Raw genomic sequence first — 143641 nt, forward strand, 5'->3', positions numbered from 1 at the left:
AAAAATATTCTTTAATGGATTTTCTATTGCGCTATCTACACTTATCCGTTGCAGTCCCGTCAGTCGCTCTACCGGCATCCGTCAGTTAATTTCAGATTTCTTTCCACCGATACTTTTGGATTGTTCGGACGCCTGACGGACCGGTTTAAGGTTAGGAAATAGTGTTATTGTTGTTTAAATGGTTGTGTTTATATTTTGAGTACTGTTTGTAACAATCAACAAGATGGACAATGAAAACTTGATAGAATATAGGTTTATAATTTAAAACTTGCGACTGTAAATTACTGTAAATTTTAGAGACGGAAGACTGACTGAAACCAACTGACGGACTATTGACTGAGAATTTGCGGATGTAACTGAGACTGAACTGTTACAGGACTGTAACGGAACTGTGACTGAACTGATATGTGTGATTCGACCATTAACCCATTGGTCCGGCGGGCTCCGCCAGTAGGCCTCCGACGAGAAATACACCACGACTCCAACAGTGCCAGTTGCGATGGAGCATGTGATCACACACTGTTCACAAGCAGTAGTTAGGGAGACAAATGAAAGCTCGGACAGTTGATTTTACCAAAAATTATTATTATTTAAACAAACCTCGGACAACTGATATTTAAATATAATTTAGTAAACTCGGACAAATGAAAGCTCGGACAGTTGATTTATCTAAATATTAATAGTTATTTATCAAACCTCGGACAACTGATTTTAATAATATGTTATAATTTTTTACAAACTCGGACAAATGAACCTCACCCGTAAGCTAACAACATTATTAATATCATAAAATGTTTACAGTTTGTTGTTAGGGATTTTCAACCAACTGTTTAATGGCAAAGCTGCATAAACTGTTTTTTTAGCTGTGTAAACTGTTAACAGTGGGATCCAGCTAATTAAGAATATACTATAAAATATGGAAGTGCGTGACTATTTCCTGTTTGTTCACCTTGTCTGTTTTGTGTATTATATTATAGAAGAGATATAAGCACGGCATAACAAATCATTACGCTAGTAAAAGCAGTTAAAATCATGTGAACCTTATATAGTTATAACTTAAATTTGTCCGTTATCATCGTTTAAGTAATGTGATTTGATACATTTTGGAAACGCTATTACAACTACTAGTTAGTGATTTGGTTTGAAATATTAAGTTTATAATTTTAACTACTTACTATCAAAAATTTTTAGCAACTATGCAGCTGCAGATCCTTTATGCAGCAATAAATTACGAAAGGCCAATTAATGGTTATCCTTTTTCAATGCAGTTTATGTTTTCTGATGATCGCTTAAAGCCTTAGTATAAAATAATATCTTATCATATTCGACTCTTAACAGTGAAGACTAAGATTTTAACTTGAACTTAATGAACAAAAGCTTAGTGGAGCACATATGGACCATAATCGAAAATGTGTACGATTTACATTTTATAATAGTCATAAAATATAGACAAGAAATGTATGAATTTTCAGGTGAAAAAGTGACTGATTCCCAAGTGTAAATCTAGAAACTTGAAATTTGCACCGTACCTGGTTACATTAGAACTTGTTAAACGAAAATATAGTATATATATTGTCATACATGTTTACTAAATAGGTACTTTATGTTACAGTGCATTCTTCTTTAGTTCTTTCACAACAGGGTGCCACCAAACAGACGAATTGAAAAACTATTTTTTGTGTGTTTGCCATTATCCACACATGAGCTGTACAAATTAATTGTGAAAAACAAAGCACTTTTCCTTTCTTTCTTTCTTGCCACAAGAGCAAATAATGGCCCTGTCAAGGAAAACTTCTATAAACACGGCCATTCTTTTAAACAGTACAAGTACACATTTCTTTAGTTGCCTTGGAAATCGTGCAAGAATATTATTTATTTGCATTTAGTTACATATTTTAAGTTCCTTAGTTTCTAATTATTTGTATTATTTGTAATTACTTTTACTTTCCTAAATTTTATTATTACATTCATCAAGTAGTGCTTTTGGATGGATCATAAATACTTTTAACGTAACATAATATAATAGTATTAAAGATAGCCTATTCCTACTAAATTAATAACAAAGAATAAATAACTCAATATAATAATTAGTAGTTGCAGTGACCAGGATCCGAACCCACGACATCGCTGCCTTGGGCCCAAGCCCGTGATGCTACTGACTGAGCCTGACAACAGTTTTAATTAATGGGAAATTAAGATTTCCCTATAAATCAGTTCACCGAAGTGTGAAGTAAAACCCGTACTTATTTCTACAAAAATAAAAATATTGGATATGTCCAAGCCTGCACAAGATAAACACTCATGTCACGCCGCCATGTAATAATGTTGATTTTGGTTATCGATGCATCAAAAGATAAATTTCCTTCCACTACATAAACATGTATATACATAGCATTTTGAGCAAAGTTTGTTATTGTTTTACAATATTAATAGGGCTTAGGGTAGTTTATCTGTGGTAACTACTAGAATGTAATATTCTATAACATTTTACTACATAATGTAGAGAAATAATTCAAACTCGAGTAAATAAGAGTGTCCTCAATGTGTTAAAATAATGTATTTTAAGTGTGTATAAGATAAGTATAATATTCTTTGACATGAAGCAATAAATAATACTTGACTCTTAGAAGATGATTTTTAAAGCAGGAAGTCCGAACTCCTATTAGAAGATTTGTTTCTTAAAAATCGATAACAATATGAATTAAATCTTCATTTAGATATTCTTTAGATAATGGTAAATGCGTTACCATTTGTATTACAAACAATAACACACTAGGTATTTATCTTGAAGGCTTCATGTGATTTAACATCCCCACATCCTCTTTCAATCGTATCAAAATTTGCCAATGCGTTACAAATATAACGACCTGTTGTTTGTATAGAGTTACAAATAACTCAGTGTGAGGTAAAACACCAATGTTCAAATCGGAAAAAAGATTTTATACAGGATGGTTGCCTTATGTATTTATTATTTGGACCTTTTCAAACAAAACATTATGCTAAAAGGAACTACTCCAACAGCACTTTTGCAAAAATGTTTTCTACTTTGTCCCTTATTTTGTAAGTGGGTTGAAGCTCAGGATTGGGGAATTGCACTGTTCTAAGGGATCTTTTCCAGTACAAATTTAGTTTATATTAAATTTAGATAGCTCTGACGATTTTTAGATTTGCATTTATATATTTGCAAGACAAAAAGTATTTACATACTTGGATAGGAAATGCGATATAACATTTTAAACTACCCTAAATAGTATGTTTTAAGTTTCACAGTTGAAATATTTCCATGAATATTCAATAATGTATATGTGAGTATTTGTAACCGTTCCAAATAATTAGCATTGTTATTTATAGGTCTGCCTCTAGGGAGGGCATTAAATGCCCACACATACACATACATACATACACACACACATACATGATACATTCATGTTCTCTGGTTCAGGTGACATGTTTACAAAATATAATAATTACCATATTATGTCATTTACGGTAGCTGTTAAAACGTGACTTTTGGTAACTTTTAATGATGAATAATTATGTCTAGTAGATAGCTAATGCCAATCATCTACTTTATGCCACATAAGTAAAGACACTTACAAGCTATATCCTGATTAATCGGTTTGTCCTGAAATACAGAGAAAGTAAATATCAATGCATTTACATCCTTGGAACAATCTCTTTTCTGAAAAATAACATTTCAATTTTTTTAAACTTCCAGAACATTCCCATATTCTTTGCGAAACAGTCTTAATCTACAAATACCAAAGCATTCAACCACATTTTTTTTACCGTCATAATAAACGTCTTTATTATAACGGTGTACTGTTTTACAATTCATTGCCAACCCATCTAAAAATTGAGTCAAACCCAGTTATTTTTTAGAGTGTTACTACCGTGTCCGTTAATTTTATTTTTGATGGGTGGTAATGGGCATATGGTATGCTTGGGTCATGAATTGATTAAATGTGAATATTGTTTTGTTTAATAGTTATTTTATAGTTTATAAGAAAATCTGTATTTTTCCATGTATATTGCCAACGCATATTCCAACTTAGCCAATGCATTAATGTAAATCTGGCCAAATAAATTACTAAGACTTGTGATTTAATGCGTCTAATACTCTTTAAACGTATATCGGTACTTTCCTGTTAAAGAGAACATTCTTCATTATCGATTATTTCTTTTCGATGTACCGATATTTTTGTTTTCCTTCTTACGATCCATATTCCTTCTGTTTTAATATCAAACGCATTTTAATTGCAAATTAAGAACTAACCTTCTTTTGGCAAAAATAATAGCCTATTGGATTGAGAAATGAAACTATTCTAAATTAAACTAACATAACTAACTAAACTTGCTGTAGGGTAAGTAACCGTTTCAAAATTCTGTTTAATAACATAAAAGGCATATGGGGAATAGGCTATCAAACGGAATTTTGAAATGTTACAGCAATTTTAGTTGGTTAGGTTAGTTTAGAACAGTTTAATTTCAATATTATTTTTTAATTTTTTGTTGATACTGAACAATATTTAATTATTTTTACTGTAGTTGTCAGGTCAGCTGATATTTTTCAATTTGTAAGTATTAATATATCGGATATAAAATAAAATATCGATATACCGAAAAGAAATATCATCGATAATAATGAATGTTCCCTTTAACAGGAAAGTACCCATATATACACTTATATTGTCAATACACAAGACTGTAAATACATTTAAATGACGTGTAAGGGGTGCCAGTACAACGGAATTTGTTTTAAGTCATCACTCAAAGTTACTGATTCTCGACAAATATGACATTTCTTTCTTCTTATTAGACAGTCCTTTCCTTTTAAACGTATGCAATAAACATTTCAAATAATACATTTAATGAAAGCCACCCGATGTAAAATGCAATTACAGTTAATTACTAAACGTAACTAGCTCATCTAACTGACACCCCTGGCTGACTCATTTTACTTAATTAACTGGCTTTATTACAATTAAATTTACATTTAACTCGTCTAAAATTGATACATCTCGACTCATTTTGTTTCTCGTGAGATAAAATCATATGTTCAAACACCAACTCTGCGTTTTAAAACTTCAACAGTGCAATTAATTGCTCATAGATTATATCTATGCATTGGTTTTACGTATAGATCCTTGTTTTGTATACTAAAGACAGAGTTATCGTTGATTTCTCAAGAGTGTTTAAATCAGAAAAAGAACTATGGTTTACTAAGCTAGGAAAATTTAAACGTTGCCTAGGCTTATGAAAACTTCTAAAATAGGCCAAAATAAAAATACTGAACCTCATAATATCTCCACAATTTTTGGGCTTTTCCAGCATATTGAATATACGAATAATACGATATATTGAATAATACGATGGTATTGGATTGCCTACAGAGATTCATAAACCTGCATTAACTGAAATTAGTGCTTCATTTAGAGGAATTTTATCTTAACATTTTTTTTCTGCAACAAAATATCCATATTGTGTATCGCAGTGATTATAATTTACAGCATACACACTAGAAAGGCGTTTTTATGGTATTTTTTGTATTATTCTTTAGAAATAGTTGATACTCGGCAAACCAAAGAATCATTTGGTACTTTCCTGTTAAAGGGAAAATTCATTATTATCGATGATTTTCTCTCGATATATCGATATTTTTATTTTCCGATCCATTACAAATTGACAACAACTAACTGATCTATTTTAGGATAAAATATTCTAAGCTAACCTAACATAACCAACCAAACTTGCTGGACCATTAAAAAATTCCGTTTGGGTTTGTTAATAGAAAATACAAGTTAAACACGGAATTTTTAAATGTTATAGCAAGTTTGGTTAGTTATGTTAGGTTATTTTTTTAGAACAGTTTCATTTCATTATTGTTTGTTGACACTGAACAATATTTATCGCGTAGTTGTCAGCTGATATGTTTCAATTTGTTACTATCGATATATCGAGAAAAAATCATCGATAATAATGAATGTTCCCTTTAACAGGAAAGTACCAATCATTTTTCTTTAGGCGGTCGGTAACACATCCTTCACACATGGAGTCGCCTTAGTTGAAGGTGTAGGGCATTCCTGTAGTTCGATATGATCTTGCAAATAAAAACTTAGTAAGTAAAGACATAGACCTAGCTCTCGAGTAAGTTTCTTTTGTATGGAGTTATTGGTCATTGAAAATTATACATAATGTTTGACAAAAATGAAATCCCGACGTACTACTATTCATATACAGTGTTAGCAAAACGGGAGTGCCGATGGAGACCAGGTCAAGTCCCTTCAAACGCATGCACCCCCACAGGTCTCCATCGGCACTCCCGTTTTGCTAGAGGTATAGTAAGAGGTGTATTACGGATTGGTTATATGAAATTAAATAGACAGCTTATTCGCTTTTCTAAATTGCCTGTTACATGTTTTTAATTATTACATTGTTATGCTGGTGGTAGTTGTAAAACCATAAACAATTTAAATTAATGTCCAAAATTGATCAGTTCTTATTTTATTTATTGATATAATAATAACACAGACTTTTATTGTAACATTTGTGATGGATAAACAAATAATTTTCATTACATTAATCTTACAAAAGTGTGCAATAGTTTAAAAGAAAACACTATGTGATACATCAAGCAAAATAACAAATATTAACGAACAAATTGTGTTGTTTAATTATGTGCACAACGGGAGATACTGCAGTAACGCAATACACGTAATAAGTGCATAGTTTCAGAGTCACATTCCCCGTAGGCCAGTATTTATGTCGGTGATATTTACATCAGAATGAGTGTTTCAAATGTACTATCTATCACGTGGGTTTTCTGTATAAAGTACATATTTTACCAAAATATTGCCTTTAACTGGGCGATAAGCGTATCTGAAAAAAACATCATAATTAATATAATTAGTAGATTATAATGCTTCGTTTTGATCTTACACGCACGTAAAGTAATTGCCAACATTATCGGAAATGAAATAGCCCTATACAAAACAAAACTGTTGAAATATGCATAATATCTTACTATACAAAATTTTAATTTTGCTCTTAACGTTTTGAATGGAAATTCGTACATATATATCACATGTATGTGTATTACCAGTTAATATTGTTAAACGACTTATATCAGTCATACTCGCTGATTTAATTATTACTTAGAACGTACAAATGTCGTATTTCTGTGAAACGCTTGATAGGAAAACAATGTTTTATTACAATAAAAACCACTTAGTTAGTAATAGTTAATTAATTGTAATGAACACATTATGTTATTTAATCATGTAAACAATGAGAGATGATGTAGTGAAGTAAGTTTACGTAATGATTACATGATTTCAAAGTCATATTCCCGTTAAGCCGGACGTAAAGTATTTACTTCAGTGATATTTATTAGCAAGTAAAAAAACCGATTGCAGAAATATCTTAATTGTTAAAATAATCATTTATTTCTAATAGGTACTGTATTGACTAATCTTATTAGAATGCGAAATAACTACTAGCGTAGTCATAAATATACTGGGTGGTTGAAAAGCAACTGCCCCCCCCCTTAACTTTTCAACCATTTGAGAACTGTTTGTTAACGACCTTCGAATGAAGTGATTGACCTTGGGGTCTGATGATGTTTCAGAAGAACCCAAACTGATTGCCAAACAGCAACAACGGTTTATATGCAGGGATACATGCAGGTATTGTAAACCATTATAAGTATAATACAGTAATCCGGAGGCTAAACAACTCTTTGAAAGTTAACAACATCTACACAATTATAACTCATTCCATAACAGTGATTAATTATTAAATTATATTTCTCAACTCCAGGCTACCAAAGTTTTTACTTGAACTAAAATTTGATTCATTTACCTATAATTATAACTCAAACTTTTAAAATATTATAATCTATTCAATTATAGAGGTAATGTGTGTTATATTTGTTGCATTATATAAGCAAATTTTAAATAATTGAAGCAAATCATCTCCGAATATGGTTTTAAAGATTTACACAAAACTGCGAGATGTAACAGAATTTTATTGCGATGTTTGAAGAAAAGTTACGAAAAGGAAATGGAATATAGGATTGATGAACACAATCCAACGGCTCTGCTTGAAAGAACTTTGAGGAAGTACTTCAAACCCTCGTAACGGCGTCGACTGTAAGGTCTTGGTGGGTGTTGGGGGTTGATGAGGGAGTAGAGGAGACAACCCTTACGCATGCTCCCACTTCAGCGCGCGCTAGTCTCAGTAGAGTTTAGCTCGCGAACGATACATTCAATGTACGTGGCCGAATTGGCAGGGTTAAGTGATTGTATCCGTGCAAAATTTGTTTTTCTTTAAAGTTTACTAAAACTTACTCCGTTTTTTTGGTAAAGTTTACCTTCTAAACATTTAAACACTTTTTGCTTTTTAATACGATATCTTGAAGTGAATAATTATTTAAAACTAAATTAAAATGAGTGGCATCTTTACCGCAACTATGTTATTTGTCTTGACCTTCAAGAAGTCAGAATCTATTACTTATGGTAAGTATATTGCGTTTGAAATGTCATTAATTGAAGTTACTTTACCAATATTAGATGAAGTAAAAAGGCAGTTATATTTTTCTTAAGCAAGGCATTAAATACTTCTCTAATCCAGGTAATCGTATTTTTAACTTAAACAAACTTAAAAAAGGTCCTTGTATGGTATTTTTAGATTTATATTCTAATAATTGATTATTTATTTACAATGCTATGGCCCAGTTATTTAAATCATGTTAAATATCTCAGGGATGTGATTGTAGAATTTTTAAATAGTGTATTATTTAATCTTTAATTTGCCAAATTTTACCAGGTAATAAGTAAATTATCACAAACAGCACACGTAAAATTAAATTATTAAGTGACTGATAATTCATACTATTTGAAACTGGCCATTAATTCTAATTATAATTGAACTAATAATTTGAAGTAGAAAATGTTTTGGGCTAGTGCCCATCCAGCCCCTATAAAGGATTAGAGAGAAGTCACGTTTACCGTTCTCACAAACACGTTTTCTCACTTCGTAACATAATGGGTACCGTACTTTATTGTATCACAATAATAGTAACTATATATGCTATGCTATTATATTTACAAACAAATCTAAGTAGCTCATGATATAAAGAACTTTTACTCTAAATTATTGTTAAAATTTTATCGACTTAATATCAGGTTACAAAAAATACAACTGACACATTTCTCATCTTAGCAAAACAATATTACTATCCGAACCATACATTTTTATTTAAACGCAGGAGATCATCATAATAACACTTATTTATAGATTGAGTGGACATATTTAAACACTCCCTTATATTTTTTAATACACCCTTGCAATTTAAATAATCCAAAAGCATTTCAATATTGTAACTCCGAATGGATTTTTTGACATTTCAATAAATACGTCCCAAATTATCTCTTTCTTATATTTCTCGTTCTAAATTCGAGCTTGTTTTATAAAATCTGCAATAGGGATTTTAAGGCAAAAACATGTTAGTAAAACATACTATTGGAACTAGCATGTTAAATAAGCGTTTATTTAAATTTGAAAATCATACTAAGCTTTTAGTTTTTGTAGAGGGTCCTCACACATGGCCAGGAAATACGGAGGCTACTTCGGTCGCCTGTCCCCGCAAGTCAAGAGACAAGCTTTTATTTTCTGGATATGTAAACCAACAGCTTGCGGTTGGTTTCGAAAGGTCACGGCATAGATCACATATACCAGTATATAGACATTGTTGATTAGTGGGTCCTAACCACTGCAACAATTACGCTCTTTTAATTTAATTTCATCTGAGGAATTTAAGATGAAAGTGACGAATTCTAAAGTGTAAGCTATAACAGTCATAGGGTTTTCTCGGTATGATAGTCTTCATCTCAATCAGGTGTTGGCAACCGCCTTTAAATGATAGTACACCAATATAAGGGGAGACTGGGGTAATGGCAGCCATCTAAGGGAGAATATAAAAATAAAGATTTCAGTTCAACAACTCTTTTCTCATAGCTACATGTTTCAAATAATTTTTTGCACCATGTAAAACCTTGGAATGTTAGCAATCTGAACTTTAGGAGTTAAGCGCAACAAAATAAGTCAATAAGTCATTTATTGACTTAAACTACAAAGAATTAACGAATTGTATTCGACTACCATTCCCCCCTCTTGGGTTAATGAGAGTGAGTATTTGTTAAAATTGGTTTGAACCTAAATTAATAGTAAACATGGAAATTAATGAATGCAAAGAGGTTTTTTTGCTTTAACAATACCAAAAGTGTTCTGAATGATGCACCCTGGCAGGAGAGAAAATAATGCTTCCGATGGTCACAGTAGTATGAGAGTATTTTGGTAGTCCAAGCAAATTTAGTTTTCTTTTATCTTGCAAAAAGACATGCTGAGACTGCCGACGTATGTCTGAAACGTTAAATGAAGAAAATAGTTTTGGGTGATGGTTGTAGTGTAATTCAGTGACCCCATTACCCCAAATCTGTTGACTCACGGAATTTGAGCTGGTGGCTGGGGTAATGAAACCCAAATGCATGGTTTTCTATAACATTAACTTGAATCCTTAATCTAGCGTAACCTAAAGCGTACAACTACAGAATTTTATGAGAGATCATACTTTTGTTCAGCTTAATCTCAACCATTCAAAGTATACTTCATGTAAATAACTGAATTTTGAAGCTGATAGAATGTTATAAGATATAGCCTAAAAATCACTCATTTATCAGTAACACGGAAGTCTGTAATGGGATGTTGAAAAGAAACCAGGTAGTACCTACTCAAAAAGCCACCAGACAGAAGCACTTCACAAAACCAATCCACATCAACTACATTCTTAAAATACCCCCGTCACAGCAAACCTGCAGACTAAGCAAATTTCCATTTACCTGGCTGGATTTCTACTAAAATAATTCCAAAACATTGTCAGATTTATTTTCTATCCAAATATCATTAATTTTAGTGAGTATTTAGGTTTGCTGCTACAAGGAAGATATTGAGGTGTGTTTTTTTATTGCAATGTTATATGAAACATACAACATTTCCAAATATGGTTTAAATATATCCATAAACAAGTAAACTACAACAGTGTATTTATTCTCCATAAAAATTACATGAGAATTTTAATTTGCAATTTTACTTTCTCCCCTACACCATAGTATGGAGAAAGTATTGGTTTTCGTCAAAATTTTCGAGTTTGCGTTTTGAGTGGATATATATGTTTTGGGTACGTAATGGCGATTTCCCCATAAAAACCCATAAAATAAAAACATTTCCTAAAAATAGGCCCGAACGATTTTGATAAAAATTTAGTATGTTGTAGCCCTTTAATTTCTGAACGAAATTACGTAACTTACATTTCTGTAAAAATTACGGTTCAAAGGTAATCGTAAATTATGTAATTTTCCCATAAAAGACCACATAAAATAACAAAAAATCTGATTTCAGGAAAAAAACCGGTTTTGATTAAAATTAGTGTGTTATGGTCATTATAATTCTAAACAAAATTTTATGTAATCCCCCATTGATGTATCAATTACGGTTTAGAAGTTATTGCAACTGTTGTGATTTTTTCCTATAAAATATCATAGTTACTCCCACCGCTTACCCATAATAAAGGTTGTTGACAAGCTAATGGAAGAAAGTAGATGTCAGATTGCTGATACCGTTTATTTTAACTGATCTCCGTATGGTTGCTGGGAATACAACAACGCTTCAATACATAAAACTATTTTTTTTCAAGCTTTACTAAATGGTTTGGAGAGAAATAAAGAAATTATGTCTTTTTAGGATAAAAATGGGAGAAATCAAATTTTTCCACGTAAAACCCCCCATAAACCCCGTTCCCATAGTCCGATTATGCTGGTTCGCAAACTCGTTCGAATAAACGTAGGTTTGCACGTTTGTACTGATTTTCATCAAAATCGGATCATTATTGCTCGAGTTATCGTGCTAACGGACACACACACATATATACACATATATTACGTGCATATATATATATATAGATGAATTTGAACGGATGGTTTTTTATGGCCTCTGGGGACCTCAACACGAAAAAGTAAATCGGTCCCACGTCTAGGTCTTACCATGAGACATACAGTAATATCTTTTTTCCTATATAGGAAATTCGCTAAAATGAAGTGACCTTCATTACTCCTTAACTGCCATTACCCCATTCTCCGTAAATAAGATTAATATAGTTGTACGTGCCACACGTTATCGTTGAACCGTATACTTAATTTTTCCAAGACAAGCGATTTGGCGTTTTAGCTTGTTTTCATTCAAAGAACATTTATTAATTTTTCCGGTTCTAATAAATAAATTGAATATCGTACTAGAATATTGTTATATTTAGAATGCAAAACATTGTATTGTATCAAAAAAGAAGAGAATGTAATCTTTGTCATTTTAGTGCATCTACCGTACATATTATCATTGATTTCTTAATGAATATACTTATAAATTATAACGTGATGGTAGAGTTTAGGGTAATAGTTTTTTTAACGTTCACCTTTACTTTGTATTTACAAACAAATCGTTGCATATTAGTACGCTATTATAATCATAGTATTCCGTAGTTTAATGTTATTTTTTCATTATAGATTTCACCCCAAACAAAATATCCACATTACAAGAAGGAGAAATACTTATTTTTCCTTTAGTAATTTTAGTGACCAAATCTAAAATATCACAGCAAAAACAAACAATCTTCAGTTGAATAGAGGAGTTGGTGGAAAACGAGTTAAATTTGGAAACATGAAACCCAGAGTGGCGAAGTACGTGACATTTACGTGTATCTAAAACACTTATTCTCAACCTTTCCTAATTCAAACTACTCTTATTTTCCTTATCCTTATGCTTCCTTATTATCCTTACCCCATTATTATTCTTATTTACTAGTCTGATCTTAAACTCATAACCTATCCTTATTTATAGTAGCCTATGTAGTAAAGGGTATTTTGGCTTACGAAATTTTTGAATAGATATAGGCCTGCTAATACTTTCTTGATATATCGATTCCATAATTTACGATGTTTATAAATATATTGTTCTCTGTAGTCAACAACAACATTGACATCACTTTTCTTTGCAAATATTGGCATTTTAAAATATGTTTACCACTTAATCTGTCCATGCCATAGTAAGAAACATATAAGAACAACACTTGTTTAGTATGTTATACCTTACTGCCACACAGGAGATACTTTAAAGTTGTGATTGAAATATTTCTGCAAAATTTTTCGATTAGGATGAAACCAGTTAACTTATCATATTAATGAGATTTAATAAATCAGTATATCAGATATTTATTGAGAATGAAGATAGTTTATTAACAAAAACGTTATCAGAGATGCAATTGGTAAAAAATATCAAATCACATGTAAAAAATTAAATTAATACAAATGAAACATGAATGATATGAATGAAATGTGTCTTAGCACTTTGTAACATTTGTATTGTTTTAGGAGTAAATTAATATTCTACGTTTAAAGGATAATTATTTTCATGTCTACGGTTCCATCCGCTAATACAATTTACAACTTTTAACTATAACGATTATTTCTTTGAAACCATGATGTAAAATAATGGTATACAACTACCTGAGAATTGATTAATTAACTATAGTTCGGCCGCTTAGAAAACGACCTGCGCGCTAATGCTAAACCAATGCTGGAGGAGGTCGCTTTCTAAGCGGCCGAACTATATCTGAATATTAAAGTTTCCTCATCCCAGTATATAAGAGTAAATGCAAATTTATACTGCAGCATTTGGATTCACTATGCAATTTAGTTTAGGCTGTTTGTACACTCAAAAATGTATTATTTAGAGATATAGCCTCTGGATCGTTATTGAACATAATTAAATCTAAGGCTTACCTTACGATCCAATGTATTTTATAGCGGAGACCTAGGTTTCTACGTCGAAACGTTATCGTCAGTCCTTTGTCTCATAGGTTAGCTAAAACTTTTAGTTTGCCATTCATACTTGTGATATTGTCGATTTGGTATAATTTGTACAAACATTGAACACCAAATACAATGTTGGTTACCAAATTGACTATATCTCAAGTATGAGATGGAAAACTAAAAGTTTAGCTAGCATATGAGACAAAGGACTGACGATAACGTTTCGACGTAGAAACCTAGGTCTCCGCTATAAAATAAATTGGATCGTAAGATAAGCCTTAGATTCAGCTATATTATTATTACACTACAAATTATGTACGTTGATTAATATCGGTCAAAAAGAAGCATTGCAACAAATTAAACATGGAAAGTTATTCCATAGGAAATAAGAATTTCAGTTGTGGTTTTAGTTTTACACCCTATGATACAAGGTAATGTTTTCATCATCTTAGCTGTTTGTGGTTCACATCAAGTATTTCAAACTCTTATAAGAAAAAACAAACTTGGAAAATTTAAAAAGGTAGATTCAACAGAGCATTTTATTTGTCACCATTACTTACTTTGTTTTACCATTTGAAATAGGGTAATTAGGATACCGGATTTGATATAAATTTTATGAGTAAATCTTTAACGTTGTTTCTTACATACTTGTTTCTGAATTTTTCTTACTTTTTTCTTACTTTAACCGTGTTTCTTAATTCTTTCTTACATGTAGAACTGAGTAGCCTAAGCTACATAGCTATTTTAACAAAATGAATGCACGTAGTATTTAACCATACTATATTTAAGGTAGAAATGATGTGAAAATAGTAGGGTAATTTAGAATAAAGGAATCAATTAAATAGGAAAGGGACGTTTTACAATTATAGTGGGAAATTACCATACTGTTGTGAGTAATTGCAGAATCAATACCGTTCCATTTTGAGTGGAAAAGGCATTTGTAAAACTTCAGTTCTGCAGTTATCAAAGGTTAATTGAAATGCAATAAATAGTCTTTGACTGTAGATATAGGGCGTATAAATGGTGAAGTGTTCCATTAGTGTAAACACATAGTGGAGCTAGGATATGTACACTTTACTCACTTTGATCTATAACTTGCTTTAGAGCTATTTTAAAGCAAAGGAATATCAATAGACATGGTTTAGCCCCTGAGCTGAATTGATGACTATAATATAATTGTACAATTACCTCGTCACAGCTCCATAGTTTAGTATATATTACGGCCGTTTCGGCATCAAAATGCCATCCTTAGATACACACATCCACCGGATTTGGCGTCGTCAAAATTTATACACACACGTAACACGATAACGAACATTTAAAACATAAAAAACGAAAGACAGGCCTGTCGCGCACATGATGAGCACGTGTACGGAAGCTGACATAGCTACATAGCCTAATAAATAGTACGGAATTAGTCAGCTTCCGTACACGTGCTCATCATGTGCGCGACAGGCCTGTCTTTCGTTTTTTATGTTTTAAATGTTCGTTATCGTGTTACGTGTGTGTATAAATTTTGACGACGCCAAATCCGGTGGATGTGTGTATCTAAGGATGGCATTTTGATGCCGAAACGGCCGTAATATATACTAAACTATGGAGCTGTGACGAGGTAATTGTACAATTATATTATAGTCAAAGGAATATCTTAAATACAAAACGATTAAATATTTTTTCTAGCAATCTCTTCTATGAAAGCATCCCAACATGTAACATCCAATCGAGAGTCAAAGAAACTTATTTTTATCTCAGGCAGCATCATCTACTGGCAATAGTGCAATAATTATTGATATACCAGGAAATTAAAGGTAGTAAATTAAAAACATATATGCGCCCTGAAATAAATATATTTTCTAGAAGCTAAATTTTTGGAACTTAGTTAAACTTTAAACTTCAACAAACAAAATAAAAAACAATTAGTACAAACACAATTGATCCATTCGACAGATTGAAGGTAAGATATTTATTATTATCATTGTTGGTCAGTTATGCTTCCATATCTGCCAGCTAAATTGAAATGTAGGTAATTTTATTTAATTATAAACTAGCGTAGGTTTCTGGACATGATCGAAATCAGTATTAAGACGTAAAGAAATAACAATATATAACGAAAACTAATTTAGTTAGATTAAATTAGTTGGGCCAGTTGTCTTTTACTACAACTACACATAACATAGAAGAATATTTCATTTTATTGCTTAGCTGTTCCTTAGATTATTGGTTTGTATTGAGTATACAAAACAATACGGTAAGAGGCGTTAAAACAAACACCCTTTACTCCTCACATCCGACTGTAAGTTTTCCGATTCGCTAATTATAGACTGCCTTATAAATCATGGAAAACTTTTGAAGGTAACGAAATTGAAGTTGAAAGTTCAACTTGTGCAATTTAAAGTTCTCACTTAGGTTTACATGTTATTCCCGAGCAGGAAAACCAAGGTGATCATATATGACCTGGAGTTATCATACGTATTATTTATTACAAATAGTACACCATACAGACGATTATGTGCCTTACCGTATTTAAAAAAATAATTTTTCAATACCTAAATGATTTAGTTATGTCTTCCCGTAATGGTAGAGTATGATTAAACAGTTTAGTAGTTGTTGATTACTGGAGTCTGGACTTAAACTTGAGTTTCTTAATGAGTTAGTATGATCATTTATATAAGAAGCTTGCTCTGACTAAAAACAGATAAATCTAAAAAGAAATCGTAATTTTAATACAATTTTATGAAATAAAAAATAGGATTTTCCCATTTTTTCCCCCTAAAAACACAAAATTTCACAACTTCTTTCCAAAACATATTGTAGAGCTTAAAAACATATATTTAGTATATTGAACCGTTACTATGCGCCTAATGGTTCCGGAGAAAATTCAAAAAAATTTTAAATTTAAAATTTCCATGTTATTCTTATGGAGAATAAGTAAACTGTTGTAGTTTGCTTGTTTTTGAACATATTTTGATCATATTTAGAAAATGCATATATTTCTTACTAAACTATTAATATTTTTTAAAAAATACTGTTACCTTCCCTGTTGAAGCAAACCTACGTACTCTTTAAACTAATTATATTTATATAGGGAATAAATGGAAATTCGCTGTTACTTCAAGATAACAATTTAAATCAAATCAAATCGTTAATTCAGTCAGAACTAACAATAATACAAGTTGTATTGGCTAGGTCTTAAATTAAAATAAAATATGGCTTACAGGATACTTAATAACTATTTACAGATTCTTATTCTTATTTTTGGGGCTGTTTTTAGTTAAAAATCCCTGGACGCTGTAACGGATAAACTTTATTGACAGAGATTTTGTAGTTGTTTTAATTTCATTTTAACAGGTTTGGTTCTAATTAAAGAGAAAGTTGAAGTGAGTTAAAACTGTTATGCCGTTGAAAAGTAAGTGTTTCTTGAAAAAAGCTGTTGAATGCTTACGACAAATAAAATAAACCGAAAACAGATGATTAGCAAAGTACGCCCGTATTTGTGATCAAACGATCAGTTCGTTCTTTTAAACTTTGTTGTATATAAGCACGGTATTTACAATTTTCATACATTTGTATTATTATATTTAACTCCAGCTTGGCTCTATTCAATAATAGGTAATATGCACACATTTCTTGGCTAAACTAGTATGGTTTGTTCCAGTATTATTATATCGTATTTTAATCACGCGAAATATTTGCAGCAGAAAACATAGCATTCACCAACAACTATTTACAGTAGAAAAGGTTTAACTAAAAAATCAACATGGTATTTCTGCTAAAAGCTAAATGACGAAGATGGTATTCAATTACAATTTAAAAAGCACTACATGCTTAACAGGTCAATGTACCTTGATTAGATTGAAGCCAAGAGGACCTTACAATCGGGCAAGTCATGAATACTCAATGGGTCTCTGTGGTACTATTACAATGATGGTGCTATTCGGACAGCAATGCTTAAGTTAATAACTTTTTGATCTGTTTAGCAGAGTGGTTATTGTTATCCTGCTTTTCCCCATGATTCAGCTGATATCCTGACAATTAAAATAACGGAGAGTAAATAAAATATACGTCTAATAACACTTAAAACATATATTTACGCTTATATGCCTACTGTTAACTCGCAAGACTGTAAATATACATAAAAGATGGTAAGTGGTGATCGATTTCGATTCATCAGACCCAATAGGTGAATGACGAATGTAATTAAAGTAAACCAGGTCACAGAATAATAAGCATGTGATTTAATGCATTTAATCTATGGTTTTAACCCGTTTAAGTTGTTCGTATGATTTTAATAATGAAATATCGCAAAATTAAAAGCCATATAAGTTCTTATCAATAGGAGTTTTTTTAAATTATTATTGAAGTAAACAGTTGGTTCGAATGTTGCCTGTTTGACAACATTGATATGCAGACAATATAAATACAAAAATAATTGCCATGAACCGTTTATAGTTTTTACTTTTTATGCAATAAATGGCTAAGACAAAATCATTGTTAATATTGATTATGATATTATGTGAATTAAATAGTTTTAAATATAAACCTTTCGTTTTGAGTTTTAGATAAAGGTTGTAAGGTTTTCCCAAGTTCTAGGCCGAACCTTGTCCCAGCAATCCCAATGGGAGTGGTTCTTAAAAACATTTTGAAGAAAGATTCCTCGCTGGGCAACGTTCTAAATTGATATATCTTGAGGTTTGCTAAAATTGAACCGATACCGGCAGCTAGCTGTATTAACAAAAAAAACTAGACTATAAATAAATTAATATGCAATGGAGATTTCTGATAACGAATTAAATGTTTCATAGTCTTTAGTTGTGGAACATGTTTTGTTTATCAAATCAAATATTTATTGCCAGAACATTTTACAATGTATAGCAGTGTCAAATAGCTATAGTAAATATATATCTATAAAACAGTCCACAGATAAGCATAGACGTACTTAAGTTGTACATGGTTAATAACATTGAGGAAAAAACTCATTTATGTCATATGGACTTATTCTAATCAAAAGATGCTTAAAGTTTCTCATAAAACGGTTAAATTCTAAATATTTATAATACGAAGGTAGAGAATTATACAGTTTTTCCCCATTTCGACAAAACAATTCAAAGTAATTTTTAAATTACACTGGGCAATTATAAGTGAGTTAGAGTTTCTAGTAAAATAGTTATGAACATTTTTGTTTGTAGATATGGTATTTAAATTAATTTTTATAAACAACAGACACTCTAAAATATACACTGCAGGTATAGTGAGTATAAGAAATGTTCTAATCAATGGCTTACTGTGGGTCCTCACGTCAACATTTGCTATGACTACTTTTTAACACTGGTGTCATTACCCCATACAATAATTCCATATGATACATAGCTATGAAGGTAGGCGTAATAAACAGTGATGAGAATATCTGTTGACACAATAGATCTCAGCCTAATCAACATAAAAGTACTCTTAGATAATTTACTGCATAACATTCCAATGTGCTTATCCCATTTTACATTACTTTGAAGAAGAATAATTCCTAAGAACTTTACAGAGTCAATATTCTCATGGGCATTATGGCCTTAAACAAAATTCCAAATTTTGAGTTTTCTGTTCATTGAGACAATGTGAATCTGCAGCTGAATTTCCTTAACAGTATCATTAACCTTGATTAGAACATGTTTTTCAAATAAGGCATCATGTCATTTTATTTTGAGTGCTAAATCATCAGCAAACAAAAAAGAACTAACATGGTCGTTATTAACAGCAACAGATAGGTCATTCACATATACAATAAAAAAGACTGGACCCATAATTGTGCCCTGTGGGACACCAGTTCTTACATCTAAATAATGAGAAGTTTAGGAGGGAATGACTTTAAAGGAATTGTAGGAGCTATAACGAGTAGCAAGAATTTCACATACATAGTCATGTTTCTTGTAGTCATTAAGAAAATCAGTTATTACCTTACTATCAACGGAGGTATCAAGACCAGATAGGAAAAGTCACACAAGAAATCCCATAAAAATCCATGAAAAAACGGGAAATGGATAAAAAAAACAATTCTGATTGAAATTCATCTGTTATGGTCCTTATAATTCTAAAAAAAAAATAGTGCATATCAACAATATGTGTTGTATAAGTATATAACTATTTACTTTTATTCCTGTAAAATTACGGTTCAAAGAGAATGCAATTTATGTTATTTTTACCTATTAAATATCATAGTTAGTTATTCTCATCGCTTACCCATTATAAAGGAGATGACAAGCTAAAAGGAGTATTTGTCTGATTGCCGATACCATTTATTTCTTTGAGTTTTGTATTCCCGTTATTGATTATAGTAATCAAGTTGACGTAGTTTACTTCGATCTCGTAAAAGCAGGCATCGGTAAAGTTACACAAATGTTTTTGATATCAATATTAACCTCCTTTGGCTTTTGTGATGGACTATTTAAACTGTTCTGTTCATATCTTAGGGGTCGTAAACAATTAATTTATATATTTTGAGGGACAACTATCTAAAAGATAATAATTACAATTAGGCTCAGGGTTGCCTCAAGGTGTGCTATCAAGACTTGTATTACTTTTTAAGGTACTTTCCTGTTAAAGGGAACATTCATTATTATCGATGATTTTTTTCGATATATCGATATTAACAAATTGAAACATATCAGCTGACAACTACTTTAAATATTGTTCAGTATATGAAACTGTTCTAAAAAAATAACCTAACATAACTAACCAAACTTGCTGTAACATTTAAAAATTCCGTGTTTAACTTGCCTTTTCTATTATGAAACCCAAACGGAATTTTTAAATGGTACAGCAAGTTTGGTTGGTTATGTTAGGTTAGCTTAGAACAGTTTCATTTTTTAATCCATATATTAGACTATTTTAGCCTAAACAAGATCAGTTAGTTATTGTTGTCAATTTGTAATTGATCGGATCGGAAAACAAAAATATCGATATATCGAAACAAAATCATCGATAATAATGAATGTTCCCTTTAACAGGAAAGTACCCTTTTTAATTTGATTTTGAGACCTTTGCTATTCATTTTGTGTATCAATAGTTTGAAAGGTCTTATAATTAACGGCGAGTTTCTATCATGTGATGTTATGTTTATCTCAAACTATTCGCTATCCTTAACAATCAACAAGATTGTGTCATGTTACTAGATTATCTCTATCATTTGTTTCTTTGGATTCGTAGCAATTTTAAATATTGTATGGACTAATGTTTTGCTGTAACGTATTCAAAGAAAATTCCAAGCAACCGCATCATGTATATTTACAAAATTGGTGTGAATCTACTTTCTAGGATAACTTCAATATCAAATCAGTATTATATATTACTACAATAAATTATGCACGTCTAACAAATTTTGTAGCGTATTAATATTACTTTTTAATTGGGTATAAAACCTATTTTGCAGCACTGTAATAAAATAAAAATAAAATAAAATAAGAATAGAAAAATATTTTTACCAAGCTCACTTTTACATTTGAAAGAGGAGATTCTATTTTGTAGGGTATCTTCATTTTTAGTATACTATACTATATTTTCTTTTTAATAAAATTACGCCGTCCGCTGGAAACATGCAGATTCAGCGAATTTCCATTAGCTTGATTGAACTTTTGCTAAAAATGACTACATGTCAATCTGAATCCCTATTTAAAACATTAAATTTGTAGAGTAATTAGGTTTGCTACTACAAAGAAAAATATGTTTTGTTAGTCAAATGTTATATAATAGATCAGTATTAAAACAATAGCTTTGCCATTATATTTCAAGTTTATCCTTGAACAAGCAAACTACAGTATAGCAGTTTACTTATTCTGCATAAGAATTCCATCGACATGTTTAATGTATGGTTTTTTATTTCCGTTGCCATTAGGTGTATAACAATGCTTTGGTATACAAATATTTTGGTTTTAAAAAACTACATTATGGCTGCGTTAAAAATTGTATATTTTTATATTTGAAGGCCAAAAGTATGAAAAAAACAATGTTATTAAATAATAGTTGGCTCACTGGGTGCTCTCCTCTAGAAGTATGTGGTTCGTTTGTGAAATTCATGATAAATGCAATCTGAATCTGCGTGTAATAGATCATGGGAGTGTGATTTTACGAATCAAGGACAAGAATAACATCCTTTAAGTCTTTAGAGTAAATTTAGCGTATTGATTGGTTTTAAAGAATAACATAAATATGAAATCAGATGTAGGATTATCGATTTAAAGTATAATTAGAATAAGAAGACTATATTAGCTAAAGTCTATGATTATTTGGGGTTTGATAGAGATAAAAATCGTATGAGGAATGTCTGACAGATACAGTAGTTCCGTCGTAACAAAGTAGTATAGTTCTGTCGTAAGAAACATGTTATTTATTTTTTATTGACTCATATTTTTTAACGTGATTGCGTTTATTGATATGTATTTTTTGTCCTATGACGCTAGGCACGAGCCCGGAATTGTTTTTCACGTTTCTTCAGGCTAGACCTAGGGTTTACGGCATTATCACTTGGGTAACATTTATTGGTGATTTGACAGGATTTGAATCCGGGACCCCAGGAACCGGATTCCCACGCTCTAACCACTAGACCAGCTCTCTCCCCAACAACAGTTATTGTAGTAGCCAAAATAATAGTAAATTGATTGCAGTGAATATTTATGGATAGAAGACAAAATCAATTGTGTGGTATTTATTTTTCTATCAGTTAACCATAACTGTTTGGCATATCCAGGAAGAGGAGGTCCAAAACGTCATTAATGAACGATAAATATTATTAAAAATAATCGTAGAATTTCCAATAGGCAGTCCCCGATATTGTAATGCAAAACTAGAAACGAGACAGACATATACTTAATCCAAAAAAAGCTAAGAAATTAGAAAAACAAGGAATCTAAAATACATTCCAAGCTTTTTGCACAACTGCTTATGTCTAAAATAATAAGAAAATTTTAATATATACAACACCGGGGACAGTTGATAAGACAGACCCCCTATGTACTGCCGATGTAGTGAAGTCACTACGCGACGGGGAGTTTTAATCAAGCAGATCCCCTAGCCGACTGCCATACTCAAATTCGGGAAAAAAGAAAGAGAGTACACGATGTTATTTGCTTATACAACTCTTTGAAAACAAAGCACTAAATAATGGGTACTTTCAAAATTAAAAAATGCGTGTTTGTGTCTGGAATGAATGGCGGAGACTCCGACCAATCTTGATAAGTCCTAGCTTAGAGAATCGTGGAAGGATACATAATCCTATGATAAATAGGACCACAAAAAATGTATCCTCTAGCTATAAAAGGTTTGTTGGTGCATCAATGACACTTGTATATAGTACAAGACAGCCTCTTGTATATCAGTCTTGCCTGTATAGCAGTCTTGTATATCGTTCAGCAGTAATTTCCCCCTTCTTATTAAAATTAAAATAGATAGAGTTTTTTATCAAACTAAGTTGAATCCATACAGTAAAATTTTGTTTCTAAAACAAATTATGGATTCTTAACTCTTTTATTATAATTTTGAAGAACGTATTTCAATATAGCGTCTAGTATTTAATTAAAGTTAGCAGTTGAGTTGCTTATTCTATTCAAGCATTCTAGTATAGCCCACCGTTGTTGTGCAGGGGGATGATACATTCTAGAACTTTGAAGGCAAATGCTGAGGACACATGTTCCTGCTAGGTCATGTGCGGAGGGAGGGAAGTTAGGATTAAGACCTCATGCGTGGTTTTTGGTTTTTGTGCACCTAAAAAGTCTGTGTACCACTAACCACGCTGGTGGGCAGTGAGAGTATACTGTCTGTTACATTATTTTTCTCCGAAATAGTGACAATATGCAATGCAAATTCATTAAGACAGGTAAGACAATCTGCAGGTATGGGAAACCCAAGTTTATTTATGGTGTACTCTCAAGACCACTCTAGATATACGTACTCTCCACCCACAAATGCTGAATGAAACAGTGACAGAGTGGGTAAAAAATCATAAGTAAACGGCCAAACCCTATTTCCTGTGCAGTATTTTCAACGACGGGTTTCATTTAAGACATTGGAGGTCAAAAGGTAGTGCAATCCTTAGTAAATCCCCAGTCCTTAGTAGTAATCCTTAGTGGTGTTTTTAGTGTCACCAAAAAGTGTCTGTTACCAATGTAAAAAATTTCACATGTTTCATAATAACATATTATGTTTATTAAATGGTGCCACGTCAAAGTATGTATATGCTTACTTTGGTTAGTTTTTTAATCAATAATTGCCCATCACTGTATACCTGATAGTCATTTTACTACGGTAGTATGCATTTAAAGGCTTTTCTAGTCATAACAAAATATAATATCAGATTTATTTGGTTGAGTCTATTACGTTCAAAACCATCTTATCTGTTATCTATTATTTATAATAATAGTAGTTTTTTTTGCGTTAGGGGTGTGGGATTTGCTAGGTCATGCTAGGATTTAAAAAATGTATTTTTTATCTAACCTCACAACTCTGATGAATTGCGTGATGCAATGTCCGCCAGACGCCCATCTCTTCACCGCCAGAGACTACTTGACCTACAATCATCAAATCGTTACAAAATGCCTCTGGGTATTAAATTGTTACTAAGCTTAAGCTCATTTTAAAGTTGTCGTACATATGTTTAGCCTAATAATTTGTACCCTATTGTTCATTTCGGTTTGTTTTTATATAATTAAGATCACGATTGCCTTAGTATTTATGTACAGTAAACATATATGAATATAATAATCCCTAGGAATAAAATTACTTAAATCGAAATTGTTAATATTAACAGCAAACACTACTTTGAACCTAGTGAAAACCTGGATACTCTTTCTCAATTGGTGTGAGACCAAATAAAATAAAACTCTGTTTCCTCTTTAAACAAAGAGACGTCTCCACCCACATTCTTACAATAATGTCTTCTGAATGAAGTCCACCGTGTCATGTATGGCACTGGAAGGTTAGTTGATATTGAATTTGAAATTAATTACAGGGTGAGTAGTGTCCGATATTTTGGAATGCTAAAAGAAAATACTAGTTAAACGTTGATGTGATTTGTATAAAACAAAACTATTTACACATTATAAAGTGTTATCTATTTGTACTTTCAATTAAATAAAGTATAGATAAAAATAAATAATGTATTAATAAAAATAAACAAGCCTAACTTAGATCATAAAATATTGAATGATTATAAGCTATAAGAATGATTAATTTTGATGTTTTCTATAGTATGATGTTTTCTATAATGATTTCCCATCATAGTAAATGAACCTCTTAATGTTTTATGCATAATTATTTTCAAAAGGGACCCGTCTGAATCATATTGTTTCGAAAAGTGTATAAACTATTTTTATAATGTTCCTCTATATCCAATACACAATTCAATGACCTTCATTTTGGAAATTTTGCTCGAAATATTCAAATTTGGATTCGTAAATTTGTTTCTTTTCCTCATTCACTTCATTAGGTTGATTTAGTTCAATTTCATATCGAATTGTTGGATCAAGAATTGTCTATTTGTTGGTTTGTTTTTCTAACAAAAAAATGTCCACTCTTCTAGTGCTTCAGTCAGAGGAAAGACAATGTACTGCTTCATGGACTTCCCATGTACTATGTCAGTCTTTCTAATTGGGACTTGAATTGTTTAATATTCTTTTTTTTATTAAAAACGATCCCTTGGGAAAAGTTAACACCTAAATACTTATGTTGTTCAAAGGTTTACAGGGTTTATGTGTCCGCAATTAACCTTTGAACAACATAAACTCACCATCACCAACAATGAACTTCAAATAAATACTTATGTTTTCATTTTCTGAAACACTTCTGATGGAAATTCTCATCTCACCAAATATTACCCTTAACTAATAGCCCTTTTTCGATTACAATGGACTGACATTTGCTGGGGTTTATTTCCAGTCGAATCGAATTAAGTAAATGAATGGCTATAGAAGTAAGGGTTGCTACACTTTCTTTGTTTTTACCAATAATGACTAAATCATCAGCAAATCCCATGATGGTTAGTCTATCTACATCTGGCAAAAGCTCGTATCCGTACGCCTTTTGAACTTCTTTTCACTTAGTTCATTTAAAATAAAATCCGTGCACAAATTATACAACGTAGGGGATAAATGTACACCTTGTAGTAACCCCCGCTTGAAGGGAAACGGGTTGGTTTTACATCCACCAGTTTCAATAATAGTTTGGTTTTCTACCTTAATATTTGCTATCAAGGTTTTGAGTTTCCTAGGAATTTTATGTGATTCAAGTGTTTTTACTAAGTGTTCTTGTCCAACACAATCATAAGCTTTGCAATTGTCCATAAAAATCAATAAAACTTGTTTTTACTCTGTCTTAGCCCTAGTTAAAATGGAGTTTACTAGTTTATGTTAATCGTTGTTCCTGGTGTATGAGTAAAACTTCTTTGGTTTAGGTTGAAATGTACATGATATCGCAGTCTTTTGTCCAAAACTCTTTCAACGCTTCTTCGTAAGACAGAGCAAATAGATATGGGTCTCCAGTTTTTGCATCCTTAACATTAATTATTTACATACATACGTGATGTATCACTTGGAGATAAATTATATTAAATTCACCCGAGAGTACGAAAATAAAATGTGAATAAACGACCTATTACTATTACTCTTTTACTAGTACCACCATAATAAATGTCATCTTGGCCGATTCTTACAAGGACAGCAAAACAAGATAAACTTTACGTTGAAGATTTTCTTTTAATGCTATTCAATGTGAATTTCAAATTTTAAAGTCGGTGTTTTGAAGAATAAAAGCTTAAAGGTTACCTATTTTAATGAGTTGTGCCTATTTTAATGAGAACCAATTATCTCACGCTTATGCATGCATAATTGAAGAGAGCCAGTATTTTAAATGGGTTCTCTCTAATCATTTTTTAAGATCTTTTTTACTACTAGCTCCAGTGTTGAATTATTTTACAAAAACCTGGCCATTGATTGGATTCAAAGGTCCTCAAATTTAAATGAAAAAAATTGATCATAATATTTCCCGATTTTAAACATATCTGACGGCATGCCAGTAAAAAATGAATGTCCCCATATAAAAAGAAGTGTTGAAAAGGTACTGGTAGGCAAGACTCCCAGGCTTGTCAACCGAGGCCTATGATTTACGTACTAATTCGCCACACGAAAAGAAGCCAAAATGTACTGACGCAGTGACATATTAGTGACATATTGGGGTCTATTTGTTGGATAAGGAAACTTTCATTATGGTTTCACGTTCTTTTAAAATACTGGCAAGATTTAAATTCTCTGGTTCAGGATAATCTTTATTTCGATTTAGATTTGTTACATCACATAATATTATAAAAACTTGAGGTAAATATTATTAAAGGTGATATTTACGTTGAAGGGTTCACTTCTGTCCTGAATAAGGGTCTGGTCATGCAACGGAAAATATAATATATCATTGTATATTTGAAAAAATACATCATAAGTAATGCTAACTTTCTAGTATGCATGTCGTCAAAATTCACCCTGTTTAAATAGAAAGACCACCTAGATGCAACAAAAAATCGGGCTTGGACTATTTGTTACATTAGATAATTATGGCTAATGTTCCCAAACTTAGAAAATGACATAAAAAATACCACAGCAAACCTACAGACTAAGCGAATTTCCATTTGCCTGATTGTGCCTGAATGTTTCCGACATATCTCCTTTAACATTATTTCATATTAATTCCTTATTTACATAACATTAGTTAAACGAGTACTTAGGTTTGCTGCCACAAGGAAAGTAATACAGTTTTATTAGTTTTGTATGAAATAAATACACTTTCAATATTTGATAAAATAATCATAAACACTACACCAATTTACTTGTACTCCATAAAAACAACATAGTCATTTTAACTAATTTACAGTTATTTTTGGAATTTTCTCCTTAAACATTAAGAGGATAATGACGTTTCAATATACTCATTTACTTTTTTAACCACTTCTTAATGATTTGGATAGAAATAGGAGGGTCCCAAATGGTTAAACCCAATTTATACCACTTAAAACCCCCCATAAACCCCATAGTCCGGTCATGCTGGTTCACGAATTCGTTCGAATCGATGTGCAAATTTCATCAAAATCGCATCATTTTTGCTTGAGTTATACATATGAATTTGAACCGATGGTGTTTTCGGCCTCTGGGGACCTCAAAACGAAAAAGTAAATTAATCTCTTATTGCAGAAACCCCATAACCAAAATTCTTTTGCAGTTTTGTGATTTCGGCACCAAACGATGTATTTTAATTTTTACAACATTAATATACTAAAAAGTCAAAATAGAAAAAAAAAACTTTGGTTATCGAGTTTCTGCAATATTTTATTCAAATCGGTCCCGGGTCGAGGTATTCCCAAAACACCTGCGGTAAAAACCTTTTACCTATATGGGAAATCCGCTCAAAGGACTTTCAACAGTACCCTTGCAGCACAAAACAAAAAGTCATACTACTACCGTATCTATGGACAAGTTTGGTGATATAAATTGAGTTATATTTCGTTTATGTTGGTTTAGGCAGGGAGTACTGGTACGAAGACGCACGTATGACCCTGCAGAGCAGAGTATCGGGAAGTGCGGACGCTCGAACAAGAAGCGCTCGGAGTGTGGTGCTGCTGGTAGGTGACGGCATGGGGTTGTCTTCCATCACGGCTGCTAGAATATTGAAGGGCCAACGACTTGGCCAGCTAGGAGAAGACACAAATCTAGCTTGGGACAAGTTTCCAGCAACAGCCTTGGCCAAGGTAAGTTATACCTCAACATGTTTACAATAATCTGCACTTAAACACTTTGACCAAAATGATAATATCAATTATTTAATAAAAAATATATTTCAATAAAAATATTAAGTGTCAACAAATGATATTAATAAAGAAATTATTAGTGTTAAATATCCGCATAGTAGCCTACTAAAAGAACAAAGTGTTAATTAGTCGCAAATGAACAAACTACTCAAATAAATTAGTTTACTAAATAAAATAAAATTGCCAAACATTCGCCATTTATTGTAGATACAAAACTAAAATTTGCCGCTAACGTTTGCTAGGTTTACTTTGGCTTGGTTCAATCATCTGTGAGGCAGAATAAATTCATGTTATCTCATGACTCTACTGCCACCGCCAGAAGCGTTTGTTTCGTATCTCACCGTGTTTTTGTTGTTTTAGTGTAAATTAATTATTTTGATGCAGACATACGAATCTGAAAAAAACATTAGAGACTCGCCATTTCTACTACGTTAAACGAGAACATGGTATTCATAAATATATATTCTCCGTAGTCCTCAATTAACTGAACATAGAAATATAATACAGGGTGATTGGTACTCAGTGTGACAAAACTTTTTTGGTGTAAGAACAAAGTAAATGAAGTGTGATGATGCATATAAAATGTTCCAAGTCTAAAAACTAGCTTCCCAAAGAATTATTTTATGTTTTTCAAAAATAACTATGTTTTTAAACGTAATACAGTGATTTCTCAATTACTTGTATATGGATTTGAGTAGATAATGTCATTTTCGTTTTCTACATTACATTTTGAATAAGAATAATACAAAATGACAGAGGATCAGTTGTAAAAACTCCATTGTAAATAGATTCAAAGGAAAAAATTAAGATGTTTGATAAAAATTTAAAAAACAATGGTCTATTGCATTTTTTACACCCTGTATACAGGAAAGTGTCGGGATATGTTAAAAAATACGCCATTTTATAAGCTTTCCAACAATATACTACACTATTGAGGTTTAGATATTTTTTCAATTGTTTAAGTGGTTTGAATGCAAAAAAAGGAATTTTTTTTACGGTTTTACTGTTCAAGCTGAAACAAAAATACAACTTTTGCTTAATACATGCCGACTTTCTTTGTTTTAAATGTTAAAGACACCATGCTTTGTAGTCTTCAAACCACTAAAGCGTACATAAGCAGACATAAAGCTCAATGGTGTTGTATATGGTTGGAAAGCTTATAAAATGGTGCAGTTTTTAACATATTCCGACACTTTCTTGTATACAGGGTGTGAACAAATGCAATTGACCAATGTTTTTTAAATTTGTATCAAACATATTAATTTTTATCTTTGAATCTATTTACAATGGAGTTGTTACAACTGACCCCCCGTCATTTTGTATTATTCTTATTCAAAATTTAATGTAGAACACGAAAATGACATTATCTACTCAAATCCATTTACAGGTAATTGAAAAATAGCTGTATTAAGTTTAAAAAGTTTTGGGAAACTAGTTTTTAGACTTGGAAATTTTTATATGCATCATCACACTGCATTTACTTTGTACTTACACCAAAAAATTTTTGTCACACTGAGTACCAATCACCCTGTATATACTTCAACCGTAAAACCACTAAGAACAACACTTTTAAGGTATTTTATCACCTTTAAAGAAGTGAATGATCAATAACCATTGCCTTAGTAATAAAATTATTGTTCAACATATTGCTGTTATTTCCCTTTACGCAGTGGTGCGTTTAAAATACGTGGAAATTAGTGAACGATAGATGTTTTGTAAAACAGATAACAGCTTCCTCCCTGACAAGGATCAGCTTTTTTAGACCAAGTCATTCATTAAAAGACCAATGATCGAGGAAATTACTCAACAACGAGCTACCGAACAACATAAATTTATAGTTATTTTCGTATAAGTAAAAGTGATAGTCGCATTGAACTTTCCAACTAAGGATAGCCACAGCCTAAAACCTTGACTTAATTTTGGAAACTGTGGATTGCTAACATTAATCAAGTTAACTTCAACTGTAGTTCATTATCCTGTGTCAACAATGAAGTTCTACAACACGACGCATTGTTCATTCCCAGACCAGACTCATATACCAAAATCTAAGCAAACTATGAACGTTTTTTTCACTTGGTTATCCATTTTGTGAGCACGGGTCGTCCCTATTAAGACTATATTTACATGTGGTTAACCAAATACTTAATTGTAATTCGAGAATAATTATCACATGATCATGGTAGTTAATTTAATAACAGTATTTAATAACATTGGGAATTCTGCTATTCCCATACAGTGTATTTCAATCTTTTTATAGCTCAATAAATCATGGTATTTGAAGCATCGAAATAAAGTAAGTACAATTTAATCCAAAATTTAAGTGTGGTAGTTGTCACTTAATGTGGTAAGGGATTTTAGTTATTTAAATTTCAGCGATATTAAATATTTGTGACTGTCTAACTCGAACTACTTTGATCACATAGGTTTTGAATGTAAAAAGAATTATGTTATAGCCTTTACTCTAACAGACCCACTTAAAATAAAATTGTATTTTAAAGTAAAAGGGTAAAAATATCATTTTTTTTTCAAATCCAAATCCAGCATTAGCTATATACATTAAGTAATCACAATTCAAACTCTCTTTTGCTTCTCTGTCAAAACAGGACACGGGGTGGTAAAAAAGAATACAATCAAAAAGTAAACCTTCCATAGCAATGTTTTGATTCCAATAGAAGCAACAGATTTTAATATTAAATACCTTCATATATATTTATCAAGTTTTGCTTAAACGATATTATTGTTTTGTTAGTACGATTTTGCAAGTATATTCATCCAAAACACTTTTGTAATCTACTGTCTTAATAATACAAAGTGTTATTTGTTCAGTTATAACGTTTATTGATGGGTGTTAGTGTCTTGATTTCTTTTTAAATGCTGCATCCTAATTATTGTTGGACGTAAACCAGATTTAGTCTCTCTGTTAGTTTGCTGTGTATATATTAATACACCCTTTGACAGGCAGAATAATCTTTTAATATTAAGAAAATTGTGGTTAAATACCCTAAATAGAAAACCTTAAGTATTTGATTTAATAATGTAATCTTTTATTTAATTTAGCGTTAAAGACTTTAATACATTCACATAAGTGACCCATTTGCTGATGTCAATGGTTGCATTTACTGAAAGTTCTTTTTGGAGTAGTTTAATTTTATAAAAACCATAGTTATAACTTACTTCGTGTCTAAATTATACTAGGTGAACCTAGGACTCATACTAGGTATACTATATACTAGGTACATATACTAGGTAAAATGATAATCATCGTTCTAGAAATACATTAGAAGCGTAACAATAAATTATGGATTTTTAAGAGTTTTTCCTCTAACACTTTGCCCTTTATTTCAGTATATTTGACCGATCTAATAAATAATTTATTTTAAGCTCAGTTATGATATTTATTCTTTAAGTTAAATTTAATTAGTTTGTATAGTCTCATGAATTTAGTTTGAATCCTTATAAACTAACGTGTATAGCTTTCAATATCGCTATTCAACAATTTAGTATAGTTATATTTTCTTGAAAAACAAAATTTGAGAAACCCCTTTACTGAGTTACAGTTAAAACACATTTTTGTAATGGTCACTTAGTACAAGAAATTTTGCTTTGATTTATATTTATCAAATAATAAAAATAATATCCAATACCTTTCTGGTACAACGACTGGTAGTAGGTAATCGTATTAGTCTTTGCATCCGTATAGTGTACGAGTATAATGTAAACTTATAGTTTGAAATATAATGTGTACGTATATTATATAATTATTATTTAGCTACAGATTGATATGAAGGAGAATACTATTAGATCTAATAACCATGACACCAAAGTTTTGCAACCATGGTAACCGGAAGATTAACCAGAATATTGTCAAAAGAGTTGTTTGCATAAAGTGTATTACCTTATTATTAATGTTACTCAAAGTCTTGAGGCAATCTTAACAACGATGAATAATTTACTATTTCCTTGAACTTTGCCTTTTCATCCCGTTGTGAAGTACCTGTTTCAACGGACTGTAAATATTATATAAATGTAGATTCAACAACAAAATAAACTATATTCTCTATATAAGTTATTTTTGTAATTACAAACAGATTTTCGGTAAAATTTGAAAGAATTCTCTATTTAACTCAAACCATCTTGATGTTCCATAGCATATAGATTTCTTAGCATTATTCCTTATATCCTGCTGCAAAATAAAATATATATTCGTTGCCAAAACGCACAGCAAAGCATAACAATCCATTTCATTCCTTTTGTGGCAAGTGAACTTGATACATTTTTGCTGTCTTAAACAGGTATCAACTAAATATCTATAAACTCTGTCTAAGCTAAGTTAAAATGCGCTTAAGTTAAATTTTGTTACTGCTATGAACTAAGACTTTCTACTTTAATTAAATAAGGGTAATATTTAAAGATTTACAACGTTAAATATGGATACAATTATATCATTGGTAACCAATTTTTTTATATAAAGTTTATACATTAGCCTACAACTAAAAAAACCATTATCTATGATATCCTTATACTGTATTTATTCATCTAATTTATTTGTGATAAATCAAAATAAAACTTAATTATATATAAACATTTTCATTCTCTATATGACGTGTATACAAGTAAAAGGTTAATACTATTTGTTGTGACTGTTGAGTAAATTTGTTATCAGGTTAAGCGACCATGGTTTACAGATTAACGGCTTATCCCTTGGTTGCCACATATTTTTCTTAGAGATTTTGCTTCGTAAAAAATATCAAAACTAAATAAATATTTAGTTTTGATATTTTCAGAATACAAATTGATTATATCCTTAAGGGGATAGAAAAAAACTATATTTTTCTCTGTGTATTATATACTCGTCACACTCACAAAATGATGTCTACCTTATAGTACTGGAGTTATAATTTAGCTGAAAGCACAACAAATACCTCAAATAACACTTGTAATAATATATTTACACTTATACAGTTTACTAACAAGACAACACAAACTAAATACATATAAAAGATGATAAATGGTACCACTTTTATATGCATTTACCCTCTTGTGAGTAAACAGTATAAGTGTAAATATATCATTACAAGTGTAATTTGACGTATTTTTGTGCTTTTAGGTAGTTTAATGTAGTAGGATGCTGATAAAGAAGTTATTTATAATTTTGATTCAGGGAGCTACAACCACAGCGAAACTCGAAAGGTTCGTATTACTCTAGGTTCTTGGATCCAGGCACAGAAAGGACCCGTTACGTTGATTATACAAACTGCAATGATTAACGTTTATTACTTTGTAGTATTTAAAATTGAACCTTAAAATGGTAACAAAAATGGTTTTTTACGTAATCGCTTTTCTATTGCTGAAATAATATAAAATTTAGAAAAGACTGTAATGTTTTATGTCTCATGTAAAGAGTACTTTGCACTTTTTCGCACCCATAACACGTACTGCCTCTTGCTGTGGGGGCATTCCTCTGAATGTAAAAACATACTTCTCCAGCAAAAAAGCTCTTAGGTTGATGGACTCTGCTGATTACTTGGACCATAGTAGGCCTATCTTCGGTAGACTGGGTATACTGACTATATTAAAGTCAGTATATATATATATTTTTTTTTTTGCTTGACCTACATAAAGGAACCCACCTATCCCTCACAAAGTGAGCTTAACAACACACGTACAATATCAGAGGAAAAAATCTACTCGATGTGCTATTCTGTCGGCTGAGTAAGATGAAGAACTGCTTCCCAATACTAGCGATGAGACTCTTCAATACTTTGCCATCTAGTATAAAGGATCTGGAAACCCTCAAGTTCGAGAAAAAATTGAGAAATGGCTTTAAAACACACATCTACTCTTTCTCTCTCCCAATTTGTAAATGATTAATTCCAGTTAATTTTCTTTGTGACGATGAATTGCACAGTTCAAATTAGTAGTGTAGTTTGACTCAATCTATCCAGCCAACTGCTGGTCAAGGATTAAGGAAGGAAGTATGAAGAAGAATATATTTTAGGGAGTTAAACATCTATAAGGTTATAAGGTGATTTTTTTAATGGCTTTTCCTTTGAAATAAATAAATTTATTAAATTAATATAAGGTATTGAATATATTTGCCAACATGGAACTCTTTCTGTGCTTCCAATGATTTAATAGTAAACAATTGGAAATTGTGGATAGCATATTGACAAAGCCAAAATGAAGAAATGAACATTTGAGACATATTTCCACCTAGCTTCAGTATTATGCTCAAAAATGGTGATAGAAACTTTGTCGTTTATGAACATATATGTGTTAATAATATTCTTGGTATAACAACAATGTATGATTAAAAGTTAAATGTCTCATTTTAAAGTGTTGTTTAAAACATTAACTTCAAAATTTTAACTAAGATTGTATAACAATTGATAATTGGGTATTCAATACAAATTTTAAAAACAATCTCCTAATAATCAATACAAAAGGTTATTCATTTATCTAGCTCACAATGAGTTGGAAACAGTTGAAAAAAGCCAACGAAAAATTATTCATAATATGTCATTAACGCTAATAGCTTTAGTGACGTGCACTATTAACTTATAGACGTTAGGAAAAGTAATGATCTTGAAATCTACAGTACTTCAAATAAATGCATTTAAAGTCATTTTTACCCAGCAATAACTTGATATTGGCTCTAGTTAAATGAAAACATATGGTTGCCGCACCCTTTATATGCATGTTTAAATTTAATTTAAACTGATTAGGATTCCAACAAAATTGCCCCCGTGAGCTTTCCAACTATTATTGGGCTTTATTAGGGTTTAATCTATCGACGCGAATTTCACTCTCTGTTACGCCTGTTATGTTAACTAAACTTAATTGAACGCATATTGAAAATGTTGAGCTTCGAACGTTTTTTATTAAAATACCTTGCTCTATATATATCTGCACTAGTTACAACATCCATATGATACTGTATATTACAGCACACGCATGGTTTATTAGGCAAATTCATTAAACATTCTTAGTCAGCGTTAATTCACGTAGGAATATTCTTATCCAATGAGAGGTTATGTTATTAATAAAGTTAAGTAGGCCTCTTTTTGCCTTAGAACCATGTACCCATCAATCCCAACATGCAACTGTGGCATTTTAAAAGTTGTCGAACGTAAACAATATCTAGTCCGTTAATCTTTTTAGTGTGGATTTTAACAATGATACAAATAATCATGGACCCAAAAACTTTTATATGATTTAAAGAGCGTGTATTTGCATTCCTTAAATAAAAACATCTTTACTAGGAATTTATTTTCCAGCTCATACAAAAACATATGGAAAATAAAATTGCAATTTTGATGCCTAATTATTAATCATGGATCAATTCCTTTAAAATACATGTTCCATTTTATATTTTATACATTTTTTACATTCGAAAATATGTACATTACGTTATGAAGTCGTTAGAAGTATTTTAGCTTCAATTTCTAAGTTCAAATAGACTTTTAGTTACATGATACAATCTTGAAAAGAATTGTTACATATACAAATGTATTTACAATACAAATCACTGGGTTCATTTAAAAAGAATCAGACTTTTCAACATCAACATGTTAAATTGTATTTTTAAACAAATCCCTCTCAGTATATGATGAAAACCCGGCCCAAAAACAAAAAAAAAATAATTTTAATAACTAACATAAAATAATACAAACATTTTGGTCAAAAAGTTAATTAATTAGACAAGGTGCAGTATTAAAATGTTGTGCCTAGTTCGAGCTTCAGAGTATATGCTTCCTTTGGTTAGAAGTAATGGCGCAAGCAGACAAATCTTCGCTTTATGAGTAGACATATTAGTGTAAGTACATTATTCTGTTCACAAAGTTTTTCATCTCAAATATATTGTTAGTACCATAAAAATTCTAAAATTGATAACAATAGTTTTCACTCTATAAGCTAAAAGACGAACATATATTTGACTACTTACCGCAGAATATGATAAAAGTTAATAATTGGACACTAACCAATAACGATGGGTACTATTTTTTTACATTTCTGCTCCATTTTTTGCTGGGGGTATCTTTTGACTTTAACTCATGAATCACTGGGGCAATAACGATGGGGATTAAAGCACTAACTACCAAAACTGAACCACTGACGATAAGTACTGTTTTTATATGAGTGCTCCATTTCATATATTAAGGGGGGGGGGGTGCTAAATTAAATGAAGTTACAACCCCTTCCTAACAGTCTACCGTCTACATTTTATCTTTTTTGTCCTAGGACACTAGGCATAGCCTGGGATTGTTTTTCACATTACTTCAGGCTAGATCTAGGGGTTGCGGCATTATCACTTAGATAAATTCCATTGGTGACTTGGCGGGGATCGAACCCGGAACCTCAGGGACTGAAGTCCCGCGCTCTAACCACTACGCCAGCTCGCTCCCCAATTATATACATATACATTTAAACATTATATATACATTTTATCATTGTGCTCAATTGGGTGGAGAGGGGGGGTTGAGTTCATGGACATTCCACAATCTTTATACACAAACTTGGCGTTTGGATCCTTAGCTATCCACGGCCGGCCCGACCCTCCCTCACTCGCTTCCTTGGCAGCATTATACTGCACCTGATAACCTTTTACTCTTTAACACAGAATGTTGATAGCAATAATTATTTTATCTGACGAATCATCTCAATACTTTTGTCTATTGATGTTTCAGACATACAATTTGGACGGCCAAGTGGGGGAGTCTTCAGCGTGTGCCACCGCCCTTATGTGTGGAGTTAAGGCTAACCTAGAAACTGTTGGACTCGATGGCGGAGGAAAGTTTGACAACTGTTTTTCAAGTCTCACTTCCAGAGTAGAATCACTGCTAGATTGGGCTCATCGTGCAGGTAAATTGCTTGAATATAGCTTCGCTTTTATCTCTCAGCTTAGATAAAACTTCAAGTACAGAAAATCATTATGTCTGTTAGATATCTTGTTTGACTTGTACTAAAAAAAATTATACTGTTTAAATGATTGTTAAAAAAAATTAATTTATGGTTTACCCAACTAATCCATGTGAGTACCTATTCATTCATGGTATAGAATTATACGACGATGAGAAGAACATTCATGATGATATACAAATTCATTCTTAAATGTATTCAATATTATTTAACGATATCGGGATTGCCCTTCGCACCTTTTTTAGTTTCAGTAAAATATTTACAATAAGACTGAAAAACGTGACACATCATCTTACCTTTGGACCAGTAAAAAATAAGATTTAAGTATTGTTAATTTCAGGCAACGGAATGGAATTGCAGTTGTCAATTGTGTTGGATAGGTCGTGATAGGTAAATCGCGAATAATTTAAATAGTAATAATTAAATACAAAACATATACTAAAATAACTTGATGCCACTCAATCTTTTCCAGAGTCACTTTGACTTCTTACTCATCTACAATATGACCATGATATTTCATTTGCCGTTGAAAAACGTACTAACAGATAATTCTAAAGGATAAATCTGAAAGCGCAAAAATAAGTATAACTAGATAACCTGTTGCTCAAAATCGAGCAAAACTGCAACTTGTAATAAAAAAAAAAAAAAAAAAAAAAAAAAAAAACATAAACAGCAAGACCTCAATCAAAGAGTAATTCTAAAGTCTATGACTGATTATAGAAATACGAAAAATATTATGTTGTAACAAATTATAAAACTAACCTACGATATTTAAATATAGATCCGCTCTCATACTGCTTTGGTCATTTCTTATGTATTGTAGGTGGGGTTACACGTAATATAGCACTCTTAAATTATTTCTACGATAGGTTCTGTTTTAGGCGTGTTTAAATTAGGGGTCCCAACCAAAGTCTCCAGTTGGTAACATTAGAGGGCAAGCAAGTGGATCTAACGACGGATCTAAAACGGATTCGCGTTTAACATTATTAGTAAAAAAAAATAAAATAACTAAGATTTATTTGGTCTGTTTTCAGCTTTAAAATAACGGCGACATTTATACAGGTCGCATCATTGTGGCGAGGAAAGCCAATTATTTTGTCTCTTATGATGTACATAAGAATCTCCCTTAACTCCTCGGAGCTCTCGTCCCTACAAATTTCTGCCACAGTTTTAAATGATTGGGCAAATGGGTTGGCAATGTGACCCTATTTCCCACATATTTTTTCATTGAATCTTTCCTTTCAAGTGTTATGGATCTTGAAATTGTAGATCCCCTGTATGATCCTCTCATTTAAATGAGTTTCAGAGCTGACCATGGCAAAGGCGGAATTGAATTGACAAATTTTATTCTAATAATTTCTAGATCCAAGCCTCACAGCCCTGATTTCAGATTGGGAGTTTCCAATAAGTTCCTGAAAGTATGGTGAATTCCGCAGATGAGGTAAATGGTTCCCTCATTTATGGCAACAAAGAGTAACAATTGAACTGTATCGGCCAGAAAGGGTAGCCACCACAATGTAAACATTTGTCCATTTGTTCAAGGTTAGATGTATGGGTTTACGTGTGGGCACGATGGGTTGCCACTCTGTAATCTTCAAATAATACATTGGGAGATTGATGCAAGCGGCCACATTCGCGTTTCCTCTAGCCACTACTGGTGGCATATTATTTTTAATTTAGATAAATTACGAAAGTTAACAAAACAACAGAAAACACTACAACGGAATTGTTATACACATTGTAAAGTACATGATATGGTGATGTAAATGCACTGAAAATAATCACTTTCAAAAATTCATTTCATCACACCAAACTGTAACCAAAACAACACGATAATTCAGTAAAATACGATGTAAGGTAAATACATTCAACTATTTACAAACAATTCTTTGTCAAGTTTTGCTAGGAAACTCTTTATTTAAGAAACAGATTTAGTTAACAGATGTTTATATAAAAATATAAAATTCCGGGTTTGCTCTGGAATAAATATAAATATCTATGGCCAAACTTAAAAACTAATACTGTAATAAAAAGAATTAAATATTTATTCTTACTAACACTTTGTTGTCTAGTATTGATAGGATGCTCTTCATTATGAACCAGACTTAGCTAACAGATTGAAACAAAATATAAATTCCAGCTTTGCTCTGGAAGTTTTAAGTCCTGCAGTCTGTGGTTAACCTTAAAAACTATTTCAAACTACATCCATATGTTATTTGTAAACAAAAGGAAATGAGTTTGATCAAATGTCAACAGATAGCGCCGCCTTCCAAACTTTAGCCCTTAATTGTACTTAAGTGGTGCCCTTTCCAAATATTCTGAGACGTATTTGCACATCTACATGAAAATACCTTTAATTTGATACCTCAAACTTTAAAATCCATCAAGCCGTTATTGAGTTATGACTGTGAAAAGAAAACTGCTTGCGTATTAATATATAGATAAGTTTTATGTTTGGCTTGGTCCTACAGCTTTCTGGATTCCTGACTGTCGTTGGACTCGAGTTTTGGCACATGGTCCGGAAGACGGGGAAGTCAAGATTAAATTGAGATGGGTCAAAACTTATAGTTTTACATTTTCCACAACTGGTCCACGTTAGGCACGACTATGCACTAGAAGACAACCTTTGTAGTGTCTGTAGTCATAATGGCTGGTGACTTCAACGTGAGAGCGCGAGCGGTTGAAAGGGGGTTACCAGTCACAAACGCTTGGGCAAGGCAAATTCTGGTGAAGCCCTTAATAATTAATTCACGCAGCAAGTCAATACTGAACATCTCTTAAGTATTAGCCAAGCTATTCGCTCTGGTGGCAGAGTAGAAAGTGAGCTGTGATGTGAGCTGAACCAGTGGCCAGTTTCATATGGAAGAAAGATAACTTTTTTTTAATTTTAGTACCAAAAACACAGTTAGTTGGAATGTGGCCACACAGGACAGGGGAAAAATTACAAAGAAGCTCATTCATAGTATTGAGGGTGATCTGGTAGCACGATCAAACTCTACAAACAGGTTGTAAGTTGAGGGTTTTGTGAACACAACAATTTAGACGATAGAATTTGCAAGTGACTCGTCGGTGGATCGGATAAAACCTTATCGGGATTGTTATTAAATCCACTGGAGGACTGACGAGATCGTGGGGCTTAGGAGAAACGTACTGAATGTGTTGTAGAAAAACACAGAGAGCTCAAGCCCGGCAGGTCGGCTGAGCATAAAACTGTAAAAACCCAAAGTCAATCTCGCTGCTCGAAGAGACTATGTAAGGATATTGACTTTGATTCCATTCAATTGCTACAGTTTAGTAACTGTTGAACTTAGACGATTGAGGAGAAACAGTGCAGCAATGTCGGTCGGAGTAGTTAAAAAGGCTAAATCCAGACTAAAAAAATGAACCATAGTGTAAATTGTCTGCTTTGTATTAAATTCTAAATAAAAATGTTCAATGATAAATGTTATGAAATGAAATAATAATCTTTAATGTTATACAGTTTCATATATTATCAATTCCGTATAATGGAATGAACTGTCTATTCAAAAAAATGCACACTTGTCAAAATATATCCCCATCCCCCTATAGCTGAAATTGCACAAGTAAATCACTATCATGCTCATGTAAGATTGTAATACAGTATCATCCTCTATTTCCATTTCTCTAAAGAATTCCTAAAAAAGAGAGTACTTTTGTACTACATACCTTTGATTGCATTATAATTATAATAGTGTAAGGAACATTATATTAAAACTAAAACCAATAAAATTATAATTATTTACGTCGTGCTAGTGATGTTTCAGGGAAAGCGACGGGTATAGTCACCAACACACGGCTCACTCATGCCACGGCGGCTGCTCTGTACGCTCATTCTGCAAGTCGCTATTGGGAGGACGATTCTAAAGTACCTCCTGAGTCAAGAGCTGCGTGCAAGGATATCGCAAGGCAACTCGTAGAGAACTCACCAGGCAACAATATCACGGTTAGCTTTTAGGGATACATATGAAATCCGATGCCGTAACTACTATTACAAAACATCTAATGACAAAGATTTTTATTAAAATTGTTTATGTACCTTAACGAAATATAATCATTTTTCACTAGTCACAATTCACATTATTGATTACTGTATAGCATTTATGATATACTAAGGTATATCGTACTATTGGTACATGTACGCTTTTTGATCAGGAACGCATAATTAATTATCTGATACGTTCATATTAATTATGTAAACCAAACTACCGTATAAAGCTCATTATTCATTTCCGTTTGAAACAAAAGAAAACTTTTGGTGACATTGGGAGAGAAGCTTGCGTGATGGATTGTAAAAATTGATTTACGCGTTCATTTATAAGTGTCATAGCAAATAAATATTAATGCACGTAGCGTTATACTGTTTTCATTGTTAGCTCTCTAGTACACTGCAGCTTGGTTACCATACAAACTTTATCAAAATCAAACTACCAAAATAGCACATTTTCTAATAAAATTCATAAATAAATATATATATATTATTTTCATGTAGCTTAGCAATTAGTAAATTTAACTTTTTTTATTTTAAGTTTTTTTTTTATTATTCTACGATACCGGTAAGTAATAAAGATTAATCTACGATTTTGGGAGGAAAGGGAATTCCTCCTTTTTTCCCGGTGGCCCAAATATAAGTCCACATTTACCTAATCACCCTAACTAAACTAACAATTTCTTTTTCCTACAGTAACCTGACCAAATGGGCTTCGTTGCATTGATTATAGTACAGAAAGCTGCTAATTGATGCATTTCTTTACTTTGCCAGCACTTTTTACTTTGTCGCACAGTTTTTATTTTGCCACACACCAGTATTCATACCAAACAACACAAAACAGCGTGCTTTTATTATGCACGTAATCCGTGTACGCTTGGAAATAGGTTGGCAACACTTGAAGATACTATGACCACGATCAGCTGTTGCAGTATTTCCCATTTCGTTCAACGCTTGGATTTAACCTAACCTAAAACGTGTTGTTTAGTGTTGAAAGTCTAACTATTTCTATGCTTTATAATAACTGTAGAAAAATATAATGTGTAACACGAGTGGGAATTGCCTTTGCTGCACTCGAGAAACATTCCACACTTGCCTACGGCTCGTGCGTAAACATTTCTCTTATGTGCAGAAAAGTGCCATTTCACCCACTAGTTAAATAAATATTTTCCACTTATGGGTAACATTTTACATGTTTCATAAACTAAAAACTATGTACAAAAATAAAATAAAACTGAAATTAAACACAGACATTCTAATAAGTCCCATGTCTTCAAGCTGGTGTTGATAAAATCACAACCCACTAGTGGACATCTCCATTCAAACACGTCATACGAACCAAATCTTTCATTGTTTTAATAGTTTCATTTTGTGTATAGTTGTGTTAAGTTTTAGTTTCATTGTGTTATTGTATTATTGTTTAGGTTGATTAATGGATACAATCTGTTGGGGGAAGAAAAATAATAAAAAATAAATATATATAATAAGTTAGGTAACATTTAATTATTCACCCGATCGATAAGGTAAACGTAGGCTTACATTTAGGTAACTTGAAAACGGGAGTTCCCTAACCTCTCAGTGTGGTTTGTACAGAGAGAAATATTTTAGTGAGTTTATTTAATTGAACATGTGGTTGTGACGAAGAATGGTTATGAAGGTTTATCTGAAATGTTCGATTATAAATTATCTAATTTAATTGTACATTAATAAGGATGATGATAATGATTATCGGTTTTAGGTACTGTTGGGAGGAGGCCGGCGTCATTGGTTGCCCAAAGGGACAAGGGATCCTGAGCAAACGGAAGAGGAGGGACGTCGGCTTGATGGTAGAAACCTTGTTGAAGATTGGATCAGAGATTCAAAGAAAAGAGGTCTTAAAGCGGAATACGTTGAAACCAGGGAGAGGCTAGAAAACGTAGATCGAATGTCAGTGGACAGATTACTAGGTGAGAACTATTTCGTAGAACGGTTAATTGTTGACGATTATTGATGAGTAATGTTGACATAGAAATTTTTTTGTTGGTATGTTACAATGACTAGATTTACTATTTAATTTTGAGATACCCAGAAACGATTCAATTACCCTTACAACCTAAAGTCACCATTGATTATTAAATAACACCAACATAAGATTATTATTCCAGGAAACACATCAAAACCCAACAAATTTCCTGTATAACAACAGGTAATTTCCATACTTATTAAATTTCCTGGTTCTGGTTTGGTTTTACGTTATAAGGTCACTTGTAATAAAAGAAAACTAGGTAACAAAATGTTTAAACGAATGTAATATACGGTACATAAATCATTACTGTAGGTAAGGCTAAGGACCAGCCGAGCGCAACAAAAGAAATGGAAATTATGGTAAGATTATACAGAATATATCATAGGACGTGTAGTAGTCCTTTGTGAATAGCAAGCATTTATCCCAGACTTTTACTGGAATTTCTTATCATCCCAACAACCACGACTCTTATGTACAAATTCCTATTGTTAAGCATAAAAAGATGGGTACATTTGTAGTTCACCCGCTGTTAAACTTAATTAATTGGTTAGGTAACCAATCAATTTAACGTTTTTTTACCATTCCTATTTAAATGATTTTTTGTCATATTTAGAAAAGTACGAATGGAAAAACATTGTTAAATTTGTAAGTTTAAAAATTAAATTGGATCAATTATCCAAATGTCATTAATTTAACACAAACTGAATTTTTACAATGTGTTTTCAGCAAACAATGTGAGGTTAAATAGTGTAATTTAATTTAATTTAGATTTTCAAAGTAAAATCTACACGCACAGCAAACTCGATTCTTTATTTGTAGTTATCGAAATCGAAAACTGATCAACACATTAACTGTTTAAGAACACTTTGATCCCTCCATGTAATAAGAGTCCTTTATTTTTGCAAATGTCTCTTTAAAACTGGATCATTTATGCAGCATCACGAAACTACGGTTTATATAGGCCTGACTTTATAATCAATATCCTTGAATCCCGTTTACACTTCTCAATGTTTCCAATAATTGGTTCTCTAACTGACTGATGTTTGGTGTGTTTTCTATTAATAATGATTTGAAGGTGGATAAATATATGTCATACTTTTATATTAAACAATCATTAATAAAAAACAATACTTTCGAATAAAAAATAAATAATATTAATAGATTTGCGATCTTGTATATAGAGTGTAGTTAAGCTACCTGTTTAATATGAAACCCAAGGAACAGTCCTAAATAACCATTAAGAATTTTAAAGCAAGGGTATTTTGTCCAAGGTCTGTTTGCTTACTCACATATGGAGTTTGAGGCTGACAGAGACACTTCTCCTTCCGGTGATCCTTCCTTATCAGACATGGCGGAAGCTGCTGTCTCCATCCTCCAGAGAAACAACAAGGGGTTCTTCCTATTCGTTGAAAGTAAGAATTGATCTAGACAAAATTATATACGATATAGTATATCTTCAAATTAACAATGTAACGTGAATATATTGTAGTACTGTACTCGTAGTCTATACCTCGTATTTGAAACCAATTGTCATTTTTCATTTACAATTATTAAATTGCAACACGATTTCTTTATAACTTTAAAACATAGTACAACTAATGTTGGCTCGATTTAACATGGCGAGTATACAAGCTAATTGATAGCGTCATGTAGGGTTTTCGGTAGGATATACAGCACCCACTTTAACCAACGCCTCCGACATTATTAAGATTTCATATTTTCCGTCTGTGTATAAGCAACAGTGAGTACACATTTAGATAGTTGTTCACAGAAAGTCCTGCAGTGGCGTATACGATTGTCAATCAAGTAAATGTTTTCAAGGGTTTTATTAAAACATCTATCGAGCGATTGCGGCGAGTAAGCTGGGATAACTTACAAGCTGCGTGTAAAAAACTTGCTAGGCCTGGTAGCTTGTAAATGTATTCTGTGTAAAAGAGCCTTTAAATACATGAAGGGTATTCACCAAACCTGGGTATTACTACTGGAGAGTCGGTGCAACTATCTGACCAGTTCAGTCCATTCTTGCACTGTATCGGCACACCCTTTGCAATTCTACGCTTTGTAAGTTCCTCGTAAGCCTGAGAACCATGTGGACGGGCAAATGCAAATTCAAAAGAGTCCGCCAACCTCTTTTGAATAACAAAGAGTATACAAAAATAGAATAAAATCATAATGTCTACTTTAGACAACTAATTTGTCTACCCAAACAAATGTTGGTATTGTGGAAACAGTTGAAAACTGGCTTGACCATTTGTTTAGTGCAATATACTGTCACAGTTCTCACTTTAAATATTTATTATTGTTGACCTAACACTACTGATATTTGTGAATTTCATCACTAGGGGATAGAGCGGCTCTGTTAGACAATACCTTAAATTTTGGGAAAAAATTTAGTGAGTGTCCGTAGTATGAAACACACAAATTTGCCAAAAACCTTAAAAAATTAAATGAACGTCTGTTTTCAATACCTCTATTTTGGTTTTGTAATTAAAAATAGTTTTTAATATGAGTATATAACCAAATGTCTAGATGTTATAATCAAACTTTCATGTACTTGAAGCCTTTCACCCTCCTTCAATTTTATATTCTCTTTATTTTCGATATCTTAAATTTCAATCTTGAAATGTTAGAACCCACCAATTATCTAGCTAAAGAAGAAGCAATAATACATGAAGCCTCTTAAAAACATCATTTACAATAATTAAATGACAAACCCAACAAAAGCTGTTCAAAATTATAGCAATAATTGTTGTGTCTTATCCTCTTATCAATATTTTTTCAAATATATAAGAACATGTGCATACTATATAATGTTGGATATGATTATTCTACCACGTATCCGTTATAATGCCAATTAAGATTTGATTTATGATCAAACCTTTATCCTTAATCTCTAACACATACATCATTGATACATATATATATATATATATATATATATATATATATATAAAATTGAACGCATGAATAATAAATAACATATAAAACAAACAAACAAAAAGAAAACATGATTCTAAAAACATCAAGGATTACAAAAATTAACAATTAACGTGTTGCTCGTATAATATCCTTAACTCCTAACTATACCAAAATTCAACAAACACCTTAACATACTAATCAGTTCTTTTTACCAGTACCACTGTCTATTATTGTATTTACCTAGGCTTGCTTGATCATTGATCAATGATCAAGGTATCATAGTTATATATACATAATTGATTTCCCAATGGAAGCCTTACTATGTATAATTCAATTTTATAATGTTCTCATGGGTTTAATTTAATGATCGGTATAGAAAACACAACTAAATATAGTGTTAATGTGAAGCGCAAGCTATGACAAATTAAAATAGTAGCATTTCACCAACATTATGGTACTCACTCGTAACCCTTGCATGAGACACAGATCAAAATGTTTTGGGTTATGTTATAGGATGCAGCGTGTAGACCTAAATCCAAATACCCTAGTAGTTGCAGTATCGAAGTCAATGATAGTAGTAGCCACCTTTTGATAAAAAAGCTGTAATAATTTAAATGATTATAACCAAATTGTATAGCGGTAACAATTCAAATAATAGTATGTTTCAGTACTAACACCGAAAGTGGCTGTTTCTAGTGTGCGCTCATGTTTCACACCGAATTTATCATGTGAGGCGAAGCCGAGGACGGGAATAATTGGAGCAAGCTACGGAAAATTGCTTTCGGTACAAGATAATTTGAAAAAATATTCATATTCAGAATAAAAGATTTCAGTAAAAGTAAAACTATTATATTTCCTAATTAACATGTTATAAAATAAAAGCAAGTAGGTTATAACAAACCTCTATAGCAACATACTGTATAATTCAGTTTTTAAGTTCAAGTTCAAAAGTTCAAGCTTAAGGTCATGTTTATTGTACAGCGAACGCGCACTACAAGCTAACTAGCTTATTTATGTTTTTTGTACTTGTATTATAAAAAGCAGTTTATTTAAATTATATAAACACATTGTAAACAAACACTAGCGCACGTATTGGTCAAGCAAGATACTTTTTAATAAGTTGCAAGGTAAATCAGTTGATCTTTTTTCCCTTTAATCGTTTTTACCTTTCTCTAAATTAGAACTTGGGAAGCAATTACTTTTATGGTATCTGCTGTTATCGATAATAGTTACTTTCAGTTCAGATTGTGAAATAAAATAATTCAAACCATGTACAAATGTTTCTAATGTTTCCATAAAATATATCAACAAATCTATTGTCATAACCTTAAAACTTTGAAAATTCGGCGACAAAGCATGTATTTTAATCCGCAACGGTTATGGATCTTACTTATAAGTAATGTCAAAATCTTAATTAAACAAACCAAACCTTCCACATAGTTTTGCAAAGAATTATATTAAAAATGTTTGAATCAGCTGTTTGGATCTCAACGCACAAAATTGCATATTTGCAAATTTGACGGTTCTGTTTGTTTACATTGAAATGTAAATTCAAAGGCAAATGTTGTATATTTTCCCATCCTGCCATAAAAGTACATCAAAATTTATTTCTAAAAACCTCATCTCAGAACTGTATATGTCCAAAGAGGGTTTCCAGAGGGGTTCTGGGAAGTTAATAGACCAATGATTAAATTAAATTAAATTAGGTGTGAAACTTGAGCGCACACTGTAAACAGCCACTTTCGGTATTAGTACTGACACCTACTATAGGCTTAGGTATTAAAAACATCTTTGTGCAATGTTTAAGGTACACCGATTACGTATTATAGTCGTGGCAGGTAGACAAATAAATAGACACCTCCTCATTTTTATAATATTATAGATCAGTTGTAAACGTAACAGCAATGATAATAATCTATAAAAAGGACAATTCAATTTCGGCTAACCTTTACACACATTAAAGACATTTAGTGAAGATTGTCTCTTCTAGAAATACAAGAAAAACTAATAAAGATCCATTTATAAGACTGTCTCCCATGCGGAACAGTTTACACTAATCCTGGAAAGGCCATCATTCATCGTCCTTTGACGCTTCACGAGCTTTTTATGAAAATAATTCATCCTTTATCTTAAAAAATATCACCCAACTTGGCAATCTTTATATAAATCTACCCTGTAAGCGAATTGCAAATTGCTTCTTTGTCATAGCTTGACAAGGGAACTAAGTTACGTTTACATTGGGATACATGTATGAGAACATGTGTGAGATACTTGTTGAATTAAAAAATTCAGAAAAACATTTTTCCAAAAAAGCTCACACATTTTGTATGAGCTTCAACATTTCCTCATACATTTTGAGTGAACAAAAATTGTTTTGAAATTTAACTTGTGTGAGGAGATTTAGGAATATTTACCCTACAGCTGTTTAGTTTTGAACAGTTTAACCGGGGTTTTTATGGGGTGAAAACTGGGTTTTCCCATTTTGACCATAAAAACATAAAATTCCCTACTTGTGTCTAAACAATTTTAAAGATCTGAAAACCCCCCTAAATGTAACTGCAAGTTTTTTAGGTGCAGGTATAACTTTTCTTAATCAACTTTTTTTTATTAAAGGTGACACTTTCTGTAAAAGGTCCTCAAAATATGTGGTGTATGCAGCAGTGATTCTTAAATCCTAAACAGTCTTACAACGTGGCCTATAAGTGGTAAAAACTTTTCGAAAAAAGTGACTGCCTGCTGTAGAAGAAGAATGTTTTGAAAATTTCCCAGAACGAAAATCACGATCCCAGCTATAGACATCAACATTCGGAATCCTGCAAGGTTCGGTCCTTAAACCACTATTTTTAATCTAAATCATACTATTCCATTACAGAATTCCACGATAACCACAATTAATTGTTACATTAACTCCAAACCAAGTTCTCACATAAAACTAAATCCACTACCCTAGACTACTTTATCTGCCAGTCATAGGTGGGACAACTTCCCGGGCCTGAATCAGCAACACTGCGGCGAAGAGGACGAATGATTAAATTAAAATAAACATTAAAACACCTTTTTAATTTACCTCTTTGTTATGTATAGACAATTTATTTTATGAAAAGAGCTTAGATAATAGTTAATCTTTACTTACTAAACCTATTATTAGCATCAATTTAATCAAATGTTTGCTTTTTAGGAATATGTACTTGTATTTAGTATATACGATAATTATAGATTATCTTTACAATAATGTTTAATTGTTTACTACACTTTCAGTTATCTGTGATATTCAGTTGTGATCAATGATATTGTGATATTATTTTGGATTGGAATAATACATGGGGAATGTAAATTTATCATGTGTTAAAATCTCGAACGTATTATACATTTTTTATTCGTGATATATTACAGAAGCCTTGGTGAAATAACCGGAAACGATTCTTCATCAGTTATTGTGACAACATGAATGTCACCACTATGTGTGTTTTCCTCGGTTTTTGTTTCATATAGGGCTTATAAAACGTACATTTTCTTAACACTTATTTTGGGATTTTTTTTGTTCAAATACATTATGAATTAGATATAACTTTTTATTATGCCTTTTAAATTCTTATAAATGCATAACCTTAGCGAAGTAGCACTACGTTATCAAGCAAATCAGTCAATATTTTTTTTTTATCAAAATAATAATTTTTTTTTTTAACTTGGTGAAAAACTTACAATTCTCGACTACGTCAACGACGCAACAATACTTGCTTTAGTCTTGACCTTCAATCTGTTCGTTCCAATCCATCTATTTATTGGGATGATTTATATCCATAATACTACCATATGTTTCTATCATTCATCATGCAAACAGATGAAAAACGTAAAAGCTAAAACAAATGTACAGAACTTACCGAAAATGGTAAAGCTTATTTGTATTATTATTTTCCAACTGCTTGGCTTTACTTAAGCTGGAAGGTGAAATATGAAGCTTTGTGAATCTTATGAAATTAAATTAATTCAGTATTTTGGCCGTTTTAAGCTATACACATAAAGTTTTGAATTCTTCACTTTTAACTCCAAATGTTATAACGATATCTTTATAAACAATGTTTATTTTTATTTTTTTGTTTTTATGTAAGTTATTTTTTCTATGGTTCATGTTACCTGGGAAAATAAGTCATCCTATAGATTATCACTAGAATAAATTACTATCCTCATTAATCGCTAAACAAAATATGTAGCCGTTAAGCGCAGATAAGCTAAATCTGTAACGTTTATACGCTTAATAAACAAACAGCGCACTGCGTCAAACATTTATTTTAGCGATGTAAAAACAAAATGAAATTATTGCCAAAACTCAGATGGCTTTTGTTAATTCAATTTAGTTTTCCCTAATCAACGGAATAAATCTTTAAATACCATATAATTTAACTTATATATTTCAATGTTTAATTTTAAAATCATATTATACCTTAATGTTTGATCAAACGGAATATGTTTAGGAGTTTAACACGTTATTATTTTTAGATGTCATGCATTAAACATTTAACTGTTGAAAACTTGTGTTAATCCGATGTTAAGAGGGTACTTACATGGGTTTTGGACGGATATAAAAGTTTTGCTAATCTCATGGTAATGTAAGCTTTGACCGGCTCTAATTTCTTTGAGTTCGTTGTTCGTTTGAGATCAGATTTGTGGTCTTGTATTATACTGTATTTACTGTAAATTAAATATCGTCATCTCTTCTTCCTTTCAGTGAATGTTTTATTTTATCAGTGGAAGAATTATAGCCACTTATGATAATGTTTTTTAGGGTTAAGATAATAAAACTATTGCTACCATAATTCATAGAAAAATAACATCTTTAATATTCATGTTAACGCTATTTAAGGGATTATAATGGGCGTTTTCCATTACGATTAGGAAATACATCAACCACTGCAAACCTGCAGACTATGCCTTTGCCAGATTGGATTTGCACTGAAATATTTCCTTAATAATGTCAGATGATGAAGTGGTACGATTCTCGTAATCTGCCGAATGTCATGATTGAAAACTTGGCAATAAAGAGACATGTTGTTGGAAATGCACCACTCATTAATGGGGATGTAAGGCCAGTCTGCATCCTCATAATCTCGACACCTCTATAAAAATCCTAACATCGACGGCAAAGAGCAGTGTGTCCACCTTTAGTGCATCAACGAGGTCATTGCTTTGTTAGCTTTGGGGAACCCCTAATGTGTGGCAAAACTCTAGTGACCCGGAGCACGGAAAACGTACTACTATAACCCAGAATGCCAACCGCATGGTAAAAAGCATTAAGCGTTTTGAGAGAGCTTTGCCTGTCAATCCGTAGGCAGCGCCACCAGCGTTGCCATGCAAACGTTTTCTGTGCTCGGAGGCAGTTAAACACGTAGGTGGCGTCCCGTAACGTGGTCTCTCATCCAGTCAAGGAGTGGCCCAACAACTCCATAGGCTTCGAGTTTGGCAATAAGTATGCCATGGTCCACTTGATCAAATGCTTCCGCAAAATCAACGAGGGTGACATCCATTTGTCTACCATTTCTCATGGCTGATAGGATATCATTTTCAACAAGTAGGAGATTAGTAACTGTAGACTTGGAAGTAGTGAAACCATGCTGACCGTGGCTAATAGAAATGTGACCTTAGAAATGGCTTAAATCTTGTCAAAACCAGCGTCTCGAACACTTTTCCGATGGACGACAGTATACTGATTGGCCTGTAGTTCACCACTTCTGAAGTATTTCCACTCTAAGAATTGGGACTATATGGCCAACTTTTAGTACGGGTGGAAAGATTCCTTTTTGGATAAAGGAGTTTAAGAAATAGGCCAGTGGGTTTGCAACAGTAGTTCGACAGTACTTTAGAAATGAAGGAGGAATGTTATCAGGGTCTGCTTTTTTATCAATATTTAAGTTTTCAATGATTTCCATTACTTCAGATGATGTGAACGAGATTGATGATAATACTTAGTTGTTTTCAAATGTAAATGAGTGGTCAGCTGCGACAGGCTGGGAAAATACTGAGGCAAAAAATTCAGAGAACATGTTAGCCATCTCTTTATAGTTATTAGTCGTACGCCCGTTCAAGTAGACATGAGTTGGAAAAGCGGTTGCATTCCCTCGTAGACCGGACGAAACTCTAAAAGCTATGATGATTATTTAGGATGGAGTTACCCACAGGGATGAGATAGATTCTGTAGCAGGTGCGACTCAGTGCCTTGCAGCTGTTACGCAGAAAAGAGGATATACGATAGCCAGCAGACTGCAGAGTAGATTCTTAGCACCGGTGAGCCCATTACTTATCGATAACAAGATTTATAGGGTCTTTTGAAAACCACTTGGGAAATGGGGAGGTCCCAATCCGTTTAAAAGAGCTGCATGTAACGCAAATGTCACGTAACGTGTCAATAATCAACTTAAAATTTGCCTGCAAATCGGTACAATGATTGTATATGTGTTGTAGAGCTGGTTGTAGAGAGCATGAGTGAAGCAGCTTAAAGGTTACATTTCCTTAAGTTTGGAGAGGTACTATATTGTGGAATCCGTGCTTTGTGGCAATTATGAAGGGACCAAGACAAGGTAGTGATGTAAGGCCGGCCTAGCAATTACATCTTCAGCTGGGGTAACTAAAACGAGACTCTAATTACTAAAGACCAGATCCTGAGTAAAATTCCTATGATTCTTGGCGTGCCTTACTTGCTCCATGGAGTGACGTTCAGCTAGGTTGTCTAGAATTATTTTCGTGTTTGTCCCCAAACGATCAAATGCATATCCAGGGATGTGAGCCACCTACAGATTGCGCTGATCTAAATTACTAATTTTAGTGGAATACACGAACTTTTTTAACAAGAAAAACTAATGGAATGACTTATTGTGAGCTATAGCAACTGTTATGACCTATCAACCTGGTCAATAACAAGAGATAAGGTTTAATATAATTTTTGACACCAGTGCATTCTGTGACTGGATCACACCACTACGTTCTTTTTTAATAAAAAGATTGGCTACAGCTGGTCTATATAGATGGTATGTCGACTTCAGTCCAATAGTCAATGCTATTACATTATCCATAAAGTGCAGGTAAATACAATTTAATAATGTTTTTTAGCATCTTCTTTCACATTACCGAGCTATTGTCTTCAAAAGTGTACTTACTTATTGTAGCACTTCTAATTTCGTAATGTTTTGTTAGGTGGCAGAATCGATCACGCCCATCACTACAACAATGCGTATAGGGCTCTGGATGAAACACTCGTGCTCGAAAACGTTCTTCTCAAACTGCTGGCCCTCGTAGACCTCACAGAAACTCTCTTTGTAGTTACGTCAGATCATTCAAACGTCATGACGTTTGGTGGACTTTCTACCCCAAGAGGAAATCCTATTCTAGGTGAGGCATTTTTCCTTAAAAGAAACTTAAATTATTTAAACAGTAACTAAAGTGTTGAAGGCCTACCTTTTTTATCAATAATAGAATAAACTTTTCATAGGCTTAGTACACATACAGGGAGGTATCGTATTATTAAAAAAATATCCGCGCCGCAGAAAACCTGCAGACTAAGCTAATTTCCATCCCTGGCTGGAATTCAATTAAATTATTTCCTTACAAATTTCAGATTTATTTCCTATTTAAATATCATTAATTTAGATGAGTACTTAGGTTTGCTGCTACAGGGAAGACAGTAAGGTGATTTTATAGCTTAGTATGAACTAATTAATTTTTAAATTTCATCAATATATGTCCATTGACAAGTAAGCTACAAATATTAAAATAAACCCCCAGATGTAACCTTTGAATACCAATAACAATAGTTTTGGTTCTAAAATTTTTGGTTGTCTTTTAATGTATCTTTAAAATTAGGGATACTTCCCTGCTCCACCCTGTATATTCTCAGGTCCCGTGTTTTATACAGCTGTAAAACAAATCATGGTACAATAACTTTTAGAAGGATGAATTTGTTTATACAAACTCTCGACGGGTGCAAACTAACCGATATGTTATCCCACAGGCGTATTCGGGTCACCAATACCTCAACACATTCAAGCGACGATTTATTGTTATAAAATAGCAAGGCTTAACATTTGTTATTGTACCTTCCTTCTCGTTTCAAAAGATCTAAGATATAGACTAGATCAGTAAATTACACGAGGATAAGAGTACAATCCGGTTTTAAGTTATTGTGACAACTGAAAAAATATGTTTAAGTTGAACTTTTAGGTTACTTAGTTCGGCAATTTAAACAAGTCAAAGTTACGCATAGCTTAAGCATACCTTAAAACGCTTTGTTTTGAAAGTATTACGTCGTAAGACTTCAGCAATCGATATTGTTTGTTTGTCTAAGCGCTCAATATCCAGTAACCCTCCCCCTCGGATGTTATAGCCAAATATTATCACTAACGTCAATATATCCGTTACCTGTCAACATTCGCTACCTCCGTTCGCCTAAACTTTGTATCGACAAAACTCTAAGGAGTCTGTAACATCATATCAGAAACAGGCAAGCAAACACAGTACCCCGTGTACCTGTGATTTTGCACATGGTTAATTAAAATATTTCTTTGAACATTTTATCCATCGATATTTATTTAAACATGAATTTATTTGCGATTGAAAAAACATTTGAAATAATAATAGTTTGCTACAAATACACGATATTCTGAAATTGTGAAGTTATTAAAATTCACAATAGCATGTTTTATCTGTCTCCTTTCCCCCGCGCGATGACAATATAAACTTTTTCCTTCATTTAAGATAAAATGTTTTCGTACAACTCTACAAGTAAAACAAAACAAAAGCACGCGCCCTAAGGACTTGATTGTGATCCACATCGTTTTTAAAGTATTGCATACTTTAGTGTTGAATGTCCATAGTCTGCTACATTCAGAAAGTATATATTTTGTAATATATAAAACTCATTTTTGTGTTTTGATGTACTTTCTTTCGTTGGTAATGTAGTTTGTATTCAGTTCTTAGTATGTTGCTCATTCATAGTTTTTATTGGTTATGTCTCCATTTTTTTTAATTTTGTATTTCATAAATGTTAAATATAACGCGTACTAGTAAATAATTGAATTAAAATCAACTATTTGCAGTTAAGTTTAAATCCATGTAGAAATCTGTATAGAAAAAAACTCTAGAGTTTTACAAATCTTTGTTTTGTAGAGCAATCTGTTATGGATCTTCCAATAAAACTACCTATTATGCCTATAATCTTTAACATACTGAGGAATGGTTTATTTCAAATGTTACTTTATAACTTACAAACCTATATTTTATATTGTTTTATACTTGTTAGTGGAGCGGATATTATCAAATTACAATAGATATCTTTTACAATGATTTTGTAAAAAACTAGAAAATTATTTTGGCAACTCCTTGCACAATAAGTGTCCTAGTCATGCTCACATATTTCGGGTGATTGTTGAATATAATGAATTATATTTTGTATAGATTTTTCGTAAAATGAAAATTAGTCTTAGCTCAGATACGATTTGGGGTTACCGCGAACTCATTTGGGGGTTTGAGGAAGGGGGATTTCAATTTAATACCAGCATAACCTTTACCATAACTTATTATAAGTTTAAAAAATATATAGCGATTTAAAAATAAAATACATCAGTTTATTATGCAGATAGTCAATTAAGTAACAATAATTGATAAGGTCTGAGTAATATAACTTTATCATTAAGTGTCATGATAAATAGGGAAACTTAAAAAACAAAATAAAAATGAATCCAAACGTTATACTAAGCTTGACATTTGACACCTTAGGAGCAGACACGAAGGTTTCTGACGTTGACGGGTTGGCATACTCTACCCTCCTGTATGGAAACGGTCCAGGATTCTCCAGGCCTCGTGTGGTACCTACCAACCAGACCAGCGTGACAGAGGAGAGGAACGTGGTCCACGGGGCTGCTGCACCTCGCCAATGGGCGACCCACGGTGCAGAGGACGTTCCTATATACGCCCAAGGACCACTAGCCAGCGTTGTGTTCAAGGGTGTGGTCGAACAGAGCTACGTACCCCACGCCATAGCTTACGTGCTGTGTCTGGGCGAATACTCCAAGCGGTGCAAAACCCTAAACCAAACCAGCATTAGACAGCCTCAGGTAAATACAAATATTTTTTATCCGCACAAAATGTAGAGATTTTTGCACGCGTAATAAAATGGCATTTATGCTAAGAGACTTTTCAGTCAAGAGAATAGTAAAATGTTGTGCACATAAATATTTCCGATTCTATTTATAGACATTCCTCCAATAAGCACGTGAATCGGTTTTGTAGTTGAAATTTTCCTCCGTGAAAAGCTATTAGGTAGTCTTTTTCCTAAACCACCCTCGGAGAATAAGTCCCGTTTAAGCGTTAACACCTGATTACACAAGCTTTTAATTTCTTTTGTCTTACGCCCTGAACTCAAAATGTCCTGCGTAGGACAATGAAGGATTTTGAGAATAATTTTGATGTCCACGTGATGGCCATCGGCTAGCGACAAATGTCTCTATTCAACGAACTTCTCGTTTTAGTTGAAAGCTTTAATTTTAAGTGACAGAAAATATCTTAAAAAATAATGATATGTGTACTGAATTGCATATGTTAAATATACATAATAATATCCATGCCTCTGTAAATATCTGCCGCTCTTTGGACTAGGCTTGTAATGTCTGTTCTGAGGTTTGGTAAGAGTGTTCAGACCAGCAGAAAACTTTTCCAATAAAGCCTACCGGACAGTTAAAAATTTGTTTGCTCTAGCAGTCGCTTCTGGTAGGCATAAATGGTGTTTCATTACGATGTGGTTGATTTGCATACAAGTATATGGTCTACATATTTGTCGGAAATATTTTATATTCTAACACTTTCCAGTTTTCCTGTGGTAACACTATCACAAGATTTAAAAATTAGGTTAAGTTAAGGCATTTGTTTTAACCCATCACTTAAATTAATCTAAACTATATTTGTATTAAAGATTTTCTGTTACAATATTTAAATACCATAGTTAAAAAAAAACAGTAATCCTCATTCATAAGTTAAATCCTCTTCCAACTAAATATTCGATGAAATATCTTTGGTAAAGCAAAGAGATAAAACAGATTCTACGAAATATTAAATTCTGCATTTGTAAGAGCTTTGCAACTGAAGCTGCTTGATCAATTCATACCAAATAAGCCTCTAAAACGCATTGAAATATTTAAGCGTTGTAAATGCTGCATTATATCAATATTTAATTACTGTCCTGAAATCAATACAATATATAATCTATATACAGTATAATAACTTTGGCTTGGCTTGTATACTAATCCTGTTATGTTTAGGAATTTTCTCACATGAGAACGAGAACAGTTTCCAAAAACTTCGTGAAAACCTGTTTTATCAATCACGATGGGAAATTTCCGCGGTTACCTCCCGTTATCTCCGCGTCCCGCCACCTCCATGTACCGCTACCTCCGAATTTCAGAGTGACCCCTATAATCCTCGGTTACTTCCTGCGTTAAGACTTTCCGTCCAAACCTAACCTAACCTAACTTAACTTAACTTAACCTAACCTAACCTAACCTAACCTAACCTAACCTGACCTAACCTAACCTAACCCACGGGTTAAATTTGCATTAAATCTTCCATCCACGGGGCTTCGCAGCCGTGGATGCAATGAGAGCTAACAACGCAGGCAGTGACGGGATTATAAGGGTCACTCAAGAATTCGGAGGTGGCGGGACAGATTTGGGTTCGGAGATGGCGGAACGCGGAGATAGTGGGAGCACACGATTTCCGCAATATCCTTTTAATGTCATAATAAAATGTAAGGATAAATTTGAGGGATTATTGTGGAAATTTTAAATTGTGATTGATAAAACAGGTTTTGACGACGTTTCGGGAATCGTATACTCCTAATTGTAAGCAATCGTGATTGTGAACAGTCAGACTGTGATCATTTGGGTTTACGAGGGGGAAGGTGTCATCTGTGGTATGTGGGTTCACGATTCCAAACACATTTCGAGAGGTTTTCAACCCATTCGCAGAAACCCAACGTTAACAGAATGATTTGGGCAGAATCACAAATCAATACAAACCAAGGTGATATTCATACTGCCACTGGAAGAGGGTTAGTTTTTCAGCATTCTTGAAGACGCGTATCTTAATGAGACTTAGTACGTAAAGCTTCGCATATATTAATTGAGATTCTTCCAGACTTGCAAATCCGGTCACATAATACTTAAAATGGTCGTTTATTAATACTGTTGGTTATCAATAATCAAATAATCTTAAAATAAAAGCTACAAACCAATCATTTCATATAAATACTGCCTTTAACATAACTAGCTTAAATAACATGATTATACATTATAAACCAAAATATCAACCGGTCTCTCCTGTTTAGCAGCAGTGACTTGACCATTACAGATTCCAAATGTTTGTTGTCAGCCTGGAAACTTATGTTTAGGTTGTCCTCGTCACTTTTTAGGTATTTGCAGTCCTTACAAGTTTACCCTTGTTCGCTGTTTGCATCTTGTACATAACCATTAATTATGCATTAGGAGCTTCAAATAAGAGATGCTCAGCAATTGGAGGCTAACATGAAAGAGGCATTCAGGTTCTCTATGCTAGGACAAGTATTCATGCCATAGATTACAGTATAAGACGAAATATAATGTATATATACATATATATACATAATATATATAACATTCACGATCTGGACTGTTAACAAGTAGGGGACCGCGTCTCGTTGTACCTAGTTGTACCTACGTGAATTGAAAAATATTTTACGCCACACTACATTATTTTGATGAACTTCCCACGCAAGGATTTAGTCCAGAAAACAGCTGTTTGCCGCCAGCTTATTCAAATGGGGTTTCATTACGTACTACTGTACTGCAATGAGTTTTACCGGACACCAATCAGCTGTTTATACTGTATTTAGGTGGCAATGAATGGTTATAAACAAAAACATGACTAGTGATTTTTAGTTCTTTAGTTGGTGGAAATATATAAGGATTTGTACAGATTTAGTAGTATGGCGTTAACTATCGTACGTAACTCGTCCAAAATGTGTTCACCGGACCCGTATGGTAATCCCGTACTCGACTTCGTCTCGCACGGGAACGACCACACTCGTCCGGTAAACACTTATTTTCAGGACTAGTAACGTAATATATTATTTCATCGCACTACGATGTTTTAGCTGTTAAAAACGTTAATTGGAGGCTAAAAGTTACGCATTGCTAACCAGGGCCGAAATTCCAGCTTTCGTCGTCATTAGGGGACCGAGCAGGTCTTTACGGCCGTAGGGCCGAAAATCAGATGTTCGCTTATTTACTTAAGACATTAATACAGCCTATATTAAATATGCAAGCAGTATATCCATATGAATTGCAATAGACTTGTTTAATTGCCACCGCTGCCTAGCAACTATTTATTATTATTTTTGCCGATTCCTTTAAATATTTCTTCATATAACCTTAAAGTGTTAGTTGTGTGGATTAGTGTGCATTTATTTTACGGTACAGACTTCTCAATTTTCACCCCACACTGTAAATAAAACATGTGATTGGAATGTCTTCCCTTTGTTTTGATCTTCTGTTTATATTTCGTTGTTATTTCGTCACCAGCATGGCAACCCATAAGGCCCATGTTAATTTTTCAAATTTTTTAATCAAGTTTTTATGCTTATTTTTTAGCTTATTTTAATTTATAAAAGGATTTTGTAGATAGACAGGAAAACATCTTTCTAACCATATGCGTAGATTTTCTCTGCGATGTACACGAGCTGAGAGAAAAGGTTTTAAAGAAACATGATTGCCTATTAATCTATATATATAATACGCTAAGCCGATTTTTGTAAACAGAACTCCTCCCTCATTTTTGGACCGATTTTGATGATTAAAGTGTCAAAAAAATGGCCATGATCTGCAGTTTTGCAAAGTCTTTTTCATTTTTTGAAATCTTTATTAGTTTGGACAGGATCTTCCATCAAAGTTGAGTTTTCTCCCATAAGATTAACATGGGGGAATCTAAATATTTTATTGGAAACTTTGTCTCCACTAATTTGAGAGAACGGCTGGGCGTAGAAACTTGGTTGAGGTATCCAAAGAAAGGTCTTGGTCTGTAGATGAGTTATCAAAAGAAAAACGAAGTAAGTTCCCTTAGGGCTCTGCCCCAGAAGCCTTTAAAGATCCCTCTACGGATTTGTTTACATTTTGGTAATGTGGATAATACTTTTTAATGAAACAGCTGTTGATTTTTAAATTGTATTTTAAACAACACACATTTATTGGGAGTTACTGAATTGTCTAAAAGAAGTATTTGCAATGTTATTTTCTGATTTTAAAATTGATTTTCTTCCGTATCATGTCATGTTTTGCAATATAACGTTCTATTACAAAATCAGTGGAAAATCCTTTAATCACAGTAACTCTAACAATTATTTTTTATTGAGCTGTCTTATATATATTTAACGGGTTGGTGTCTGCCCTTTTCACCTTTTTTTGGCTGTAAAAAATGGCCCAATGAGTAAATACAATTTAAGCAGCTCCTGTCATGACAGAAAGGTCATATTCCTTTTAAACTAGATTACATCATCCTTTATAAGATATGTTTATTAACAATGCATGTAAACGTCAATATTTATGTAACAGCCAATTTACAGTATTTTTTTGCTTTTTGGAAATGCCACATTCCCCTGTCTTTTGAATTATTTGTTGCCAATGAAGCCGCACGGCCATATAAACGAGGAGGCCACTAATAGTTCAAGAATAAAACCCAAATTCACTTCAAGTATATTCCACTACACCTAACATACCGTAGAGAGATTATATTGTAATCGATAAGGCTGAGACAACTAACTGACATCCCCCGTGTCAAGGTATTTCAGCTTTAACAGTAACCCCACGACCAATTTCTCAAAACTGTGCTAGAGGGTTATTCATTGCACAGAAGTGCGATGTGAACTGACGCGACCTGACGAAGGAAAAATCAAACTTACACTGTAACAGATATACCTCCCTTTGAAGTTAGAACGTGTCTTCCCAACAAACAGATATTTTTTTTTTCAAATAAAATCATAGATTAATCTGCATTACACTGATGAAATCGCAGAATTGATTAACTACATAAGATCCACCAATACGATTTTAACACTATTAAATGGTTCTTCCAAAGGAAGAGATACCAGTGAGATAACATACTAATAATAACTCCGATGACGTACGGTATGGGAAATATTTTATTCGTTGAATGATCAACCATATTTGGTAACTAACGCAATTAATTTCTTTACTGTTTATACTTATTACTCTTTAAACAATGCTAAACACTCAAAATATGTATAATTTCACTCAATTTATCGCACTAGATGAATTAGCGTAAGCCTTGAAAGTAACCGTCGATTTCGACGGAATTCACCTAGTATATAGATATTTTCTCAATTTTGTATAGTGTGGTGAAAAATAGCAATCGTACCACGGGACATTTTAAATTTGCAGTTTTTTAAATTTTCTCCGTGACTAGACGTAGGTACAACTAGAAGTAGGTACAACTAGTCGTCCGCACCACCGGCAAGTTGTACCTCTACAGATTTTGGACGAGGTACAAGTAGACCCCTGTCGCCAAAATGCAGCAGGTACAACTAGACGCCGCCGGTACAAGTAGACAGCGACCAACAATTGGACTCAACCTTGGGAATCTTGACTTGATCTCATGTGATAAAATCCCTAAACATAACAGGATTAGTAAACAAGCCCAGCTAGTTTAACTTTATGTTGTTTTCCAGTTTTGGAGGAGTTTTTAATGAAATTAGTCAATACTTTGTTTTCCATTGAATTATACTCAGAGGGCATTGCATTTTTTACTTATACCATTAATCATTTCACAATGGTCAATACAGAAACATTTACTAACTAGATAAAAAATGCTGAATGGAAATATTAATTCAGCACTTGAAACATGAGCGCGAGCCTACTTAATGGTATAATTTTTAGTACCTACTCTAACTTTCTTTTTATATACGTGAGTAGCATGAATCTTTTGAATTTATGGAACCTGTTGTAGCGTTGGGCTGTGTATGGTGAAATATGGAATATGGTATGGATGGATGAGGGTTATATGGAAGTTAGGAACATGAACTTGAGTTACCACTCAAGTAGGTGTTGGATTGTGCCAAGAAATGGCTGGTCAGGTTAATTTAACCGAGGGATTAGGAAGCGCTGAATCTGTTTAATTTAAAAGGAAAAAGCTTAAAAAGCTTTACCCAAAGGCTGATCGTGCTCATTGCCGTAAACACCCTAAGCAATCTTTTGATGAACCAATTTATAACATGCACAAATTATAACTTAACCACAACCTGAAAATCTCAGAGCTGCATTGACATGAATAACTAATAAATTCCTTACTATGGAATACTAAATTCTTGACTGAGATACTTTTATGGGCTAGTGAATTACTTGTATATGCAGGAGAAAACTTATTGATCAATTTAATACAATTTCATTTATGTTACATTGTCCAAACAAGTTTGATGTTTAAGCCTCCAAACTGCATCCTATAACCCCTTAATTTTCCCCGGCAACCCCTGACTAAAGCTCACTATTTCATATTCTTGAATTTGGCAAATTTAACAGCTTAAATACTACTTTTTTAGGTAGCCTACTTATCAAACGACGATGTTGACCGTTTGAATCAGGAAAAAGAATGGGGGGATGAGGAAAGTTAGATTTCTTGTCCTGTTCGTTTCTGCCAAAACCCAGAAGTTTGTTGACGACTGGCATTGTGTAGCTAGACCAAAAGTGATTTATTTACTGGGTATATATGAAATGATGTTGCGCACGACACACTGTTTAATGGACAAGACCAAAGATACAGTAATTGAATATGTTGTACAGCAGGTCAGGTACGACCTGTAATTAAATATTGCAATTGCTACAAGGACTACCACCTTAATTGCATCTTACGTATATTAATGGACGTATTCTAACTTTGATATTCTGTAATGTTTGTTTGTCAGGCTTGCATCACCCAAGATTCGTCTGGAGGTCAACCTAGAGGGGGCAAAGCCCTCGCCAGCAGTCAAGGCATGTTACCGGACTCATCGGCTAAGACACTTTCCACCCTTTGGACATCCCTCCTTTTAGGATTCCAGTTCGTGTTCCTATTTACAGGACAGACAATAGGACATTTCAGATGATCATATTTCAGTTACATCTAAGATTTGTATATATAATGTAAAATTGTATATATAGTGAATTATATTAATTTTACTACGAGTTTGAGTAATTTTTACTACCTTAAAATATTTAATGGCTTGTAAAATGACATTGTATACTAATGGAAATTGTCGATACTATTTCACCATGATATAGCAGTTTGAGTAAAATAAAGTCAACACCCTGGATAGCGGTATATAACCTGAAAGGTATACGTTGTAGTCACATAGTAACGACTTGTTAAATATTCTCTCTATTTCTGTCGATATTTTTACGATCACAAGGGTTTTGTTAATTCTTTTTTTAATCGTGCTGAAACAATTATTATCCCAAGAAATCGATAATCCCAGTTGTAGTAAAGAAAATTTCAGATGTACTTAATTCATAAAATGTTTGTTTTCCATTCAAAGTTAAAAGTTAGTTTACAATCTGAGTGCTGCATATGTTAGAGCTGTTTACACAAAAGTAATGATTTAAGCCGGTTTTCGCTGCCAAAGAGTCCAGACATAAATATTGCCAACACTCCTGGTTAAGTCGCTGGCAGTGTCTCTTCTTGTTTTAGAACAGATGAGTTCTTATAAGGATAAAGAAATCGTCGTTATCAAGCGATGTGACCTGTGTATATTTGTCGTGCTTTACGCAATATGTTATATTTACAAGCAGAATTTGTTTAGATATATTTTTTTAATCAAGATGAGATCGATAAAAAATAGTTTATTTTTAATTAATTAATGAATTGACTCGCGAAGAGCTCCCTATTTTTTTAATTAATATCAGATGCATCGAATGCGGTTTAAGCTTTAAGCTCTATAGTTTTAGTAAATACATACGCAATGCCCTAAAGTCGCATTTGTTTCTGAATAATAAAAAAAAATACAGAAATATGAAACAAAATTAGCATAGTAAATCTTGGTTAACTACTTGTATTTACAATAGAAACAGTATAAAAAAGCAACAACTAACTTTTCTTTACACTTTGAATTTATTTATTATCACCATGATTTGGTGAACTTACAACAATGAAACGATTCAACAATAAACGTTTGCATTTGTTGTCAAGTTTTGTTTTGTATTGTGCCTTGTGCCGTAGTAACAATGGATTTTTAAATTGATCATAAAAGGAAATGCTGTTACGGGTCTATTGCCTTTAACAATCAATATGAAGTAATTAGGGGTTTCTGGTAAAAAGTACCAGACTACATTGGAACATACGACGAGGTTAATCGAAGAGGATCCGTTGTTGACCCGGATTTCTTTTTAGAACGCTTTGGGTCTCATTTTCTTTTCGTTGCCAGCAGCTTATAGTTAGTACCAGGGGACTGAGCTTTGCTCGGGTAAGATCATTAGTATATCTGAGAGCAGCCTTTCGTCAAAGTAATGTATCCAAATCTTTTGTAATTTATATTTATCTGTTAAATTGTCAATTGCAGTTGATACTTAACAAGCACAGTAACAAATATTTTACAGACTATAAGATCATTTTAAAACTATTTTTAACACAGGGAAAGGTAAAGTCGTGTTTAAAAGAGTATTATGGTGTTTAAGCTATGAAGTAAGCAAGGAATTTTTCGTTAAGAGGTCTAATAATTCAAATAACATCATGGAACTCTACTTCTAGCAGGTGATTTTCAACAAATGCTTTCCTGAATCAATGTGAATGAACACAGTAACTCCATAATTATGTACAGTTCGTATTTTTATATAATTGGCACTTTATCCTGGCATTGTAAATATCAAGAAACGCCCTAGAATTTTGACACTATGAATTTATGCAAGTTGTTTATTGCAGCAAAACCTCGCTAACACGACACCCGGTAACTCGACAGTCGACAGCTGACGGGGTATACGCAAAAAATTGCAACACAAATGCCAAATTGGTTGGTCATGGATGTCGAAGTGTATATTGCTATTATTAATGTTAAATCGTTTGGTGGTTTAGTCGTACATTTAGCCTGTATAAACATATGTTACAATAATGTTAACGATCGTGATTCATGAAATAAAATAATAATCAGTTTACCGTAATGGCTGAATGGCATTCCATAAGACCCATGTTCAATTTTTGAAAGTTTGTACGCATATCATGGCGAAAATAGATTTTCCTGGCTATACCACTGCTGTAGAACCTATTTTGACGCAGAATCTAGTTGTACAATAAGTGTAAACGTGTTTCGTGGTGCCGATTCCGAGATCGAAGTAACAAATATTCAAACTTTGTAACTCATATACTCTTATATAATATAGGGTAGTTATAGTTATTTCAATGATGGACGAAAGTATAAAAAAATACCCGCTAGCGGAGCAGTTCAAATGAAGGGTTAAGAAAAAACTCAACTAAACGAAAACGCACCATTGTTTTGTCTACGGCCATTTTGTTCTAAATCGGAATCAATTGGATCTTGGGTGTGTTTATTTTAATGTGTTTATTGGGGCTGTAAAGTTGATTAAATGTATTTAAAGAACCTCTTTGTGAGACATTCAGCATATTTTTAAACATTAAAAAAACTGATATTGAAATGTGTAACAAGTATTGCTAGTTCTTATGGATTTCTAACAACAATGTTTGTAAAACTTTACCGAGAGTTGATCCACAGTGCTTACAGTAAAATATTGATTAGTATAATTATCATTTTACTATTTTGATTAAAGAAAAATTAATAAAATAGAGACACTTTGATTCGCTAGAGTTTATGCTTGCATTAAACATTTACACATTTACAATAAATGTTCATTTCATTTAATTTATTTCAACTGCAAAATTGCCAATTTATACATGGACTATTCAAATTACATGATACTGTGCAACAAATTTCACAAGCAAAAGCAAAGAACAATAATTTAACAATCAACAAAAGGAACAATAACAGATCAGTCAACGAGAAATATCAATACATACAATAACAATGCAAAAGATTTAAACAACAACAAAAACAGAACAATAAATACAATAAATTAATTTACAATGCGATAACAAACACTAGCAAGATCTAAGCAAACAGAAAACAGTGAGTTTTTCCATTCTAGGCAGAAACAATAAGTAGTAGTAATAATAGGACAAGTATAAACATGGGAGAGAAATTGCAAGTTTTGACTAGAAATACTTAAGCTACAAGGGAACAGACATTGCACTAACAAACAATGCCTTATAATTTATATGATCAATTTAACAAAAAAAACCATTACATGCAGAAAAGAAAACAGAAAAATTAGAGAAAGACATAATCAGAACATCAACCCGAAGAGATGATACCTATTGCACATCACTAAGGGCCACCGATCACTGAACACAATCACTAACTTGCGCCTTGAGCAGATTTCTCTTAAAGATGGATGAGCTGCAGCAGAAGATATCGAGGTTTCCAGGTATTAGGTTCCCATGCCTTTGAAGTGTCACAAATGGACTGTTCCTTCCGTAATTTGAGGAGGCTTAACCCTGGTGAAGAGGTGGACCGAGTACCAGTGGGAACCCTGAAGTTGACCTTTTGGAGTAGTTCTGGGTAATCAAGTTCAGAGGTGACCAGACGCTGGAGGAATAGTACGTCACGTAGTAGTATTAATGTTGAGTAATTCTTTACAAAAGAGCTTAAAGCTGAAAATATTGGTTAACGCCATTCGAGTAGAATAAGAATGATTATTCATTACTTTACATCCAAGACTACAACATTTGCACAAGTAATGTACAGTTACACATTTTTTCAAACGTGGCCAAACAATCTTGAATTAGATGTTTGTTATCCAATTCCCATTGGCTTTTTGTTTTATAAATTGAAAAATATGCTTTATGGTGAACTTTTACGTGGCGGTTGGTTTTAAAAGACGTCTCGTAAGTAAGTACAAACAAATTAGGAATCGGTTCAATGGGTTAAAATAAAACGAGAATCAAAAATTTATCTTTTTCAATACACAAAAATAAAATGGCAGATATCTCGCTAACGTAGAATTTGTTTACAAAAATATATTTTTGTTGTTGTTCTATTTAAGTTAATTATGGAAACAATTAATCCACATTGATTATTAATATTAAACAATGTAAGCTATTAAGAAGATAATGCCAGGGCATTTCTAAAATGAAGCACCTGCATTACTTAAATTTTGCAATATGAGCTCGTTTTATTGCTGCGTTTTATAGCCATTAAATACCATAGAAAAAAATCTAACCTACGTTTATTCAAACGAGTTCACGAACCAGCATGATCGGACTAAGGGAACGGGGGTTTATAGGGTAAAAATGGTGTTTCCCCATTTTTGATCCTAAAAACATAAAGTTTGGCAATTTGTTTCCAAACTATTTTGTAGAGCTTAAAAAAAAATAATTATGTATATTAAAGCGTTACTATGCACCTAATGGTTACGGAGAAAATTCCGAAAATTGTAAATTAAAAAGTCCCATGTTATTCTTATAGAGAATAAGTAAACTGTTGTAATTTGCCTTTTTATGAACATATTTTGATCAATTTTGGAAACTGTATTTATTTTATACTAAATTATAACACTTCACACAAAAAAACACCAAAACACTTTTTACCCTCCCTTTTGTAGCAAACCTAAGTACTCGTTAAACCAATGCTATTTAAATAGCGAATAGGTGAGATGTTTTAGAGTAGCGGAAAACATCGGAAAGACATAACTTTTGAAGGCTTTAAAATAAAATAGTGTCAATTATTTTTTTTTTTAGCTTTTGAGAATTATTTACCTCACCATATTCGTAATTCAAGTATTTTGCTGGACGTTATAAAGAATTAATTTACTTCATTCCTTGGTGAGAAGGGGATGTTAGGTCCAGTAGCTCAATAAACTCGCCAATATTCGCTTGCGGTGCAATGACCCCACAGTCAGCAATATATCTTGTTTCATATCTGGCCTCGCTGTGTATTTCATTTGTAACTTAAAACCTTGTGAATAGTGAATGCCTTGGTGTAAAGAATGTAAACTGTATGTATGTTTAAGATACCAGTGTGTATAACTGCATTTAATAAACGTAATGAAATTGTTTCAAGCACACAGATTCCAGCAAGACATGTGCTTTGATATTATTCTGGTCCTAATAAATGTTGAATTAATCCAACTGTAAAATGTTATAGAGAATATGCTTACATTTACTTTGCTCTCTGATGTGTAAGACAATTAATTGTCGAGACAAATGCATATCTACGTGAAGAATATACTCCTTTTGATGATTTTAAAACACATTTTTAAATACAGTATACCGGTTAGTATATTAAATCCTTTATTTAATTTGTTCAAACCAGCCGTGTGGAATGTTAAATCAAGTTCATTTAACAATTCTGCTAGTTTAGATTTAAAGGTCAATGCGAAATATTTAAACATTGTGATTTTACCAGTTGCTGCCATGGGGACCAATCAATAACCGTCTAATAATTATAGCATATTACGTTACTAGACCGGAAAATATGGGATTACCACACGAGTACGGTATACACATTTTGTACATGTGATGTAAATCATTTTCGCCATACTTAACAATTAAAACCTATAAAAAACCTAAAAACAATAAAACCCTTACAAATCCGTTATATATTCCCACCAACTAAAGGACTTAACAATAACAATACATAACTTATAAGAGAAGTTGTTTTTTTTTGTTTATTACCAATTATTATTAACTATAATCACTAATCAACTGGTGTCCAGTCAAAATTGATTACAAAAGTTTTTTTTTTTACTAGGACGAAAGGCACAAGCCCGGAATTGTTTTTCACATTACTTCAGGCTAGACCTAGGGGTTACGGCATTATCACTTAGATAAAATCCATTGGTGATTTAGCGGGATATAGCCCGGGACCCCGGAACCGGAGTCCCGGGCTCTAACCACTAGACTAGCTCGCTCCCAAATCAGCTGGTGTCCAATCAAAATTAATTACAGAAGTAGTACAATAAGAAATCTCATTTGATAAAGCAAGCGCGCAAATAGCAGTTATCCTGACTAAATCCTTGCGTGGAAAGTCAGTTTATGTACAGTGTAGTATGACGAAAATATTTACCTACGACCTTTTTTTAAACCATCCTTTACAGTTTTTTTCTTAGAATTGTGTGACGATAATTGTCTGCACAGCAAACAATATTACAAGTGGAGTCGCAAACGTTTGCTGAGGAAAGCTCAGCTTTTAATGGCTGGGTAAAATTTCTGGGTCTCGATGAGGAACCACTGGGCCAAAAGCCGGGTCTAACCAGTATAGGACTGCCTCAGAACGGGCACTGTGAACAAGTAGAAACAAGTCACCAAACAATCTTGTAATAATCACCACCAGACCTACGCCGATTCTCCACTCTCCTAGGGGGTCGTTGCTGACTACGCAACTCAGGCTTCATCCTAACTGTGAAATATTTATAAATACCTATAGCTGTATATAAATATCTAGTGTGGAGAATCGGCGTAAGAAACTGGATTAAGAAATGGAATAGACTCGTGTTTTTACCGGTTATATAAGATGACTTCATGTGACATTTTATTTAAATCCATTCTATGGTTCTGGCTTGATTGAGTAGTAGAACACACACACACCATCTGTATTGTATGTATTAGTAAAGAGTTATGGCCAATTTATAATACTACAACTTTTAGATTCTATTACCTGTATAATTATATGCAAATGTTTTCAATATGTAAGGATATCCTTTAATTCTTTAGAAAAATCTATTAACTTGTTAGTTGAAATGGGCAAGCCGATGAGCTGTTTGATTATAAATAAAAAAAGCGTTTGCAGTGTTAAATTTAGGAATATAAAATGTAGAAAATAATAATTACATTATAATGTATATATGGTAAAACTATACACATGCTATTTACAAAACAATTTCAGTTGCTGGTGAGTTTGTTGATTTTAAGGGAGCTAACCAAGACACTGTCACAAAAAGTGAAGCGATTTGTTAAAGTCATCTCCAGATATTGGAAGAACCTTTAACTCCTTCACTTGGTTACAAAAAAACATAAATCTTTGCAATTTATTCTCTATAAGCTACCAGTTAGAACTATATTGGCCTTTTATTTGTCAAGTTATTTTCAATGGAAAGAATAGTTTGCTTTAATACGTTATTTCAGAGGTGAATATGAAGTACGAGTACATATTCCTTTGCACGATGCTATTTGGTGATTACTGGTACATTTTTGGTTGTAAAGGAAATGTTAACCTATACTTATAGTCCAGGATATTATTTATAAGTTAATAAAACTATGGGCATTGGCATAAATAACGAAAAGGTATACAATATATGATATCCTTATTCAGCTTTAGGAGCTTAAGTAATTTAAATAAATCAATACATTAATGTTCCGACTCATTCTACAGTTATAATATAATGTGATTGGAAAATGGTCAGGTAATTGAATCATAGAAAATGTATGGTTTACATAAGACCCCTTCATGGTTAGAGACAGAGCTATACCTTTGTTATAATCCACAAAAAAATTCTTGTGACCCACTTCTTATTGGTGGTGTCAACAATATTTTATTCTCCATAAGCTGGGATAAATACATCCCAGAGGTAACCCAGAGGTACGTTCCTGAGGTAATTTACTTTTCGGCTCAACCTGACTCACAGATAAATGGTTACAGCTAAGACGATATGTACTTCTTATCAGATTGGTCCGATTCTAACGAGCCAACATAACTGTTACCAGCTACCATGATTGTAAATATAAATACCTCTGGGGGACAATTACAAATTGATACAAGGTTAAGCTTTTAAATACAAAAGCAGAATACCATTTGTAAAAAATTCTGTAATCGAAACAAATGAACAATAGTAGAGGGAGAGTTGCTAACCAAATAAATACGGTTATGGGCCCCGTATATCCGTTCAAATACAGATATTGAATCAGTCGCTCTTCAGGTAAAGTGACACATAGTGCCTACAGTGAGCGTAACGTAACGGAGAAGATCAAAGTAGTAGTGGAGATAGAGTGCACTGTTCTAAGGTATCAGATTTATGACGATGGCGGGTAACAGGAGAAAGTGAATGTAGACACTTGTAACCGAATAACTCAGGGGTGATACCTAAATAGGGATCAACTAAATGGCTTCAAATGACAATTAGACATTTTACTGCAAGTAAATTTGAACTTTGACAAACTGAACAATTACTACAAGTTCTAAGAACTGAGGTTCTGTTACACACTCAACACAGAACTTACTTTTTGCGTAACGGACGATTAGGTTGCAATGTACAGAGCGTGTCGTAACGTAAGGGCTGTAAGTGAATAGTTTACTGTCTGAATATTTTTCTGTAGGTGAGTATTTCCCTGCGTAATTATTCATTCATATTTTCAGTCTATGTCGAATGGAGTTCAGTCGGCTAGACAAAGGCTACATTCTAAGTACAAAGAGAAATCAGATAGTGATTGATCAACGGGGTAAATCAGACGATGACGATTACCTACGTTTAGGATAGGCTTGGTAATAGTGCAAAGCTTATAGGCAATATTTATTTACTTTATTTATTTCTTTATTTTAAACGAGTAACTCATATTACAATATTACTTTTATAATAACAGTCAAAACACCCCCGTCGCAGAAAACCTGCATACTAAGCGAATTGCCTAATGCCTGATTTGATTTTCAATTAATCCTATTAAAATAACTAAGTTTAACGTGTACATAGGTTCACTGGTACAGGGAGGCTAATAAAGTGTGATTTTAGTACAATATTATTAGCTTGGTATAATTTACCAAGTTTGATCAAAATATATCCATAAGCAAGCAAACTACAACAGTTAATAAATATTTTCCATTACAATAACATAGGAATTTTAAGTTAAATTTTTTTTTCTCCGTAACCAATAAGCCTACTAAAAACTTAGTACCGTATGCTAATTTTTTCGAGCAAAAAAAAAATTAAGAATCTGTATGTTGGGAAATCTTGTATGTTGAGGTTCAAATATGAGGAAAACCTATTTTTATCCCATAAAACCCCGTTTCCATGGTCCGATCATTCTGGTTCGCGAACTCATTCAATTTTATCATAGCAACCATAATTTATTATCAACCCAAATTTCATCATAATTGGATAAAAACTACTCAAGTTGTTTACGGACACACACATATATAAATCTAATGTTTTATTATAAAATTTTATTATAAATTATAATAACATTAATAATATAACATTTTGACCGGATGGTGTTTTTGGCCTCTGTGGACATCAAAATGAAAAAGTGAATTGGTCCCTGCAGACCTACGGTAACAGCTTTTTCCCTATAGGGAAATTCGTTAAAATGTGTGGCAGAAGCATTAATACAATTATATTACAAAATAATATCAATCAGGCTATCTTTTTTATAACAAAAAAGATTTTTAATTTTAAAAATTATGTTGAATCTTTGAGGGAAAAAAGGTTTGGTTTTTGAATAACCAAACTAAAGTTTCGAATTAAAGAAAGTATTACTAATGATGTTACCTTGATGCTCGGGGGTTGTCGGGAAAGCACTTGACGCCGTCATTAAATATTCATGAAACGCTAACACGATACTTCCTCTTATATTTATGTAAATATTTTGAAATGGTAACCCTTGCAAGGCAAAGGTAAATTTATATACTGCAGCAAATGTAAATGTGCTATGTTATCTGTACAATCAAACAACTTTTAAACAGGAAATATGAAAGCTAAGAATTGTTGTAAAATATACGTAATGTATACGTTATTAAAGGAAAAATAAGTGTATTAATACCATCCAACATTTCCTAATACTATAAACATTACACATTCAACGAAAAACTTTCTTAGCTACGCATTCAGATAATTGTACAATAAAACTGTTCAGAACTCAGAGGACTGAATAATTATCCCCTCTGCCATCAAGTAAACATGTCAATACGCTTTTCCTAACGTGTTACTTTTTACTGGCTACTTCTAATATGAACTGTAATTTTAGATCTATGGAATATTCTCTAAAGGTTCGGGATATTTCTTATTGTATTTTTATTATTGGTATGGTTATACGTCTGATCAAACAAATTGTCCACAAAACTGTTGAAGAAACTGGAATGCAGTATACAGTAGTGGACGAAATGAACATACAGGTTGTTAATCAAAGCCTAGAAAGGCTAACAATTACAAATTTGTAATAGCATATGTGCATCTGAAATAATATCATAATACTTAAAGCATCAGAAGATTTCCCTGCTTAAAACCTCAAGGGTCGTCAGAATGCACTTTTAGAATAAGTAGACTTCAACTTACTAACATTTCCTTACAACTTATGTTCTTTGTCAGTGGATATTTTTTATACACACAGTATATTTAATTTGGGTTTACCAAAGACCTTATTTATTTTATTAAATCACCTTCTTTCTTGGCGTTTACGCCGGGTGTTTTTTTTTTAGATACCCTTAAAAGGAGTCTGAACCCCTTAAATGTTTGCTGATAAGAAGGATTGAACCCATCCCACTCAAGTTGATACACATAAATTGGTAATGATTATAATAATAACTAAACATTGTTAATGTCGTTGTAACTTGCAAAATAAATGGTATGCAAGTTCAACTATCATTCGTTATTCTATTTGGTATGTACTTGCACTGAATGAGACCAAACCCGAACAAACAGTTAAGTAACTGTCGTTGATAGAATTGGTATTCAGCAAATCAATACTAATATCACCAGTTAAATTAGTCATCGAATACCTGCTCAAAATGGTTAGGATTACTGTATAAAGCAAATATTCGAGCATCAGAATAAATAGTGCGGTATAAATCTAAAAGACAAATTCCATTACAGTATAACTAACAATTACTTTGTTTTCCGTGTATACTAATTCCGTTATGTTTAAGTAACATTTTCACCGCAATACCGGGCCCAACTCCATATCGGTCGCTTAACATTGTTTTTACAAAAAAAAAATCGGAAATTCCTTCAATAACTTAACATTATCTCAATTTGCTAAAAATTAGGTAATCATTGTCATCCTATCCAGAACAACACCAATCATAATATGAACATTTTACGTCAGTATTTGTATTAGTATTACCTTTATTCATAATGGGGTATCTTTAAATGTTTTTATATGTTCATAAAACATAGTATTCGGTAACGCGACTTGTATTTTTATTGACTTATTGACAATGTATAAAGCTCAAAAGATTAAAATTGGTAGAGATTGTAATACCTCTTAATTAAATAACCATCACGTATACGAACGAAAAGACAAATTTTCTCCCTATATCCCTTGATTATCAAGTGAAAGCTTCAAAGAGTCGTCATTTGCCAGTTGTACAAGTTTGTATTAGTAGCTGCTGGTGCCACACATCACGCTTGTAATTTCCGGCTGAGGCAGTTCGACGGGAAGAAACTTATGAGATTTCACTATTCTACAAGATTTTGAAGACTTTTGATTCTTTTTTGGCATAAGCGATTTTGGAATTTGGAAACGATTAAGGTGAATAAATTGAGTAGATGAAAACCTAACGAAAATAAGAATCAGCACCTGAAAACAAGAGCAACCGATATACATTATTGAAGGAAGATTGTAATGGAGGTCAAAGCCAGCAAAAAGCTGTTGTGCCAAATAGTAAAGTAGTTTGTTGTAGTAACTGATAGAACGAGAAAGGCTTTTTAGTGAGTTAAAAGACTGTGTTTGTTTAGTGTAGAAATGTGTTAAATGAAATGATTACATCAGCTCTGTGAATGATTTTATGCCGAAGTTTTTTCGTTATACATATATTTACCCAATTAGCAATATTTACCGTTATGAGAAGGGAACGCCACCTAGGTGCGTATTTTAACCCAAATATGGGTGAAAGATGAGTGTAGAACGGTGTGAGATGATTTGTGTAGCTTCTATCATCTGTTTTATCATTCAGAATAATTTATTGAAATACTTGATTTACACTTGAAGCAAATTATATTTCTAAAACTTACAAACGTAAACTAAGCTTGATCAGAATCACTCACAACCCTGATTTTTTAGAATCATGTTTGAATCAAGCCAGAAAATCTAGTTTGAACCAAGCTACTTAAATAGATATAAAATACCCCCGCTGCAGCATACCTGCTGACTAAGCGAATTTCTATTTGTCTGAATTGATTTTCAATTAAATCTATTTAAATAACATTAGGTTTGACGATTACCTAGGTTTGTTGCTACAAGGAAATTATTGTGGGGTTTCTAGTCAAATATTAATAGCTTAGTGCAAAATAAATTAATTTGCCAGTTTTATCAAGATATATCCATAAACAAGCAAACAACAACTTTACAATATTCTCCATAAGAATAACATTGGAATTATAAATTTAAAATGGTTTGAATTTTCTCCTTTACCAATAACCGTACAAAAACACTTTGATATACTAAATTATTTGTTTTAAGCTCTTTATAAATGTTTAGAGAGAAATCGTGAATTTTGTGTTTTGAGGGTCAAAAATGAGAAAAACCATTTTTACCCAATAAAACTCCCCATAATGGTTTTACGGGGAGTTTTATGTGATAAAAATGGTTCCCATGGTCCGATCATGTTGGTTCGCGAACTCATTCAAGTTTATCCTGCCTTACAGCCTTAAACCAAATTTCATCAAAATCGGACAAAAATTACTTAAGTTCTCGCGTTCACGTACGTAACATATAAACATATAAAAAATACATATATAAAAATTTGAACGAATGGTGTTTTTGGCCTCTGGGGACATCAAAATGAAAAAGTAAATCGGTCCCGGGCCTAGGTCTTACCGTGCCACCTACGGTAATAGCTACTTCCCTATAGGGAAACTCGCCAAAACAAAGAAACAAATAGAATAAAATAAACAATAATTAGAATTTTGAATATTCAAATTAATCGAAACGACAAGTTTTATATCTTATTGGAAAATTAAACAAAGAAAAATCTACACCCAAAAAACTGTTTTACTGTTTTACAACCAGTGTTATTCACAAATGTGTATGTGATCAAAATTAATATAATTTCGATCAACAACTAAACTAAATAATTCAATTAGTTCATACCATCCAACCAGCCAATACATAACATACACACGTTAAGTTTTTAGCTCAAAATATTCCAGATATTTCAGAAATATTATTTTTTTTCCTAAAACTAACCCTGACAGCCTACATCTATGTTCTATAATTCATCAATGACTAATGAATAATATTAAACAAATAAACATAGCCTTTTTGACAGTTTCAGCGATATAACTAGTGACCGTTTTTAATGTAGGCAAGCTATTTGTTCCCAATCAGTTTGTTACTTAAATATGTTCTCATGTCATGCGTTACAAATAAAACAAGCTAATAACCAAAGTAAACAAATGAGCTTTTAATTCTCACTGCTGCAAATAATTACAGTTAATTATTCCACAAGAACATAAATAGTATTATAATAAGTTGTATCTTAATGTGTGATTACAAGTGTTCTTTAATCGTATGCGAATACAATTTTTATACAGTAACGTAGCCAGCCTTAGAGCGCACAAGCGTAGAAAATACCTCAGCCCCTCCACCCCAAACGTCGTAAATTCTTAATAGGGACGAGTCGGTTTTAAAACTCGGTAGTCAGTTTAGCAGCTCTTTACATTTTAACGGTTAATTTTTGCTATGCCATACTTATTCCTAATAATTAGAGACGATGATGATATCTTAACCATCTTTGGGGATGTTTCAGATTTTCCCACAACCGCAGAAGATGATACAAATTACCTCACAAAAGTGGAAGTTTCAAAATTACACCGTGCTAGCTTGGTTTGAAGAACTGATATTTAACAAAATATTGCATCTGTTTAGAAAATAATTATAGTTAAATCAAGATATTCATTAAGAATTAAAATATGCAGTGTATTGTGTCCTTCCTTATACGTAACATTAACGTTATTATTTTGTTTCAGTAACGTAGGTTATCTGGTAAGAGAGAGTGTTCTTTTCTTTTTCAACAGCAGCAATTAGTTGTCTACTACCGAGAAAATTCCTGTTAATGTTGATCAAGAACCAGTTTTAGAATATATTTTCATTGATATATTTTACTTCTGGATCACAGTTACCTTTCAAAGAGTACTTAACACAATGGACCAGCTGTATGCTACAAAATTAACTTAAGTATTTCCATCTAAATTTCGTATCTTCATTATTTTTTTCAAAAGTAATATCTTAGTTTGCCCAATGGCTAAGATAATTCCTGGTCACATAGCAAATACTTTTCTCATCTTTCGGCTTGTGCTGTTACGTCTACACTGATGAATACGTCTCTGTCTAATCCTATCAAATAATATGTTAGACTGAAAAAAACTTTTATAATTTAATAAATCATTAAGGCGAGTTTTAGTTGCTTTATATATTTCATAATTTTCCGGAGTTGTCATAGTTCGTCCTTTACTACAGGTTAAATTTGTACTGACATTTGAATGAATAACTATGATTTTCATTCGTGTTATTCAATGTTCTGTCACTGTGTTAAAAACCGTGGCGTGACATTTCGTGTCGAAACATTCAAATTTTGTGAAAGGATCTGATGAGGGGATAAAAATGCCGAAACGCACTATCCTGTTGGATGATAAAGGACCACTATAGGCAGTCTGCAGGTATTGTAACCTTTTTATTTTGGTTTGCATAAAGTGGCCTAGAAAAACAACTACGACATGAAAGTAAACATAATGTTTCTGTTGATATCAAATGCATATAAATTATAAAATTAAAATTCCTCATAATTGATGTTAGTATTTATATGCAATCTAAGAGTTTATGAGAGCTAGAATGGTTTTTCATCAGTTTGGAGTACAAAGTTGGCCTTGAACAACTTGTTACAAGATGAGTATTATCTATGCAGAACACGCATTTCCGTAGCATCAAGAGGGACGCAAAATAAGCGGCTTCATCTGTCAACTTGAATATCTCTGAAACTTCCTAATATGTCTATAAAATGTAATGAAACCCCGTGTTATAAATGTCTATTAAATGTAGTCTCGTGGCAAAATAACCTCACAATTTATTCAGTTCGACTTTATTACATGAAAAAAATAATTTTAAAATATGTTAAGTTCAGCACTAGTTTTTTTATGTATTTAAAAACTAAACTATTATTAACTAAATATTTACTATTGCCGTCATAGTATGACGATTGAGTGCAAACAAACTAGTAGTTATAATAAATAAGCTAGTAGAGAAAAAGGTCATTACTTGTTTGTATCAATTTTATACATTTCATACAGTTATACATTCTACATTATATGACTTTATATAGTCATGTTATTATTATTGTTATTGTTCTTCATAATCACTTTGCATTGATGTTTCGTTATTGAAATGTTATATTATTATTACTTATTATTGTTGATTACTTATTGATATATTGTTGATGAAATATAATTTGTTGTATAGTTTCTTAGTCATCCATCATACAGTCTTAAAGATTTACCAAATGTTACAATTATTTATTAATCATAACTGAATGTTATTATTGTAAATTATTGCATTGCCATGGAAAATAAAAATAAAATAACTTTCCTTTAAAATATTTTATTAACTATTCCAGTGAAGAATAAAGTTGAATTTATAATTTTAAATAATCATTAGTTATTCATCTACAAACAAAACCATTAATAATAATTTTGTTAACTTCAATAATAGAGTAGAGTATTTGGATTTAGATTAACTTAGTCGCATTGGAAACGATTTCAATTTTATTAAGCCGAATTGTATATTGTTATGCGTAATAACAATTGCGAATACTAAACTTTATACTAACGTATATTATTACTTCAACAAGGCTTTAAAAACTATAGTATTTTATACACTATAGTATTTTAACAATTAGTTATAGTTTCACTGCCATTGAAAGGGCAAAAAATTATGATTGCACTAACTATTACCGGTTCTTATACCAATATGTGATACGCTAAACAACAATTGATTTTATAATAACCATGGTATACTTGTAATAATGACTGAGAAGTAAGTCAGAATGTTATCTTAATTTTCAAAAATGTATTATTATGATTGTTGTTTTGTCGGAGTGTGGAATTGGGAAAGTTTAAATATTCCTATTTAACATACGCCTAAAAATAAAATGATATATTAACAGAACCCTATGTATGGCAATAATTTTTACATCGTCCGTTATTCATTGCTTATGGTCACAATAATAATTTAGCATTGCTGTTTATATTATCACTGATATAGCATATTCTTACTCGAATATGAAATCTGTTTTTGAATTCCTTAGTGAAAACAGTTTTGATAAACCAACTGTTTGAACCTTATAAAAAAATATTCAGTCGAAATTCGGTACCAGTATTAAAAGACCAGGTTTAGTTCCTATTGATAACTAAAGCCCAGCCGTAATCCTTTTAAACAAATGTGTTAATTCGCTGTTGCATTGAACCCCCCCCCCCCCCCCCGGCTTACAGCACAGACATCCATTAGTTATTGTTAATCGAAATTGTTATAAAAGTAAACTAAATTAAAACCCGATATTGAAACTTTGTCTGATAAAACCGTTGTTACAACTACTAAGGTGCAACCAATACCAGGGTCTACAAGTATTTTCTTGGGTGTTAACTAATAGTTATCCAATCTCAAGCTACCCAAAAAATACGCAGCCTTTTTACAGCACAATAACTGAATCCAAAAAGTTTTTAAAAACCAAATTTTTATAAATTCGGAATTGTCTTTATGGTGGTTTAATTTGGACTAATTATAAATGTACTTCAGAATAAAAACCAATCCCTTGACAATATTTTAAATTATAACACACAGCCTAAAGAGGATAAAGTAGGCTATGACATTTATCGTATCGCTACCCTTTAAATTGGGCCTTTGAAACTGTACCATCAAGTCTAAAGCCATGTCTTAGAGCATTTAGTGGGTTTATGTGCAGTTTGTAATGACTGTTTTTAACGTTTAAATACTACATTTGAATAGTATTTACTAATAATATGTAAATTTCTCATAAGAACTCATTGGTTTCCAATAACAATTACATATCCTATAGACCTTATAAGTTTATGCGTCTGGCGGCTTGAGCAATTGACAAAGGTAATTTGGCATCATATGCCTATAAACTATAAAATATGCTATGGGGTTAACTATCCGCATAAAAAATAAAGCTCATAAAGTAATGTGGTTTAAAATGCAGATTTTTTATACCTATTTTTCGTTCTGTATTGTTCAGCTTGTGGGCTTCACTCACCTTAATTTGTTAATCCAGGACTCGTCAAATGTAACACAACGAAGACACAAACACACATACACGCACATAAAAATCGTCCTTGGATTAATTTACTCCGACGTTTCGCGGGACCAAGATAACGTCCCGCTTCCTCAGGGAATTAAAACTTTGTTTCTCTCGCGTACACGAGCCGAACGCCTAACCACGACTGCCGGATCAGCTGTTCCAGTAGAGGGGGGGAGGGCAGGGGGGTTGGTGGACGTACTGGTTATTGTAGATAAGCCTTTGACATCCTTGGCCTTGTCTCTCAGCTGTTCTAGTTCTTCTTTAATTATTGGTAAATAAACAGTACTAACATCCACCGATGGTCGTGATAGAGGCTCATCTTCAATAGCCATAAATAGCGACTCTGCCATGTTCCGTTTCCTCCAATCCGGTTCTTTGTATAGAATTTTGCTGGAATCCCATTTTACTGTATGCTTTGTCTCTAAAACGTCGGAGTAAATTAATCCAAGGACGATTTTTATGTGCGTGTATGTGTGTTTGTGTCTTCGTTGTGTTACATTTGACGAGTCCTGGATTAACAAATTAAGGTGAGTGAAGCCCACAAGCTGAACAATACAGTATAATAAACCTCGCCTAAAAACATGTCTTTCAAAAATAGAATTATTTTTCGTTCGTTGTGTCAGTAATGCGTATTAAATTAATACGCAACTACTAATAGTTTAATAAGGTATTATTAATTACAACGGTTAAAAACTACAACAACGGGTTTGAGTTGACAAGAATACGGACAAAATATATTAAATAAATAAGACCAATCCTTGGTAATGATAAACCATTTGCACAAAATTCAATTTTTCATCGCATTTCTTACGCTATTGTTCGAAATTTAAACACATATCTGTTGGAAATCACACCTTCGTATGTATTATATTTTTAAGGTCCTAAACGAATTAAACATCCTAGTACAATGTTCGGTTCCCTAGTTCTTGAGTCTTATATGTGCAGTTTATATAAGTAAATAACAGCTACATCATCCTTAGTTTATTCCTTACTGCAACTCAATCACAAAACCCAACCCATAAAACTAAATAAGTATTATTTAAACACTTAACCAAGCAGGATCTGCTTTTTGTGATACTGAGAAAACCAATTCTTTCTAATGGTTGCAAGAGGTCCAATTAAAAACGTCAGACCGTTAGTCTAGCTTAAAATACCAACAAATTACCACAAAAGAAACAAAGCATCTCTCGTCTTTCTTGTTATGAGATACATATGGTTTGATAATTACATAAGCGGTTTTAACTTTGAACCCCTAATCAAATAGAAACATCGTAAGCCTCGGAAATAATGACTGGAGGCTGATAATGGGAAAGAAAACATTATTTCATTTGTTTACCGTTAAATTTATCAAGCAATTGTTTACTAAATGTAAAGCATACTATATTATATATGTCAAGTATTTGTTGGTTTTCATTTTCTCAATTTAGTAATTCAAGTCAGTCAAGAATCATTTTTGAGTTCATTTTGTAAAATAAATGTTTATGTTCCATTAAAGTTTAGATATCAATTCAATTTCACCATTAACAAATATTATATGTTATAAAATCAAATTCTATTATGTGAAATTTATAGGTTGAAGAATGTGTAGGTAGTTATCAATATTGGCATCACTATAAACGCAAGCAGTTTAATCACAAAGTAAACAGTGTAAAAACCAATCGGAGTTTCCCTGGCACAATGTGTCAATTGTCCAATAATGACCTGTTTCAAAACAACTTGGACACAATATGGCGTGAACATCCGCCACGATCAAAGTAAAATCCAGTCAGTATGCTACGAAAAATAATTTTCGAAGAAAAGTTCAAACATTGGCCTATCGAATAAAGTGTTTTCAGTGCTTGTTAGCGCAGATTATTCCTGTTTGTTCATAGACAATGTCAATTTAATCTGTTTCATGTAGATTATATTCAGTGTTAAAAACAAATACAATACTCTTTTTTCATAAAAAAACTGTTTTGTTTATACTGTACCTATTTCTGCTATTGAGCTACAGTGACTGGTTTTTAAATTGAAAAAAAAAATTAAAACTTCATCAAAAAACCTTTCAGTTAAAACACAGCCTTCACATATGGTAACTAATGATAGATCCATCCACTAGCCGTTGGGTACATTGCGAACTCCCTCTACATCGTTATGTTTTGCGACACGTTACGTACACCCGTCTCCTTTGATGAGATGTCGGACTAAACCAATCCCGAAGCGGAAGAGAGCCCTTACCCTGGAAGAGAACTGGCGGCCCATCACCGTTCCGGCCGGGGCACGGCTGTACCGGTACACGACAAAACGTTCTATACCTAATAAAGGTATTCGTCTGGATATTAGCCGAATCGTTTTGTGGAGGTGCAGTTGGATGTGTACAAAACATTTGACATTGTTTCGACGCCACCATCTTCGCCTCGCTGTGAGCACCGGAAATGTTACTACGTCCACTTAACTATCCAGAGGATATACTTCGGCTCGCCAGACGTCTTGAAATCCTTGGAATCAACGTCATTATCCGACGAGGAGTGAAGCAGCGTTATTTCACTATATTTCCTCGTCCAACAACAATTTGGCAGTTCTGTCTCAGTCAGTGCCGTGATCGGGTTACAATAAGTGTTGTAGGCCTACATGATAATGTTTCGTTCGTACGTGTCAAATGTATGTACAGTTTTGTGTTTCAATGTAAATTGTCCAATTCGGATATTATAATGTTTCAAGTCTTAATGTTTCTGTTTACCCACTTGAAAAAGCCAACATGGCGAAACATGTAGTGGATTGAAAAAGACACTATTTATTTGAACTGCAAGACGAGGTATGTTTTAATTTAGTTTATACTAAGCAGTTCAGGGGCTACAAAATGGAATTTAATTCAACAACAATATATCACACTGTGCACAATAAAGTCTCTTGAGTTTAGAATTCTTAATTATTCAGATCCAGCCGAAATAAATCTAAAACCGGAAAGCAAATAAAAAACATTAGAATTTACAAATATCATAGACTATTTGGACCACTATAATCCACATTTTTCAAATCACTTATAAACAAACCCCGCCCAAAAAAAGCCTTTCTGGAATGGGAAAAGTTTGTTTTATAATAGTATTTGGTATCTGAAAGACTTGGCTGAAAACAAAATTTCACAGGGAAAACAAAGCCTTTGTGTTTTAGAGTACATCGTGGTTACTGCTTGCTCAACACTCCAAAGTATTTAGATTGTTCAAAGCGTGAGCTACAAACCCATTACTTCACTTCGATACAATTTCATCATTATCAAACGTTGTTTCTTTACGTTAGAAAGATGACGTTTACGAGTAAACTTGCTAAATACGCTATAATATTAAAGCCTGAAGATGTTGCACATATACTAAAGTAACATTTTTATACGTTTTATCATATACCCTAACGTAAGTGAAGACTGTATGCATTTATGCCTAGTAGTTTGCACAATTATTTAAGAAACAGCACTGTCAAATTCATTCACTTAAATAATATATTTTATTAATTTTCTTCATGGCTCTTCTAAGGTTCCAAAAATGACAACGCAAATGTAAACGACATATCTGAATAACCTGATAATGTAAATAGCTTAACAAGCAAAGTACAGTAGTTACAAATACATTATTGAAGAGCATTCGCATAGATACCTTTAAGCTAAGCCTACTTATAGAATAAAATTATCATTTTCCGGGAGTAAAGCTCGCCCCCCAAGTACTATGAAAGATTACCTAAACAAGTATTATGAAAGTTCAATGTTGTCGAATTTCCCATTTAGGGAATAAGCTATTACCGTTTTTAACATTAAGTCCAACGAATTAAGAATTAAACGGGGGGAATTAGCGGGTACTGAATAAATATTTGAAAGCTGCTTGGAACTATAGATGGGTATTAATAAACAAGTTTAACATTGAATTAAACGTCATATTATGATATATGGATCTTGTTATTTCGTTCCTTCTCTGATTTTTACATTTTATATTAATTGTATTTAGTTTAATGTATGTAACATATTGCTTGCCCATCATGCTCAGAATAATTAAAAATTTTTGAATTCGTTTTCGAATACGGTAGCTTTTTATTGTTACACTTTTAGGGCTATTATGTTATTTTTACTAAAATTATATTGTATTGTACAAACCACAACAGATGGTTTTTATAACCATTGCTGATTGTGCTTTTATTTAGTATTATTAATGTGTTTGGTGAATAATAAAGCAGGGGTTTCTTCTTCTTTCTATTGCCGTAGGCCACATGACAAGACCTAGTCTTAACACTGGTTTACTTTTTCGCTTTTATGTCGCCAGAGGAATATAATAAAAGTGGGTAGGGATTGGAGTGCTAGGGCACGACAATATGAGTTCACAAATTACTCTAAATCTCTGGTTTAAATCAGAAAACTATTTATTCTGCCGTTGGATTTGTTTGAAATATTGGGCGATTGAGTAACAATATGTTCAAAACCCTTAATATCACTCAACTTATCTTAAATTTGGCTCAATGTGCATAGATTTCTCTAGGAAATAACCTCTTAACAGTTTTTTAAATTACTTAAAAATTTAAATATCTAAAATGTCTAATTCTCCTATAAAAAAATGAACTTTAAAATGCCCCCCCCCCCCCACCGCAAACCTGCAGACCAAGCGAATTTCAATTTTACTGTTAGATATTTTTACTAAAATATTTTTATAATCATATTCATTCCTCATTTAAATAACATAATACGTTAGCATTTAACAAATGCTTAGGTTTGCTGCTACGTCAAGGTAAAAAGTGTTTTTTACCAAATGTAAATAGTATGAAATAAAATAAATAAGTATTCCAGACGTACAACATATATCCATAAACAAGTAAACTACGAGAGTTTTCTTTTCATCGTAACATTATCAGAGGAATTAAAATTAACAGTTTTTGCAATTTTCTCCGTTTCCTTTAATTGTAAAACAATACTTCCAATATACAAAAGTATTTGTTTTTAACCTCTACACTATGGCTGTATTTATAATTGAGAATTTCCATATTTTAAGGGAAAAGATTTTAAAAACCTAATTTTTGAAAATCTTGCGGAACCGATCTTGCTGGTTCACGAACTCATTCAAGTATATCCCTCCTTACATCTTCAAGAAAATTGTAATCAAAATCAGAGAAAAATAAATTATAATAACATATGAACGAATAGTGTTTTTGGCCTCTGGGAACATCAACATGAACAAGTACATCGGCCCCATGTGCCACCTAGAAATAACTACTTTCCTGTATTCACTAAAACAAGCGTAATTTGCAACAAGTAATGCCTAATTAAACCTCTAAACCAACATTTTTTTTTTAGTTCAATTTCTAATGAATAATGCCTAGTTATCATCAAACGACAGGCAAAAGATTTATGAATAAAGTAAAATTTAATTTATTTAATTTAACTAAGATAGATAATTTTAGAAAATGACTCTTCAGGCATCTACAAAATAAATTATAACGATTGTAATCATGGTTACATCGGACAAACTGTAAACTTTATAAAATGTTTAAAAAACCACACATCTGCATGGAGAAACATCAAACCGGAAAGATCAAATGTCGCAAAGCACTTGTTACAAAGTGGCCACTCATTAGGAAAAATGGAAGACAATGTATTTTAAAGAATTGTAAGAAAGGAAAACGTGATTAATGCTTGGGATGAATTTTATATTTACAAGGAAAAATTTAAAAACAGAAATAAGCACATTAATGAACAAGTAAATTTTGACTCCAGTTGTACTTATAGAAACTTACTGGCCGGTACTTCTGGAAACAAATAGTATATAAGGGGCACCATTTTGATTCTTGTCATTCGCCTATTGGGTCTGATGATGATTGGAGTGTCCAATCGAAATAGATCACCACTTACCACCTCTCATATGTATTTACCTTCTTGTGAGTCAACAGTACGAGTGTAACTGTATTATTCCAAGTGCTATTAGATGTATATATATATATATATTTCAGATTATTGTAGATTAATTTTAGAATTAGTAATTATATTGTAGTATAGTATATTTTTGTACTGTTGTGACCTGGCTAATGGAAACTATATTATTGTTAGTTTGGCCCAATAAAATTATTTCAGTTGATTTAAATCTTCTATTTTAAGATCCAGTATTTTACTCATGGTATTCGGAGTCCTGAAGGCTATTGAAACTCCGTATTTCTTGTATATGTTAATGGCAATTAAATGCTTTATTCCCGTAAACATGATGTATGAAAAATGTCAATGAACTAAGACTAAGAGTAGAAATTTTAACATTACATAATTTGTTTGTTCCTGCAACAACAGTCTGTAAAAAAAACCAAAACAGTTGCAAAACTCAGAAAAAAAAAACGTGGTTAGCAATTCTTTGTGTTGTGGTCCCCACGAAACTAAATGTAACATATCTGGTGTTTTCGTCTTTCATCTCATAATGTTGTTTTGCTGTGTAGTTTATTCTAGCTATCGAATGTTTCTCATCGTCTTTCTTGGGATCTCTTCTGTCGTTTTGGTTTAAAATCAATTAACTTGCGTGTTCTTCTTAATAGTGTCCAGTTCTTTCATCCTATTCGCTTGGATAAGTGGGACCTAGTACACTAGGTACATCATGGATCTAAAAGCTGTGGTCTTGTGATTTATTGCCGGATGGATAGATTTACTGTTGATTGTAGTGTCCGTTTGTGTTGGTTTCCTGTATGTCGAACTCTATCTGGTTGTCCTTTCTCTCTAATGTGAGGTCCAGGAAGTTTTTCTTTTGATTTTCTTTAAACTCGTTAGTAAAGGTGAGGTTCGGATGGTGGCTGTTAAGTATCTGCATAATTGTTTCGTGCTCTTGCTCCTGGGTTTTTCTGAAGATAGCCCATTAACCATCACACATTCACAAGACCACAGCTTTACATATTCCTTTACATACATTTGATAAAGTATCCTATTATTATCATTATTCATATTCATCCTAGCCATTAATTTATCTGTAGAGTAGTGGCCGTTCAATTAAATTCTATATGTTTAACAGCCATACTATCAGTTTTGAGGTATCATAAAATTGATCATTTGATCTACCTTTTTGAAAAACCAATAATTAATTATGAATTGTTTCATGTTATTATTATGGAGCATAAATAAACTGTTGTAGTTTGCTTGTTAAGGGATACATCCTTATCATACTATGTGCTCGACATTTGAATAAAAATACTTAAATACCTTCCCTGTAGAAGCAAACCTTTAAATTTGATTTAAATGGCAAACAAATATGACAGTTGTTAAGGGATTATTTTAGTGAAAATGCAACCAGGTAAATGGAAATGGCTTGCTGTGGCGTACGTTTTTAAGCTTAATTTGGTACTATACTAGTTAATTGTGAACAAAATCAAAGAACAAAAACTGTATAAAGTGACGAAATCTTTCCCCTTGCAACGTAAACCGTGCAGTTTACCGTTAAGTAGAATGTGATATTATTAGCATAGAATAAATGTTAATAGAGAGGATCTAAGTTCATAATGCCTCATCTAAAGTTGTACAAATCGACCTTGTTTACCGGATTGGTCTATTACTTCCATGTCATGCCCTAACTTTTGAGATGTTTACTATTTCGTCTCTATCATCTAGGATAGTTACATCGGAATATTTTTTTTCGTAAAGTCTGGTTTTAATAGGGTTTTCATTCTGGTAAACTTTCGAATTGATGTGACAGGTAACACTGGGATAGGATGATTGAACCACTAAGCAGTTTGAAGTAATAATTTATACATCAAGAAGTCTACGATAATGTTAAATAAAACTCGACCTTAAGCACATATCTGTTAAATTAAATGTTAAAGTTTAGACACAAAAGTTAATACACGAATTTTCCAAGCGAAACTGTTCAATGCACTTCCCATTCCCCTGAAGATGGAAAATAGAGTGGACAAATTTGGCAAAGGGGTTAAGAGTCTTCTGTTGTTACAGTGTTGAAGACTTTTTAAGAGAGCAATGATTTTTAGTTTTTAGATTTTAACTATAAAAAAATATTGTTTTTATTTGTTTACGATAAATTTTTAAAATGCAGTTTGTAAAAACGGTCAAAAATATAGATGTTTGAGAAAACGGTTACTCATATTTCCTAAAAGAGATACATGGTTACTCCTAAAAATCTGATCAAGTTAATTATCTCCGCAAAATGTGTTTGTAATTTATGTAAGTATGCAAGTTAACTATATAGAATGAAGCAAGACAACGTTTAACTCCTGTTAACTAACAGGAATGCTTCATGTTAACTCGCTTGACTGCTTTTGTTTTCTCTCTTAAACTCTCCTAGTTACAGACATGTTTTAACGTCATTGTTATCCTGTTCTTTTTTCATTTGTATGCTTAGTAAAAGAAATATTAATTTGGTGCATGCCTTTGTATTTGAACACACATGGTACATGGATATTTATACTATATTATAATTTCTCTTTAGCTGTGATTCTTGATTTGTTTAATAATGATTGCATAAAGTAATATGGTTTTTAGTACTACAACAATAGGTATATTATGTTTTATTCATATTTTTAAGTATAAAAACTGTACAAAGAAATACTTATGTGTATAAAATATGCTACTTTGGAACAATTAAAATATTTTTTTTCCTGATACTGCATCTGAAAACTCAACAATTAGAACACAGTATAAGTACGAGCAGGGAAATCCTCAGGCACAGACAAGGTTCGTCGGCTTAGATTGTCAACTAAGCATTTTCTTCCTTTATTTAGCGTTTACAACTTAAATTCAAACTAAATATAAACCCTAAGACATAAGATTTGGTTTAGCTTCGAACTATATCTTCATGGTAGATAAGACATTAGGCATTTAGCCTTCGTTAAAACGTCAAACCTTGTAATTAGGGTGTAAAGATTAAAATATTTCTGTCTTATTATGAGATTAAATATAAGTAACGGAAAGGCTCGACACCATAAAAAACAAATTTAGATAATGTATTGGACCATAAGTTAATTAAGTACTTGTATTGTATTATTTTTCTAATACATACGAGTTATATATTTAAGATAAAACGAACAATGTCATATTACGTTTTCCCTTGGATCATCTTGAGCAGTTGGATAAAACAAAAACACATTCAACCGTTACAAAATTACTCCCAAGGCAAGACAGTTAGCTACAGAAAGATAAAGTGTGAGTACTTTCACGTCATATTCCGAGTGAAATTGGTCCCTGTTGATTCCTAATATACTTCCAAGTTAAATGGCGCACTAACTGTATACAACTGTAAAGAAAGACATTTTTATTCCGTACTTAACATTTCCTATCGTTTAAATACTAAATTCATACACATATAGTATTGTAAAAAATTTAATTTGCAAATAAAATTTTGATTAGATATAATTTGAATAGTGAATTTGAAAGTAATTTAGAGTACACTTAAAATCATCTAAATGCATCTGTCTCTATTTAGATATAAGTGATAATTATTTTGTAAAAATTGAAACGTACAATGAAAACTTTACTTTTTTAATATAATGTGCTGTTTTATTCTCCTAATCTACGCATATCGATAAATGAGTTTAAAAATTGAAAAAAATGCATTATTCAATATGCTTACATTTTGTTTAAAGACTACAAAGAACTCATTCGAGCAGAGCATAACGATTCGTATTTACAACCTATTGTTAGTAAAACTTTGTTAGCTAAGCTAGTCTGGCTCCTTCATTAAGGACTTAGCTGCCACGCATTAGTCTAATATTAGACCGCATGATTGCAATAGCTACATTACAACATTACTACATTACAACATTACTACATTACAACAATTAAACTATAAATTTGGCAACATTTTTTTCACTAAATCTTACCGGAAAATAGTTGTGAGGTAAACTTAAATGACTACAAGTATTTTGTTTTCAGTTTTTTTTTAGTTGATTTTATCATTTCTACGTATTATCCATCTGCATTATATTTTCTATTTGGCTAATATCGCCAAAACTATAATTCAAGTCCCCAAACAAGCATAAACTCGTAAGAGCCGCAAAAGAAAACAGTGTTACCAGTAATATGTTGTGTGCAACTAGTGAGTGAAGTGGTACTTTTAACAAGAAACAGTGCCTCAAATGTAAATAGTAGGAAAATTAAAATGTAGAGAAATGAGCTTTTTGCAAAACTCCAGTAAAAATGTGCAAAATGTGAAAAAAATTCCAGCTGTAGACAAAATGCATTAGTAGTATACATTAAAGGTAATTTATTTGCACAAAGAATTAAATATGACGCAAATTCTGTTCCCATTCGTTTTTCCTTAGTTGCTTTTCAAAAACCACCTTAAATTAGTAACTCTACATATTTGTACTTTAAAAAAGAAATCGTTTAAACGTAATTGTTAATTTTCTAATAACTATTGAACCTCAACCTCTAATTTTGTAAACGTGGTGACATCACACGGGTGCTGTATTTTAATCAATGCATTAGAAACTAATCATTAAGGGTTAGCTCGATGCAATTAATTTGTGTGGTTAAATAAATAAAATATATGGTTTTCTTTGGATAAATTATCCAAAGAAAACCATATAGGATAAATATATACACTCTAAGGCAAACTAATATGACAACTATTCCTGGTTTAATTTTAATACGACATGAATATACGTTACATAAAAACAAACTGACCGACAAGATCACAAAAGTTACCAAGAGTTGTGATTATGACCCAAAGAAAAGAGGAAAGTCACGCGTGACCATCCGGCATCAAAGTTTGGTGTTTCGTATCGTTTTTACTTTTCACCGCCTGACATAGTTTATCTTGTAATTATAAAATCATTAAAATATTCTGTCTCATTAACGTTTTTGCAAAAGGCTTATAAAACATAACAAAAACCTTTGTATTTACGTGATATTAGAAAGGAAATTTCCAAATCCAATGCAAACAGTAGTATAGATTAGATTGTAAGACCTAGACCCGGGACCAATATACTTTTTTTATTTTGATGTCCCTAGAGATTAAAAACACTATCCGTTCATATCTGAATAATACGTCCGTGAACGCGATAACTTGAGTAATTTTTGTCCGATTATTATGAAATTTAGCTTGAAGATGTAGGGCGGGATTAACTTGAATAAGTGTGTATAAACTTTAATACAGTACAAAAGATACCTATAACTTATATAAAAAAATTTTTTCATGTGCAACTCTTGTTGTTTTTAATTAGTAGTAAATATATATTTATATATTTTAAAGTGTTCTCTGGTTGCCGGCAGTCCCATTATTCTTAAAAACTGTATTCATAAATATCAATGGCAATTTCCTAATAATAAATTTATTAACTATATCTACTAACAAATATGCCATATTGCAATGTTTCACAATTATGTTTGTTGGCCGTGAATGTATTATTTTACCATCCACTTTTTAATATGTAAACACTTAACATGTGTATGATTACCGTCATATTATGACTATTACAAACAAATAAGAAGTCATAATAATCTTGGAACGTAGAGAAAGATAACTATTTTACTTAACAATAGTTTATAAACTATTTCAGCAAAGAATAACAATTTTTAAAGATCTCTACAAACTAAACTCAAACATATTTTATGAAAAACCTTTAAAATAAATTATTAAAGGTTTAATAAAATCAATGTTTTACTTGAAAGAGTAGTGAGACTAAAATGAAATGGCAATAAAGAACTGGGGTTTCATTACATCTTATAGACATATTAGGAAGTTTCAGAGATATTCAAGCTGACAGATGAAGCCGCTTATTTTGCGTCCCTCTTGATGCTACGGAAATGCGTGTTCTGCATAGATAATACTCATCTTGTAACGAGTTGTTCAAGGCCAACTTTGTACGCCAAACTGATAAAAGACCATTCTAGCTCTCATAAACTCTGAGATAACATATAAATATGAATCAATCGTGGAATATTTTAACTCTATATCGTATACTCTAAAACAAGTTTGTGCGTGTACAGGCAAACTATTATTTTCGTCCAAGGATTTTATTTTTTCACTATGGGATATTTGGCCACGAGAAATAGATTAGAGTGGGTCACAAGGCTGTGAAAATTCTAGTTTTCTCCCTATAGCCATTGACAGTGCTCATGTTTTTTGTGTCCATACATTTTTGTGGCTAGAGTTAATAAAAACAGCTGATACAGGCAGTTTTTATTACAATCTATGTATTTATAAAGGTGTATTAAAACTATTTTCTTTGAATCATCAAAAAAGTTTCACATTGCATACCGTACGTAATAAATATCTTTAATTCAGCTAAATAACTTATCTAATAAATTTGATGTTTAATTCAATCCGAGCAAAGCTCGGTCTCCTATTGCATTTTAATACTAACGAAAAATAATTGTGTGTGGTTTTTAATGTGATTAAGTAAGGTAATAAATATTTTTTGTAATGTACTTATGTGTACAATCACCTTTTTATAGGAAATCGTTATAATGCAACAACGATAAGCCATCATGAATAAACTTACTTATTACTTATTATGAATAAGTATATACAGTGATAAAAAGGTTATTTATACTTATGACTGTGTCTTATTCCCCAATTTTATATAATTTTCTGTGCATTTAATTAGTAAAATGACTTACTTAGAATAAGCAATTATATACATAAAAAATCAAACATTATGCATATTACAACTTTAGAGAGGGTTAAAATATTTTACAATTTTTAAAGAGATGTATTTTATTAGCTCTTACCTCACAAAATCAAAACCTCGGTGCAATAACGTTGAAGGGGTGGTCCAATTTGTTGATGGATTAGGATGTGGTGGGAGTTGGATTGTAGAATAATATCACGAGTCCCACGCGTTAGTGTGTCAACACATCCTCCAATCGTTTTAACCACATTGAATAAAATATTTAATAACAAGGCAGAATGATTTTCCTTGAATAAAATCATATCTACTATCAAGGCAATTTATATCATTGATATTTTTTTATCATTATAATTATCATTATAAATTCGTATTGGACACCAAAAATTTACCTTTTTGTATGACATCTACAAATGAAACTAGCGTCGTTTAAGTTCAATATGTTAGTTTAAGTTTATTAGGAAATGTTTAATGAATATAATTCTATTAAGATGCCTCATTATGCTTTAGGCGTACGTCATAAACGGATCTTTCCTTGAAATGCTATTGATATAACTATTTACAATCTTTCTAAGATGTGTTCTTAAGATCAAATCTTACTCCTTTTAAGTTCCTCATATTTGAACCTCTTAAGGCTATATAATCAGATGTCTTAAAAACCGCGCTTCAGTAATACATACATGCCTTCCAGTTGCAAAACACAATGCTCTAGTTTTTCATAAGTAATTTTTAATGTTTCCTCTTTTAAAAAACAATCAATATATATATATATATATTATATATATATATATATATTATATATATATATATATATATTGGTCGATAAACCACTGTTCTATACCACTCTTTATACTTACATTATGTAAATAGTGTATTCAAATGATCTCAAACCACTTTAAATACTGTCAAAATTTTAAGCTTATACAATCAAGCCTAAAGTGAGTGTAAGTCAACAAAAAGTCCACGAAAATACCCATTATCGTTAATAAAAGACAGTTTAATGTCTAGTTGTTAACCAACTCTTTGAAACAGCTTAATCTGAATAAAAGTAGGTATAGCTGATGAGTATGGCATGCAATAAATGTATTATTTGGACATAAGTTAAATAATATTACAGGTAAATATTGTTTTGACTGAGTTGGAGAGGCACCAGCCAGGTTGAATGTGCCACCAACGGCAAGCCGTTATTATCACATTTATGGCCAGTAAACTAGTCAGGCCCGATCATGAATATTCATAATCTTGTTCTATATACACACTTATTTTTTTAATATGCTAATAAGCATCCTCTTAACTGAATTTTTTTTCCTTAAAATTAAAACATGTTTGTTCAGTAAGTATAATGATGAATGTTGTAAAAAATACGTTTGTCTATTGTTGTGACAGAAAGAGGGATTTTGCTCACAAGAATTATTTTTCCAAACAGCTGATTTCGCAACATGTAACTTTGCTAACTACTTTTTTTCTCGCCCCAGATGACAAGTGGATGGAAAGAAAATTTAGGTTTGGTATGTTTTTTTTAATTTAACAATAAATACAGGAAATGGGCTTTATATTGATTAAACTGATCTTTCATATAATATGTTATAAATAAACATAACAAACTATGTTTCTATTTTAAAACTAAGGCATTTTTAATGCCTGAAGATTAATTTAATATTATATAAATGGAGAATATTTTTAGTTTGCCTAATTTTGAGGTTAGCAACGACATTGTTCATCCATTTACCATTTACCACGTAGTACTCGCCACAAACTTCGTATCGGAAAGTCGTCAGATTTCTTCCCTTCTTGAAGAGATCTTGAAGAAGTTGCTAGTTTGAGGTTTTGGAATGTGTGCTGCTCAATGTAATCTGTGGTTTTGTAATATGGCCTGTTTATTAGGTATTCTTTGAGTTTTTGTGTGAAGCTGTTGATTGTGGTTGTTAATTTTATATGTTCTGGCAAAAAATTGTAATAATATGTACCTGAATTGATGGGGGTTGCTGTTTTTTTGTAGTCGGTGTTGCTTTGTGTTAATATTGTGTTTGTTTCAGGGGTTGTAGGTGTATACGTATGATCGTGGGATGGGGGATTATTTTTGTTTAGAGTATTGTGTTTAATATATACTGGGAGGTTATTGTTAGGATTTTGAGTTTGATGAAATGAAATGAAAAATCCTTTATTTTTTCAGGCAAAGTTAGGGCCACATGGCCCTATCTTACACTTAACCTGACATTAAAAATATAACGTAAATAATGTAACATAGGGATAACTTAATCTAATTAAACATAAAATATTTAACAATTCAAGTACCTACATATCTAAAAAAAAACATAAAAATTTAACAAATAGAAAAACACATTCACACACTCTCGCATACACGCATCAGCAAACGCGCAAGGTAACAGTAGCCCTAGGACACGCCAGCCGAGACCATCTTCTCAAAATAGAGCTTTTTCAGTGCCGCCACAAACTGGGAACGTTTTTCAAGGGTCTTAATGTGTAGGGGTAGGCCGTTCCACAGACGACAAGCGGTAACAACAAAAGCCCTGCCATAAGCTGTGGTCACATGATGAGGTATACGCAATGTAATCGAAGAATAACGAGACATTCGTGAACTACCCTGAGACACAAATTTAAAATCGGATTTGAAATATTTTGGGGAGCCTGTTTTCAAAATTGAAAAAACCAATGACAAAATTTTAATGAATCTTTGATCATTTAATTTCAGGATGTGTGCCTCAAGGTAGTATGGCGTGATATGCTCCATACGTCGCAGACCATAGACAAATCTCAAACAATAATTCTATGACCGCTGGAGCATACCCGCCTGAGTCGCAGTCAAGTCATTGATCAATGAGTTGCAGTAACTGAAGTGGGGTAGTACAAGTGATTTGATCAAATGTAGTTTAGTGTGTTGTGGTAAAAAATTCTGTAATCTTTTCAATGAATGTATGGAGGCAAAAACCTTTTTTCGTGTGTCCGTAACTGCTATGTCCCAAGTAAGTGAAGAGTTGAAAGATATGAAGAGGGGTTTGCTGTGTGTGGAGTTGGCTGTTGGATGTCCAGGTTGGTCCAGTCCTCTTCTAGTCTGTTGTTGTTGGGTGTGAATTTTTATGTTGGTCGTGGAGTTTTTATTTATACTCAGGTTTATTGTATTGTTGTATGCGGTGGCCTTATTTAAGGTTTCATTGATGATATCGGTGTTATCTGCTGTTCGGTCAGTGGGAAGTATGATTGTCGTGTCATCTGCGAAGACTATGTATGAAGACTGGGTTGTTGTCCAATTTCTTCCGGGAGGTTATTTATGTATACTGTGAAAAAAGGGGCCGTAAATTGATCCTTTTAGGCACACCACTGGTGGTTGTTCTTAAAGAAGATATTGTGTTGATTAATTTGTTATTAATCTGATTTTCCAATTCTTCATATTGTTGTCTGTTGCTGAGATAACTTTTTATCAGATCAAGTGCTTTTGTAGTTTTAGTAGCAGAGCATATTTAATATCCATATTTAATTCATTTTGTCTATGATATAACTGACGTGACCATCATAAGCCTAAATCTAGAACTGGAGAACCTAATAACAAGGTTTGTAAAATCTAAATTGATATGTAAATCAAACAGTTCACTCGTTATATTTAACGCTGTGTTAAATATTTTATTAAACACAAATTATCAGCATGTTGGTTTTAATGCAACTCATATAACAAGGACAATATATTAATTACCGGTATCAAAGTTTCTAAATGCTAACCAAATTAACAAAAATAGGATGGATTTGCTTTTGAAAGCGGAAATACTGCAATAAAAGTCGCTGTAATGGGCTTAGAAGTTATATTACTTGTCTTGCCAAAACCGCAAACTGCTTTTCTCCACGACAAAAATGTTAAGGACTTAAGCGGTTATATCTGTGGTTGTAACTACCAAATAGAAAGACGTTATTATAGAAATTTACAACTCACCAAGATTGAATATCATAACAATTATTAATTATGATATTTAATGATTATTGTCATTAACTTTAATCATATGCTGCTGCAATTTATTTGTATATCATTATCGTATCATAATGATTATAGGTTTGATCTTAGCTGTGTTTTCTCGGCTCATATCTGACTGAGTTTTCACTTAACTTTCGACATTTTTACCGAAAGTGATGTAGATTTACTTCTGTTTTGTTATATATATATATATATATATATATTTAATTAAACACAATGTAGTAATGTATAATAAAATCTCACTATTAAATCCACCACACTTTTGTGTGAAGTGAAGCGGGGGAAAATTTTAATAAACGGGATCAAAGGAATATACTCATTTGGCGAGGTGAAGTATGAGGCTATTGACCCTCTACTATCAAGAGGTTAACTGATTTTTCCACTTTATAAGATAAATAAACACTAATATATGTAAAAATTTTATGTGTGAAAAGTACACATTCTGAATATTTAATTAATTATTTATGTTTGTTCAGTTATATGTTTAAACGATTAAAATGTATATAATTTAATGTATTTTTATAATGGTGTCTTCATATAAAAAAAAAAAATATGGTTTTTAGCGAATTTCCCTATAGGTAAGTAGCTATTACCGTAGGTGGCACGGTAAGACCTAGGCCCGGGACCAATTTACTTTTTCATATTTATGTCCCCAGAGGCCAAAAACACCAATCGTTCAACGCGATAACTTGAGTAATTTTTGTCTGATTTTGATGAAATTTGGTTTTTAGGTGTAAGGCAGGATAAACTTGAATGAGTTCGCGAACCAGCATGATCGGACCATGGGAACGGGATTTTACAGGGGGTTTATGGGGTAAAAAATGGTTTTCTCATTTTTGACCCTTAAAAACACAAAATTTCCTCATTTCTCTCTAGACCTTTTTAAAGAGCTTAAAAAACAAATAATTTGGTATATCAAAGAGTTTTTGTACAGTTATTGGTAACAGAGAAAATTCAAAAAATTGTAAATGTAAAATTCCCATACTATTCTTATAGAGAATATTGTAAAATGTTGTAGTTTGCTTGTTTATGGATATATTTTGATCAAACTTGGCAAATTTATTTATTTTATACTAAGCTATTAATATTTTACAAAAAAATACACTTTATTAGTTTCCTTGTTGCAGCAAACCTAGGTACTCATTAAACCTAATGATATTTAAAAAGGATTAGTTGAAAATTAATTCAGACAAATAGAAATTCGCTTAGTCGGCAGGTTTGCTGTGGCGGGGGTATTTTCTTTAAGACTATTCTGCTTTATTTGAATCAAATTAAATATTCGCAATGATAACATTAGCGGGCAAATAAATTTTAAGAAAATTGGGTACTTCCGTATTATACCGACTACACATAAAAATGCAACTGTTCTAAACCAACCTAACCTAACCAAACTTGATGTAACATTTCAAAATTTAGTTTTTTAATAGTAGAAATGACATGTAGGGAGTATCAATCAGCGAGTTTGGCTGGGTTAGGTTTAGAACAGTTACATTTTTATCGTTGTGGGCTAGTATGATACGAAAATGGTATATCGATGCGTTAATATTCTGATAATGTGCTAAACGTAATATTGTTCGCTCATACAATTGTTTGATAGCCAAACACGCCCACTACAATTCAAGTGCTACATGTGGCTTGCTTTGCTTATCGATTGAAACTTGAACCAGTAAATCCTAGGCCCTATTGTGTGAGCTCGGTTTTAGTTGCACAATTATCGAAGCTAGGAAATCAGATCCTCGGACTCTTTGGTCTTTGGGTAAAATTTAACACCGTTGTTTCACAATAACCTATTGCATATTACATTTAAATTTAATGTAACTTTTAATGTAAACTAAAATGTAAACTTGTGGCGGATTTGTCTCGTTGACTTTAGCCATAACACACTTGAAACATATCTTTTGTCGGGTTGTTAGATGCAACAGTTGTTAGGTAAATTGGATAATACACTGTTAAGGAGGTTGGAAAGTTAAGACACCTACCGTTTCCTGTACTGTGAAGCCTTATCCTGAAAATCCCTTCATCCCATAAAATAAGTCAATAAGTCATTTATTTAACCAAAATAACAATTACATGCATTGGTCATCAAGTTTCTTGACTAAAATAAGAAATAATAACTGTTCTTTTTTCACACGAAGGATACCTATGATCAAACAAGTTTGATATTTTAGCCGTCAGCCAGGAACTTACGGACTCTGTAATAAGTTTTTTTTTTAAGAAAAGATTTTAGGGTTTTTTTAATTTCAGATTGTTTGATACTGCTTTGAGGTGAGAGGGAAGATGGTTGAACATTTTTATTGCATTATATCGGAGATGGTTTTGAAAGAAGGAAGTGTGGTGTCTAGGAACTGGGAGGGTATTTGTGGATCTCAAGCTATAATGATCGTCTGTTGGAGTGTTAAACTTGCCAGTGTTTTGGTGCAGAAAGGATAATGTCTTGTAGATGTAGAGACATGGGAACGTTAATATTTCGGATGAAAGAAAAACTGGTTTACAAGTCTGACGTCTATTCATTGAAAATAACCGTGTAGCGCCACAGATATAAAGGTGTAGCATAAACTTACAAAATCATTAGTTTGTTTAGTGTTTAGTTTATTTATTTGAATTCTAAACATTTTTGTTCTAGAAAACGTTGAAGTAAATTTAACTGAGGTTATCAGTGTTGTTGTAAAACTTATTATGTTTTGCTCGTCGTTTATAAATTTTTTTATTAGTTGAAATGCCCCTAGTTATTTTAATAAGTAGTCACTGGTTGGGAAACAAGGTATTTTTTTTATATTTCTATATCTATTCATATCTTATATATTTATCTAGTATATTTATTTATTTCTAACAAGTTTAAAATGTAAAAGATAAAAATTAAAAGTTTCATGCAAAAACTCTCTCTACTACTAGCTGACAAGGGTTTGATTGAGCACAAAACCCACAGATGTTTGACTCTAATGGATCTAGTTTTGAAGGATTTGAAATTATTGTAATGTTAATGAACAAATTTCTGATAACAAACTCAGTTGGACAGTAGAAAGCTGACGTTCTCAATGCTTCCCTCTCGACTCTCGTTTTAGGGCTCCGCCCCCACGCCCTAGGTTTAATTTATTATGCGCCTACCAGTATTTTAACCCCAAATCATAGCCTAGCCTACTAATAATAAAAAATATATATTTATTTTGCCGTAATATGACACGTAATACATCCGATGGCGGCTCACGGCCGACAAGAAAGGGGAAAGGGTCAATCAGATTATGCGAATAGTAGTTATGACTTTAAATTAAAACTGCTGAAGAGAATAATATCAGTATTTTTAACAGTAAGTAAGCCACTGTCAGTGACTTTAGAATCGTTAAAGAGAGTCATTTTGTGAACCAATAACCACTTTGTCAAGTTTATATGAACCTCTCAGCTCTACGGTACACAAAAACACTATACCTTCACAAAGATATAAAATTTACAGTTACATGAACCTTATTCCCAAGACATGTGTTTATGTCATTACAAATTTGTCAACAGTCATTTTATTTACAGCATTAAACTAAACAGGTTTCCAGCTCCAATCTAAAACAAGTTATCTTTTATTTTCAAATGCAAAGTCTTACCTGTGTTACGACATGACGCGGTAAGTCAAGTTTTCCGGACATGATAAATTAAACTGGGAATTTCACTTTTGATCAGAAAAGGGATTTATATAAGTGTCACTGTTGATAGCACCAATCTCGCCTATGGAGGGTGGGGTATGTTTAACGTCAACGTTGTCTGCCAATATGCCATCTTCTAAGGCGTCTGACAGCCCATAATCCTCGATCACTTCTGCTCCTTTGACGTTTGTACACGATTATTATTATTTTACGAGAAAAGTGACAGTGAATCCATTCCTTGAATTTGTAATATGCAAACTGTCGAATAAACCAATCTATTACAAAATAAGTGTTAATTTTTAAACTAACTTTATACATTTAAAAATAATAAGTAAATCTCACTGTATATGAAAATATTGGATGTTAACCATACAAAATCATCAATAGAATATAAAAAAAACTATACTTATATATTTTTTCATATCCTCGCTCCGTCGTTGCGGCTCTTGTTAGGAAAAATCGTCAACGCGTTAATAAGGATAGAGATATTTCGGCTAGGCAGGAAACGGAATTCGTGAAATCTTTGTAAGGGTTCAACGCCGTTAATGTAGAGGAGATTGTGGAACGTGGCGATAGGGTTGCTGCAAAGTAAGACGACATAAGTTTGTGAAATTTCCTACAATTCCGTCTATTTCACCTACTATACATTTAACTTAACCTTTTTTGTAGTGTAAGTTTAAAAATATATTACATATGCTTAATTTCACCTTTTCGTTAGGACGCAGCTCCGTTCAATTTAATATAAAACTAGTACAATGGAATACTGATCACTATTTGATAAACTATCAAATCAAGAACGTGACAAATATACGATACAATATTTCTAAGCCAATTGTACGTATACTTTCAGTTTTATAAAAAAAAATACTGCATTGTGATAAGATTGATCTCAGTAAATTCCCCTGTTGCCGGGAGGATCTCATACTCTGAATTCACCTCCCTGATAACAATGGAATCCCAAATGAATTGCGAAGATTCTCCATCGTTCCTGAACATTAATCACCAGTATATTATCTATATCAGTGGATATAGTGGTGTTTGTGATATCAGGTTAAAAGACTAATGCTATCGGGTTGGAAACACGTTCTTTAGTGTATACAAGTACAAAATGTTTTTGTAAAAAATTGTGCCTATAAAAAGAAAAGTATAAATACGACAAATTTCATAGAATTTTTTTGTCGAGTCGGTAGCTTTTTGTCCAATTTACAGAAAGAGAACTGTTTTGGATGTGAACAATGGCCAAACTAATCTAGTCGAAGTTGAACGTTACTCAGTCGGAGAGCGAACAAAGCCTCCATTCTGGTGGAACAGGCTTGATTGTGGATTTATATGAGGTCTCAATGTTTTGACTCGTATAAACTCTGTGGTCAAAGTACTTAACGTGACCGGTATGACGTAATTGTTTTGTTTTAGATATTGTGCGTTTGTTATTTTTCCCTAGTACAATATTGCAAAATGAAATACTTTGTTCAAAAAGAATTGTTGGAAGATATTCGTTAAATGAATTTTAACACCTACTAACTGATAAACCCATTCCTTCAAATTGCCATTAAATTGATTGATAAAGATTGTTCTGTTATGAACGTAGGCATACCTTCAATCCGGAATACAGGAAGAAAAAGAGTAGACAACCCTAATTTTTACAATCTAAAAATACACATTGTAAGTTTTTTATATACTATACAGGTTGTCCCGGAACTCTCTACCAATATTTTAGGGCATTGCTCCTGGGTAAGAAACATACCTAAATATCATATTTAAATTGTTCGTAAGTCCTTAGTTACTCACACAGCCGCCATTTTGTTTTTTTTCAGTTATTAATTTTTTTCGAAAGAATGGTTAAACATACGAAATGGAAACTTTGCACATACATTTATGACAACTAGACAAAGCTACCAAAAAATTATGAAGATTTTTCAAATTCATAAAACAAAATGGCGGCCGTTTAAAATTTTTGTCAAATCAATGGTTTTCGAGTTATTTAAGAAACAAAATTTTAAACGGCCGCCATTTTGTTTTATGAATTTGAAAAATCTGCAACATTTTTTGGTAGCTTTGTCTAGTTGTCATAAATGTATGTGCAAAGTTTCCAAAATGGCGGCTGTGTGAGTAACTAAGAACTTCCGGGCAATTTAAATATGATATTTAGGTATGTTTCTTACCCGGGAGCAATGCCCTAAAATATTGGTAAAGAGTTCCGGGACACCCTGTATATTAAACGTAATTATGTAACCGTAACAAAAGCTTTTTAGAAGAGTTCTTAGCATCATATCGAATAATTTTTAAAGTGAAGCTTGAATTAGCTAGTATTCATTTATTTACATATTCTTTTTGAGTTTTATAACTAATTAAAATCTATACTTTTCGACTCATAAATCTACAAAATTCATTCAAGTTGGTGGAATGGAGTTCTGTTATTTAATATAAATGAAACCTTCATATAAGAAATACGAGTCAATTTTGTCTGCCTATATTGACAGAAGGAACTTTAAGCCTGAGTTGTTTTGTCGTTTTTATATGCAACACGGGATTTTATTAAAATGTATAACATATTTTAAATTTACAACTTTTTATTCATAACTTATTCAATAATTTATCGAATTTTGAACAGTTGAAGAGTGTTAGTACAAAAATAATTAAAACGTTTTTGACCAATATTAAAGACATATGAATAGCATACAGTAGTTCATGGATATAAATTACTGTAAAACTCTTTCAATCAAAATGCAAATAATAAAATCAATTTAGCAACGATGAATGCAACTAAGCCATTGGGATCAGAAGATAAACACTGACATGAAAAATGGTCAAATGTTTGTTCCGGGAAAATACATTTTTAGCGAAAACGCCAAGCGATAACAAAGGATATGATTTGTGCATCCGAAGCACATTACATAACATCTCACTTTCAGTAGTTTGACCTCAACGGAACCGTTGTATTGATTAGTATTACTGGTACTTAAAATTGTAAAATAAATGTAAATGATCGCAGTGAAAATTCGAGAAATTATATTATATAATATGTTATACTATACAGTATCGAGATGTCTTGTTCATATTGTAATGACGTTTTCATCTTAATACTTGAATATGCTTAAAAACACTAAAGAATCTATATTAGCTTATAAATATCTTATTTAAGTAAAAAAAACTAACTCCCCTGAAGAAAAACTAGAACAAACAGAAATTAGTAACATTTTAACACATAGGCTCTTAATAACCTCCTCTTTTTACTTTCTCCCTCTGTACATAGTGGAGAAATGATTGCTTTCGTCAAAATTTTCCAGTTACAGTTTTTGGTAGTATACCAGTTTTGGGTCCCCCAAACCCTAAAAAAAACGTAGTTTTCTGGGTAAAGTGATGTATGTGTAAAGTGAGAGTTACAGACCAAACCTGTGGTCCGATTTTGATTAAATTTGGTACGTAGGTACTAATGCATGGTTTCTCCTGGGGTTTATTTATCCTTTTTTGAAATTTTGATTTATTATGGAGATTTTCATATAAAACCCCATATAATAACGGAAAATCAGATTTTCTAAAACAAAAAAACAGCCCAAATGATTTTTTTATGTTATAGTCTTAATTGGATCATACAATCCCCATTGCTGTAAACAATCTGACCAAATTACAGGGCTGCGACTTTTAAGATCTTCCCCATAAAAACCATAGTTACTCCCACTGCTTACCCATGAAATGGGTTATTGACAAGCTAATGGGTGAAGGTATGTTGCGATACCGTTTATTGTAGATTGAGATTATTCATGAATTATAAATAGACATTGATATACATTACTAGACCATTTTGTTGTGACGGGTTTGAATCACACTGACAAAAGACACACTTTAACTCAGCATAACCAATACAAACAAGAGGTAAGCGTGCAAGATACACATATGATTAACAGAGAATAAAGTACTTATACTAATATTTACCAAAACAAAATTGCTTCCATGCAAGCAAACTTGCTGTGGACATTTTTTAAAAACAATATGATAAAGGGAAAATTATACAGGGTGTTTTTTTTTTAACTTGCATCTTTATTTATGTAAAAACCGCAATATCTCACAAATTTATGAACCGATTTTCAATTTTTTTTCATCAAACATTTTCACAAGGGGTACTTTGTTATTTAAAAAAATTAAGTTGGGGGCAGGGGGGAAAGGGGGGGAATGTGAACGTAACCTTGAATTTAAAAAAAAATGGCCCCCTACGTCAATAGATGATTCCCGCTAACTGCATATTTCTATCTATTGCGGTTTTTACATAAATAAAGATGCAAGTTTTTAAAAAAACACCCTGTATATTGAAACCCATAAAATCCCCAATAACATTTGGTTGGATTTTCGTGGGAAAAAATAAACTGGAGTAAATTAAGTATGAGGCTAATGGATTTATTGTAGCAGCACAATATTCAAACATAAATAACTTGAAAACGTAGTGTAGTGTATGGGCCAGTTTGAAATAAAATAATAAAGTGAATAGGAAAACGAGTCCTAGTCGATAAACTGGTTGAATTTTAAACACTAAAGTAAAATCCATAGCCAACTGCAATAGTGGTTTAAAAGTATAATCGAATATTTTAATAGAGTACACATTATTGTAAGATGAAATTAAATAATCGTAGTGAAAATTCGAGAAATAATATTTTACCTTTATGATTTCCACAACACTGATTCCTCAGACGTTTGCAACTCAGTGAGTGGAAGTTGCGGATAAAACTGGAGATCTTTACTGCCTTATATCACTGCCTCAATATGATTTCTAAGGGCCTATTAGGACACTGATCTTACTAGATAACCAATTAAATCATTTTAAGGCTAAGGCATAGAATGAGAGCTAACTTTCCTCTACCATCCTGCCATTTAAATTATCAGCTCAGTATTTTATTTTTATATACTTAGCTGATAAATATAACTCAGTTACAGTATCATAGTTTATACGATAAATATTTTGATATTTTTTTCGCTCCGTTTTTATTATTTTTTCCTCAAATGTATTATAGCTTGTTTTAAAGAACCAATGGAAAATACTACCAAGAAAGCCTTTTTTAGATGTGTTGGGTTAAAAATAGGCTATCCACCTTTACATATAACCCTACCTTTACATTTGAAAAAAAACGTTGGATCCAATATGGCGGATCCAACATGGCAGCCAAAAATTTATACCCAATCTAAATGAAGTGCTTACTACTTTATAATGATCTGACGTGGTCCGGAGTTGATATCTTAAGAAATGTAGAAAAAGGTAGGGGGGGGGCTCATTTTAAACTCACTCTGTATATGTTTTAAGTGTTATAAGACGTTTCATTTATTTACTTTCCGTAAATATAGCTAGTACAAAAACATTAACTAATCCAACACCTTTAAAATGGTGTGTAAAATATTAATTGTGAAAAATAGCATTGTAGGCCAAATGTGTATATCATTTTTTTACATTTTCAAATGAAAAATAAGATGTGTAAATTTTTAAAAGATATAACCTTTTTGAGTGCATGTCAAAGCGCTTTATGGAAACTTTATCACATTTACTGATTTTAAATTGTAACATTCTACTATTGCTTTTAAATAAAATGAATAAATCCTTCATTTATATAGTTATATTTCCATTTGGAAAGTCTAGTAACATTTCCGATAAAGGTTTAGCTGTATTAAGAAACTATTTACAATTTGATCATACTGTACCTGATAGGAAAAAGGGTGCCAGAAACTAGTATAAGCACTTATATGAGGCAAACTCTCTAAACATTTTATTTAATTAAAAAAAATAATCAAATCTGTTGAGTTTTATTTAGTACCCAACTTTGTAACACAGTTAAGTTGTATAAAGGCATCCAATTATGAAATAAACACGAAAACTTCCCATTTACATCCATAATACCCTACGCCCGGGTCTATGTGTTAGCCATAGTTGGAACTATGTGAAAATGGACTTAGGTTTAGTCTAAAGCACAATAAATCATTAAAAACACACTCTCACAATATATTTATTCCAAATTGAAACACTCCACATCATAATCAGAAACACAATGTATTATTCCCATTATAATACATAAATGTACAGGGCAAAAGTCACTAAAACCAAACAAGTAAAATCAGACCCATTAAAATAAAGATATAAACTTCAAAAGGTACAAAATATTTACATTTAAAAAATGATGAAACCCTGTAAAATCCCTAACAACTAAATATTCCCTTAGACCATTGCTTACATTTTTTTTAATCATGTTCGCCCTTGATTGTATTAGGAAGAGAATTAAAAAGACGGGTACACAACGGAACGGCGGAGAATGATTGGTTTTTATGAAAAGTGGTACGAGATAGTGGAATAGGTAGGTCAAAGTTACTTCTAAGATTGAACGGCTTTCACCCTACCGGCAACTGCAGCAAGCAGAATGGTTACACTAAGGACAGAGCTTCTAGCTATTGCTGAGATGGCTGGGAACATGCTTGAGGGGTACTCATATGCTTGTTGACTGGTCGTTGTAAAAGATAGGCAAAATTTTCAAAAAACACTTTAACGAAGGCGATTATGATATAGCTTCACCTGAGCGCCTGCTGGATTTTTGAGCGCTTCTAGAGCTCTGAACCATCGATCCAATTAAAAAAATTAATCGGTCAACACCGTGACACAGCTTTCGTAACGACCCCTGGATTTTATCGGCTCCTTCTGAGCACTTCGGGAAAGACATTAGAGTGTGGATGGTTCGAGCGGTAGGCCTGGTCTGTTTTGTGAATACAATTTTATTCCCCCTCAGAATTTACTTCACATGGGTGTGTATGTGGATTTACTTTCGTGAAGAACATTGGGTTATTAAAACCAAAGTTCCTCGTCATTTTAATTTTATATAGTTTAATATGTTAATGATTTAACAAAGTTTATTTTTATTAACTTCTGTTTGTAATCTATGTTCTGATTAAAAATAAAATTTTAAATTTGTTTACTTTTATTTTTTTCCTTTGCCTTTTTACATTTATACTAAGCAACAATTAATTTGCATTTCCTATTCATGTTTCATCAAATCAACTCTACTTCCTGCAAGAATAATACAGTTTACACAATATCTTGAATTAAAAGTAGGTATGTTTACATATGTTATGAATAGCTGTTTTATGAAAGAGTATATTCGATGAGCCATATTTTTTATGAATCTACTAATCTAGTGACTAAAGCAGTACAAGTTTTTTTAAAGGTTGTTTAGTTATCCATGCTTTATAATTGAATTTGATTGCATCTAATTGACTGGGTGATAATATTTAAAGAGCAATCAAGTTGATAGAACACACAGTGCAAACAAATATACTTTTGGACAAAGGCGATTGCCTAGTGAGATAGGCTTTACTAAACTCAAAGCGACAACAAAGGGAACACGTTGTGCATCCGACACATATCACTCTCGTTCTGTTGTAATATTGGACACGTTTGGGGCGTCCTTTACCGAATTGAAGAATTAAATCTCATTGATCAATGTTAAGCAACACCAACTGATTGTTTCATTCATTTCAGAATTTGATTAGACCAGCAGGACATCAGAACATAATGTAAAAAGGTGTATGGTAAATAACGGTTATTGCGGAATAAATTTTATATAAGAAACCCAATCGGACGTACTAAAAGTATTTAAGCCAAGCCCCATTTATATGAGGAATATTAAGGCTAACTAAACATTTATATAACTTATCCAAGCGCGGATCCAACATACCCAACGTGTCTAACCAACATAAGCGAGAAAACCCGAAAAAGAACACAACTTTGTGTTTTTTTTTTTAAGAACACAAAGACCATGACATTATTCGAAGTTAGGATAATTAGGGCACATCCGTATTGTGCCCATACTCAGGTCATTACTGGAGGGCTATAAAAATCACCCAATCCCCTCAAATAAGTGTGCATGCTTCAGTCAGGCATGATATTGTAATTGTATGGTTAGGCAAACATAATATGCTTACTGGGCTTCAAGTTTACAGTTATTTAAAACTATATTGAGTATTTGTTGAAATATAATAGGCGTATTAACTCTCACACTTCTTTTTAATTTTCTCCCATTCTTTCACGCCGTATACATTATTATTTTAACTTTACATTTTTTCAATATGAAATTATTTATCAATAAATCTTTACGTAGTCAATATTCTGTTGGAAATGTTCTTCATTAAAATAAAAATAAAATAATATTATCCGTTAGAACGTGTAAGCTTCTTGAAAGGGATATCGAAGACTTAACACGTACCGGTGTTCTATTAAAGCAGCAAACCTGGGTACCTGGGTAGCTGATACTTCGTCGACTCATGCATTTTGTCACACGCAAACTCCTCTTAGGCAGCTGAAGCAATCGTTTTCAAATTTGGTATCCTGATAGAGCCTATATCAGTGAATGCCACCATCTGTGTGGCGTTAAGATATTCCTCCAGGGATATCCACCACGCAAAGTTCGGAGATAACAAAATAATATTCTTATTTACCAATCATAATAGTTCTAATCAGAGTAAATTACATATTATGTATGTAAGTACATACTTAATTGAGGAGTGATGTTTGAGTTTTACATTACACGTACTTTATTATATGTACTGTAAAATCATGTCCAAACCTTTTTTCATATGAATCTGAGCCCTAAAGAGCGATCAGTTCAACTTCAAGTAGAAAAAAACCAAAGAAGAAGGACTTCTGTAAATATTGCAATGAATTAGTGACCAATTGAAAAAAAACACACCACAACGACTTATGGACAAGATGATGATGTTATGTCTCTCAAAAATGCCTCGAAGTCATCCGACAAAGTAGATCTGCTTTTGAAAATAATGGCGGAAGGAGACGACATTTTAAATCAAACGAGTGAAATGAAATGCTTTATTGAGGTGAACCTAGGACTTCGGGAGCTTTTAGGAATCATGGTCCTTTCTTACAGTTAACCTCTAAAAAACTAATAATACAACAAATTAAAAAAATATATAACACAATAAGTAAAGTTGTTGCCAAAGCCACATTCATTTTATTAACCACAGTGTTGCAGTACTGTAGTTGAAGTGTGGAAACACGAGTGATTTGACCAGTAAGAGTTTAATGTGAAAAGGTAGAAGTCGTTGCATCTTCTTCAGTCTGTGAACAGCGGCAAACACTCTTTTACAAATGTTTACCACCACGTCGGTCCTTAGTCTAATGTGCGGTTTAAAGTGAAACCAAGACTTTTTCCTTTGTCCTGATATTGCTAAGTAGTTCCGATCAACAAACCATTAAATTTCAGTAAATTTTGGCACCAGTCAAATTGATCATGGTCCTAGTTCGTGAGTTAACCACTTAGCCTGGAAGGATAAGTAAACTGAAGAAATGGCCAATATAAATACTGTTTTTATGTTACATCTGCGTTACTGATTAAGATTTCAATGGTAAAACATCGAATTTCATGTTATTTGGTTCTCTGTAGTTTATAAATCATAACCGATCTCTGGCAGATGGAGTTTATGTATTGGGACAGCTAAGCACCATATGTCACTATCTAACACAGCATGGACGCAGTTCACATGTTACCCAATCCACAGCTAATGCACCTTGTGATTTTTCATTAAATAATTCTTCTTCTTGACAATTCGTATAAAAAAAACCATAATCTACAAATTGAAACCACATTTACATTTAAATACTACATTTAACCACCTGCGACGCTCTTAAAGTGTAGATTCAGTCCAGCGCATGATAACTGAGAGTCATTTTAATGTCTGATAATAAACAAAAACACACAATAATAGCTAACAGTAGTTTAAGTTTGTTTTCCTATGTCACTGTATAAACAAGCGTTATACAGAATGGTTAAAAAGAAAAGCTAAGAAACTGTAAAAGTCTCTTATAATTGTTATGGATCCTAAGTAAATTGTTGCAGTTTGCTTGTTAATGGATATAATTAGACAGGATTTGGTTTTTTTTATTTTATGCTGAGCTTTTACAATTTTACTAAAAACACACACTATACATTACCTTCCTTGTAGCAGCAAACCCAAACTTACTTTATGTTACTTAAATAGGGAATAAATCGGACATGTTTAAGGCAGTATTAGGTGTTTTAGTCAAACTCCGATCAATCGAATTAAAATTCAGGTTAATTAGTCTGCAGGTTTTCTGTAGTGGTGATATTGTTTTAGATTATTGTGTGCTTGAAGAAGTTGCACAACTTTGAAATACTGTTTTCACAGCATAGGTAAATATGTATGCTGATTTGCCTGAACAATCTTTGGACTAATTTATGGAGGAAATGTAAAACTTATTTTGTTTTACATTTTTTTGTCTAGAGTTCTGAAACATGAATACTGATAACGACCTTTGTTTTTTAGGTTAGTACATCACACTATGTACATTTTTCAGGCATGTAAAGCACCTTTAGGTTTCTTCTTATATTACTTACAATAATGTAGTTTTATTTTTACTAACAACTTCTCTAATAATTCATAGACTGATATTGTTTAATCTGTAATGGTTTATATTTTTAAGTATTTCGGAACTATATGCGTTCATATAATAACCTTATACCTAAAATGATATCTTACCTCATCCTTACGATAACATTAATTAGGCTGTAGTTATTTTTCAATGGTTTTGAAACTAAGTCGAAACAAATAAAAGTTCTATCCGTTTTGTTATTTTAAAATTAAAGAATGGATGAATAAAAAGAAAATATACTATCCCGGTATATCTAAAGTCAGTGAACTCGATGGTTCAAGATATAAAAATTATAACTTTTTGAGCGTGTCATTCATATCTTTTCAATTTAACTTTTTCCATTCCGGATAATCTGTAAGAAATGTTTCCAACCACATTTAAATATTTTGTAACTCAATTGCATTTATTATTACATGGGTTTCAAGGAAATGCAACATTCGACTTTTTAAATCCGTACAAGCGTCAGTTATTTGTACATATTCGACATGTCAGTGGCAATGAGTTGAAAAATCATTTTTTTATATGGTTTTATTTCTATCATGAGATGAAATTTCAGTGATTAGGTTATGCTGGATTGTTGACTCTTTAATTTCAAATATTGACTAAAATGACTTTCAAAACAAACACCCAATAATTAAAACAGATTCTCTTATGACATTGACAGATAATTCAATTAAAGTATGGCATTGGTAAGCTACACAAAGGTAAACCCAATCAATTAACAGTTCGCCTTTTAATGGCGTCAAAAGTCATAGTACCAGTAATTGGTGGATGTATGTACCAAATCGTACATAAAACAAATTGAAACAATATTACTCACAGACAACAATCCATCTAGACACATATCTGGCTAAGAAGGAAATAGCAGTTTGTCTCAATACTGATATAAAAAATAATATTCTTTTCACATCCATTTGCACTTTTATTGGTTTCATTAAGACAACTTAAAATTGTCTAAACTGGTGCTAAATGGTTTCAAAATATAGTAAAAATTTCAACCCATGTTCTTCTCTCCTGCATTTTAACATTTGTTTATCCAAAACACACGGATATATTAAAATCTGATTTGTTACTTCTTGAAGGAAGTTTGGAAACAGAATATATTTTTAATATTTAGTTTACACGCTAGTTTTTGTTTTTTTAAGTTTGTTAATTATGTGTGGAGAAAGTGTATTTAGTTAAAATGTTGAATTTGATTAAAAGGCTAAGGAATAGATCATATCTTTTCTAGTAATAATAGTACAAGTTTTAGAAGAGATGTCACATACAGCATGGCTTAGAGTAAAGAGAAAAGTTTCTTCCTGTAGTTGTCCCGTATTTCTTCAACTGTCAGTGGTCGAGGAGCCAAAATGCCGTCAAGCTTAACTTAAAGCCACGGACATTTATAAAATTTACTTTTAGGCAATAATAACGAGAACGGTTTCAGAACTGTGCTAAAAAAGTAAAATTTAATTTAAAAATTAGTTATATTATAAATTTTAACTGGAATCACAATAATAAATAATGTTTGTTGTATATTTATAATAAAGCTTTTACGTTAAAACTGGCTCTCGAGATTAAACTAAAACTATGAAGAATTCAAATTTTGAGGAACTTTAATTATTGGATAGCAAAATCCAAACTATAGATTCATCTTGTCAAGGGTATGAACATACTGATTATACGTTGTATTGCATTTTGGAATAAGGAAATCTATATTTTTCGTATGCAGATCTTGAAAACTCTCCAAAAAAGCTACTTTCTGAGAAAACTTGGATTAGCGTTTACAATTAAATTAATGCATTAGAGACATTTCATGACTTTTAAAACATGTTGAGAATCGATTAAAAATATTAGTTTAGGGTAATAGAAATATTTTAAGAAATATAAAGATCAATGATTAAATATGTTTACGATTTAAAATGAGAAATACCTTGTTTACTCAGATAAAAAAAAAAAAAAAACTACAAGAAGTTGACAAAAGCATTTTAAACAATTTATAAATAAATTACAAAAGTACAGAACTTCTACAAAAATAATTTTGAAATCTGTTAAGGTAACTCCAAGTTAACATGGAATGCAAAGTGAAAGTGCTAAATCAAATAACTGGTCATACCAAAGCTTCTGACTCAAATATTCAACTGAAAATAAATGGTGTTTTAGTTAAAGAGCCACAAATCGTGTCAAAAAATTCAAAGTTAATCTTTTAAGCGTTGTTGAATAATTGGAACTAGACATTCCTGTGTCTAAAAGTTTTTTTCCAACGAACTTTAAAGATTTTTTTCTCCATTAGGTAGTAAAATCTGTTTTATCGATTAAGTAAATACACAAGATATTTTACATGCCATTAATACGTAGATTGAAAAATAATAAGAGTGTAGGAATAGACGGTGTAAGTCCCAACATAAAAAAGAAACTGCAGAGCAAATATTTAATGTATTGTTGAATTATGTAAATTTTAGTTTTCAAAGTAGGGTATTCCCTACAGAGATAAAAAAAAATCGTTACACAAATTTTCAAAAGCAGTTAGAAAATCACATTGCAATAATTATCGACCTATAAGTTGCTACCTTTCTCCTTTAAGATATTTGAGAAGGTGATGGACATAAAACTTGTCAAATGTTTCTATTGAGTTTATCAGCCAAAACCAATTCTATTTCCTAACAAATCTAAGTACAGAACCTGTTCTATTTAATTGTTTACTATGTAAATCATACCGTCAATGAAGAAAAACATGGCAATGGTTTATTCCTTTGCATAAAACAAACTTTCGATTCTGTGGATCACAGTATTTTGATAAATCAATTACATATGTGTGAGATAAGAGGCGGCACCCATAACTGGTTTAAAAGTTGCTCGTTATTATTAGAGATACATTCAGGGATAGGTGTTGGACATGGTGGTGGTGGAGCAGGGTGGGGGCAGAGCCCCGGGGCCCCCGGCTCTGAAGGGGGCCCGGTCCGATCAAATGTAAAATCTTTTCTGGACTTGTAATCTGCTAATAGTAAAAAATTTTAGCATGGTTTTCCAGTTCATCTAGCAATTTTTGAATGGAATGAAGTTGCAACTGTGAGCACGAGAATTAATAAAACTATCATGCATTTTTGATATGTATTTTGTTATATTTAAACAAAACTGCATGGAGGCGGCTGGACACTAAATCAGGAAACTTTTGTACTGGCCTGTGATAATCGCAAAGACACTATGTTTTTCCTCTGCTTCTTTTTTCTGTAAGACCATTGTATTTTTCTTGTAAAAAATGGTGCAACCGTTTATAAATAAATAAATAGGGGGCCCGGGATCGCTCAGCCCGGGGACCCGTGACGGCTCTCGCCGACCCTAACTTTTTTATAAAATGTTTTATGTTAGCCTCCGGATTACGTTGAATTTAAACAAATGGGTGTAAATACCTGCTTCTTAGTAATCTAATATGTTGTTGCAATAACGCAACTAGTTTCAAATTCTCACGAAGTCATCCTCAGGCGTCCAGGGGATGTCAAAATCACTTCCACAGGAGGTCATCGATACACATATTGTACATTTACACACGAACATGGACACAGACACGAAAACGAACATAGATACGATAAAATGTTACGTTTATTTATAACGAGTGAAAGATTAACAAAGTTTAACACAAGTTGAAAGTTTTAACAACGGTAAGAGATGATGCGTCACGACCGGATGGATGTAGGGTCTAGACTGCTACATCCATCCGGTCGTGACGCATCATCCCTTACCGTTGCTACCATTTTTAGTCTTTCACTCGTTATAAATAAATGTACCATTTTTATCGTTTCTATTTTCGTCTTCGTGTTCGTGTTCGTGTCCATGCCCATGTTCGTGTATAAATTTTCAATGTGTATCGATGACCTCCTGTGGAAGTGATTTTTACCTCCCCTGGACGCCTGATGATGACTACGTGAGAAGTTTAAACTAGTTGTGTCATTGCAATAACATCTTGGATTACTGAGAAGCAGGTATTTACACAAATTTTTATATTATATTCATAAATGACCTATGTGAAAGTAAATGTCATAGGAAATATGCATATTTTGCTGATGGAAAGTGATTTGTGCTATTCAGAAAGCATATTAACATGAACAGTAGCATCAAAACACTTTAATGGTGGCTTACTACGAACCACCTGCTTTTAGGTGCCTATAAATCAAATACCTTATTTTTAGTCACATACAAATGTTAAACGCGATGATATACTTATATACCTTAGTGCTGATTGGATTAATCAAAACACTTTGTATGTAAAGAAATGTTCCGTTGTTGACAAACAAGTATCATTATATATTTAGGATTACATTTGGATAGAAATACACATTAGCAGCTGGAAAATACATATTATCAAACTGAAAAAATAAATAGCTCTTTAAGATGTTTTATTTTGTTAATGGCCAGTAAACATGTATTCCGCTGTGGATTTTTTTGAGGACAGTATTCCACTTCATCTGTCTGTAGTATAGACACTTGTTATTAACTGCTGATTAGAACAGGATTCGGAAAACAACCAAAGACAGTTTTGTTAGGACAAGACTGCTAATTCATTATTTGATGTATAGGGTCATAATAAAATTGAAAACTTTCAAATTAGATAGTGTAGAGGGATTCTACATACAGCTACATATAGTCTTACAATTTAGTAATCAATCGAATTTGAGCTGGCTCGTTATTATTCTATATGCGTTACCTTTGATATCCCCTTGATGTACACTTTCAATAAATAACAGAATTAATTCATACATAGGCCTACTGTATTCGACGTCATTTGATCTATGCAAAATTCATAGTAAAACTTATTTTTAAAACTAAACAGAAGCCAGTGAATCGTATTTAAAAATACAACAAATATTAACAACTGTTTCGCAAGTTTAATGTTATCGTCCATATATTTAACTTCATATTATTGAACTAATTAGTTAGAATATTTACCACTAAAATGTATTCTAGCATAAAATGTACCAAGGCATGATGTCGGAGGTCATAGTATTTACTTTTATGAAATAACCTTCTAAAAACTCGAGCTAAGTCCATTATGAATTAAGGTTTAGATTGTATGTAGGATTCACTCACATTCCATGCTAAAACGGATTTTTTGTGTTTTGTTGAATGTTATGGGCAAAGAAAGCAGTAAGGCTTCATATCTGACTTGTGGTGTATACGAAAACAGGATTCAACAAGAGTAGAAAGAACTGTGCAATATTTATTTCAATTAGCTTTAAATCCCTATCGATGAAAGGTGTTGAGGTTATCTATTTCTTTTTCTCTGTAGAAAATCATATGAAGAAAATATACAGAAATACATCAATAAAAAATCTTTCATCCACTAAGTAACTTCGACTAACTTACATCAACGAAATATGACTACATCAACTGCAGTAACTAACTAAATCAACTTACATCAATCAAAATAAATATAACCACTTTGAAGACCTGTAAAATCGTGGAATTAGTTAACACAAATGAACATACCATGACCTAAGAATATAATTTAATCAACCAAAATTGCACATTCATATAATTAAAAAAATCATCAAAGCCGAAATTAAGATAAAACGATTATCAATACCATTGATGGTAAAGAGTATATATAAAGTGCGAGTCCCATGCCTCACTTTAAGTTTAAGTTTCCTAAAATGATTCACTCGCTTAGCTTAGTCAAGAGGTGTTAGGTTAATGAGACATAAGACTGCTTAAGGGTGTTACTCAACGTGTAATGAACAAAAATTTAAATTTAGAAAAACAACAAAAGTAACAAAGTGTTACAACAGCAAAAGAAAACTTAGAAAAGGCAAAAATCAACAATAATAAGATAAATTAATTTACAACGTTAAATTTACAAGAAACGAAAATCAATTGAAAATGTAAAAGAATTAGTTACTGACAAATTACATGACTTGTGTGTTTGACAAAACTTTAGTTATATATTTTATTCTTTTGACATACTGTTAATTGTCCCAGAAGCACACGCACCGATACACGCACTCCCAAACTCCCGATCTTCTTTCTCCGGTGGCCCGTGGTGATCTCCTCGATTGTCCTCTCCAGGTCCTTCAGCTCCGAGACTCCTGACCCCTCCATCTTCTTCATAAGCCCTTCTCATTGGCTGATTACCGATAGGGTGTGTGGCTTATAGGTTAACGATGTTTCTTGGAAGTCAGCCCTACCGGTCATCGCCTAGCTCACATCAGCTGGGAAAGGAATTTGTAAATCGATGCTCATGCTACTGTTCAACTCTGTTCACACCAACTGGTCGACTAAGTGTAATGTGAACAGAGTGTCTGCATAGATGAGCACCGTGGGTACGGGGTTAAAATCCCCTTTCTTACAAAAGATAACATTGTCATTACAGAAAATTATATACAAGCTATACTATAATACAATACTCAGTTTCACCGTCAAATTAATAGATTGTCAATTATTGTAAAACACTTGATTTTCTCAACAGGTGATGGTTCATGAAATATTTTACACGCGAAATATTTTCGAAATTATTATACCTAAAAATAATAGAGGGCCCACTAGTTATAAATCATTCTAATATTGTCAGAATATTTAAATCCAGCCCCTTTACCAATTATTAAAATCATTTAGGCTAAATAACCTCTTAATATTTTATGATATAATACTGTCATTTATAATATCCGTTTATTTAATCTGATATGATCAAATTGTATTTTTGAACCAACTTAATTTCATTTAAAATTCAAATTAAATTCTAACTAAATTTTGTTTTAAGGTATTAGAGTTTAACTTTGAGTCCATTCCTTTCAAGTACAAGTACAAGTACTTTTAAGTATCCTACACTACTTCTCGGTAGCTTATTAGTAGACAGTCTTCTCGTAGTCGGGCTGGTCCTTGGTCTTGCAGTGGCTTGACGTAAACTCTTGATATTAACAGTCTTGTGCTTAACAGACGCTTCAGCTGGGAGAGGGCTGATGTAGTCGTTAGAGCACGGGACTTCGGTCCCGGGTTCAAATCCCGCCAATCACCAATGGATTTTATCCTAGTGATAATTCCACAACCCCTACTCTACCCTGAAGTCATGTGCAAAACAATCCTGGGCTCGTGCCTAGCGTCCTACGACGAAAACAGGCGCTTCAAGTTTCTACTAAGTCGCTGCCCCTACTTGATCCAGGGCTCCCGACGGTTTCTTCTGAGATGCTGCTCATCTTACGTCCAAGAATGACTTTTCTCCTCTCCGTCCGGCCATTCTTTCTCCTGATGTCATCTAGAAACAACTTTCCTCTAATCATTGGGGACTATTTCAAATTGGCGTCCTCATTGACTCCTCCTTATCATCACTGACGTAGAACTGAGAGTAAGTGATTTGTTTCCATGTATGTTGTATTTATTAGAAAATCAGAGAACAATATTGTTTGTTGGAAATTGTTCCTATTAGTCTTTTTCTTCGACTCTGCAGTCTCAATCATAATACAGCACGTCAGACGTCTGGTATGTTCTTACAAAGTTCTTGTATTGCCGTGGAGTAGTGCAGGTGAGCGATTTTTTATTCCTCTTTGAGGTGAGCATGATTTTCTATTATTTTAATAATTGTTTGTATAAAGACATTCAATTTACTTTTCTTATACCCCATCCTATAATGGGCATGAGATATAAGGCGAAAATTGTTGTATTATAGACTCAATGATCACGATAAATGGAACAATTTATTTGGTTAATCAAGAAGTTTTATTCAGAACACAAAGGGAAGCTACGGGTGCCCGTATGACGTCATCAAGCTGATAAGACAACAGTGGTTGTCCAGTTAACATGTGGTATTAGGGAAGAGAATGCTTAGCTTAGCACAGCAGGGTATTAATTCTAACTGTTCGGTTGAAGAAAGTATTTGATCATATAGTTAATTCTTAAAAGATTTAATTACTTTTACCTGATATAGCAATTGCTCTCTATGTAAGAGCAATATTTGTTATACAAGAATGTATACAAGAATTTCTTATATGTTAATTTTTATTTTCTCATTATTTTAGTTTTTACTGAACTGTATGTAAGAAAGTGAAACAAATAAAAAGGGGCAGACTAAAAGGTATAGGACAATATCAAGTACGCGCTTATTTGACTTAAGCAAAAACTCCTTAAATAATGCAAATGAGAGATATAGAATTTATGAAATATCATGGACAATCAGTAGTCATAAAATAATACAGGGTTATTAGAAATGATGTTCCTGATTTTGATTATAAATATTACTGGGTTAATTTGTTTCAAGACTATTTTAGTTGGTACCATTGGAAAGAAAAACTAATAAAGTTGCATTTACATTGGTTTGGGTGCATATCAGCTGTTTGTCAAGTCAATTGTTGTAAATGTTGTGTAATGGCTGAATTTGAAGGCAGGGAAGCTTTTTGCCAGTTTGAATATTACATTAACCTATTTGTTATTAGTGTGCAACGACTCTTTAGAACCAGGTTTGACGATTATCCTCCTAGTAACCACTATATTGGCAAGTGACACTTGGAATTTAAGAGAAATGGCTGCATTTGAATGTTACTTGTAGTAGGGCTGAACTTAACAATGTGCTGCCTGAAATATGGAACGATTTTTTTCTTGTGGGGATACATCAAAGATAAGGCGTACACACCACCATTATCAGATAGCATACTTGAGATCCAGCAACGGAACACCAATGCTATCGAAACAATAGACCTAGACACACTTTTCAAAGTCTAGCAAGAGCTTGACTACATTAGGTATTGACATCTGTCGTACCACAAGGGGTTCCCGTATCGAGCATTTACAGTTCTGTGTATCTGTGTCGAAACTTTTTTAGTTTTTCAAAAGTTGTGACCATTTTATTTCTTTGTATAACAAATAAAACTATATTTTATGTATGTATGAAATCATGAACATAATTTGTAATAACCCTGTATATGGTTGGGCACTGTAGGTCAGTTACATGAATAAGTTGCTTTTTAATTCGCCATGTCTAGTTTTTAGCGAATTTGTCAAAGGGAATAAGAAATACTACCGTAGGTTGCATAGTAAAAGACCTAGTCCCGGACCGATTAACTTTTTCGTTTTGAGGACCCCAGAGGCCAATAACACCATCCGTTCGGATTCATATATAAATACATGGTGAACAACTTAATTGTCTTACCATTGGTATCACAGAAACTATTAAGAGAAAAAATAAAATAGGGTACTTGAACTATTTTCTTCTGGCATTAAAAAATATAGTTCATCATGTTCAAAAATGCAATATGGTGGCTAACTTTGAATTTCCATTCCCTTAATATTTTTTATAGTTACCAATATAAAATATTTTGTATCGTGTAAATATTTTTGTAAATACAGTATAGTATAGACTAGTCATAGTGACAAGTGATTAAGAAGACACCTATGCTACACAAGCTGACGAAATGCACAGGGTGACATACAAATCTTACCTACAATACTCAAGCAACAAAGGTAAATCCAATGTGATTCAAGTTCTTGAAACTGGAATAGCAATAAAAAATACTTGTTGGTTAAAACAGAAATATAAATCCAGCAAACAATTTAATGAATGAAGACTTGAAAATGTTCTATGCCCATAAAATAATGACCGAGCTTCTACCGACCGCTCTTGTACAATAAAACATCAGAGGAGTCCTGCTCTCATATAATGTATCTAAAAAAAATCTAAATAAAAAAAAATGTGTATACAGCTTTTATTATCTGAATCAATTTGCCTTAATTAACAAGGGATCCCTATTTCGCTAGTTTACAATGAGCAATACTAGACATTTGTGCTTAGCTTAGCTTATATTTAACAATTAAGATGAAAAATAAATATATTAAAGAAGCTCGACTTTAAAATCACAGAGGAATTTAAAATGATCAAATTTGAAGACAGAAAAGATAATTGGATTTCCCAACCATCGACAGAATATCTATTAAAACGACCATCTGGCTTTGTTTGGTTTCAAATCTCTCAATTCAATTAATTCAATTGGAGGTGTAGGTGTACTGTGGAACCAATATACTTCTCTGGTTCAAAGAGGATGCTTCAGTAGCATTTACCTTATTTTTATACAAAAGTTAACTAATTAAAATGAACCTTCTACTTATGAAAAGTAATTACCAATAATGAACAAGAACAATTAATACGTCGGTACAATCCATGTGTCATCATATCAAAGGTCTACCTTATTAGCATATTACTAACTTTTTTACAAATCTTTATTAAATTAAATAGCCATTTAAGATATCAAGTATTAGTCTTACAAGAACATGTTCGTTTCAAATACGCAATTGAAAACTACTCATATTTAAAACTTACTCGTATTAAAAACTTTATGACAAAATCATTTAACATACGTACCTTATATTTACTTACCATTATATTATTGGTTCTTAAGGATTTTTTGTCTGCTCAAACAGTTAAAATGATAAACTTTGTTCTTATTTTATTAAACTATGTTGGTGGTCCCTATTGATTTTTATTAGATCTGACGAAAAATTGCATTTTACCAAAAATATTGGAAGCTAAACAATGACAGTTGGTGTTCCTAACCATGAATAGAGGTTAAGATCTTGCTTAAGGGAATTACGAAGAAAAAATAAGAGAACATTTGAGAGATTTTCCCCTATAGGAAATAAGCAACTATCGTAGGTCTCAGGCTAAGACCAAGCCCCTGGAGTGATTTACTCTTTTTTGTTTTGAGGTCCCAAAACACCATCCATTTAAGTTAATGTACTGTATATATACATATATATATATATTATATGTGTGTGTGTGTGTGTGTGTGTGTGTGTGTGTGTGTGTGTGTGTGTGTGAGAGAGAGAGAGAGAGAGAGAGAGAGAGAGAGAGAGAGAGAGAGAGAGAGAGAGAGGAGGGAGAGAGGGAGAGAGAGAGAGAGTCCATTAGTACAGTTATTCGAATACAAATTTCCCGATTTTGATGAAATTTGGTACAAAACGTGTAAACCTACGTTTATTCAGTCACGAACCAACATAATCAAACTATGGGAATGGTGTTTTATAAGGTAAGAGTTTTTCTCATTTTTGACTCTGAAAACATTAAGCTTTAAAATTTTTCCTCTACCCATTTGTTAGAGGTTAAAAAAGTGAATATGCGTGTGTATGTAAAATGTTGTTATACGCTACATAGTCACAGTTAAGTAAAAAAAAAAACTGTGAATTTAAAATTCTCTTGCTATTCTTGAGAAGAATAAGTAAACTGTTGTAGTTTGCTTGTTTATGTATATATTGTGGTCAAATTTGGCAATTTAATTTTTATGAAATATGTACAGGGTGTTGAAAAAGACTTAATACACCCTAAAATAACTTAATCGGCGTAAGATAAAACTTTACAACTTCAACATATCATTATATGATGTATTTTCTAGCTTTTTGCAATAAATCAACATTTTCCCCCCTCCCCCTTTAAGGGTAGATAGGGGGCAAATCTTTTTAAGACCCATGTTTTACCCCTCATTTTAAAGGTCTTGTTAAAATAAAATGTTTGGAGTAATTGAACAATCTTTAAGACCAATGGCGGCATACACTGTAAAAATACAAATGGTCATATACAGGGTGGAAAAAGGCCCTGGTGCGGTAAAATGTTTCAAAAAATAATAAAGATAGAGCTTCAAAACTAGGTACACAGGTTATGCGGTACCTCCTAAGGGGGATGGACCGCTAGAAGTGGGAGGAAAATCATAAACGTATGGATAGGTCAATATGCACATTAAATTAAAGGTCTTAATTAGTAGAATACAACACTACAAATTTGAGTTCAAAAGAAAAACTTAGTAAAAAATGGCAGCCGTTCAAAGATTAAAAATTACAGATTCAAGATAATCTCTTTGAACGGCTGGAATTGTCGACTCGGTTATCCGTTTGAGTTCAAATTTGCGGCATTGTATTCTACTAATTAATACCTTTAAAATGAGGTGTCACAACATGGGTCTGTACATAAGAGCCCCTATCTACCCTAAAAGGGGGTCACATTTTTATTTCTTGCAAAAAACTAGAAAAGGCGAAGTTGCACACTTTTATCTTAAGCAGTTTAATTTATTTTTGGGTGTGTTAAGACTTTATTAAGACCATGTGAAAAAAACGTTGTCACGTTATTCATCATGTCAGAAGAAACAAGAAATGTAATTTAACATGTACCCTATCTCATGTCGTTTCCGGTCTATCAGTAGGTGTTACTTACAAAGCACTAAAGTTCTGCAAAAATGTTTATCTAATTGGCCACTATATTTGAGCAAAATATGAATACAACCACTTAAACCGTTTGAAAATGACTGCTAGGCCACTTTTAAATATTTTTAAATATCGTGCCAAATGCCACGAAACCCGTTTTTTTATATTATTTGGAGAAAATTTGTGAGAAAATTACAAAGGCAAAGGATTAGTCCTTAAACATGACAAATAAGAAAATTGTGAAAATGTAATGTGAAACATATACATGTACAGTATTCGAGGTAAAGGGAAATGGCGGTATCTGTCTTGGTCTTGAGGTTAACACAAAACGCATAGAGATGTTTAGAAAGTTTGTGGCTACTTAGAATTATGCGGAAGCTGTGAACAAAACTGACAATTGTTTCAAGACGTAGTCCAGGTGTAAAGGACACACTTCATCTATTAATAATAACAAAATACATCTTTAAACAGCTGGAAGTGAACTGAAAATGCAATGAGAGAAATATAAATGGAAGAACTATACACGAGTGATATATTGAAACGAGGATAAGGATAGGCGGTCCGTACAAAGACCATATGCAAGATTTAAGCTAGGCGCCCACCGGGCAACTCAGCGGGTGACGCGGCGCGGCGCGGCACGGCGCGACGCGGAGAAAAACTTCCGTCCGCTTCTCCAGGGTTCGCGCCCACCAAGCAACTCTAGCGGAAGCGCGGGGCAGCGCGGAGAATTATTCTTTTGGAGGGGATGCACAGTGCACTTCGATTCGGACCCGAACACTCCCGAAGGGCTCGCGATACTTTCCGAAAACACCCGAATGAGCGGCAGACGAGGGGCAGACGCCGTTTCCGTGCCTCTACCCCGCGCCCACCAGGCAACTCAACGGAGGCGCGGCAACACGAGAGGAAGAAATTATCCACCGAATTCTCACTGCCGGATTCGAGAAGAAGTTTTTTTTCCGCGCCGCGTTGCGCCACCCGCTGGGTTGCTAGGTGGGCGTCAGTCCATAAGATAACATGGCACGGATACGTGGCAACTTTTTTCCACGGCGCCGCGCCGCGCCGCGTCACCCGCTGAGTTGCCCGGTGGGCGCCTAGCTTTAGGGTGATACGACGGAATCAAGACGAAGACAAGACAGGTTTGGATGTCTCCAGTGAGCGTTAGCGATAAGAGAACGAAGACAATATAACAACAAAACTATGACCTCAGGAGAAAATGGGTTTAGCATTTGTGGCTAAAACATTTTTTGGGCATATTTTGAATGCTGTAAATAATCTTGAGTAAAATAAAAACATCACAATTATTTTAGAATGTACATACAATGTTGTCTTCAATTAGTAACAGCAACAATTTAAATATACATCGAATATGTATTTTATCTGTAATGCATTTTATATTTAAAATATATTTTTTTGATATAAAAAAAACCTTTAAAGAATATAAAACACGTATTACCACGTAAATGAGCTTTTCTGAATAAGGTAGTTTCAAAGAATCGCAAAATAAGATACGCACACCTAGAAATTAAGATATTTTTACCTACTATACTGGGCATCGATAGAACGTTGCACTCCCCAACCACCATGATGATGATTATTCAAACATCTTTCATTGTACGCAAATTAATAAAGTATCTTTCAGAGTGATAAAGCTTAACAGGCATGACAATAAAACCGGAACTGGAGGATATGGAGCTTTAAACAAGAATATGTTGTACACACTAGCAGGATTCTCTGAATAAAGCAGAGCCATCCACAATTAATTCACAAATCATTCCCTATTTTGCAAAAATTGTACATATTTCTGTATAAAACGTAAATATATTTTGATGCGTATATTTAGAATTTCAATGCGCGCTTTAGTTATTCCTAGTGAAATAGCAATAATAAACTATTGTATGCATGGTATTGTATTAATAAAGGATCCAAATCAACAACTATGCCTCTCTTTAATTCATGTTCATCCAAATCCAATAAGGAGGACACGGTTAAACTTTTTAATCGTCTACAACAGCATTCAGCACTTATTAAATCTGACTTAGCCTCATTTAAAAATATGATTGATTTTAATACAAACATGTTTTGTTGCTACATACAACATAAGTAGTCTTTAAAATGGACATGCTACTGGCGACAATAGACTGTCCACCCCGAGCATCGAGTGGCATAATTTACCTTAACTTGGTTGTCTATCCAATCGCTAATAGGTTGCTATTATTTCGCTTACATATGTTAATAAATGTTTAATCAATCTTGTGAAATAAATTTCTTGCATCCATTACAGCAACACATTGGTTCAACCAACAAAACACTGATTTTAAAGCAAACAAAGACAAACAACAAACTGCTTTTACACAAAAAAGGTGTACAGGGATATCCTGACAAACAGACAGTTTGATTCTGAGTTTGATCAAATGTTGCAATAATTTGTTTTACACTTGAGCTTTTCACTTATGTCTCTACAAGCCACTAGCTATTTTTAATTTGTTACCAACCTGATTCTTGAATTTTAGAATCAGTAGTTGTAAGAGTACGCAAACCTGCAGCGAATCCTTGAAAGTGCTTGAGAAATGATATAGTTTCAAATAATAAACCTTCTCTAAATTTTATAAACAGGACGAGAAACCAATATGCTAATGGTGTTTTATTTGTTTAGGAGGTAAACGTTCAAAAGTTCAAATCATACTTATTTATGATTTGCAATAGATTCGAGGTTTTCTTAAAAACAATAATATAAAACTCTCTGAAACGTTGATAAAACAAATGTTATAAAAACAGTAGATACTTTTGTTGTGCATAGGCGACTAATTCGGTTCACACACGGGAGTCCAAACTTATATTTCAGTTTGAACAACATCATCTTATATCTTTTATATGCTGATGACATTAACTTAAAAATTACAGGGAAAACAGTAGAACACATCGAAATAGATACCTTTATAGAACTTTCAAATATTAAAAATTACTTACTATCCAACAATCTCAAAATAAACAAAAGTAAAACTAATTTTATATCATTTTCAACTAAGCAATGTAAAAACAAAATAGAACCGTTGATTATTTTGGATTCCGATGAAATCAAACAAGTTGAAAAAATAGATTTTTTAGGTTTAAAAGTTGATAAACATCTATCCTGGCAGGACCACGTCGATCATGTTTGCTCAAAGATAAATTCAGGGATATTTGCTTTGAAAAAGATGTCATATCTATGTAATATCAATACTTTGAAAACAATATATCATTCTCTTGTCCATAGCCACAATTCATACGGTATATCTTTATATGGAGCTACAACTAAGAAAAATCTTAATCGAATCTTAAAATTACAGCAAAGGGCATTAAGAACAATGATGGGACTAAAAAATGATGATTGTGTTAAAATTCATTTCAAAAATTTTAAAATATTAACTGTGTTTGCCCAATACATTTTTGAAACTGCTCTCATAGCGAAAGAAAGTATATCAGATAACGCACAATTATGCTACAATACAAGAGGAAAAGCCCTAAGAGAAAATAGTCGCAACCATCTTTTATTTTCATTTCAAATAAAAAGCCCACCTGTGCCGGAAGAAGATTTTTACGGTTTCTTCCAAATCATTTAAAACCCATTGGCAACTCAATCAAATTTAAAAACAAATTAAAAAATTATCTCATAGAAATCGCTCCCTACTCCATTAAAGAGGCGTTTCCCCAATTAACCTGATTTTATTGGGAGTTTCTTAGTAAATTGTAATTTTAGCTTATAACTTTATTTACTAGGTTAGGAATCTGACACTATTCAATGTACAATGTACAATTATTAAATAAAGATATTGAAATGAAATGAAAATGAAATCTTGATTTTCCATTACGCAAGATACATAATCGACACATAGGCTTACTCAAAAAAAAGTAGTGAAGACCATAATTTGTGGAATGGACGGCGCAGGCCGAAGAACAGTCAAGACTAGCCTCTAACCAACGTTTTTCAAACAAATATAGAACTTTATTCTTCGTTTTAGGCTTGAAATAAGTTTGTTTGTGGGATGCGCGAATGAGGCAACATAAACAATAATTAATTATTCCCTTTATCCTTCTCCCCGACACGCCACCATACCATGTCATTTTACTAACAGAGCTCAAGGTCAATGACGTAATTGTAATGTACTAAATTTAGTATTCCTCCCCCCAATGTCACCACTGGACCCTAAAGATAGCAGGTAACAATTTTAAAATCAGCCATCTCATCAAGTAAATGCGTGTCATTTCATATTACCAAACTTAATACTTCCAACACAAAATTTAAAGATGTCGACCAGTCTTGGCCCTGTGTGGTGAATGTGTATTTGTTTATATTGATAATTGAAAAAGATTTATACATACAAAACAAAAACAAGATAGGCCTATAACGGATTGATGCAGACATGAGTAACTGTTGTTGAATACTGAATTGAACACAATTTATTAACAATTAACATATGCCAGATATTTTGATTTAACTTATTGCCAACATAGAACATTTAAATAGTTAGTGCCAAGGAACCGAGCATTGCTCGTAATGTTGAATCTGTATGAGACGTGTAAAAATAAACATAAATCTACATATGTACAATTTCCATGATGTTATAAAATGCAGTCTAAAGTATGTAATAAATCAAATTATATAATACAATTTTATCATGCTCAGGTATTGGTGCTATCATATTGCACATCATTTTGTGCACGACCTTGTCGTTTCAAGTCATTGTAAACAATTGCAGGCCTGTCCACAGCAAAATCATTTTTTAAAGCTATGCCATAGTATATACTTGACTCGCCTTTGGCTCGCTGGGGGCTCCACCCCAGTCCCCCTTTTAGCGAATTTCCCATATAGGGAATAAGCTATTACTGTAGGTCTCATGGTAAGACTTAGTCCCGAGATCGATTTACTTTTTCATTTTGATCATCATTTACTTTCTCATTGATGATAAGTCCGTTAGCACGATAACTCGAGCAAAAATGATCCGATTTCAATGAAATTTGGTACAAATGTGTAAACCTACGTTTATTTGAACAAGTTTGCAAACCAGCATGATCGGACCATGGGAACGGGGTTTTATGGGGTAAAAATTGGTTTTTCTCATTTTTTACCCTCAAAACATAAAATTTCCCAAATTTCCTCTAAACCATTTTGAAGTGCTTAAAAAAACAAATAATTCAGTATATTGAAGTGTTTTTGTATGGTTATTGGTTACGGAGGAAATTGTAAATTAAAAATTCCCCATGTTATCTTATGGAGAATAAGTAAACTGTTGTACTTTGCTTGTTTATGCATATATTTGGATCAAACTTGGCCAGTATATTTATTTTATACCAAGAGATTAATATTTTGCTACAAAACACACTTTATTACCCTGTAGGCAGCAAACCTAGGTACTCGTTAAACCTAATGTTATTTGAATAGATTTAATTAAAAATCAAATCAAGCAAATGGAAATTCGCTTAGTCTGCAGGTTTGCTGCGGCGGGGGTATTTATTTTATTATAGCCGTTGTGTGAAAGTGCTTCGTGGGACAGAATGTTGTCCAGTAATGTTTTCAGCATTAAAAACCATTGATAGATTGGCAATATTCAGAAAAACAATAAATGTGCATATTAAATGTGTATTTTTCCAGATATGCAGGCAAAATATTATATAGGAACACTTTCGCAAACGCAGTTCATATCTGACAGTTTCAGGCCAAACCAAATAGTGGTTCTGCCCGTGCTTCGCCAAGGGATGGAATCTTTGGGTTTCTAAATCTACCGTAAAAAAGTTAATAACACATACTTTTACTTTACCAGGAATTAATTATATACATAAAGACAAAACTTTGCCGTACTTATTGGTTATTTTAACGAAAATCTCTTGTGTATTGCCATGAAACTGTGAGGTAGAATCAAAAGTAATAACTTTATCGTAATGTTAACTTCTATAATGAGAAACAAAAAAGATTAATGTAAAAGCTAATTTACAAATTTAATTACTTACAAAGTAATAATATAATAAATATCAAATGGTTATAACTAATTATTATTTCAGTTATGTTCGTACCATAAGATTAAAATCGAAACAAATTTATATCGCTCAGCTATAGATCGTGTCAACTATGATGGCGGATGGATGGAATAACGCTAGTGTACATTCATTTATAGGTAATTAGTTGTTGAGATGATTGTACAAAATAACAATAGCGACGGTGGAAGAAGGGTAATTACGCTCACACGCATGTAATTGACACGAGCTACACTGTGCTAGTTTTGGTCCACCCTGGGGGTCCATTCCCAGTACCCGCCATGTCTGACGAGCCTTCCCCTATCCGCCACCTGGGGAGGCGCCCGATAGGAGACTAGCAACTCCACACGGGAAAAATATGGTTTAGAGGTGGGCGGAATCATTTCTATACCACCCTTCTATCATTAGTTAGTAATTAAGTGACGAAGCCACAAGTAGCACAAATAAGAGGAAATATTAACTCGAATAGGGTGCCGAATTTGTAATAATGTTAGTTTTATTTAGATGTATTACAGGATTACAATTTGAAAAAGTAAATTCTCCAACAACATACCCGCTGATGAAAGTTGTAATATACTTTAAACTTAGGACTGTTCAAATACTCCCTAAATTTCAAGGGATATAACATTGGGTTTACTACGTCCAATAGCTTAGCAATTAGCATAGTTTATAACAACTAATATACTTTTTGGAATAAAATCACGTGGGGTATAATACTTCTGTGACTTCTCCAGAGCCTAGTGCTACTCCAAAAAATAAAAGATGACTCTGAAAAATACATCTTGCGCTGTTAGATAAAATAAGAACCTTTCCAAAACAATTATCGGTAATAAATGTTAACCTAACTTAAGTTGAAAGCCCCCTTCTACCCCTCTGATACAATACTTCTGTTTATTCTGGCCACCTCTAATACTTAACCTAACTTGACTAACTTATACTGTCTATGAAGGTGTAGCCATAGAGATTAGTTATAACTACTAACTATAGGGATATTTTCAAGAAGAGTCTGATCGAAATAATTTTTTCCCTTAAAAGTTCATTACTCTGTAATGCAATATTTTAATGATTGCAGTTAATTTAATCTCTATTGGCACACCTGTTTATAACATATATTTTACAACGATATACTGTCTTTTGAAGGCTCAGTTTTACAAAGTTATGTACATTAGTGTGTTAGTAAATTAAGTTAATATCCTAACGAACTAAGAGTTAACAATTTAAAAAATACTACTGAGCCTTTAATTAATTATACTAACATTGATAGAAATAACACTTATTACTGAGGCCAAGATACCAACCTATACAAATAAAGTTAATTATAAAACAAAAAAGTTTAATAATTTAAACTAAAACAACCTTTCTTGGTAATGATGCAGAAGTCACAGTAGGTTTCATAGTTCAAAATTAACTTAACTTTGCAACTCTGAACTCTTTTCGCACTATTCATGGTTCCGAAACGAAGTTAACAAAAACATAACATTGCTATATCTGCACACATATATTAATTTAAATTTCATTTCAAGACATTACATTCTTTAATCATTGCCTCGAGTCACATTAAGTCATTCAATTTAGTAAAACTTATTAATGGATTTTATGTTAGCAGATATATTTTCTTGTATCCCGACTAGATAAAAATACATAAATCTAAGATAAACTAAATTGAATGCTTCTTACCTTTGGTTGGCTTCAGCTGAACCAAAGCCATATTAATTGTAAATTCACCCGGCTATTTATCATGGTATAGGTCTACAATATGATTAATTTGTATATGTAATTATTTATTTATTTATTGTTTTACAACACCGATATACCAATGGACCCATGCATAGCATTCTCTAATACGTATGCCCATGATTTAGTTAAACCCATATGAAATAAATACCTTTTTTATTTCACTTTACTCCCAAAAAGTAAGGTAAAACCAAATCAATTTAGAAAAAAGTTAATAGATCATCTAAATCAGCATTATATATCAAAGTAATTTTATTTTACACAGATTGTATAAAATGTTTAATGTCTTCAGCTAGTAATATTATTCCGTATTGGGAATTCTCGTATTATTATTATTTACCGTTAAATAGATTTGTACGATAGACGAATTGGTTAACTTGAAATTAGTATTATCACTATGACACTTTATGATTGTTGTTCACATCATATCGGACTTTTATTAACAACAAGAACAATGAACATCAAACAACAATGAAATAACGTAGAAAAGTATAGACCTATAATGCCAAGACACATGAATAATATACCGTACTGTATACAAATTTGCATGAATAACAAGAGAATATAACGTTGCTTAGAATTACGTTGACACGAGCAATGTTAATTTCGATGACTTTTAAATTGAAACCGTCATAGTAGATTTAAAAAAAATATCAATAGTTAAATAATCCGGCGTGTTGTTGAATTATGTACAAAATTGCGTTTGTCGATAGTCTTCTTAACTGGCCAACAATGACAACTGTCAAACACTTCTCGACTTCCCGCGGTTAAAATAGTACCACATTTTTAATTTAACGTATGTTTAACGTTTGTATAAGGTATTTAAATCGACAGAACGTATTCGTATGGTAAACCTACCCGAAACCTGGATACAAGAAATGTTTTAACACCTTAAACACTCGAAGGTATAAATTCTTACCTTTGGTACGACTGCAACCTCTAACCTGCGAACAAAAATAGTTTTTATTAAACGGTGCGTTTGGATAAGCTTTAAATTCTCATCTAAAGTACATAAACAGGTATTTTGTCCATAGACTTTAGTACAGGAGGTATTCTCTACAGTTATACTTTTATTTTACATTAAATATCAAAATTATAACACAAAACAGTATTACTGGAACACTTTCCAATAAACTGGAGCTACATACGCTAATGCCTGCTTGCAATCCATTCTTAATATTTTATTGGCGCAACAAAATAATATTTAATAATTTTTTTTTTATTTTTTTTTATACAACGCATGGATCCAATGTAAAATATTCTTGAAATTGTAATATCCCACAAGTAACCGAAAATTAAAGCTAGTTTAAAAAGCTTAATATTTCACGTTTTTCTTTTCAACAAAAAATATTAAACAACGTAAACATATTAAGGGATGAGTAATATCATCCTTATGATTTTTTAAAGAATATACCAACGAAGTATCTTCATTTTAAGTGGCTTCTTTTTTTATTTTCACCAATAATTTCGTGAAACTCCATATTATTTTCTTTCAGGTCAAATCACAGTAAAAACAGTCCTAAAAGAATATCCTTGATACATTATTTAAATGTGTTTAATGTTTGGCCTTAGTTATACTCAACTAGCTGTTTCACCAGTGCTTCGCAACGGGGAGCTGTACTATACCAAACACTGTCTTGTTAAATAGTTCAAGTTTATTAAAAAAAACACCAAATTTATACATTTACCTCCTCCTTGGCTTGATACCAGCATAAGCTGGATAGGCTGCGTCAATATTTACAATTAAAAAATAAAACTAATATTTACAATATGTAGCCTACAGATTTTCGTATTGTCATTTGGACCAAAAAAGAACTTAAATCAACTTAATGGCGGTGGATTTAAAGTCCTGTGAGGTCGTCCTCAAAGAACTCCTTAAGAGAGTAATACGGCCTAGCTTTTAGCCAACAATTTAACCTTGCTTGAAACTGATTGTGGTTTAAATACAAAAAAGTATCACCTACATTGTAAATTACTATCCTACTGTTTACATGAAAATATATCAAAAACATTATTTTTATAGCTTAGACACAGGGTTATAGAATAGTTTTTTTATTTCCATAATCTATGAGAAAGTTTTAGAAAAGGTAGCCTAAATAAACCTACCACATAGTTGAGTAAAATATTTTATTTTATTTGTTTGGATCAGCTGTATGAAATAAATTGTAAAATACGCAATTTGGCAGTTCTGCTCGTTTCTATTAGATTGAAATGTTAACGCAAAGGTGACATTTTTCATGCTTCCATTGAAACCAATATAAATATTTACTTTTGAAAACCTCACCTCAAAACTTGGACATCCATGGGGCGAAGCCCAAGAGGAACTCAAGGAAGAGAATATGCGATAAGATTCATAAGATAAGATAAGATAAGATATGTGGACCATCTTGGCGCTTAAATTTGGCTGTATCGGTTAAGTATTTAGTCATGACAGCTGCACAGACATACAGACACCACCTCAATTTCATAATAGTATGGATTTATAATTATATTAATCGTACTTTAAAAACAGATTAACTGGGGCTTAGTCACAATTCAAATACAACGACCTTCAAATATGGTTTTCATTTGCTACAAAAAACGGCAACAATCAATGTTAACACTATCAAGTCACAGATGGTGAAAAGGGAAAATTTTAAGCTGATGATTCCTAAATTTTATAAAACTAAAACTGTACCATCTTCTTTGCAGGTCAGATTAATAGTTATGTAAATATTTCACCAAAAGAGGAAAATCATTTTCATCTTAGCAAAAATATTAATTTTATCATTCGAAGTACTGTTATCAACATGTTATGTTATGTTATCGGTTGTTTTAGTAGGCCTAAATAAAGCACTGATTCAGCAAATACCTAGTCATTTTCTAATAAAAAATAAGCCATATGAACTATAAATCTATTATTTAATAATTCTAGTATATGCTAAACTAGAATATTATCATACTAGCAAGTAGACTATTGCGTAAATATATTTTGGTTTAATTTTTGCAGAAAAAAATAAGCTTGTTTAATAATGCTGAATAATTGAAAATACTAACCAGAATTAATACTGCATTGAATCTCCAGAACAAAGATGCATGTCGTCACAGGAAAATCTGCATAAATAATATCACCGAATGAGTCACTTGACACTAACACTTTTACCTAAATGTCTACTAAAACCACTCACAAACACTACGCGATACAGATACATTCACACTACAAGGTCAACTAAGAATACTACGCGTAGTAACATGAAAATACATCGTACAGTTCAACAACAGAAGACAACAATGAACCAATAAGAAACAAGTACGTCAGTACGTCATGTGAGTGGCGGACTTCCTGATGAGCTGATCAGCTGACAGTGAAATAGGTTTTGGTTATTTTCCCAGCCAACGTTTTAATGCGCTACGAAATAATGTATTACAATGTATTGTTGTATTAAACACTATTTAAATGAATGTAACATTTGAAAAAATACCCCCGCCGCAGCAAACCTGCATACTAAGCGAATTTCCATTTATTCCCTATTTTGAAATATTAAATTGAAAGAAATCGAAGCAATAAATATGGACCATCAATTATTGTTGAATTAGGAAATTGTAAAACACATTCGTCAACAAATTAACAAATATGATTTATGGTAAACAATATAATGAATATAGTAAAAGAATATTTGAATTTTATTGATGAAATCAAAACACTTAATGATATAAACACCTTTTTAGTTAAATTTTTATAAGAAATAATACATTGTACTTTTTAAACTGACTTGTATATAATCAAAAAGGTTTTTAATTTTTTTCAATGACAGAATTAACTTATTTCTAAGATCAATAATAGAGATTTTACATATATTTTCTAAACTTATATTTTTGTGAGCTAGAAGATTACAACTCCCCACCTACTTATATTTTTTATCACCGGTTCACTGGAAATTAATGTCTTGATGATCTTCAGAGCATCTTCATGCTCTATAGTCCATGAGAAGCCCACATCTTTTCTTATTGTTAAATGTCTAAAGGGGTGCGGGGATTTTCTCCAAATTTGGTATGACCTTTGATAAGTACTTTAGCGTGCCCAATAACTGCATATTTGCTAAGTTTCAGAATACACCTGACACCATGTTTTAGTTAGAAATTATTAATAAAAATAAAAGTTTAAAATAAAAATGCAGAAGTGTATTAAACTGCCAAATTTTAACACTGAAACAATGGCTAGCCTTGTTTATAAACTAACATTTAATATACAGGGTGTCCCGGAACTCTCTACCAATATTTTAGGGCATTGTTCCTGGGTAAGAAACATATCTAAATATCATATTTAAATTGTCCGGAAGTCCTTAGTTACTCAGATAGCCGCCATTTTGTTTTTTTCACTTATTAATTTTTTTTTGAAAATTGGTTAAACATACGAAGTTGAAACTTTGCACAAACATTTATGACAACTAGACAAAGCTACAAAAAAATTATGACGATTTTTCAAATTCATAAAACAAAATGGCGGCTGTTTAAAATTTTGTTTCTTAAATTACTCGAAAACCGTTGATTTTACAAAAATTTTACAAGAATAACTTTTTTAAGGCAATTTTATTACAAATCGATCGACACCTTAATGTTTAAGATCGGACAAGTATTAACTGAGATATGGCAGTTTTAGTGATACGTGACCGCTTTCAGCATGCGCTGCAACTAATATCCGGCGGTCACGTATCACTAAAACTGCAATATCTCAGTTAATACTCGTCCGATCTTAAAGATTAAGGTGTCGATCGATTTGTAATACAAGCCTTAAAAAAGTTATTCTTGTAAAATTTTTGTAAAATCAACGGTTTTCGAGTAATTTAAGAAACAAAATTTTAAACAGCTGCCATTTTGTTTTATGAATTTGAAAAATCGTCATAATTTTTTTGTAGCTTTGTCTAGTTGTCATAAATGTTTGTGCAAAGTTTCAACTTCGTATGTTTAACCAATTTTCAGAAAAAAATTAATAAGTGAAAAAAACAAAATGGTGGCTATCTGAGTAACTAAGGACTTCCGGACAATTTAAATATGATATTTAGATATGTTTCTTACCCAGGAACAATGCCCTAAAATATTGGTAGAGAGTTCCGGGACACCCTGTATATTGTTTGTTCAACTAACATGATATGATGTAAAAATTACATATAATACGGTAACAAGAATAACTTACGTAATTAAAATATTTGTTTTAATGTACGACACAATTTTTACACAAATTTTTGCCGACTTTTTACTCATGAACTAAAATAAAATTAATTTGTAATTTTTATGATCATGTGTGATATTGAGATATTCTTAACATCAAGAATAACTTTTTATAACATCAGTTCATGAAAATATCGAAACGTTTACGAAACTTTTCTAAATACACTATACTACTAAAAACCTTATTCATTTCAAGAATGGATAATGTAGTTAGATTTCACATGGACGATTTCTCACACAAATGCGAGAATGAAGTACGCAATAACGCAGTTTACTTTAGGAGATAAAATTAGATTTCAAAATTTCGTAAATGTTATATCTATTTTCAATATGGTTTAAAACGTTTTACAATCTATATGGACGATTAGGTATTAAACAGCTTACGGTAATCACTACTTTGAATGTAATGAGCTATTTTCAATTCAGGCTTTTAAATTTGAATTTTCTTAAGAACAGTAACAGTGGATAAACTGCATTACGTTTAATAAACTCTAATACTTGACGAGTATCACATCATGTTTTTGTATTTTACATTATTTAGAACTGACGTTACGTCGAAATTAGTGAATAAGCACAGCGGCTTTAATGTCGTTCCAAATTAAGTTGAGTTAAGTTAAACTCGAACGTTATTCCTACAAACAAAATTGTTCATAGTCATCACACAAGAAATAATAATAATTTTAGGATAAACCAATGTAATTATCAAAGCACAATCGTTAGTTCTTTTGAGTTAGGAATAAGACTGTTCAATATGTTACCACCTCGCCTTAAAAGCTTAGAACCCGTATGTCTTAAGAAACAGTTGAAATGTATTTTGTTGCAGCTTAGTGTATATTCTTTGAATGAATTCATTGATAATTGTAAATCAATGGACTGATGCATTTGATTTGTAAATAATTTGTTGTACAGTACCTATTTTTGACGTTGTCATACATTCTAAATGTGTTGCGGCAATAAATTATTTGACTTGGACTTTGAATGATCAATGGTAAAAAAAACATTAAGATCTGTCTAACTTGATAGTTCTGATCAACCAAGTGCCGAAGCTAATTGAATATACAATTCGTGTTTGCTTTTTCAAAAAGTAAATATGCCTACGATAAACTACTTTGTTTTCATTATTTGTATTCGATAACGTTTGTAATACAATGTTGTATAAGCTCGTAGCTTGTAATGTATGTATGATTCAGTAAAAAACAAGCAGGTCAGGCTTATTGGCCCGGGATTCTAACAGAGAGTTAGTGAGGACTAAGTGGGATAACAGGTAGGGATTAATATATGAACAAATTAATATTTTATGCGAGAGCTCGGACCTACAATTTTACAATGTAATAAAAGCTCTCATTGTTTATGTATTGTGTAGCATTGGGATAATTCATATACCGAAGGATATGATTTTTAGGATAGTTTGCATCATTTCAGTTTACCTCTTAGAGTACTTTTATATTCTATCAAAATTAATAATAATTAAATATATTATTTGGTAAATGTAAAATCACGTTTGTCAAAAAGAGTCTATTAACAATGAAGATACGCATGTTTCGGAAATTCTGATGGTATCAATTAAAATTAATTTGTTATTTGTATGATCATGCATGATATTGAGGCATTCTTAACATAAGAATTATAACATTTTCAATAACATCAATGAATGAAAATTTCAAAATAATTACTTAACTTCTCTTAATATACTCTACAATTGAAATCCCTGTTCATTTCAAGGATGCTTAATGTTGTTGTTAGAGTTCAAATGCATAATTTCACGCATAAATGTGAGAAGTACGCAGTTCACTGTAGAAGAGACAATTAGAGTTCAATATGTCGGAAATATTGTGTCTCGGAGTCAGGACTTATGGGTTAAAACATGTGATTTAAAGACACATATAATAATTTTACGTTAAGGGATCTTAAAATGAGACGAATTTCACAATTAAACGTTCCTCACCATAATAAATCGTGAAGTAATATTTACTATAGCAATACACAGAAGTTTGTGCTATAACAAATTTAAATCTCGCTAAATACCTTAAAATATTTGGAGGATTACCATGTAGATAACCACTTAATACAGCTGGATATCTTGGTGATGGCTATGTAGAATCAATGGCAATCCCAAATCCATGTACGTAATCAATCACAGAGTCCCCCCTAGCGGATTACCCCAGGCCTCTCTTGTCCATTGGGATAACTATCGGCTAAATGACAGTGGTCCACGATACTCTCCCAAACCTTTCGTAATAGGCATGATCTTAAAATCTATCTTTGACCTATTTTACAGGATTATTTCTACTTGTAAGTGTATCAGGAAAATTGTTATGAAGTTTAAAAAAATGCTCACAAGAGTAATAATATTTTTTGTACTGTGTTGCAGTTTTATAATCGTGAATATTACAATATTTATTACTGATCTTATTGCAATCAGTTAATAAAATCATTTGATCATTTAATCTTAGTGTAAATTGGCTGATTATTATGACTTTAACAAACATGTTGCAATTTTTTTTAATGCTTATTTTCAATATAAAATAACACCAATATATTGTGACGTAATAATTGTATCCATTTAACCTTGAGGTTTAATAATAAATGTTATACAATTAGAAAAAAACAGTTTTGAAACAGAATTATAACTAGACAAAGACACGTGCATCAACAAGAAGGCGGGGCTTTATTTTTTTTTTATTTTTACAGTTAAATGCCACGTCTTGGGAGCCATCATTCTAAATACACAGATTTGTATGTTAATAAACTGAAATACATACTCTTGGGGCAGTGTATTAGATTTTAAAGCAAACATGTTCTCCTGATAACTGCATCATAGCTCTCTATATGGTGGAACTCGAGAGCGGTGAAGTGTTAAGTTGTTTCATCCATTATTAACATAAAATAGGGCAAAATCCAAATATATTAACTAATATAATTTACTACTAAATCCTGATTCAAAATGGTTTCGCAATTCATATTATTACCATATAAATTAGTGAAATCATGCCGTTTTAAGGAGGAACAATGGACTTTTTTTAAATGGAAATAATATTTTGGTCACCAACTTAACATCTAGTTTATTGTGTTCCTGAAAGTAAACTAGTGTAAGAATTCTTGTCAAGTATACATACAGCTCCTGGATAAGCGTAAAGACTTTATTATAATTTAGACTGGGAGATCAAATATAATATTAAGATGTTTAGCAAAAATGAAACTACGACTTAACACAATAATCAAAACAATGAAAGTAATTCCACCATTAATTATCATATTAGCAAATTAACTAAGTTAATTAAATAATATTAAAATAATTTGGTGAAAGTGTTGTTTGTTTGTATTATTAAATATTAACAATGGTATGATTTTAGAAACCTCGTGACAGTGGTAACTGTCCAATTTTCTTCACTTTGTACATTTTACTACCTGATAAATATTTTTAGCGTTAAAAATATTACACTAATGAAAATGGAACTCACTTGTACTACTAGATTATCCACAGGTCTTCGACTGAGCCGTAACATTTAATTAAAACAATATAGATATATTTTTTTTTGCAAAAGTAATAGAGGTCTTACCTAGATCGCATATCTGAGGTGATGGGGTTTGAAGATATATTAGGCAATCTGTTACCTTGGGCCTATAACGTCTAATTTGTACTCGGCTGACTTATTTACTTCTTGTTTTCACAGTACTGCCAACCTCAGTGTAAAAACTTGCCTATCAAATGAGTGATTTTCTCAAAATAGTAATATTAAAATCACTTTGAAAGTAACACAAGCTTTTATTTTCTTATTTAAATTCAACTAACTCATGTTTGTTTACAAGAGTAACAATATTAAAATAAACATATGAATTATAACATATGTCACTTGATTAAATGTACTAAGCCAGTAGAAAAAAAAACAACTTTAAAGAACATTTTTTAACACCCTCCCCCCTTTGCGAAAGTGTTCGCAAACTAATTTCTTTTTAAAAAAGGGAAATAACTACAGGTTAAATTTCTCAGATCTCTGTATTCGTCTCCCGCTTCTTGTTGTTGTTACTGTCTTGTCAGGAGTAGAGTTCATCTTGAGTAGGCCTACAGGATCTTTTTCTTCACTCAAGACTTCAAATGGGTTGGGTACAATCTTTGTACTGGCCTCATAAGAAAACTCCATTTTTTGTCTGTACTTTTACAAGACGTACAACATTGTCTTAGCCAGGAAACACTTGTACAACTTTTCCTAGTGGCCACATACACCTTCTTTTGTCTTCATTGTGTACAATCACAATATGTCTCCAACTTTGATAATGTCAGTTCGAAAATTCTTAGATGACTTCAAAAAACTTAAATATTCCTTTTTAAATCTTCTTCGTAGATCATCTCTTAATTTTTGTAAATATCTCCATCTTGATTTTAAACTTCTTCTTTCAAGAGTATCTGTCTTTTGTAATATTATATAAGTCACTAAACCAGTGGGTGGTGTGGTTGTCTGTAGCTGTAGCCGTTTTTCCGCTGCCTGGCGATTCGTTTCTAAAGGTGGATGTTCATCTATCCATGGAAGCTTCACAACATAACGCCCATCCATTTCCCTGTTGACTGTTCTTTTGAAATGTTCAAGTACTCTTGCACCCTGTCCTTCTTTATCAAGCTGTTGGATGGGGTCAGCGATACCTAATGTTTCAAGGTCCCAAAAGTTTCCTATGTCAGAAGTAAATAAGGTGGATGCAAACATCGTTGAAACAAAGGACGATTTTCTATTTGATGACCCAACAACAGTCCAACCAAGCTGGGTCCTTATCGCTACCAACTGATCGCTTACTTTCATGAACTCGTTCGTGATGATAGTAGACCAGGCATCAGCTCCAATCAACACATCGATGTTAGTATGATCTGTATTTTTTGTGGTTGGAATATCAGTTAAAATAATGTTTTGCCTCTTCAGTGCATCAATAAGATTTTTCTCCGTGAGTTGAGGATCTTGACTACAAATCATAGGCTGCTCCAATACATTTATACTCATTTTGTAGTCTGAACTCAATGATTCCAGAGCAAGGGTATAATATGCATGTTGTCTTGGCTTTGTTTTCCTTCCTCCAAAAAACTTCTTGTTGGACCAAAACACTTCCTTTAGGATTGAGACCTAGTTGTCTTGCACATTCTTCAGTTACAAAACTCTTCTGAGATCCTGAATCACACAGAATTCTTACCCTTTTCTTTGTGTTATTCGGACCTAAAATGTGAGCTGAAAAGGTCTGTAAATAAGTAACCTTATTTTCTGTTGTTGTTACAGAATTAGTGCTATTCTGTTCGGGCTTCTTTTTGATGAATACTTCTGACTTTTTATCATTAGTCCGCACTTTCTTGCATAGGACAGTTGAGTGGTTACCTTTGCAGAAAATACACTTAACTAGTAACTTACATTTACTTGCTAAATGACCTTTTCTTAAACATCTTAGACATGCTCCATTTTTGTTTAATATCTCAACCCGTTCATCCATGTTCAAGTCGATCAATGAAAAGCATTCATGTGACAAATGAGATCCTTTTGAACAAAATATACAGTTTGGAACTGTTTGGAAACAGTTTAGAAGATGACACAAGAACTGCAGCTTGTCTTTGGTTTAACAGATTTAGTCGTTTTACATTCTTGTTTACCAACAGTATCTTGATCAAACTTATTAACCCGCAGCTTTAATCTTTCCTCTGCATCAACTTCAATTTTTAAGAAATTCAAAAGCTGAACGAGATCATTTTCTGGTTCTTTAGTTGATGCATTGTGTAGAACACGGTGTCTTTCCCAGACTTTAAACACAGGTTCTGGGATAGCTGATTCTACTAAAGGGATAAGTATTGCTGCAAATTTGTCTTTGGTTACACCCAATGAATCTAAAGATCTAAGCTGTACCCCCAATTTATCATTAAGATATGTCACAGAAAGATTTTCCTCTCTTTTAAAAACTAGGGTTAACAATTCCCTTACATAATATTCAATGAGGAACTCGTCTTTCCCATATCGTGACTTCAAAACATCTACAGCATTTGCATAGTTTTCTAAAAATGCTGGAAAACCTTCAATGAGTTTTTGAGCAGGAGAATCAGGTTTCATTGATTGGTAAAGATACTCAAATTTGTCTTCATCTTTCAAATTATTGTCATCATGTATTTTAGCAAATTGAGACCAAAACCCAATCCAATTTCTTATTTCTCCATCAAACTTTTTTATGGACTGCAAGACAAGGTATGTAATAGGTTAGTAAAATTTTTTAAGCTCAATTTTTGGGAGCCCTACTTTAGTATAATTTGAAAGGACCGGTATACTAATATTTGAATGTGAATCAACTGCAACAGCTAGCTAGAGTATTTTGAAGTAACATAGTTACCTCATGATACTTCTCATTGTATTCAGAAGCTGTTGTCATCTCCATTTCAATAACTTCTTCATTGGCATTCTCATTTTCTATCAACTTGCTTAAAACTTTTTCATTTAATTTCTGTAATTTTTCATGAATCTCCTTGAATGAAATATATTTTGGTAAAATAATCTTCAAATCAGCATTGTTGTCTACAAGCTCTTCAATAGCCTTGGCCTTTTTGGTAAAAACTGACCTAAGTCCTTTTCTCTCAGTTTCACTCATATTAATTTAAATTATACAATATTACACTTAAATATCATATAATCCTGGTTCAGGGTCGCCAAATGTAAAAACTTGCCTATCAAGTGAGTGATTTTCTCAAAATAATTGTAATATTAAAACCACTTTGAAAGTAACACAAGCTTTTATTTTCTTATTTAAATCCAACTAACTAATGTTTGTTTACAAGAGTAACAATATTAAAATAAACATATGAATTATAACATATGTCACTTGATTAAATGTACTAAGCCAGTAGAAAGAAATATTTATAATTCAGTTTTTTCAGAAACTGAGTCTACTTCCAGTCCTGCTCGCGGCAATGTACGTACATAAGTTGATAGGCCTATCTGTTACCGTGTATTTAATCGTTTCGTGTTTTGTGTTTGTGTTAAATGTATG

The 143641-nt window shown here is 32.3% G+C and overlaps 1 protein-coding gene across 1 annotated transcript; it reads left to right on the forward strand.

Annotated features, from left to right (window-relative positions):
• Window positions 1-8424: 8424 nt before the first annotated feature.
• On the forward strand, window positions 8425-63835 carry LOC128998571 (alkaline phosphatase-like). The gene is made up of 9 exons (XM_054424765.1): window positions 8425-8516; window positions 28457-28683; window positions 37431-37605; window positions 41448-41626; window positions 43407-43614; window positions 44945-45085; window positions 53778-53972; window positions 56355-56692; window positions 63577-63835. Exons 1-9 carry the CDS (start codon window positions 8447-8449, stop codon window positions 63754-63756), a joined length of 1713 nt encoding a protein of 570 aa, XP_054280740.1. The 5' UTR covers window positions 8425-8446; the 3' UTR covers window positions 63757-63835.
• The last annotated feature ends 79806 nt before the right edge of the window (window positions 63836-143641 follow it).

The sequence above is a fragment of the Macrosteles quadrilineatus genome, unplaced genomic scaffold, assembly GCF_028750875.1.
Source record: "Macrosteles quadrilineatus isolate MER2022 unplaced genomic scaffold, UCM_ALF_1.0 Scaffold_7__1_contigs__length_78375512, whole genome shotgun sequence".
NCBI classification, from domain to species: Eukaryota; Metazoa; Arthropoda; class Insecta; order Hemiptera; family Cicadellidae; genus Macrosteles; species Macrosteles quadrilineatus.

Excerpts from the sequence above, each read along its gene's own strand:
- LOC128998571 (XM_054424765.1), top strand. The coding sequence starts at position 8,447 with ATGAGTGGCATCTTTACCGCAACTATGTTATTTGTCTTGACCTTCAAG. Across the intron at positions 43,615-44,944 it reads GTCAGTGGACAGATTACTAG|GTCTGTTTGCTTACTCACAT; the intron begins GTGAGAACTATT and ends ATTTTGTCCAAG. Across the intron at positions 56,693-63,576 it reads CCAGCATTAGACAGCCTCAG|GCTTGCATCACCCAAGATTC; the intron begins GTAAATACAAAT and ends TTTGTTTGTCAG.